Source organism: Megascapheus bottae, chromosome 19 (assembly GCF_031878675.1).
Source record: "Megascapheus bottae isolate mThoBot1 chromosome 19, mThoBot2.hap1, whole genome shotgun sequence".
NCBI classification, from domain to species: Eukaryota; Metazoa; Chordata; class Mammalia; order Rodentia; family Geomyidae; genus Megascapheus; species Megascapheus bottae.
The window spans coordinates 4,813,133-4,957,311 of record NC_143527.1 but is presented as its reverse complement, the minus strand read 5'-3'; positions in this window follow the sequence as shown (position 1 = coordinate 4,957,311).

Here is a 144,179-nt window from a genome sequence, read left to right as displayed (position 1 = left end):
ATCCAAGTTCAAGCCCCTGCCCTTGTACACACATACACACACACACACACACACACACACACACACGAATAATTCTGCAAGTCACAAGAACTTAATGCATTCAGGAAGGGACTTGGGTTTTATTTTGTAGGCTGATAATTCCAACCTTATAATGTGTTAAGGAGAACTTTTCAAAGTACAGGTCTTGGGCCTTTTACCAACTGTACCAGAAATGTGAGAGCTCAACAATCTGGTGACAGTTTACAGTTCTTCCAGTGGTCCAGTCATCTAGGCTACATTGTCTTTATTTCATTCAGCAGGTTGAATTCTCTTGTTTTGTTTAGCTCTTTGGTTTAAATTGATAGTTAAACCACATTTCATTGACCATCTTGCCCTAATTTATTGAGCTCACTGAGATTATTATGGAGCTTTTTCATCTTTAGTTTTCTATTCTGGAATGCTTGGCTTTTGGAGGTAACGTATTCGTTATTCATAAATTCAGTGGGCTTTTGGGCTGGGATTTTTCCATTTGGGACCGATATTTGGTGGAAGAGTTCTAAGACCAAATGTCTCATGAGGCATTGGGCTGTGATTGCTCTTTATCCCACTTGGGGCTGAGTTCTGGCAACAGGCGCAGATTCAGAATGCACCAGCTGCACCTCTGCGTGCTTGGTGACTTACAGGTGACTGCTGCTCCCAGTTCTGCCCCACGTGGGCGAATGCTGCCTCTCACATCCCTGGAGTGACTGAGGCCTCGTGTTTGGGTGGCTTTCTCCACAGCGAGAGTTGGTAGTCAGTGGGACCATCAGATTTCACCTTATATAGCAGGACTCTGTGTCCCCTCCCCAGAGAAGAGGAGATGGGCACTGGACAGCTGTCCATTCCTTGCTGCTTTTTTTAAAATCAGTCCTGGGGATTGAACTCTGGGCCTGGGAGCTGTCCCTGTGCCCTTCAACTCAAAGCTAGTATTCTACCACGTGAGCTACAGTACCACTTCCTCGCTGCTTTCTCCACGAAAATTTCTCTGCAGTCTTTACCAGGTTGTGCTTGCTTGCTTGCTTGCTTATTTATTTATTTATTTATTTATTGTGGGTCTTGGGGCTTGAACTCCGCCCGGGCGCTGGCCCCGAGCTCTTCAGCTCAAGGCTACCGCCCTACCCTTGAGCCAAGCCCCACTTCCAGTTTTTTAGAGGTTAACTGGAGAGAAGAGTCTCAGGTCCTTTTGTGCCTGGGCTGGCTTTGAACTTTGATCCTCAGATCTCAGCCTCCTGAGTAGCTAGGATTATGTGAGCCTGGCTGCTTATTTAACAAATGAGGAAACAATAGCAGATGCTGCTAGTTAACCATCCTTCTCCCTGCCCCCCTCCTATCTTGTTTCTTAGTAGGAAGTTTGTCTCAAATGCATTTACTAAGCATTTGCTAAGATTTTCAAGCTGGCAAATCTCTGCAGGAATAGAATGCTGCTTTTCTTTTGCTTATACACTTAGATGGCCCTGGAGTCCAGATTGAGTCTTTCTATTCTGATGCTGTAACCTGTTTAATAGTCTCTCTTCGATTTTATTTTATTAAAAAATATAATGAAGCCAGGTGCAGATTGCTCAGGACTGTAATCCTAAGGAGGCTGAAGTCTGATGATCCAAGTTCAAAGCCTGCCCAGGTAGGAAAGTCTATGAGACTCTTTTCTCCCATAAAATAACTCAGAAAAATGCTGAACTGATGCTGTGGCTCGAGTGGTAGAGTGCTAGCCCTGAGCAAAAGAGGCTCAAGGAGAGTTCCAGGGCCAGAATATATATATATATATATATATATATATATATATATATATAAACTTATTGATTAAACAGGTGATGATACTTCTTCTAACAGTGAAGTTTTGTCAGAAGAGAATTTAAAACAATGCAAAGTCTGCTTAATGGATTTTATAAGGTGACTTCAACTACTTATTTAGATCTTTCCTATCAGTTTTCTATCTGTAGTTTGCTTCCAAGCTAATGATTTCTTCTGTACAAAAAAATAACGATTCAAGAAGGTCCATATCATGAACTCATTTGTGATTATCATTTGTCACCTGAAATACTATATGGCATTTGGCCATGGAATGTATTTTTCACTTTTGTAAACTTCATTGAAATATATGTGAGTGTCCTTTTTCCTTTAGCAATGTGCCACCTTCTTGAATATAGTGTGCACAAAATGTGGATAAAGAAAAGCTGAAGAGAATTATATCTGGAGAGTACTTAAAGGTGTGTGATTGATTGATGATAACATTCAGAAAAGGCTTTTACTAAATTTCAAATGCGATACAGTCTTTATAGCTAGAAATCGATGTTGGTACACAGTAACAGTTATTCAGACTTTCCTGTTTCATGCATGTTCATTTGTATGTGTGTGATCAATAATTCTAGTTTGCCGCCTTGATTGAGCATTATCCAGCGTGGTAAGGCATTGTTTCTGTATGTGTCTGTGCGAGTGTTTCTGGAAGAATGGCAATTGAATCAGAGGACTGAGTGGAGGATGTTCCTTTTGTCATGTGTCAGGGCATCTTCTGGTTGACTGATGGCTTGGATACAACCAGAAGGTAGGAGAAAGGTAGCTTTGTTCTTACTCTCAGACCTAGACCAATCTTCTGTTCTCGGGCATCAGAACTCTGCTTGTAGTAGTGTCCCTCCCCTGTGTTCTCAGGCTTTCATTCCTGGACCAAGTGCAGATGGGCTTCAGCCTTCAGCCTCTGTAATTGTATGAACCCATTTGCCAAGCTTCCAGTCTGTAGGAGGCCACAGCACAAAGGGAGAAGACACACCGGGCATGTCTCAGGTTCATCCTGCTCTCACTGGACGCTGGGGCTGGTTTCTGAGCACAGGAGTGACATTCAAAGGCCTGTGTTTCTGAAGCACTATTTATTTTGAGGGCAAGGGAGGCCTATGGAGAGGAGAGGTGAGAGGCAACTGGCATATGAGACACAGGGGAAAAGCAAGATGGTTTGTGCTCGGTGACCTGAGCTGGATGCACCCACACAACAGGAGAAGTGAGAAGAGGCTGGAGGTTCTCCGCAGAGAAGCCCTGGGCCGGGAGGGATGGAAGCCAGGAGGCTGTGCAACTGCTGGAAATGAGACAGCCGAGGCTCACAAAGCATACATGGTGTTAGTGAGCATGAGCAGCCAGAAGGGCAGAGGGCCAGCTGCCTGTGGAAGGGGATCAAGTAAAGGACCGGCCTGTGAAGCAGGGTCCACAGAGAAAAGGCTCGAGTGCACCACCGTTACATAGCCACCAGCTTCTCAGACTTCTAGGAAGGCTTTATTTCTTGCTATTTTTCCAAGACCTTATATACAGAATCCTTCTGGAAAACCCAACTGTGTAAGGTTATCTGACATCTGCCAATCCGAGGTAGGATACCAATTGTGCTCACCTTTCTAGAGAGTTCTAGCAAGGCCTATTCATGGGGGGGGAGGGGCGGGGCGTGTAACTAGAGTCAATGTGAGTCTTCCTCATTCCTGTCTCCAAGCTTTACTCAAACAAGCTCCTCATTACTCAAATGTCAGACTCGCCTCCTGCTCCTCACCTCCCCAGAGCTTTCTAGAATCACCTGCTCTGGGAATCCCTGCCAGGTGCAGAACCTGATTCCAAGCTCTTCGGAAATCTGAGCTAACATAATCAGTGCATTCGACCTACTGGGGAAGGGCTATTTATATCCAGATTATACAAATGAGTAACCTGAGAGGCAGAGATGTTGAATGAAATCCAGTCACAGAGCTGGGAGGTTCTCAGGATGTTATAGAGATCTCATTGTCACTTCTTGACTAGGATAATCTCCAAGGAGATTAGGGAGGTATCTTCTACAAGGCTGTGGGGTGTGTGTGTGTGTGTGTGTGTGAACTTCAAGTCAGGGACCAGGAGTCTTAAAAATTCCACAAGTTTACCAAGACTCTACTATTTAAAATGTGTTCAGAATCACTCAAATGGGATTTAAATTTAGAGTTTCCTTGGCTGACAAACTGGATTTTTGAGTTCTTGCTGCAAGGGAGTATGAGTTGATAGGCAAAAGGAATGCAAGAAAAGAAAAGGAAAGCCACTGAGGCATGAAAATTGTGGTAGTAGTTTTCACACATGTACAAGGCACTGGGAATTTATTCTTTCACACTGAGTTCAGTTATCAGTGGAGAACTCTTATCAGGCAGGGGTCTGTCAGAGGAGCTGCAGCAGCAGCAGGTGGTGTGGAGAGACCATTGCTGGGGCGCCAGTGTGAGCTAGCATGATTACAGCATGATGTCTGCATGTAGCCAGGGTGGTGACCCAGATTGTCTCACATATGATGTGCTGTTCTAAAGGTTTATTTCCCATTACCTCTCTGAGGTGTTACAGATTCGCATCCGTGAGGAGGGCCTCTGAGCTAGCCTCGGGACCTTCAGGGAAGCTTTGCATCAGGCTGTGCGGACGGCCTTTGCCAAATCTGACCTGAACACACTGTCACAGACCTCTGAGCTGGACGCCTGGTGCTCCGGGAAGCTCCCCTGTGATACATTTTCTTATTATCCCAGGGCCATAAAATGCAGAGAGTGTGAGCTTTCCCTCACCTCTGCTCCACACGCACAGGAGGCATTACAGGCATCCAGCTCTGCACTTGCTCAGGTTAATGGCACTAAGCGTTCTCTCTAAGGGAACCCCAGCTGGGGAGAGTGTGGAGAAGCCAGCACGTCAGAGTGGACCTACTCGAATCCCCTTTACCCCTGGCCTTTCAGACAGTGGCAGGCATGCAGATTTGCTTTGTGAGCCGTGGTGTTTTCCTGAGCTGTTCGAGAAGAAAGCGCATGGTGGAATCTCTCTGGGAAGAGGGCCCCTGGCTCCTGGGTGATCCTGCATTCTCTGGGCACCTCTTTGCAGAAACCCTGGAGCCAGCGAGGCTGGCAGTGGGATGGGAGTGACAGCGGGAGGAGGATGTTTTCTTCACACATCCACCTCCACACACTGCCCACCGCCATCTGGCAGAGATTAGATATATCACTGCCCCACACTCAGGAAGAACGACCCTCCCTGACAGGAGGCGTTGCTGGAGAGCTCAGCTAGGGAGCGCGTGCCCCTCCCGCTCCGGCATCGCTGACAGCTCGGCCTGTGCCCAGGTGTGCCACCGCACTGCCCCAGCAGACTCAAGGCAGGTGAGGGCCGGTGCCAGTTGAAGCAACCCATTCAAGGATCTACTAAACTGTGTCCAGGTTTTGCCAAGGACACAAAGCTTACATTGTCCCCAGAGAACTGGGCAATAATGGAAACGCTTTCCTACTAGACAAGAAGATTCAGACGTGGGCCAGATGCTTAGAAGCCATTCTTAGAGGAAGCCACTTTGTTCTGGGTGGGTAACATGCCACCTTGTGGTTTTGATAGCATGAGCCCAAGTGGCTCATGGTTGGAGATAATGGCAGAAGGTCATCATGCTTTTCATGTAAAGGCTGTTACTTCCATTAGGGATAACCTCAGTCACGTGGATAGGACAAAGAATATGGACTAAGGATGAGCAACAGATACCACAGTCATTGATGGCAGGGGGAGAGGATCTCAGAGCCATCGACGGGAGGTGGGAGATAACCGTGACATTGAATTAAAGAGCCACTCTGTGACTCTGTGTAATTGTGATCTGAATATGATATGCTAAGTCCTTTCAGTAATTTATTCAAATTAGTACTTGTATAAAAAGGGCTGGGTTCTCAGATTCTGCTTCCTGAATTAGAGATGGGAGAATTTACTGCAGGTCTCTGACCAGGAGCAGGTAGATAAAGAAAGGTACGATGTCACTGTTTTTAGGACTTAGTCTTGGGTATGTTAGGCAATGTCTGAGAAGTCAAAGTGAAATATCACTTGAGGCTGCCTGGTTCCCAACTGATGACAAAAAAAAATGGCCGTTTTTTATTTGAGCTTTGGCAGACCGGTTATTCATTAGGGTTTGTCACATGTGTTTGCTTCACCGGCTAGCCCACGGTTACTGTCCATCTCTCTGTGTACTGAAGAGAGAAAAATCTATGAAGAAGTCACTGCTGGTCTTTTATGTTAGGAGAAAGACACAGAAGTAAGCACACACAGCTGGTGTTTGGCTGGGGGTAGGCGGGCACTCCATCTGACTCCAGCATCCAAACTCAACTCCAAGCTCTGCCACTCTGAGGCCCACAAGGGGTACTGGAGAGACGCCCCTGGGGCCTTCTCAGTTTGCAGGGAAATTGTGGGGATGAGCGATAATGATGGAGTATCTTCTGCAAACACAGCATAGAAGCAGGACGTGTCTGCCTCTGAAGAAGAGGGTACTTTCACTTCTGATGAGCTCTGTGAGGTTTTGGGGTACAACTCTCCCACACCTCTCATTCAGCCTCACAGAATGACAGTGAAGTGTAGTCTTTAGTTGGCATGTAGACATTTTGGAATCTTGATTCTTGTTCAAATTTAACTAGTCATTATTGACATTTTCTTGGAAATTTGTACATTATCCATTTGTTTGTTTCTAACATGGAGACGCGTTCCAAATGAGGAGGCTCATAGTTTTTGTTTTGATATCTTGATTGCCTTTCCCTCCTCCATTTTTGGAGACGACAAGAATCGAATGGACACCACCTTGATGCCTATGTTAGTGAAAGGCACATCATAGAGTCTCTGTTGGTCTCCCGTGTCTTCTGCCAGGCAGTGCAGCTCTTGAGTGTGCAGGATGAAGGCACAGAAAAACAACCAGCAGGGTGTGACACAAATGCCTGACACCCACAAATGCCAGAAGAGCTCCTAAAATGACTAATGGTTACAGTGTGCTGCATGAAAGTTCTGACAAATCCAGACCTCAGGCAGCAGGAATTCACTGTCAGGTCAGGGACACAGTGTTGGTTGTGCATGCGGTGTGTGTGTGTGTGTGTGTGTGTGTGTGTGTGTAAAAGTCTGAAATGCAGTGATGAACTCTACCACAGAGCTGGGGAATTTCATTGCATCCTTTGCAAAAGCTACTGAGTGTGGATATGCGTGTGAATAAAGAACCGATAGGAAACAGGCAAAAGACTCAACAGCGAAGGAAGTCAAGTACAAATGTGAATTTCTGCGCATCAAGTTGGTGGTGATAAGTGCAGGAGGAAGGGTTACTGTGAGGTCCGCACACTGTGTGACCAAAGCAAAAGCTCAGACTACCTGTCTTAGGAAGGTTAGTACATGGAGATGAAAGGCGATGCTGAGGCTGGCATGAGGGAGGGGACTCAGGCCTGGAAATCCTAGTTTTATGTGGGAGGTGAGAACAGGAGGACTGTGGGTTGCTGCTAGTCTGGCCGGAAAAGTTTATGAGGTTCCTTCTCAGTCCCCAGTGAGGTTCAGTGGTATGCACCCATCCAGAACAACAGGGGAGCTCGAACCTGGGAAGAACATGGCACCGGACCAGCCTGGCAGAAAAATCCACGAGACCCCATCTCCATGAAGGAGCCAGACACAGCAGCTTGCTCCTGACAGTCAGCCACTGAGGGGCCCACAGCAAACCCCGTGAAGTCCCATGTGCAGCCAGGAAGGAAGAAAGACCCCATCCATGAGTAACTGGTGGAAGGCAGGCTGGTGTGCCTCAGTGGTCCAGTCTAAGGAACGCAGAGCCTGAATTCACACGCTGGTACTGCTAGGGGAAAAAAAAGACTAGGAAAAAAAGAGTTACAGTTTAAGACTATACCTCATGTTTTTCATTGCCCCAGAATTTCAAATATTAGCTACAAATATCTTCCCAGGAGGAAAATATCACCATGATTTCCTGTATATCCACATAGCCACCTATACTGTAGCTATCAAAACCCAGGACTAAAAAGATGCTCACAGCTGCTGGCTTGGGAGGTGGAAAGGGTCGTGGGTGCCCTCTAGAGGCTGAAAGGGGCAAGACTGGGTCTTCATCTAAAGCGATCCATAGAGACCTTGCTTGTAGCCCCGCAAGGTCCATTTCACACTCTAAAATCTTTAGTACATTTTGGTTTTGGTTTTCACCACCAAATTTGAGTTTCATTATTATGGTAATACAGCATTGTCCGGTTTTGTGAGGTGTACACTATAAGTCGAGTTAGGAATATCTGTCTATGTCAATCATCTATTCACATATAGAAAAAAAATGGAAGTGTTATAGCTATGGCTAAACTGGCTGTTATTCTAGCTAGTCCCATAGCAGTCTATTTGATTATGTCTTCTGTAGTACAGAGTGTTACGTTGTAACAAAAGAATGCTCTCTGATAATGTTGTAGAGTCACTTACTTTACAGTGCTTCAGTCTCAATTGTAAAGTTGCAATATGGGTTTTTGGGAGAAAGTTATATTTGTCTTTCATGTTAATTTGATGGTGTTACTTAGAGGATTGTTTTTAACTGTAGAATGACCTCCACCACTCGCTCCCCACCAGATTACAGGTCACCAATGGACACACAGAATGCCAAGCAAATACCTTTTAGTAAAAGGTGACCTCAAGTAAGCCCTGGAAACGTTTCATTGCATTACTGGGACAGGGTTTTTACCATTCGAAGTTCATCCCCTTATTTTGAGAATGTGCCAGTTCACCACTTAATGTCCTGGTGCCTTCTTCTGTGGTTGAGCATGGCCCAGCGGTGAGTGTGGTTATCACAGTCACTGTGCACGAGCTCAGAAAACAATGATCAACAATGTTCCTTGAAATGACAGAATGGAACGTGCCATGTACTTCCAATTATGACTCTAGAAGGCCAATAAGAATAATAGGCACACATTAAACGAGTATTAATCCTCCTTTAAGATATCTAATATTAATATTGCCTAAATGCTGATTAGTGACTGATTAGTGAAATTCTTTAAAATTCTGGTGTTGAGGCCATAGGACTGATGTGATGGTATTTGGAGATAAGATGCTCAAGGGCACACAAGGTCATGAGGATGGGACCATGTGTGGATGGGATTAGCAGCCTTATGACGAGACTCTGGAGTGCCTCCCCTCTCACTGGCACAGTGCAGGGCCCGCCAGGCCCACAGCAGGCAGGCAGCCATCTGTGGCAGGATTGGTGCCCAAAGCCGCCCTGAAGCTCCACACACTGGGTCCATGGCTTGCTGGGCGCAGAGGCAAAGTAAGAGAGACACACTGGTGGTTCACGCCTATCATCCTGTCACGCGACCAGGAGGCTGAGATCTGTGGGTTACGGTTTGAATCCAGCCTAGGCAGGAAAGTCTGTAAGACTCTTCTCCAATGAACTCCTCAGAGAAAGCTGGGAGTTGCACTGTGGCTCACGTGGTGGAACACTAGCCTCGAGTGCTCCGTTTACTTCTCCTCTGGTAGTGCCTGCCTAGCATAATAGCTATGGCAACAACCGGAAGTATTAGGTCAGGACAGCTGTGCACTGGGGCTACACGATTCTTTTGCTACTCTATTATCCTCGGGAGGCGTCTCAGAGCCACTCAGGTGAGACATATCCGCCTTAAAGACCTGGTTGCTTCTGCTACATGAATGCTAGTGGTTCCGTTGGCAAACTCTATGGGAGAGATGCTAATAGGGTAGCAATGCGAATCTCTGATTTGGGTGATTATACCGTAGGTAATTAGGAAGCCTGAATCATTTAGGACTATAGAGAGGCATTATGTCTGTGACTTAATTACCACTGTCCAGAGAGATGTACATATTGAGACAGAATGACAGGATGGATGTGATAAAATGTCAGTATTTAAGATTTACTGGAAGACTGTAGGGGTATTTTTTGGGCTGTTTTTGTGACATCTCTAAGCCTGAAATTAACTCAACATAAGGAATCTTTTTTTCTTTTTTTTTAAAGATGCTTCGGATCCCATGGTTGCATTGTAGCTTGACTTGTAGCCAGATGACTCAAGTTACAGGCCTAAAATAAAAGACACAGTTCTCTGTCTCTTTTCCCTAAATTAAAACCTAGGTTGCTTAAACGTCATTAGCAGAACAGGGTGCTACTTATGCCGTGGGGTAAGCCGGTTCAGAACCACTGAGGCAGAGCCTTTCTGACGCTGTTAAAACTCCCCATCACCTCTCACCACCTCTATATTTGTGGCAAATTATCCACAACCTGCTTCTTCCACACAGATCAGGGGTAAGTGTGGAGACTGGGCTTAAAGGGCAGTGTCTGGCATGGGTGTGTTGTACACGGATGCAGAGCCAGGGGGTCTGCCGTGGCATGAGACTTTCCTGATGTGCCCTCTACATGCACAAGGCATAGGATGCTTTTGTCCTTGGGTGGAGAAGAGAAGGTATCTCAGGTAGAGGTATCCCAGTCTATGAGGAGTGCAGGAGAAATACTGGAACTACTCTTGTGCAGAGGAAGCTCTGGAGTGTATGTTTCTTCATGCATAAAATGAGCTTATATATATATTTTTTCTAATGACACTTCAGATTTTCCTCTTGAATAAGCTGAGACTCACGATCAAGTTCTGCTGGAGCTTAAAGGTGTGCCCGGGCTGGGAGCCAGGGGTCGAGTCCCAGCCAGCCCTAGGGGAACCGTGCTTTCCAAGACGAGCGAGCGGGAGGGGCAACGTGGTCCCCTGAGGATGGCGCAGGGCATTCTGTGGCGCTGGGTCTCCTGGCTCAGCCTCGGCTTCCATGTGGACCTCAGATCTTCTCTCCTGCACACACCCGTGTCACAGGTGAGATTCCCAAGTGTAAACACCAGCAGCAGAAATAGTTCATTTTGCATAAGGTTTGGGGCTCAAAACAAAACATAAGCCAATGCACACGGGTGACCTGTAGGCCTGTGTGTGCGCGAGTGTGTGTGAGTGAGTGTGCGTGAATGAATGTGAGTGTGCACGAGTGTGTGTGTGTGCGCAAGTGTGTGTGAGTGAGTGTGAGTGTGTGAATGAGTATGAGTGTGCGTGTGTGAGCGCGAGTGTGTGTGTGAGTGAGTGTGAGTGTGTGAGCCCGAGTGTGTGAGTGTATGAGAGTGTGTGTGAGTGTGAGTGTGCATGAGTGTGTGTATGCGCAAGTGTGTGTGAGTGTACGTGAGTGTGTGAATGAGTATGAGTGTGTGCGAGTGTGAGTGAGCGCGAGTGTGTGTGTGTGAGTGACTGTATGTGAGCCTAGGTGTGTGAGTATATGTGAGTGTGAGTGTGAATGAGTGTGTGAGCCCGAGTGTGTGTGAGTGTATGTGAGTGTGAGTGTGTGAGTATATGTGAGTGTGAGTGAGTGTGAGTGTGTGAGTGTGAGTGTGCATGAGTGTGTGTGATCCCAAGGGTGAGTGTGTGAGTGTGTGGGTGACTGAGTGTGTATGTGAGTGTGTGTGTGTGAGTGTGTGAGTATGTGAGTGTGAGTGTATGTATGTGAGTGTGTGTGAGTATGTGAGTGTGTGAGTGTGTGTGAGTATGTGTATGTGAGTGTGTGTGAGTGTGAGTATGTGAGTGTGTGAGTGAGTGTATGTGAGTGTGTGAGTGTGTGTGTATGAGTGTGTGTATGTGAGTGTGTGTGAGTGTGTGAGTGAGTGTATGTGAGTGTATGTGAGTGTGTGAGTGTGTGTGTATGAGTGTGTGAGTGTGTGTGAGTATGTGAGTGTGTGTATGTGAGTGTGTGTGAGTATGTGAGTGTGTGAGTTAGTGCGTGAGTGCGTGAGTGTGTGTATGTGAGTGTGTGTGAGTATGTGAGTGTGTGAGTGAGTGTGTGTGAGTATGTGAGTGTGTGTATGAGTATGTGTGTGAGTGTATGTGAGTGTGTGTGAGTGTGTATGTGAGTGTGTGTATGTGAGTGTGTGAGTGAGTGTGTGTATGTGAGTGTGTGTGAGTGTGTGTGAGTGAGTGTGTGTATGTGTGTGTGAGTGTGAGTATGTGAGTGTGTGAGTGTGTGTATGTGAGTGTGTGTGAGTGTGAGTATGTGAGTGTGTGTGAGTATGTGAGTGTGTGTATGTGTGTGAGTGAGTGTGTGTGTGAGTATGTGAGTGTGTGTATGTGTGTGAGTGAGTGTGTGTGTGAGTATGTGAGTGTGTGTACGTGAGTGTGTGTGAGTATGTGAGTGTGTGAGTGTGTGTGTATGTGAGTGTGTGAGTGTGTGTGAGTGTATGTGTGAGTGTGTGAGTATGTGAGTGTGTGAGTGAGTGTGTGTGTGAGTATGTGAGTGTGTGTATGTGAGTGTGTGTGTGAGTATGTGAGTGTGTGAGTGAGTGTGTGTGAGTATGTGAGTGTGTGTATGTGAGTGTGTGTGTGAGTATGTGAGTGTGTGTATGTGAGTGTGTGTGTGAGTATGTGAGTGTGTGTATGTGAGTGTGTGTGTGAGTATGTGAGTGTGTGAGTGTGTGTGTGAGTATGTGAGTGTGTGTATGTGAGTGTGTGTGTATGTGAGTGTGTGAGTGAGTGTGTGTGTGAGTATGTGAGTGTGTGTATGTGAGTGTGTGAGTATGTGAGTGTGTGAGTGAGTGTGAATGTGTGTATGTGTGTGTGAGTGTGTGTGTGTGACTGTATGTGTGAGTATGTGAGTGTGTGAGTGTGTGTGTGAGTATGTGAGTGTGTGTATGTGAGTGTGTGTGTATGTGAGTGTGTGAGTGAGTGTGTGTGTGAGTATGTGAGTGTGTGTATGTGAGTGTGTGAGTATGTGAGTGTGTGAGTGAGTGTGAGTGTGTGTATGTGTGTGTGAGTGTGTGTGTATGTGAGTGTGAGTGTGTGTATGTGACTGTATGTGTGAGTATGTGAGTGTGTGAGTGTATGTGTGTGTGTAAGTGTGTCCCTCTGTGGTGATTCTCCCCACCCAGTCTCCGGGCTGTGCGCACCGAGGCCGGTGCCCTGAGATGCGCGCGTGGTCTCGGCAGGCCCCCAGCCCGGCCTGGGTGGAGGGCGCAGGGCCGAGGGTGCTGGAAGGTGAGGAAGCCGCTGCGGGGATGGAGCGCGTGGATCCCCGCGGTGGAGAGCGCACGGGCTCAGGAAAACCCGTCCACGGGTCTCCTCCTCAGCTCTGCCCACAGCGCGCATGGTCCAGTTCCACTCCACGTCTTGCTGGAGCCTCTGTGCTGATTAAAAGACGTGGAGCTGGTCTGGGGTGATGGCTTTGTTCACTGAATGAATGAATGAGTGAGTGAATGAGTGAGTGAGTGAATGTGTGAATGAGTGAATGAATGAGTGAATGAGTGAGTGAGTGAGTGAATGTGTGAATGAATGAGTGAGTGAATGAGTGAGTGAATGAGTGAGTGAGTGAATGAGTGAGTGAATGAATGTGTGAATGAGTGAGTGAGTGAGTGAATGAGTGAGTGAATGAATGTGTGAATTTGTGACTGAGTGAGTGAATGAGTGAGTGAATGAATGTGAGTGAGTGAATGAATGAATGTGTGAATGAGTGAGTGATTGAATGAGTGAGTGAATGAGTGAGTGAGTGAATGAATGAGTGAGTGAGTGAGTGAATGAGTGAGTGAGTGAATGAATGAATGAGTGAGTCACTGGGTGAGTGAGTGAGTGAGGGAATGAGTGAATGAATGAGTGAGTGAATGAGTGAGTGAATGAATGAATGAATGAGTGAATGAGTGAGTGAATGAATGAGTGAATGAGTGAGTGAGTGAGTGAGTGAGTGAGTGAGTGAGTGAGGGGTGTCCCCAGGCAGGGTGGAGCCGGCATGTGCATTTCTGGGCAGGTGGGTTGGGTTCTGCCAGCTCTGCTGGCCTGCTGGGCGCTGGCGTCCTCGGAGGGTCAGGCGCCTGCCCGGCTCTGCTGGCCTGCTCTCCTGTTCCCCTGGTTGAAGGCTGGGGACGGCGGCGGTGCCCGTGGCTGGCGGGCCCGGAGGCTCAGCCTGATCCGCTGGACTCATGACTTGTGCTGCGTTGCGTTGTTTTATTTCTGTATTTTAGGGAAAGTCTACGCATGCGCGTGCCTCCTCCAGCTGCGCAGGAGCTGGAGACATAGTGCTTCATTTTCCTTGGTGCTGAGCTCAGAGAACGCATGCACCATCCCGTGTGCGTGTGTGTGCGTGTGAGTGTGGAGAGACACCACACACAGCACACGCGTCACCTGAAATTCTTTTATCTACAATTACAACATGACATCTATGTGTCCATAGAACAATAATGTAACTGTCCTCCTTCCTTCTCCTCTTCCTCTTTCTTCCTTCCCTCCCTCCCTCCCTCCCCAGGACTGCTCTCCACGAAGGATCTGGGTTCCTTTTACCGTGTATGCGTGATTGTGGGTGTCACTCTTCCATCCATGACACCAGGGGTGGTGGCTCTGGGGCAGGCATCTTCCCCATGGGCCTTCCAGCTTCTTCCTCCCAGGTCCTCCCCAGCCGGCCCAGGAGATTCTGGGATCAAGAAGAGCAGGGCCCCTGCCCCGCGTGGCCAGCCGGTGACACGGCCAACCGTTAGGTACTAGCTCACCCCGGCCACATTTTGTTTTATTCTTATCTGATATTGGATGATTTGGACATTAAAGTTTAGATTCACAGAGAAGGGAAAAAATTAAGTATCCCAAACAGCTAGGTGACAGTTGATTCGAGCTAATGAGAACGAAGTAAACAGCTTCTGTAATTCATTTTTGAAAGCAATTGTTGGAAAATAATTGAATCTCAAGATATGGCAGGCCTTATCAATTGGGTAAATGCCTTTATTGAAAAGACAAAAGCTTTGAACTGTGAGCCTTTAAAAAAAAATGTTACTTGTAAGAGAAACCTTTTAAGTGACATAATAAAATTCCTTATGACTCTCAGTCCTAAAGTTTCAGTGACACCTTGGTGACTTCAGTTGGGGGAAGTTAAAAATAGCAGCATTAATTCCAAGCACAACGGAGGCTGACTGGGAATTGTAAAACTCGATTTGCATTTTGAACACTGAGGACTAAGGGCTTTGTTTATTTGCTCTTGTTCCCTTCCTGGCCTTGGGGACTCTGTGTGACAGGACAGCTCTTTTAGCTGAAGTGACACTTGAGCACTAGGGGCCGAGAGGAGGCTCTGGGGTCCATGAGGGCCCCAGCTTCACAGTGCTCAGCTTTGGAGTGGATTTTAAGTAGATCCCCCCTCCTGCCAAGGAGAAGGAGGAATAAGTGTATCCCAAGTGTACACTTGAAAAGAAGCAAAGACCGTTTTTAAAAATGAATAGATCTGTGATAAGAAGGAAAATGGAAGTTACCTAAAGTTCTTATGTGAGATGTTTGTGGACGCAGGCTCTCCAGCTCTCCCAGTCTCTCCCAGCCTCCTGGTCTGGGACAATCTGAGCTTTCCAGATGAATTCTCCAGGCCCCAACTGGAAGGCCCCCTCCCTGTAGTCTCAGATGGCCAAGTCAGGGAAGTTGTTGGTTTACCAGCAGCGCCCCCTTGTGGCAATTCTTCACATTTTGGATTTCTAAATAAGGACAAGACTTGCCATTTAACTCTTAAGTTTCAAGGTGATGTCTGGGGCTTGAAGTTAACCAGGCCTACGGTTCATGCAAAAGCTGAAGGCGTTTTCTAATATTGGGTAGCTGCCAAAAAAAGTGATGCCTGTCCTAGCATGCGACTTGCTTTTGTACACTTGAATATTTAATTGTAAAATACAGTTTTACAAAAGTGAAATAACATGTATGCATGCACGTGCGTGTGTGTGTGGGAAAGAGAGTGAGAATAAGAGAGAGAATGAGAATTAAACCCAGGCATAGGCCAGTGTTTTACCACAGACCAACACGGTCAGCCAAAGACTGAAGTACTTTTTTTAAAAAATTGATTTTCCAATAAATCACCAAAATATACAATGTATGAAATGCCTTACAGGCTCATCCTAAAATTCTGCATGAAATTATTTGGAAATGAAATTGTTGGAAAGAATATTTCATATGCAAGTAGCACAGGTTTTCTGAGAGCAAATTAAAACTACCAGAGGCTTAAAATTAATTTATTTAAAAGACCCTTATGATTTAAATGAAAGAATTAAAATAGAAATTAATGCTTTTCACAAAAAGTACAAAAGTGGTCTTGCAGGTATCTTGGAATGCTGGTGAAGCCAGTGTTCAAATGCTTTCTGGCCATATCTTTACATTTTTGCTCCAGGTCTTCCTATTGCTATACGTACTTTTCCAGCTGCCCTTCCAGAAATTTTCTTGGTAGAGGTCATGCAGAGGTCATTTCAAGGACATTTCCCCCAGACTCTATTCCTTATTAATTTTAGTGGATGTTAAACAGGTACTGAACGCTAGAAATAATCAGTGTAGAGGCTCTAGACCTTTGCTGTGGGCCTCAGTTGTGTGGATCAGGGCAGGGTCTCAAGATGGGGCCAGGGGTGTTGAGGGGTATGGATGAGGAGGGGACAGCAATCTACATATCATCAGTGCTCTGTTTATCATATGTCGCTCACCAACATAGCAGCTGTTTTAATGAACTCTCCTCTAATTTTCATTAGGATAAAGTATGTTTATTTAAAAAATTCCATGTATTGGAGAAGTTGATAATGCCATCATTGTTAGGCAGTTTTGACTCTTTAAACATGTAGCTACAATTTTTCCTCCGTAGGTGTGTGTGTGTGTTACATTTATTAGAGGATTCTAATAGATACTTAGACATGATTAAGTAAACTAAGAATTGTTTACTACTTGGGGGGGGCGGGGAGGCATTAGGTGTGAGTCTCTGTTTTTTGGTGCACATTCGAGACATGGACACTATTGTCCACTTACCTGACCGCTCTGAACATCAGAAGTCTTGAAGTCAGTTGCAGTTTTCTTGAATCTGAGAGTGCTACAGTCCTGTAATCCTAGAGAGGTCTCCCCAGCCTCCGCCCCCACAGCCTTCCAGACAGCTGCTAGAATCAGGGCATCTGGACTTGAGTCCAGTGTGCCATCTACACCAGCCTCTGCTCTACTGCTGTTTAACCGAGGGCCCTCAAGCTGATGGGTAAGAACCAGGTGCATTTCGCACCCACGTTTCTGTGGGTGGGCAATGTCGGCTTCATGGTTCAGGGTGTCTCACAAGGCTGCAAATTCCCGGCAGGGACAGGGGTGGATGGAGCTTGGAGAGTGGGTCCTGGAAGGTGAGACCAGGTGGAAGTCACCAAAGAGACCAGTGTTGATGGATGGCCTCCGGTCACTGGAGGTCCTTGTCCAAGCCTGGGGGAGGGAGGAAGGGAGGAGAGGAAGAGAGAGAGACAGAGAGAGACAGAGAGAGAGACAGAGAGAGAGAGACAGAGAGACAGAGAGACAGAGAGAGACAGAGAGAGAGAGAGGAAAGAGGAAACAAAAGTGGGATCTGGGGACACAGGATCAGCTCAGAGGTCACCCCATTCTGGACCACAGAGTCCTTCTCTCAAGCTGCTCATGTGCCAAATGGCGAATGCAAAGATTCCAATCTAATGAATATTAAAGCACATGAGAAGGCCCAGTACGGCTGCACCGGCCTATAGTTACGGGTATTAACAAGCTGCACGTCTCATAAGGGAAGGGATTGAGGTTTACGCTAGATCTTGCCACTGAGACAGGACAAGGGGACATGGGGCAGGGGACAGGGGTGTGAGCCCTGGGCCGGCCGACTTCTAGGCTCATTCTCTTCACCATCCCACCATGGAGTCTGTGAGTTCTGATCTAGTTGATTAAGCCACTAGCCAATCACTTTCCTATGGTTGGATTACTATTATTTTTTTCATCTTTTGACATGCTTGGCCCTTTTATCTTTGCAGACTTCTCTTCTGCTTTTCTTCAGCTTTGGAGTTCCTTCATCTTACTATCTGGGGGAATCCCCCCTCCTTTAGGCCCCCCTCTTATTGCCATGGTCATTCTGTCTCTCAGCTTCGGGTATTTCTGCATGGCAGGGAGGTGCAGTTGTATTTTAGTTCCAGTCTTCTACCCCGTGTCGTCCCATGCATCTCCTGGTCCCTCCGTCTCACCCCTACTTGAAACCTCTGTGGGTGATCTCTGCCCAGCCAGTTTCTTAATCTAGCATGTGAAAAATGAAAGCCCACTTTTTCACCTAAAAGCCATCAGAGGAGTCTCTGTTCTCTTAAAAAAATTCTCTTCAAGTAGTTGTACAAATAAATTGCCATTTAACAAGGCAGTTTATGGATGCACATCTATGTTTTTAATCTTTTTTCAAATATTTTAGCACCTTTCCATCTATTACCTATTTTATTTATTTTTTTTATACGTCATTTTAATTTACTTATTTTTACTATCCTATGGGGATATAAGCTCCATGAGGGTAAAGATTTTCATCCATTTTTGAGGAAAATCTTAAATCTTGTTTAAATACTAGAATGTAGTTGAATTTAAGAGCTTCTGTCAATAAATATTTACTAGACGATCCAGCAAACAAACAAGTAAAACCATGATTTATAGCATATGGACAAAGGGCTGTAGAGGCATAAATTATAATTGTTTGTTCCTATTTTCGGTACATAATTGGACCCAGGGATTGGATGTCTTCTCTCTTACCCACTTTAAAACACTAACCTTAAACAATGTACAATATGCTGAAAAGATGACATGCGCAATTGTCTCTGAGACCTGGAGCATTTTCAGAGGGAGGTAGAAAGATAGGGCCAGGTGGCCTGGCAAGTCAGACTTCTGGCTCACACTTGGCAAGACCAGTTCTAGTAACTTCTATGAATAGTGGACATAGTAGTAAAAAGTTGAGAGCAGAGCAGAAGTTGATAGGAAAGCAAGAAGCAGATTGGTTTTTATTGATCTAAGAACTAGAATTATTGAAGAAATATACAGGACACTGCAAAAAACAGGCTGCTGGGTATTGCTCACTTAAAAAGAAGAGTAAATTACTTCACTCAAAAAAAAGTTCTTTAAATGTAGAGAAAAATTCCAGCAAATTGGGGAGCATTTTCCCCCCTTCTTATTGTGTGAGGTCGTGGCAGTTCTAATTCTGATGTCCAATTACCAGACACAATCAGTACAGCAAAGACGAACCAACTCAATTTCAATCACAGGCGCTTCCCTCACCTTTAACTAGCTCTGGAATGACTCACTGCAATTTTCTCATCAAAAAGCTAATTTTAGGAGCAAAATGTCAAGAAAAGATGAAAAAGAGCGTGGTTATGCAGGGGCTGAGATGTTTAAGAAATTTGGGCTGCATGCCTAAGCTTCTTGTCCGATCAATCACCCACAGAAGCCTCTAGACTTTGCTGTGATCTGAGGGAATAGAAAACAGGATGAAAAGACAGAACTAGCTGGCTCACCCTCTCAGCTCTGGTGAAAGAGGATGTTTTGTTCCACGTGGTCCTTCAATTTTGATCTGACCTGGTGATCTATCTGCCTGTCTGTCCGCCTGTCCAGCTGTCTATTATCTATAGACTGATATCTGTCTACCTATTATCTATCATCTGTCTTCTGTAGCTCTCCTATTGATATCAATATATGTATGCATATGCACAGATATATCCACCTCTGCAGACAACACTTAGCGATTAGAGGACAATTCAATGACTACCAGCTCTAGGGACTTGAGAAGAGATTGTGGTGTTTTGGTAAGAAAAGAAGTAGTCTTTCTACTTGAAGCCTAATGCAAAGAGGGGGAAAATACGGTTTTCATTGTCTAGGTTGTTATTTAAAGTTTCAGTAAGAAAAAGGAAAAGCAACCCTTCTCCCCCGTCCTTGGTCTGGGAGGACTGTTTCGAGGGCCAGAGCAGCTCTGGGGTGGAGCACTGTGCCCCGGCCCCCTGTCCAGGGTGACTTTCAAGGCTGGGGATTGATGGTTTCTGGAGTCTCTGGTTCACCGGTATCAGGTCCAGCTCAAATTTCTGCTGAATCAATTCTGGAGACTCTTACTAAATCCGTAGAAACATGGCTGTCCCCAGTCATCTTCCGTGTTCTTGAAAGTCAGAGTTCTAATCTAAAAGTCACTATGAACGACAGGAAGAAGCAAACAAGCACTTGAGACAGGTGAACTTTGTGTTAGTTCTTCATCCAGGTCTTCTCTCTGTGAAGATATTTTGAGCCCTAGCCGGGCACGTTCCCACTTGAGGGGCATGCTCTCAGCCCTTTTGCCTTCCTTACTTTTCCAGACAGGATCTTGGGTTTTTGCCAGTAACCAGCAATGGACCCACATGTCCTAATTTTCTGCAGAGCTATGACCACAGGCTTGTGCCATCGCATCTGCAGAGGGAGTCTCCCTAGGTTTTTACCTTGTCTGGTCTTCAACATCAGTCCCCATCATTGCCTCCTGAGTAGCTGGGATTACAGGCAAGAGGTCCCTCACCTGGCTCCTTGGCTTTTGCCACCATGGACAGACTGGGTAGTGGCTATTTAGAGGGAGTTTGAATACATGGCTACCTGGTGTCTCTGCCCTCTGAGCAGTGCAGTCACCCCTGCTTGCTCTCTAGTGAGAGAGATTTCTTATGCCTACAAAGATGTTCCTCTTGGGATGTCTGAAGCCAGGTGAGGGTTTCCTGCAAATGAGATCATGGGATCAGAGAGGCGACAATGCGTAAATACGCTGGCTGGATGGGAAAGGTAGGGGAGTTATGTAAAAAGTAATTGCTTCCATTCATACTCTGACCACAGAGAGCTTTGCACTACAAAGTGAGAAGTCACACTTTCAGTGTAAACTGTTTTCATCAGCGAAAAGCTAGACTTGAAGTTTTGGTTCACTGAAGAGTTAAACATGTAATGGATGCATGTTTCAATTTCTAAGAATCCCCTCTCAAAATGAAGTCTCTTTGCGAGGGTAGGACGCAAAGCCATAGTAAATTTCAGAATTAGATCAGCTTGCTTTTTAGGGGAGGCTGCCTCGTTTAGAAGTTAGGGGCCTATCAACACTCAAACTTCATCTCACTGAATTTGTGGCGAGTTCCTAGAAGTCTGCAGGAGCCCGGATGTGAATAAAGGGTTCTCAGCCTGTCATCTGAGAATGGTGATTTACTTTAATGAACAGATGTAGCTCCAGCATCTATTTTTTTTAGCAAACATGCTACTAGACTCTTATTTAGCTAAAATATACCATCATTCCCAAAGACATTGTAGTTTTGAATGAAAATTCCCCAGGAAATCTTTATCACCAGGAGACAATCACTGGACCTGCTCATAACAGACCTGATAGGGAGGGGGACATCTACAGAATCAGCATTGCAGGCTTTTTCCCTTCTCCTTTGTGCTTTGGGGAGAGACCTACAAGAAATACACCGGAGATAAAATGTTATAGTCTGCTTGGCACTGTATGGTAACCCAGGTGTCTGTTTTATATTATACCACTTAATCCTCATGACAATACCATACATTTTGGAGATGGGGCGGGGGAGAAGGAGAGAGCGAGGCAGGATTTCCTCAGGTATTGCACAAGAGCAGTAGAGAAAATTCAGAGATTGTATGAAAGCTTTGTATGGATCTGGATTCTAGATTCTTTATACACTATGGTGATTCCATTTAATACTTTTAACTAGAAACTCTATTTGTTTGCAAGATAATTATAAGTTTGGGGTGCCTGTCATTTCTGGGGGGATTGTATCTTTTTTTTTTTTTTTTTTTTTTTTTTTGCTGGTCCTGGGGCTTGAACTGAGGGCCTAGGCATTGTGCTGTAGCACTTGAGCCAGAGTGCCACATCTGGCTTTTTCTGAGTTGTTTAAAGGAGATAAGAGTCTCAAAGACTTTCCTGCCCTTGGCTGGCTTCAAACCCTGAATCGAGAGGCTCCTATTTCAGCCTCCTGAGTCTAGGATTACAGTCGCTGCTGAGCCTGGGGGCAAATCTTGCTCTGTTTCTGGGACAGCAGATCCTGTGAGTAAACTGTTAGCCACATGCACTGGTCTCTGTATGTCGCCAGCCCCTGAGGATCAGTGCCAGGACATTTTGACAGTATAGTGTGCCTGGGAAAGGTAAAAGCTGGGTAAAGTTCTATGGTATCTGCAAAGCTGCTATAGGGACCCAAGCCTTTTCTCCTCAGTCAGACAGGGCTCTGTCCCCAGAGCATGGGTGTGTGTGTGTGGGGGTGCCATCTAGTCTCTCTTCAAGGTGCCACTTCCTCTTAGCACCATAGCACTCCACATCACATTTCCACATGAAGTCCCGGTCACCAAGCGCACGAGGGGCAGCCGTGAGTGGCAGCCAGGTGTTGGCATCTCCTGTTACCTCTGCTGGTTTCAAGCCATCAGAAGTCCTGACTCCCTTCATAGCCTGTGTGTGCATGTGAAACAGGATGTGCCACCTGTGTCCACTTCTCCAGTCTCCTCCGAAACCCTGGCAGAGGAGGCCTGCTGAGTGCCACACTGATCGAGCTGCTCACTATCTCTTTGGCGCCATTGGAAATCCAGAGGTGACAGGGCACTGAGCTGCCAGGTGCTGGCGTACAGGGCCGGGCCCAGTGTAGCCTTGACCTGGAAGAAGAGGGGAGAGTGGGCTTGATGGGGACAGTGATGTATATGCGAGCACATCTTATTTTTTCAGTGGCAAACATATCCCATTTACCACAAAATATTTGTGCCTATCCGAGCACAGTGAGATGTGTTGGGGAGTAAAAATGTCAGGGCAATTAGCCTGTCACCTTGAATTTTTATCATCTGTGATGAGTACATTCAAATTCTTCTCATCTAACTAGGTGTGTGTGTGTGGGGGGGTACTGGGGCTTGAACTCAGGAACTCTCTCTTGGCTTTTGGTGGCAGGCACTCTACCACCAGAGCCACAGCTCCATTTGTGGCTTTTGGGTGGCTAATTGGAGATAAGAGTCTCATGGATTTTCCTACCCAGACTGACTTTGAACCACAGTCCTCAGATCTCAGCCTCCTGAGTAGCTACAGTGATAGGTGTGGACTACTAGTGCCTGGATATTTTCTGTGTTAATTGTATTCACCCAGCTCCTATTAAACAGGGGCGTTGGACCAGGGATGGTTTGGAGGCATTGTTGTGGACAGGGGTGAGGGGCTGGAAAGGATTAAATGTTATGTCTTCCTTTCCTCTTAGGCTTCCTATTACCGTTGTGACAGCAGTGGTGACAGAAGAGAAGATGGATCTTCGTGATTGAGATGATCAATTATTGCAGTGTTTCTGACGCTTCCCTCCATAGATAGCCACAGGTACCCAGAACAGGAGCGGGTGTCCAGAGGGCCAGAGGCTGGCTGCCACACTGACAGACCCTCCGTGCTGGACAGCTGGCTTATAGATGGCAGAGACTTCAGGCCACTAGGACACGTGTCTCAGGATGACTGGCATTTGTTGTTTTCACTGGCTGGCAGGTGGGCAGTGATTGATGTCTAGATTGGCATCTTCCAGACAAGGGGGAAGAGTACCTGCAGTTGCCAAGGTGGAGGGGCTGCCCCATGGAGCCCAGGAATCCCTCTCCAGCTCCTTCTGAACCAAATGGCACACGCTGGAGTTTCCAGCCTGCGTCTCTGGTGTGATAAGGTCAGAGTTGGGAGAGTTCACACTCAATTTCCTTTTTTATTGTTTCCTGAAATGGGAATTGTTTTCTGGCCAGTCAATAAAGCAGCGGGCATCCGGCTGCATAATGGAGGCGCATGGACTGTGACTGCATGCTGAGCCAGGTGACTGCAGGGCGGTCTTATTAGTGGAGATTTTGGAACTACAGGACATTTTATCAGCCTCAGGGCTAATTCTTTATCCATGTCAGCATTCATGTTGCCACATAGAGCAGGGTATGGCCACTTCAAAAAGAAGGAACAGTTCAAAGATTCTGAAGTTAAAAATGCACCCCAAAGGAAAGGAGTGGAGCGAACGGAGGATTTGAATTCTCAGAATTGTCCATGGAAACATGTCGGCCAGGTAAGTCAAACAGTCAAAAGCTTCCAGGAAACAATGGCAACCCCACGCTGGCAGGGGCTGGGAGAGAAACAGCATTAAAGTGACTGGGGACATCACAGGCAGACACTAAGGCAAAATCATTATTAGTTGAGGATGGAAAAATGATCAATCGTGGGACCCGTGTGTTATGAAGAGAAACACAAAGCAGCTAACCTCCTCTATTCGCAATTACCACATAGAGCAGAAGTCCTATTGAAGTCGACATGAAAGGACAGGCTACAAGGAAGTTAGCTTGGCCTTGGTCGGCCATGGAAAGTTCCTCATTATCTTAATGTGGCACCCTATGAAATTGATTTCTCATTCCAGATCAAACGCAAGTGTAGGCGAGTGTTGATGCGATGCCACGGGAGAGTGCACACATTGACTGTCTGGATCCAATCGTGTACGGGGGGGCTTGCTGCTTTTAGACTAGGGGTTCCTGAGACTGATAGAACAGAGGAAGCAGGAAATGAACACAAGAATAGCTTTGTCAAGTAAGAGGAAGAATAAGACTGTATAAATATTGGAGAAGAGTCGGGTGTGGTGGCTCACGCCTGTAATCCTAGCTACTCAGGAGGCTGAGATCTGAGGTTCAAGGTTCAAAGCCAGCCTGGGCACAAAAGGACCTGAGACTCTTATCTCCAATTAACCTCTAGAAAATAGGAAGTGGGGCTTGGCTCAGGGGTAGGGTGGTAGCCTTGAGCTTAAGAGCTCAGGAACATTGGCCAGGCAGAATTCAAGTCCCATGACCAAAGTCCTACCGTCTGGAGGCTGGGACAGGAGCCTCAACAGCAATGGTGAGACTTGGTCTCAGATGAAAAACAAAACAAAAAAACAAGTCATGGGTCTGGTTGGAGAATATGGGATTCTCTTTCTTTATCACACATGCAGGTCTCTCAAAGAATCTGCTGATTTGTGATGATATATATGTATATATGTATATATTCAAGTGAATCTAGATCAGTAATGATTATTATAAGGAACTACAATCTATTTTCATACTACTCCTCGGTTAAAAACTCATATTAGTCTGGGAGTTTGGCTTAGTGGTAGAGTGCATGCATGAAGACCCGGGTTCAATTCCTCAGTACCACATACATAGAAAAAAAGCCAGAAGTGGTGCTGAGGGTCAAGTGGTAGAGCTCTAGCCTTGATAAAATACAAGGACAGTGCTTAGGCCCTGAGCTTAAGCCCAAGACTAGCAAACTGCCCTCCCATACTAAAGTATATTTATAATTAGCTCAGGCCATCAGGCTGGTCACATGTGATGGCACTGAGTAGAAAGGAGCCTGGGAGGAGCCTGCGAGTTTGGTCCCGTTCCCCTTTCCATCCATTCATGTTCCTTCTTCACTTCCAGTCCTCACCTTGTCTACACTGCATTTCTTCCACAGCACACGCCAGCTTCTAGAATACAATACTGCATAGCCAGATCCACTTTGTGTGCTGCCTCTCTCCGACTAGGATACAAGAGTAGGGAAAGGGGAATCTTGCTTCATTTTATTCATGACCACATCTTTTTTTTTTTAAATTTATTGTCAGATAATGTATAGAGGGATTGCAGTTACATTTGTCAGGAAATAGGTGGGTTACTTCTTACACATTGATATCCCTTCTCATGTTTTGTCCCCATTTCCCTGCCCCTACTCTCCCCCGATCATCTTGCTTTCCCCTTCCCTTTCCTATTTCAAATAATCAAATAATCGTATATACAATATACCAGGTAACAAAGAGAAGAGAAATAACATAGTACATTAAGAACAACAGTCACACCTTATATGGCTCTTTCATGACCACATCTTAAGCACTGAGAAGAGCGTGGAGCACCCACGAGGCACACTCTAGTAGAGTGACTGAGTGAAGACCAAACGGAAAAGAAAAGGAGGATTCTTAGCTAAAAGGGAAGGAACATGATCATTTCTTATCCCTGGCGCCAGGCAGAGAAGGGAGATGGAACATGTGCCAGCCTTCTACAAACCTCTGGCAAATCTGGGTCTTTCCTGCATTGCTCAAGAGAGAAGCTTGCCAGGCTATATTTAAAAACCTGTGAGTTTTTTTTTTACTAGTTTCAGAAAAGCTTAAAAGAAGTAGCAAATGTGAAGTAAGTCTAAATACTAAAAAAGGGATGTTCCTGGCTCCATCTTCTAATCCAAGTGGGCTTCTAAATAACTGATTTGCTTTACCAGATAATTTATATCTTGGTAAATTTCTCCAAGTCACATTATTATGAACTGGTTACAGTAAGACATTGAAATTCTAGTTTTATGATTTTCTCCAGAGGAGTGGTTTGAATGGCAGATGCAGCCTCTCATTTAAATTTTATTGACTATGCAAATGAGACACATCTTGAAGATCAACCACTGTGATTTCCTTATTTTACAAGTAGGCCACATTCTTCCTGTGTTAGTCTGCGCTCTCCAGAGAAAGAAGAGAGCCAATAGCATTCATTATATTTAGACACACACACACACACACTGACTCACTAGGTTATGGAGGCCGAGAGGATTCCAACATAGGATTTCAGTGGACCCAGGAAAGGTGGTGACATAGTTCTAGCCCAAATCTGGAGGCCTGAGAATCAGGAGAGACACTTGCATACATTCCAGTCTACCTGAGTGGAGGTCTGGGGAAGAATAATGCTCCATCTTAAGGGCCAGGAGTGAGCTCGCCTTTGGTCAGCCTCTTCCACTCAGGTTTTGAGCTGGTGGGGCGAGCCCCACCCATACTGCAGAGGGCAGTCTGCTTTAGCAGTCAGTCTCACAATTCCAACATTAGTCTCATCCAGAATCCCTTTCATAGAAACTTTCGGAATAATGTTTACCTAACTATCTGGGCACCCATGGCAAGCTGATATAAAATGCCTCCAGCATTAGGAAGCAAAACTGGATCTCACCTACCTATTAGCCAGCCAGCTGCTTGGAGGCAGTGGGCTTCACTTTGTGAAATGAGTCTGCTCTCTACCATTTGCTACACATCATGGAGCTCAGCTGCCTCAAGCTCCTTCATACCCATCACCTCTTTCTAGACTTGCTGTAGTCCTGAGCTGCACAAAGAGAGAGATTTTCAGTGACTTCAGCGCTAACTTTAGAGGCTCAGTGGCTCTGGAGTCCCCTGGGAGCTGTGAAATCTTCCGATGCTGGGGTCTTCCCTTCCGAGCTTCTGGCATAATTGTCTGGCTTGTGGCCAGGTCATGGGATGTTTTAAATGCTTCCCGGTGATTCGAATGTGTAGCCAAGATGGAAAAAAAATAGCTGTTCTACACAAGGATCAAAATAAAGATTAAGGACCCCCTATGTTAAAATATAATTAGCTGCAGTTCCCTTCTTTTCTACACTTTAGACTTTGATATTCACATAATGCCTTTTAGTATGATGTCTTCTTAGGAAACAACCATTTGCAAGGAAACATCCTGTAGACTGGTAGTTTGTCTTTCTGAACACACCACCATTAGCTCATAGTGGAGTGAGAATTCACTAGTGGATATGCAGCTGTATCTGTGGCTGCTCTGCTTCTCAGACAAGCTCAGCCCAGATAGAAAAGGCGAGTGGCAGCACACTAGCCAGGCTAGGAGCAGAGAGGGGAGACACAGAGTCTGGATGGAGGAGAAGAAGGAGGAGGAGGAGGAGGCAGGCCAACTATCCACCAGGCTCAGGACAAAGAAATAGCACACAAGCAACAGGAGAGAAGCATTAGGGTAGAGACTGTAGGTTGTCGAGATAACTACTCCATTACCCCAGGGTGCCAGACATAAATCATGCCAGTCTCAGATTGCATGGCAAGATCTGGCAGAGGTCTGTATTCAAGGAAGCTATGTTAAGCTTGGGCCCCACTCTTGGGAGTGGTGAGAACTCATTTCTGGGCAATCAGGCTCGAGTGGATGCAGTATATGTAGGGTTCTATGTTCCTGGGAGGAGCCAAGCCCAAGAGGCCTGAGCATTCCCAGGCCTGCTTCCTCTGTGTGGGACAAGAGCAGATGGCTATGCATTCAGCTACAAAATCCTAGAGGGGCGGAGCCTACCCACCCAGATAGGTGGTTACCTTTCCCACACCATCAAACACCTGGGTGCATTCTACAGCTATTTCCAGGGAGGGTCTGCGCCCCCTTGTGGACGTCAGGTGCATCCAGCGGTTGGTGAGACCCAGCACGCCATCCATACACAGCTGCAAGGCTTTCCTTTCTGATGCTCCATACCAGCAAAAGGCATTTCATCACCAGCCATTCCCTAGTGATTTGAAAAAGAATGACCCTCCGCTCCCCACCAGAACACAGTGAGATGATGAACTGTGTGCACTATGTGTATGGATGATTTATTTAAAAACCTGTTTTAAAGATGGAGGGTTTCTCTGCTAAGCATTTTTATTGAAATGTGGCCTAAATGATAAAAGAATGAATTCACCAACTTGCCTTTCCCTCCAGCAGATTCCCAGGGAAGTCTCACAAAAGGCCTGTGATCATGGTTCACCAGTGACGAGAATTCCCCCGGGGGGACTTTGGATGCTAAACTTTGTTCCTAAATTTGAGGAAAATCCCAGACCAGCACACGAGGAAGAACTAGTTCTCTGAGGGTTTGCTCTTGATGATGATGGCACCCTCATGAAAGTCAGTGATACCGAACACTGGCCAGTTTGACGGGAGTTCCTGCTGAGGAAATCGAACCTGCTCTTCTTTCTTCATTCCCAGCTGTAAGACTAGAGGCAGCATGGCATGGCAGCAGGTGTAATTATGAGACCTGAGTCAGTCATGGACCCTGGCAAAGGGAGGGTCAACTTGCCTGCAGTTTTGAGTCAAAGCCGGGCATCTCCAGAGAGCTGAGATGCAGTGATAAAGGGGAGAGTTCTGCCGGCCCTGGGGCTGTGACTTCACTTCTGAGACTTTTCCAGGGTGGGATGCCTGCTGTCGTGACACTTGATAAACCAAGTAGGAGTTTCCTGCCCTGGGGATGGGGTGGGAAGACTCTGTAGAGCCTGTCACTGGCAGCCCCTCCTTGCAGCTGGGCCCCTGGAGCTGATGAAGAAAGCTGGAGGTGATTGGCCAGGCCTGCAATTGTCTCTCAACTCCAATTCTCTCTCATTTGAGACAAGTCTCGGAGACTCCACGGATGGGGTAAGTGTGACCTTGGTTTTGTTTTTTCTTTTTCCATGTTAAGAAAGATTTAATGTTAAAAATGTTTTTGTGTAGTTGCTATACGGAGGGGTTACATCTCAAGATGATAAAAACCCTTGGGGAAATCTTGTTGGCCTGTAAAGGAGAGGCAAAGAGAACAGAAAACAGTCATTCAATGCTGCTCACATTGCTTGGGTCTGGGGTTGAAAATAAAAAGAGGATTATTGCATTTAGGATTACTATGGGATTAGTCTAGTTATTTCTTCAATACTAAAGATGCAAATGTCCCAAAAGAAAAAAAACCAGTGGTTTCCTAAAAGACAGCTAATAGTTGTAGAGCACTGGAATTGAGATAAGAAGATGACCTGTGTGAGCCAGCTGATGTAGAAGAAATGGGTGCTTGATCACTTTATGCTTGTGATGAACAGAAATGTTGTTTTTGGAATCACTGACAATGGCAAAGAGAAGAGAGTTTGAAAGGTAAGTTTGCTGTTTACAGCTTGGATGAGTGACACAGTAGCTTGAAAGCAATCCTGGTCATTAACCTTTGAAGAGAAGATGCTTATCAATACTTTATGAAATCTCTTTCTGTTCACGTGGCCTTCTTATTTATTAACCATCAGTTGTGCATTCTGCCCCAGGTGAAAGTTTAGGGGCATGTCGGGTCTATTTTCTTCTCCACATTACCATGTGCTTTTTATGGATAGCGAAGACATAAAGATAAATGTACACACAGAGAAAAATGTTACACTGCCAAATCTCCACTATTGTGGATAGCTGTCTCTAGAAGGAGAGAGTATCATCTGACTTTGACATCGATTTTAGGTATAGAAATTCAGGATCCTCTATCTGGTGAATATAATGTAACCCTTCTATGAATTACAATAAAATATATGAAAAAAATTCAGGATCCTGAATCTGGAAACATGTCAGCACTTGTGATAGGAACAACTACGCAGGGAAGCCACAGCAAGTGTGGTTGAAAGGAGAGGAGGAGGGACAGTGGTGTGTGGAACTAGTGTGTGAGTTTTTGAACCCGAGAATCTGATAGACTTGGCTCCACATTTACATGCTGGCTACGGGACCTTGAGTAAATTGTTCAAGCTCTTTGAGAATTAATTGTTCTTATCTGTGAAGTGGGGATACTGAGTGTCAGGGATGCAGTGACATTTTCAACAGATGGCACAGCCACTTTGGTTTCGTTGGGGTCCAAAGGATGATTCAGAGCAACCAGGACCAGAAGGACGTGGAATCTCCAGCTTTGACAAGCACTGACTTTTGTCAGGGTACTCAAAAGGTCAAGAGGAATCCAGAGATATATTCTTTAGAGCTAAGGAAAAAGTGAGAATTATTGATAGATAGCAGGGCTTATAGATTGAGTCAGATTTGGTTACCAATAAATATAATAATTTATCATCAAAGCTAAGTCTTCTATTGGCACAATACACTACACATTTTTCCTCTTTTGCCTTTTATTGGTGCCGATTCTTCCCTGAGTTCCAGTGGTTTTAATTTGGATTTTCTCTACACAGATTAAAGGAATTGTATTGTGAGTTCATAGTAAGACAGAAAGACCAGAAATAAGTACAAGGGCACAACCAGAAGGGGAGTAGAGCTCTGCAGTGTGTGTCTTTATGGGCATGTGGATGAATAGAAACATTTGTATACCCAGCTTCTCTGTGATCACATTAATCCAAACCCCCACTTAAAAAAATATTGTCAGGGTAATGGATAGAGGGGATACAGTTACATTTGTCAGGTAGTGGGTGCATTACTTCTCACACAGTGATACGCCTCCTCATGTTTTCATCCCCATTTCCCTCCCGCCACCCCTCCTGATCATCTTGTTTTCCCCCTTCCCTTCCCTATTTCAAGTAAACAAATAAACATATATGCAATATGCCAGTAACAAAGTCAGATACAGTAACAACATGAGATTAACCATAAGGGGGAAAAAAAGAGAAGAGAAATAACATAGTACGTTAAGACCAACAATCACAAAGATAAACCTCATGTTTCCATATCCTAGAGTTCATTTCATTTAGTCTCATCCTATATGACCTTATGTGTATAGCTTTTGAGCTATTGTGATCCTCTGTTAGGAGAGTCCTAGATGTGTACTAATTATTACAAATGAGGGAAACCATTGAGCCTATGTTCATTTGAGTCTGCCTTACTTCAATTAATATGATTTTTTCAAAATCTTTCCATTTCCTTACAAATGGGGCAGTGTTGTTCTTTCTGATGGCAGCACAGAATTCCATTCATCTACTGAGGAGCATCTGGGTTGGTTCCATGTTTCTGCTATGGTTAAGAGTGCTGCAATGAACATCACCACGATACTGGCTTTAGTATGTCCTTGTTTCTGGACGATTGGGTAAATGCCAAGTAGTGGAATTGCTGGCTCATAGGGGAGCTCTATGTTTAGTCTTTTGAGGAACTGCCATACTGCTTTCCATAGTGGTTGAAGGAGTTTGCACTCCCACCAACAGTGTTGTAGTGATCCCTCCTGGCCACATCCCCACCAGCATCTGTTGTTATTAAATTTCTTGATCATGGCCATTCTAACTAGAGTGAGGTGGAATTTTAAAGTTGTTTTGATTTGCATTTTTTTTTTGCCAGTCCTGGGCCCTGTCCTTGGACTTTCTCAAGGCGAGAGCTCTACCACTTGAGCCTCAGCACCATTTCTGGCTTTTTCTATGGATATGTGGTACCTAGGAATCAAACCCAGGTCTTCGTGCATGCTAGGCAAGTACTCTACCATTAAGCCAAGCTCCTGGCCTTGATTTGCATTTCTTTTATGGCCAGAGATGTTGCGCATTTCTTCATGTATCTGTCTATAGGCCATTCTTATTTCTTCTTCAGAGAAGTGTCTCTTTAAGTCTTTAACCCACCTTTTAATGGGATGTTTATTTCTTTCAGGATTTGTTTTTGAGAGATTCAATTATTTTTTGTTGTAGGTATATTTTAGATATGAGGCCCTTGTCTGTTGTATGGCTAGTGAAGGTTTTCTCCCACTCTGTAGGCTTTCTATTTAACTTGGTAGCTATGTCCTTTGCCATACAGAAACTCTGCATTTTAATGCAGTCCTATTTGTCCAAACTTTCTTTAATTTGTTGTGTTTCTGGATCTTTATTAAGGAAGTTTCAACCTATGCCAAGGAGAGCTAGTGTATTCATATTCCTCCTCATATACCTTTCAGGGTATCTGCTTTTACCTCAAGGTCTTTGATCCATTTGGAATTAATTCTGGTCAAGCTGCCATTTTCTGTGGAAAGTTTTCTCTCATCTATTCCAGTTTCTCTTCTAATGGTGACAGACATACCTGTATATTATCTGTTTGTCGATCTACCTACCTACCTACTTACCTATCATCTGTTTGCTGTCTTCTATTATTTATTGAAGCTGCATCCATCTGCTGTATAGGATCTATTAAGTATTATGATAGTCATAGGTATGGTAGACATTTTATAATGTATGTATACTAATTCCATAGTGTTCACATATTTAAAACACTTCCATTGATTCCTATTTTCCTCAAAACAAACTTTTAGCTCCCCATGGCCTCCTTTTGGCCCAGATGAGGGGCTTGCAGTGTCTCTCCAGCTTTCCTTTCTTCAGTTCCTTCTGCTCTCTCCTCCAGTGCTCAGCTATGCTGCCCTCCCACCATGCAGTGTGAAGCACTGAGAGCCTCACCGACCAGCTCTCACTGGAGGGGGCGTCCCTGACTAAATGCAGTGTTACCACTTAACTTTCTCTTATGGAACCCTTCGTCGAGGCTCGTTTCCATTGTGGTACTTGTGACATGTGATGAACTTTTGTATGGTAACTAATTAGTAGTTTTTCTCATCTGCGGAATTCGACATTGTCTGGGGACAGGAGCACGTCAGTTGTGTCACCACCGTGGATGTGTCTATGCTAGGGCTTACTGCTTACATTCTCCACAGCACATTTACACTCACATGGGACGACTCAGTGAATGACTTGACAGTTTAATGCATATGGGAAGGGAGCGATCGTGGAGCCCCAAGAAAGACTCACCAGAGGTACGGGGTCAACTGGTTCCTTCTGTGTTACCACCATCTCCCAAAGCCCGGATGAATGGTGTGCCTGGCTTTACATGGCCAGATTCTAGCTACCTGGTGAAGGGATATGCTGTGCTGCTGCCCCTGGGCACTGCCTCTTCCTGCCCCCGACAGGCCCACGTGTCAAACAGTCATGGAACCGTAGGGAGGGGCCAGTGAGAGCTAGAAAGGTTAACGGAGACAGGAAGTGGAAGGAAAATCTGACATGTTTCATGCGCATGTATGAAAATAGAATACTGAAGCACATTCAAATGACAAATACAAGGAGGCAAGAATGAGTCATAGAAGGAGTAAACATGATCAGAGTACATCTATGCATCTATGGAACTATCACAAGGAAATCCTTTTGCATAATTAATATGTGGTAGTAAACTAAGAAAAGATTGTGAACAAGCCATCCGAAGCCATCTGTGAATACCTTACAACTGTACATAAAAATTCTAATCCATTTGGCCTTGCCTACTGCGACATGCGGTGTTGGATGAAACTGTCACAGTGTGGCAATCGCTTATCAAAGTTTTGGATTATTTTCAAACAAAAGCCACCTTTTTGGGGAAACAGTTCCAAGTTGCTAGAATATGTGCACTTTTAAAGATTTGCTAACAAGCTGACAGTTTACTTGTGGGTGGAAGACAGTGAGGGGCGGATTGGACTGTTAAGGTGTTATGTACTCTCTCTGCACACCACCTTTACGATAACAATAACATTCAGAGGTTAATGAAGAACTGTGGCGTGATAACTTCCTTAGGGTCAAAATGGTAAGTTGACTCAATGTGATTACATTAATCCAGATGCAGCAAACCAGTAGTTTTTTGTCTGACCTGCATTTTGTTGCTGTTACTGTTATTGTTGTTGTTGGTCATAGGGCTTGAATGCAGGGTCCGGGCGCTGTCCCTGAGCTCTTCTGCTCAAGTCTAGCCCTCTCCAGTTGAGCCACAGCCCCACGCCTGGTTTCTTGGGAGTTCAGTGGAGAGGAGAGTCTCTTGGATGTTCCTGCCTGCGCTGGCTTTGAGCTGTGATCTTCAGATTTCAGCCTCCTGAGTATCTAGGATGACAGGCCAGCAGGAGCTACTAGAGCCCCACCTGGATAAGCATTTTGAAGACAGGAAAAATGCGTTCCATCAGCCAGCGCTCTGATGGACAGTGAGATTGACCCATGGGGCAGCTTTTATTCAGAGAGGAAAGTTGGTGCTCAACACCTAACAGTGGGTCCTGATCTGTTCTTGGGAGAAACTGAAAATGATGAGTGTGGTAAAATCATTATCCAAGTCTTTCTCTATGAAATTTTGAGTAAGGAAATAGTTTACAAAGCTGCCTTTGTTTTAAAGCAAAATACTTTATGAATAGGAAAATATTTTGTTCATGATACATTATCTATTAGTATAATAATATCATATTATAATATTCTTATGATATTTACTGATGGGAAAAGAATTCACATAAATTTGTGCCAAGGGAGAATTTCTTCTATGTTATTGACTTAACCAGTGAAGATAATTCCACTGTACCAGGGGACTTGAGGGCGTGTGACAATTTGTCTTGTCTGATCTGTCTCCTGTGAACTGATGGATGATAGTCTTAACTGCTGCAGACATCACACTAGAATTTATTGAAGAGACCAGACCTGATATACAAACAACTCTACCACTGGGTGCTTGATGCCAAGCCTGGATGGTTTTCTTCATCACTCAGAGAAAGAAATCAATGAGGTGTTATTGGGAATATTTATACATCACATTCTAGTGCTACTACACATAATGAGAAAATATTTTCCCAGAGCCAGATCAATCAGAGGGGATTAGGAACGTATTTGCCATGATTTCCTAAAGCTATGTAAGCCGCACTCCCAGCTCTCCAGAGTGAGAGGCCCTCAGATGAGTATCTCTCAGGGCTGTAAGTGATTGATTGCTGCTAAAAGTTTCTTCATACCCTGCATCCCTGATCCAGATCCAGCCGAGCAGAGGGAGTGGCACTGCCTCTCTAGAGAGACTTTAATTTGCAGGCAGATGTTCTATTATCAGAGATAGGAAGTCTGGGCAGATGGGGCAGCCTGCCCAATTGCCTACCCTCCTTCTCAGTGAAAGGGAAAATAGTTGACATTTAACACTGATGTGTTTAGAACTGATTTTATTGTTGGGGTGATGTATAGAGGAGTTACATTCACATTCGCCAGGTAGAGAGTACATTCCTTCTTACACATTCATACTCCTTCCCGTGTGTTTCTCCTACCTCCCCTCCCCACCCTCCCAATCACCTTGGTTTTCCCTTTCCTTCCCTATTTCAAACAAATACATACATACATACATATATATATATGTACACAATATACCAGGCAATGAAGTCAGATATAGTAATAACAGGGGATAAAACAAGGAGCGGGAGAGAGAAAAGAACTAACTTCACGTAGTATTTTAAAGAGAACAACCACAAAGATAAACCTCTCGTTTCCATATCCTAGAGTTCATTTCACTTAGCCTTATTCTATACAGCCATATACACATAGCTTTTGAGCTACTGTAAAACTGATTTCCTTAAAAAAAAACCCCTTACATATTACTGTGGTTTTTCCACCAAATTTGGTCATCCCTTCTACTCCAACAGTCCACTAGTGGTGTGCAGTAAGCCATCATCCCCAAATGCTTCAGGTGTATCTATACAGGAACAAGTGTATCTGTGTATGTCATATAGAGAATGAAGTTCAAGATATTCTAAGAGGTAGCAATCAATCCATTGTCTGAAAGTTCAAGACCCATTGACAAATTCTTTATACATACATGTAGAGATACACACACACACACACACATACACACACACACACCTTTTTGGTGATACTAGGGCTTGAACTCAGGTCCTTTTGCTTACTGGCTGACATTCTACTGCTTGAGCTATGCCTGTACTATTGTTTTTTACTGATTGTTCTGGGGAGTATTTTAACTGCTTCAAAAAGCAGTCTTCCAGATCTCAGCTTCTGGAGTAGCTAGGATTATAAGTGCGAGCTGCGGGTGCCTTATAAGAATCCATTCTTGAATGTTTCTACATTCTTAGTGTTTTTCTGCTTAGGCACTTTTACAAGTTTTAGTTCATTTTCTATTGACAAGTACCAACTGCCTTTATTAGGGAAGTGCAATGGGATGTTTCAATATATGCATTCTGTGTATGTGTAGAATAACCATAATAACTATTATATTTATCATTTAAAATATTTTCACCTTTTTTCTATGTTTATTAAGTCTCTTTATATACAAATAAATGTTTCATTGCATCATAACATTAGACAATTATATCTGTGCTTTAAAAAAATGTTGTTCAATTTACCCAATTGTCCAGAAACATGGACATACTAAATCTACTAGCACAACGATGTTCATTGCAGCACTATTTACCATAGCAAAGATATGGTAAATGTCCCTCAGTTGATGAGTGAATCAACAAGATGTTATTATACACAATAGAATTCTATGCTGCTGTCAGAAAGAATGACATGGCCCCATTTGTAAGGAAATGGAAAGTCTTAGAAAAAAATCATATTAAGTGAAGTAAGCCAGACTCAAAGGAACATAGGCTCAATGGTTTCCCTCATTTGTCATAATCAGTAGAAATCTTGGGCTCTCCTAGCAGAGGTTTACAATACAACAAAACCTAGATACATAAGGCCATATAGTATGATGCTGAATGAAAGGACCTCCAGGATAAGGAAACAAAAGCCATATAATGAGTGATTGTTGTCATTAATATAGTATGTTATCTCTCATCTCTTTTGCTGTCTCTTGGTTATCTCATATTGTTACAGTATTTCACCTGGTTATCTGATATATTCTATATATGCTTAATTGGTTATTTGAAATTGGATAGGGAAGGGGGGAAATCAAGATGAGCGGGGGAGAGGGAGGAGGGAAATGGGGACCATGTCCTGAGAAAGAGTATCAATATTTGTGAAGTAATGCACCTTCTATCTGGTGAATATAATGTAACCCTTCTATTAATTACAATAAAAATACATGAAAAAAGTAAAAAAAGTGAACCATTTCAAAAAATTAAAAGAATATATCCTTAAAAAAAAGTTGTTCAGTCAAGGTCATAGCAATGTATTTTAGGGATTTTTAGATGGCCAGAATGTACACATATAACTCAATATGGCTTAAAAATTAATTTCTAATGGGAAGGACGTTTACAATCCTCTGTGTTAGTTATTTTGAAGTCTACAGCACATTGTCATTAACTGAGTTCACTTTGCCAGACAGTAGAGTCAGAAGTCATTTTTCCTAGCTATTCCGCTGGGACAGCTTCTGACAGCATCCACAGGCGCCATGTGATTCAGGGGTCTGCTTCTGGGTCCAGTGCAGGGGACATGAGGTTAGTGTGGGCAGGGACGGTGAAGTGGGCTGTTCAGCAGGCTGTTGGGAAACAGCGTGGGCCTGTGAAGAGCTGAGGGGACTGAGAACAAAATGGCACATGTACGTAGTGGAATACCATTTCACCTTCAATGAAGGAAGGAAGAAAGGCCATTCTCCCACGCGTGACAACATGGAGAGGCCTAGAGGACACAGTGCTGCATGGAAAAAAACTGGGTACAGAGAGACAGACATCTCAGGCCTCACATGTGATCTGCAGGAGGACAGGTCATGGAGTCAACAGTAGAATGGTGTTCCCTGGGGCCGAGAGCAATGGTGGACAGGGGTGAGGTGGCATGATTGGCTTTGAAAGTCATTTAAAAACTCGTGCCCAGTGCTCTCGGGTGGACAGGGATTCAGGGAGGCTGACGACCAGCGAGGCCCTCCGGCTCTGTCCAGCTGAGCTGGACTTTGCCCAGCCTTAACCTTGTAGCCAACCCACAACCAAATGTGCATGCTCCTCCTGCACAGCCCAGGGGAATGGCGTCGTGAGCCACTGTCTGACTGCTTCCGAGAGGCTTTCCTTCAGCCCCTCCACTGGGCACTCACCTCAGAGTCGATGCAGCTGAGGGACGCGGGGCTGGCCCGCCAGGTAAGCCACTTAGCTTCTCAGACAAGGGAGAGCCTCTCTTCTGGATGCCACTGCTAGCCTCACCCTGACACCCAGGCAGCCTGGCTGCTGCCTTTCACACGATAGAATCCAGGATGGGATGGATTCCATTAATGTCCACGTGTCATCACACCATGGAGCTGCAACTGGGGCAGGGGGTTCTGGTATTATTCTTTAATATAGGGTTTAAAAAAATGTGCTCATGGTCTGGGAGTCTGGCCTAATGGTAGAGTGCTTGCCTAGCATGCAGGAAGACCTGGGTTCGATTCCTCGGTACCACATATTTAGAAAAAGCCACCCCCAATGATTCTAGAGTCAGGCTGTGGATACGCAGGCGGGAACATCTGCTTTACACACCCAGCGCAGGGTGTACACCCATCTGTAGTTGGCACAGTGTTTCAATGAGTGGTGCCTCAGACATCTTTCCTTATTGGTGTTCCAGCGCTAAATATCCATGCAGAATTTTGTTGCCTGGCCCCACTACAATGGATTTATTCAGGCTCCTTCATTGCTTGTCATGTTTTTGCTGCTGAGTATTACATACAGACAGGCAGAAGATTCAGTGTGCCTGTGCAAATTCGGAAGTAGGAAATGAGGAGACCAATGGGATGGGGCGGGGGTAGATGGTAAGGAGAGGACGGGATGTGAGGGAGATAGGATGAAGATGCAGGGTACACATTAGTGCATGTCTTAACTGGAGCTTCTTTGTTCAGTGTTTTGAAGATCATAAAAGAGGCAAAGATCGTTGCAGTGCTACGACAATCCTACACCAGTGGGCATAGATGTATAGACCAAAAGCTTAGATATGTGGGGGGGGACATTTGTAAACGGATTATGGTAAATACAGCCAAATTGTCCTCAGCAAAGGCTGTAGAAATTTACAGTACTGCCAATGAGAAGTTGGCAATGTGAGTGCCCCTGCTTATTCTAGTGGAAATAGCGTAGAAAGTATTTACTTGCACCATTTTGCTACTTGTTAGAGTAAAATAATTCGCATTGTATTAATCAGTCAGAAATAGGAACACCTTGACAGTGCGTCACTTCTGTCCTTGGCTGGAGGCGCACTTTGGTGTTTCTCTTATTCGTTCATATATCTGCGTTCTGAAATGCGGAGGACTTTAGCCTTTCATATATGTTCATACATTTTCCCAGTGTGTCAGTTGTACTTTGACATTTAGCCAATATTGTTTAGCAAAACAAACGCATGTGTTAGGTAGTTGAATTGTAAAATTCCTTTTGGGATTTCTAAGGTTTTGTTTCTCACTTGAGGGGCTTCCTGGCATATTGTCTAGTCACCCACACAGGTCTGGGTTGTCCTTTGGTCTTCACAGTGTTTCTCTAGTACCTTGCAGATGGTGAGTCTTGGGATTTATTAACGTGTCCTTTGTTTTACTCCTGGTGAAATGAAGTCAATTTGAGCTGCTCAGAAGAAATCCAGAATGAGGAAAGAGTTCTCAGGGCTCTGTCTTCTCTTGCTCCAAGCCTGCTCCAGAAAGCTGCCTTCTTTTCCATCTTTACCTCTACATGGTAGCCCTCAACACACAAGCCCAACATGGAACTCAAGAAGAATTACATTCAAGCACACAGGAGTCTCTCCAACAGTGTTGCATTTGTTTTCTTGTTTGAAGCTAATGAATACACAAATGAAGGGTGTGTGTGTGTGTGTGTGTGTGTGTGTGTGTGTGTGTGTTGCTACTGGAATGTGAAGCTAACTACTAGGTACTGTTTCTTAGTTTTATCTCTCACAGCTGGCACTCTACCATTTGAACCACAGTTCTAGGTCTTGAGTTTTGCTACATAATTGAGCTAGGCATCTCCCAGATTTTCCTGCCCAGGCTGGCGCTTAAAACCTTGATCTTCAAATCTCAGTTTCCTGAGTATCTAGGTTTGAACATAGCTGTGAACCACCGATGCCTGCTCCAACAGGTTTTTATGCTGTGTGTCTTTTATCATTCCGTCCTTTATGACTAAAATTATATTGCATTTCTAGGATGTAGAGAATTTTCTAAGGCTATCACTAGGGGCATGTCACTAATTTTGGTCTTGTGGTCACATCTATGGCTTTTGCAAAGAAAATAAGACAAAACAAAAACGGGAAGACATGTACTGATCTGGTCAGGCTTTCTAGGGTAAGGAGGACTGGCGCCGGCATGGATGGACTCACAATAAGCTAGGGAAGGAGGAAGCAGTGTATTTCTCTAATTTGTTCTACTTTTTTCCTCACTAGATAGTTCTTTGCACATTGTAGCTTCTTATTGTGTTCACTGAAGACAAATGTCTTAGCCGGATGCCGGTGGCTCATGCTTGTAATCCCAGCTACTCAGGAGGCTGAGATTCTAAGGATCCTGGTTCAAAGCCAGCCCAGGTAGGAAAGTCTATGAGATTCATCTCCGGTAAAATACTCCAAAAAAGCTGAAGAGGTGCTGTGGGTCAAGAGGTGGAGTGAAAGAAGCTCAGGGATGGCACCCCGAGCTCAAGCTCTATAACGGAACCAAAAAATAGATAAACGAATTTTGGATTAAGGAATGGCAAAGGTGAACGGCTATGCTCCGGGATAATATCTCTAATTCTAAGTCTTGGCCCTCCTCTCACCATCTTAAGTCACAACACACAGAAATTGTTTATTTGTGATGCTTAATGAATTGGCCAGCAGAGGGCAGTGCATACCGATGATCTGGAGACAGGTTCTCAGGTACCCCAGAAGCTTTACAACCCAATGCAGAGGTGTTTGCAAGGGCTCTGCTACTCTGAAGCAGATGCAAATACAAATAGTTTAAAGGTAGTTTGAAGATAGTTTTGAAGAGAAGAATTAAGTATGGAAATCACCTTCTTCTACATGGGAATAAAAAGGAAAAGATGTCCATATTGAATGTGAATATAGTTTTACCAATACAGGCTTCTTGTATAAACCAGCACCGTTCCTAAATTCTCATTTGAAATGATTTTGTCGTTCAATTCTCGATCGGAAGCCAAAAGTCATCATTCCTTAATCGATTTCTTTCTGACATTGATGTAGGTATGTTTTGAATAGTAGTGAAATGTTGTGGTTCTACATCAACTCACAATTTCCTATTTGTTTTAGAAGATACATTAATTAATATTCTACCCATGTGGGTCTGACGATCCTAAAATAGTTTCAAAGCAAAACCCATGCCCTGCACTTCATGTCCCCAGCTGCAAAAGTTAAAGGTGTGTTTTTAAGCCCGCTGGCTGTGCTTGGCACTCAGGAGGTCTTGTTATTAGCATGGATGAACATGTAATTAATCTATGGCATTTAGATTTTCATCTGAGGAGCAAACTGAATGGATGCGTGGAAGATCACTGGTGGATCTGTCACAGCTCACCCAAGAGGCACTCATGTGGGCTCTGCCATGTTGTAGAATTAGGACAGTCGCTACAGACCAAGGCCGGTCAGTTAAACCCAGACGAGAACCGACTCAAGTTCTTAGGCAGGAACACCCCAGTTATATTTCTGTGTTCAGGCAGATTATTGATTGCCAGAGCTTTAACTTGTGTTCAGGGGATGCTTTACCCAATAATCCTATGTGTTAAATGATCCTTGGTAGTAAGTCCTTGCTAAACAAATGGATGCCCCTCTAACGGGTATGATATGGAACCAAAAAGTTTTATGGCTCACTTTACCAAGATGTGAGTGTGTATGTGTGTGTGTGTGTGTGTGTGTGTGTGTGTGTGTGTGTGTGTGCGCGCGCGCTGGGAATTGGATCCAAGGCCTCCAGCTTGCTAGGATAGTAATTCCAGTGAACTGCATCCCAGTCCAGGGAGATTTATTTTATTGCATGGATTACTTACGTGAGCAAGATGCAGCCTAATTAGTGTGATTCAATATGACTGTGGAATCCTTGAAGGGAAATAATTCTCCTCTGAGAAATAGTGAGCAATGATTCTGCCGAGTCTTGAGGCACAGATATGGGTGAAGCCACTAACTTCAGGTGAATTTGTAGTTTGTGTTTTAAAATTAAAAGCAAATGAACAAAAACGTTCTCCTTTGAGTCCCTTTACATCTAGAGGCCACCTGTGTGTGATAGAAGGTCACTTGTCCCCATGCCACGTGCTCTGCCCACTGGTCCTTCCCTCCCCTCTCCTCCCAGCGACCACAGGACTTGTGCTGAGTTTTGACTTCCCAGAATCTCGTGGAGGCTGAAGTGCAGTTTTTCAGTGCTGTAGCCTGGTTTATTTCACTTAGTAATATGCATCTAAGCTTCTTCTCTCTCTTTTGAGGCGGCGAGAGCTCTCTCCAGCTCTGCATGGGACTCTACTGTCTGGCTATACTTTGATCCACACACCACTCCCTTCCCGAAACTACCTTTCCGCCTCTCTCACTGTGGAAACCAAAGGTGGGGGAGAGCTGAGCCTTCCACGGAACTGAGTCTGTGGGACAGCACACTCCCACGGTGAGGATGGCAGAAGGAACTGGAGAAGCAGCGTCTGTAGTGATGGATCTTAGCAGAGGACCTGAGATGTCCAATGTCTTTTGTTACTCATTTCTGTCATTAGCTTGCTTTCTTCTCTGCTTCTGGAGGGCTCTTTGGCCTTGAGGGCAGGTTGCTCCCCTCTCTTTGCCCCCAGCCTGTAGCTTAGGCACAGGTTTCTGAGCTGCGGCCTTGGCTGTGGGTATGGTCAGTGGGCATGTGAGCTGTACATGCTGGCCGGGGGACCTCGGGGTCCCAGAAGGTATGATGCTACAGCCATGCTTAGCCGTGACCCAGTGGGGTGGCGTGGGTAGGGAGGTGCTGGCCTGTGTCATGGGAAATTGTAGCTTCCTAGGGCGAGAGCCACAGCTTCAGCCCTTGGAGCCCATGTGGTTCAGTGGATGACAAAAAAAGTTTGCTTTGGAATGGCTAGTGTAGAGCAAGTTTTAGAACTGAATTAGCTTTCGTAGTGCACGGGGTAATTCTGCAAGTCAGATTATAAGCAGAAACAAGAAGAGGAGGAGAAAGACTCTGCGTGGTATTGAAGTACCATGAAAGAAATCTCTGTTGGAAAGGCCTTTTTATTAGGGGGGCAGGCAGGAAACCTTCAGAGAAGCGGGTAACTTAAATACACTATGTAAACAATATAGAAGTTTCTTTATATATAAATATATCACATATCAGAGGGTATGTAAATACATAGTTCTATAAATATATAACTTTGTATCACACATAACATATATGTATATATGTACATCTATTACACTGGGGCCGTAGGGCACTGCCAGGGGCTGCGGCTGGCAGGCCCTGTGGACACAGGATCCAGGTGACCCTGGCCACCCTGGGGGCAGGGCTGGTCTCTTGAGTCACTTCGTGGCTGGCGGCCTAGGCTAGGGTAAGTAGGGAGGCCTGGGGTCTCTCAGCTCCAGGTTCTCTCCAGAGCATCTGGGGAGGAGTCACCCAAGCTTCTCCTGGTGTCCACATTTGTCAAATCTGGCTCTCAGTGTGGGCCGTGCATTGTGCATACGTGGGTTAGGGATGTCAGCGGGAAGATGAGTATTTAGAGATCATCTCATGACCACTCTCTGTCTGTCAGGTGCAGTGTACGTACACTCTCTGAGTCACTTTTCCAGAGCTCTCTTGCGCAGGGTGCATCATGCATTCACACCACCCTGGCTGGAACAAGTTTTGGGTATCCTCTCCACCCATTGCAGGGATTCATGAGCGTTGGATGTGCCAGGCGTGAGGTCACAGTTCAGTTCCCGTGTTTCCTGTACATGCCATGGCCCACGGAGTGATTTCCTTTTGCGCGGTGGATGTAGAATTTTCATTTATTCTCACGAATGCACGCTCTCCTCTCCTCTGTGTGTTTTTGTATGCCAGGGTGTATTCTGTAAGAGCACACACGCAGCAGATACTGGACATCCCGGATCCAGGCTGCTGTCGCTTCTCTAAGCCTGGTATGGCTGATTCACTCCATCACCTCCAAGATAACAAGTGTCATGTATTGTGTCTGTTTCATACTCTCAGGGAGTTGCCGGTTCTTGCTTTTCTTCCTGGGCATCTTCCTATTTTGTGATTCTAAGAGGGCAACAGATAAGCTACTAGCGAGAGGGCTGGGAGGAATTTTCAGGTTTTGGTAAAGAGTGTGGAGTGTTGCTTAACAACTTTTTGTTGTTATTGTTGTTGTTTGGTGTTGGTACTGGGACTTGAAGTCAAGGCCCTGAGCCCTTGCTGGGCTTTACCACTCAAGACTGGTGCTCTAATTTATTTATTTTTGCCAGTCCTGGGCTTCAGCTCAGGGCCTGAGCACTGTCCTTAGACTTTCTCAAGGTTAGAGCTCTACCACTTGAGCCACAGCACCATTTCCAGCTTTTTTCTATGTTTGTGGAATTGAACCCGGGTCTTCGTGCATGCATGGCAAGCACTCTACCACTAGGCCAAACTCCCAGCACCAAGACTGGTGCTCTAATACTTGAGCCATGCCTTCACTTCTAGCTTTTTGCTGGGTAATCGGAGATAAGTATCTTGGATTTGTTGGTAGGCAGAGCCTCTGCAGCTCTAGGCCCCTTCTCAGAAAGACAAAACATAGGCTAGTGTGAAAATCTCAAAGAGAGTTCCTGTGTGCCCAGCAAGGCTTCGTGTTCTAGCTTGAGTCATTACAAGTGAATTCTGTGCGGAGTGACTTTCTCACGGACTCGGAAAGAGCCTCTGAGACATTCTAGGAATAGCTGGACAGTACCTTTGTCTTCATAGTAGACTTTCTTGCAGTGAAGAATTTCCAGTATCTGATAATCAATAATCCTCCACCAGGGTGAGAATTCTGACTCCCCAGGACTGCTCAGGCATCTGTTTAACTGGGGCAGGCAGAAAGGAAATTCAGCCGGTCTCAGACTAATCAGCCCGTGACACAACTTAGATGTCAATCATAATATTGTCAGGGCACCAGGGGACGGTCTCAGTCAGGGTCTCTGGGCTTCCCTTATCTCTGAGATTCAAGAAGCCAGAGATGTGTGCAGCAGATAACGGAGTCAGTTTTATGAGCTTTATTGTTATCTTGGTGGTGAGCAGATGCCTACAATGCCTAGCTGGAATGGCCTGGGGTTATAGATTGCTAAAAGTAATTATACAAGCAGAGTTGTGCTGACAGAAATATAGAAATATCCAGAAATATAGACATTCCCATTGCGACTCTGCAGAGATTGTTGAGGATGGCTCTGTGGATAAATAAAATAGGAAATTTAAATGGACGTGGCATGAATGGGCGTCTTAGAGATAGCCTTATTAGCAGAAAGAGAGCATGCTGCATGGAAGGTCAGATGTGGTACTTTGTAAAGACCTGAGACAGGAGAAGAATAATTTAAGAATCATTTATGGGAGTATTTTTTTTTTTTTTTGGCTTGCCACTTGCAGTTACTGAGCACAAGGATAATTGAAATCCTACTTCCTGATTCCCCAGGTCTTTAATGAAATTACTGAAACAATACCTATGTAAACAGAACAGCCATGATCAAATAGGAGCCTTATGTACACAGAGAATGTTGGTTTAGGAAGCTATAAATTGACATAAAAATTATTTCGAGTCCTCCCTTCCCTGGAGGGAACCAGACTACAGTAAGTGAAGGCTGACTGAAGTATTGCAGGCCTAGCTGGCCTCAGCCTCTGTCCTCCCCCTGGTGGGAGGCTTAGCCTGGGAATGAGAGACACCTGCGGAGTGGGGGACAAGGTGCAGAATGTGCTGGATAATACCATGCCCCTTGAAATTCCTGTGTTATTCCGGCAGGGAGGCCAGGTTTAGCAAATAAAATACAGGAAACTCTTGTTCCGGTGGAGTTTCAGATCAAAAACGTTATTTTTTTTCCCACGTTGAGTAGATTGCTCTTGTTGTTGTTCTGAGATGTCTCAAGTTCACAGCAAAATAGAGCAGAGCATAAGAGATGTCCCCCCTGCCTCCGGATACAGTCAAGGCCCACATTCCTCTCCACAGCCTGCACTCCACAGCCTCCCTTCCACACATTCCACATCGGGGCCCACATTTGACACCTCATCATCACACTGTGTCTATGGCTGATATCCCGTCAGCCTCTGGCGTTGACTCACAAAGTAATTATGTGTCCACCATGCTGACATCATACCCAGGACAGTCATCTCTGCCCTACCGACTCATCCTGCTCTCCCCCAAACTGCTGGAAGCCCCTCACTATTATTTTCCACCGCCTCCGTTCTTGTCTCTGTAGTGTCATAGTGCAAGTCCAGCTGTGATCTCAGGATTCAGGCCCCCAGTGGCCCCCCGTCCTGGTGAGAAGCACAGTGGAGAGTCTGCGTGGCTTTCCCACAGCTTACTGTCTTACTCATTTTAGCGCGAAGATGACTCCACTGTGTGCGTACCACGCGCTGCCTCCTCATTTTTGGTGATTACACAGAGTACTACTATAAATATCTCAGTAGAGGTTTTGATTCGGAAATTTGTTTTCACCTAGTTTGGGCAAAGACCACGTGAGGTAGGAGAAGGCTGGGCTTGGCACCACGGCTTCTCTCCGTGGAAATGTGTCCCCAGGACTGCTCAGTGACCTGGCCTGCAACAGGCAGACGGGCGTCATGCTGGCCCCAGGACCTGGGGCCACACATTCAGTTGGATTTCTAAAATCATCCAGTGAGCTTTCAAATCTCCACCGGCCTTTAGGTCTCCTTGAGCTCCTGGCTGGATTTCTTGACAGCCATTGGCATTAGAAGGAGGCAGAGGTCCTAAGAAAAAGAGGGCTGAGCTGGGCATTGGGCATCGCAGGGCGGGGACGGCAGGGCTCTTCCTGGCTCCTCCATCTTGGTGCTGGGCTGTTGGGGAGGGAGCTCCGAGACCCTGATTTGTCTCTGGGGTTCCATATGAAAAGCTTTCTCTCTTCCCACTGCCCTGGTGCTATTCTGTGGGGTCCCAGTTGTGTTCCTGCCCCCAAAGGCCTTCTCCTGGTGGTCCTGGGCAGGCTGCTGTTTCTGGGGTAACTCCTGAGGTCTGGGGCCTGGTCAGCTTAGGCTGTAGTGGATCAGCAGCTGAGGGGGGGTATGACACGGCAGGTGACACGGCAGGTGACACAGCAGGTGACACGGCAGGTGACACGGCAGGTGTGGGAGCTTTGGTGGGCCCAGTTGGGGTTGTGTGGAGTTGCTCCTGCATTACTTCTGCCTCAACTACTTGTCGTCCAGCATGTCAGTGGTGGCCTGACGTCAGGTGATGGCTCAAGCCACAGCCGGTCCAGCCAGGAGGTCTGTCATGGAGCAGCCATTCCTTTCCTGGACAGCTTAGTGCACAGCCGCTTATCTCAAAGAGGGGCAGCTGGGCTCCTGCTGGGAGGCATGTGTTCGGGGAGGCTCAGCTTCCAGGCTCACAGCTTCTCCTCCCCTGTCTGCCCTCAGCATCTTCTCCTCGCCGCCGTCTGACCCTCTCCGAGAACCCCTTCTGCACAATCGTGCCCTTTCTTTCTTTGTAAGTCCAGCTCTAGGAATGCATGCACGTGTGTGACAATTGTCTCTCTGACCTTGCTTGTCTCACTTCCACGTGATGCTTTCCAGTGCCATCCGTGGCGTAGTTGCAGACTTCTTCATGGCTGAATAACGCTCCATTAAACACATGTACCATATTTCCTCCATCTAGTTCCTGGTGGTTGGGCACCTGAGATGGTTTCAAATGTCACCTGTGGTGTATAGTGCCACTATCAACATGGGTGTGCGGTGTGTTTATTTACATTCGTTGGGGTGAAGGCTCCAGAGTGGCACAGCAGGACCTGGTCGTCGTGTTGGTTTTAGTTTTTTTGCGGCAGTTTCCTGTCGACAGTGGTTGAAGTAGTGTGCGTTCCCATCTAGAGGAAATGGGCGTTCCTTTGACCTCTAATCCTCACCACCACTTGCTGTTGTGTGTTTTCTTGAGGGTGGCCATTCTGGCTGGGGTGAGAGAGAATCTCTGTGTGGTTTTGGTTTGGATTATTTTCTTTGTTGCCAAATATTCTTCATGCATTTACTAGCAGTTTGTCCACCTTTTGAAAAGTGTCTGATCAATCCACTTGCCCAATCCACTTCCTGGGTTATTAGAATAGTTTTGACCATGTGGGTGAAATTATGTAACAATCTGCAAATGAAGACATTTTCTTTTTTCATGACTGAAAAAGGGATAATGACATTTAATGTGTGATGATTTGCTCTGGAGATGTAAGGAAGATTTATTTTTACTTGCTTCAATACATACTTTATTATAAAATTTGCCATTAAAAAACTCAATAATTGTCTGCTTTTCCCCAACTGAGAAAGAGAAATCATCAAAATTTGGATACAGGAAAGGATTCTTATGGGTATTGCACCCTTGCTCAGAATTCTCATCTCACTGTGCTAAGCGCAAATACATTTTCAAACAATAGAATGAACAAAGGAGTGGCAAGTGGATGTGCACTCAATGAATACGTGCCTGAGAGGCAGTTTCACTGAATTCTAGGAACCCAAGGGGCACATGTACACATGTAGCTGCGTGCAAACACACGCATACACACGTACACACGTACACACACACACACACACACACACACACACACACACACACACACACACACACACACACGATGGGTTGTTAGCCTCCATTCCCTTGGTCTGTTCCCTTGTCTGATTCCAGCATCAGGTTTCTTTGATGATCCAGACTTCCTGTCTCTTTTCACCTTCTTGTCATTTTATATCTGTTTTATTCTTTAATTTGAGCTTGAATCACAGGAAAGTCATGCTGCCCTTTTTCATTTTCTCCTTTTAGTTTTGCTCTTGTTCTTTCAACTTTGCCTATATTCTTTCTAGAATTTTTCCTTCACTAATAGAGCTTTTATCTCAAGTCCTGAAAACTCTTTTTTTAACATCCAGACTGGAAAGCTTTAGAAAAAACTCCAGAAAAGATTCAACTCCAGAATAGATTTGCTGGGTTCAAAACCTGTGACTAAATATGTTAACTTTAATTTATGGGAATCATACATGATTAGCAGCATAATAAATGTATTTGAAAAATACTCTTTTATCTGGAATTGGAATGGATTGGTGAGGGAGTGGAGTAGTCTGCTTGAGTTATTTACACTTTCCTTATACCCAGCACACACTGTTGGGTCTCACAGATGATCACTGCAGACCTAAGTTTACAATGTGCTGTAAACTTAGGAGAGAGGCTGTGGAAGGAGGTTCCATTTCTGGTCGGTTTGCTCAATATATATATATATATATTCAATAATCTTTGTATGTATGTATGTATGTATGTATGTATGTATGTATGTATCTATCTATCTATCTATCTATCTATCTATCTATGTATTATCTATCTTCTATAGAGAGAGTGCAAGGGAGAGTCATGGATCTGTATCTATATTCAACCCTGCCTTTGGTATCTGCCTCAATGTCTAGATAACATGTCTGCCTAAAACTTTCATTAATTTTTTCTGAAAAAGTAAACATGTTTAAATGAACAGTTGGTGGCTCTTTAAACTTCATGCATTGACTTACACCCACATGCACAAATACACATAAGTGTAAATGCCTATACATAACACCCACCCACACATGAACATGCATACACTTGCACACTCATACACACAAGCACATAGTACCGCTATATTTATTATGGAAATAATACTTGTTCATGAAACAACAATAACAACAACAATGCAAATTTTCTATTGCTGAGAATTACACTTTTCTCTGTTCACAGCAGTGGCTTAAACCATAGTTTAGAATGTCGGAATCTACTGGAGAAATTATTACTATTATTATTTTGTACTAGTATTTGGGCTTGAACTCAGGGCCTCAAACTCTGACTTGGCTCGCGGTTGTTGGTTTACTGAGTTGTACTTCTGCTTCTGCCTTTTTGCTGATTAATTGGAGACAAAAATCTCTCAGATTTGACAACATGGGCGAGCTCTGGACTATGATCCCTACGTTAGCCTCCCAGGCTTGAGCCACTCAGTACCTGGATATTTGAAGGATCCTTAAAACAGATGGCTGGGGAAGACCCTGCAGGTGCTTATTCATGGTGCTTTGAGTGAGGAATAGTTCATTTAGAAACATGTGTTAGCTACCTTTCCATCAATGGGAAAAAATATAGAGATAGTTGTTGAATATTACGAAGCAGGAAGATGTGTTATCAAGGATATGGCGGGTCAAGGTGAGGGGAGCAGAAGCATGGAGGATGGCAGGGTATCCACAGGCCATCATCATATTCAATGCACATACGTGAAAATGGAACTAGGTAAATGGAGAGGTTGGATGGGGCGAGATGGGGGTGAGTGATCAAAGAAGTGGCATTGATCAAGATGCATCGTCCGCACAAACGTGCTGACTGGAAACCTTTTGCACAGCTGCTTAAGGATGATAGAAAAATATGCAGGAAAAGAAGTCAACTTACAGGAAGAAAGGTTTACGTTGGGCTTTGGAGGTTTCAGGCCTCCTCACCTGAGGCCTGTGAGGATGGCACAGCCTCATGACAGAGAGTACAGAAAGAGTAGAGTTGTTCCTCTCATGGTGACCAGGAAGTGAAGAGAAAGAGGGAGGAAGAAGCTGGGGCCAAAACATGCTCTGTCAGACCATGCCCCTAGAGTCCTGCTTTTTTCAGTGTCGAGAGCCTCCCAAGAGCTCGGTAAGCTGTGACCCCATCCATGGATGAAGCCATTCATGAGGTCAGAGCTGCCAGGGTCCAGTCACCTCTCCAAAGCCTCATTTCTAAACACTGCTGCCTGGGGGCCACACCCAAGTACATGAGCCTTTGAAGGACGTTTAAGACCCACGGCATTGCAAACCATTTTGCACCGCAGGCAAAACCTTAGCAGATTGTTTGCGCCTAGCACTTCTGCTATGTTGCTTGCAAGTGTCCTGGTGATGTTGACACTGTTGTTGTGGGACTCACACTTTGAGAGACCAGTAGTTTCTGAAATGCTACATGTCAAAAATTGTTTTTCCTGGCTTCTTTTCACTGAATTGATCTCAGTGAAGGGATCTAAGTGGCTTTCATCTGAAATCCTGGTACTGTCAATTATGGCAATTATTTCTGTTTTTATTTCTTTGCAGTGATATGTTTGCATGTGCATAGGGCACCAAGGCACATATAATAACCCCTCGCTTTTCTAAGTCTATCTGAAAGAATTAAACTAAACGTCATCAATGTGTTTTGATTCTGTACTTCATGACAGGAGTTTATCAATAACATTGTCAACAAAACTTTTATTTCATCGCTTAATTGGTTGCCTTTATTGTCATTTACTGCTTAAGAACTTAAAAATAACATAGTTTGTTTTTGTGTGATTAGATACGTAGAATATCATTGGGTGTACACAATGGTAATACTATTTGTGAACTCTGTTTTCGATGGAACTTGTATTACCTTTCTTTTTTACTTTATTTTAAACAATTCCACATAATACCATCCATTCTTTTGATAGAGTGCCCAAAGACCTCCCTCTGTGTCTTTGATCTTACTCTATCATTTTTCTCTTACCTTAAATATTTGCTCTCTATGGGTGCACACAGCTGGCTTCCTGGGTCACTTAAGACTGCATGGCTTCCCTAAGTTGAATCCACCGTGGTCCTTGTCTGATAATTTCCGCTTGTGTGCTTTTTCTCTTCCTGTTAGTGAACTACTGCTAATGAGATTGCAAGAAGGAATAAGTGCTAGCATATTTGAGAGTGCTTTTATTTGTCCAGTAAAGGAGATTTAAGATGCTGTAACATTGCCATTCACTAGCCAGTGTTAGTGATGCTCCTTTTGTAGGTGATTTTTTGTCCATTTTCTGTGGAAACCTAAATGTATTCTCTTTATTCCATTTTCTAAAAATTATATAGATATTTCCTGATTTCTTTTCTGTTTGAACTCTGTAGCTCTACCACTTGAGTCACAACACTACTTCTGGTTTTCTGGTGGTTAATTGGAGATAAAAGTCTCACAGACTTTCTTGCCTGGACTGGCTTGAGATCCTCAGATCTCAGCCTCCTGAGTAGCTAAGATTACAGGCGTGAGCCACCTCGCCTGGTGCCAGGCTTCTTTAAGGAACAACCATCATCTTGTTTTCCTTGTATCATAAAATCCGTTTCGCAGGCATTCCTCACACAGTGCTGGGGTACGAAACCACTGGAGGCTGTGTTTATTCCTGGTCTCATGGTGGCTTTTCTTAGTTCCTGGCATTTTGAGTGGTGAGTTTTTCCAGGTGAGTGACTGGCCTTCCTTGTGGCCCCTATAAAAGTTTTACATTGTGATTTTTTTCTGTTGTACTGTGATGTTTTCATCTTGCTTAGATGTTTCACCTTGCAGTTCTTTTCAAATATTTCCATTTGAAAAATAATCACTGTGGGTCTTTCTTATCCCTTTACTATCTTCTAGTGATATCTGAGAAACACAGGTAACAAAGCATGTTCTTAGCCTTATGTCTGAAACATAAAAAGCCATACATAAGAGTTGGCACTTAAAGTATGTTGTAAACCTTTTTTTTTTGAGGGGGAGAGGTTAAATCAGGATTTAGAAAGAATTGTGACTGAATTTCAAGTTAAAAGTAATGAGAAACTTTTCTTTCTTTATTTCTTCAATTATACGTCATTCAAAAGTGAAGGAGATTGAGGCTGGGAGTTTGGCCTAGTGGTAGAGTGCTTGCCTAGCATGCACAAAGACCTGGGCTTGATTCCTCTGTACCACATACATAGAAAATGTGTTAAGTGGTGCTGTGGCTCAAGTGGTACAGCTTTAGCCCTAAGAAAGGCCAAGGACAATGCTCAGGCCCTGAGCTCAAGCCTGGGACTGGCAAAAACAAAAGTGAAGGGAATTGTTGGTTAGATAGTTGTAACGCATTCTAGTATCATAGGTCATCAGGGTTCCTCTAAGTGAACTTACCTATATAGCACATGAGAAATGTTAATTTTCCAAACTCACTTACATTTTGTGTTTAGTCCATCTCAGAATTTTTCTGTTGGGACTGAATTTGAGCTACTATCGCTTGATCTCAGCAGCTAGGAAGACAAGGATGAGCTGCCAGGACTCTCTCCTTCCACTCTTCTGTGGTCTGCCCTCACCCGCACATACCAGGGCTTTCTCAGTGATGTCATGATCTTTTTGTACTACTTAGGTCCGGCGCCTCGGACAATGCTAGAGAAATGTAGACATGTGATTGACACTTTTATGCACAGAACTAGTAGTTAGGAAGCAGTTTGTAATATAATATCACAGCCTTCTCTTCGTTATCAGTTATCAGAGTTTGAGGGAAAGAAGCGATCTTTTTTTTTGCATATAATACATATTTGTTGTTATTTTAAAGTGTGAATCAATACAAAGAATTTGTCACTCATGCATCACATTAATACCATGTGTGTGTTTTTCTTATCCAACATGAGCGACAAGACCATTACTTTGTCCATGCATGTCTGCCTTTTGTGCAGGAGAAAGGAGCAGGGGGCTACAATTAGCCTTGTGTCTTGGATGGAGGCCCTGCTTGGTCCAGGAGGAACTGACAGGAGAGGCCACTGCCATTCTGAAGGATGGCTGGGTGTCCGCAGGGGCAGAGGGAGGCCTCTCCCTCAGCAGCTTTGCATGAAGCGCTTTTCAGCCATGCCAGCAGATGCCAATAAACCCTCCTCTTAGCAAGAGCAGGAAAGAGGCAAATGGCTCAGTGTTTTCTTAAAAATGAGACATGCAGAGAGACATGGATTTGATAACAAAACAGCCCAGGAGGTTTAATGTCTTTCTAGGGGACAGGAGGCAAAGCAAGACGCAGAAACCAGGCATCATCCCGATGAAAGCTGTGAGAGGATTAACTCTCGCAGCCCGAGGACCCGACTGCGTGCCCGACGTCCTAGTGCAGCTGGGACGACGTGGAGGGAGACTGTGTGCAGCAGACTGAGGCAGGGTTTGGGGCGGCTGGTAGCTGATGGGAAGAATCATGCAGTGGTGCCAACCTGCTGCCTCTGCCTTTGCTCAGGAAGCTGTGGGGGCTGCTTGTGGGAGCCCCGCTGATGGGTGGACTGGATGCCACCCATGAACAGGTGGCTGTCAGGATCACTCTTCACCATCCTTCCTGAAAGGCACCGACGCCATAGCCCTTTCTCACTGGTCATAGAAGAAATAGAATGAGCCAGGGCCTGGCCTCTGGGGTGTTGGGTTTCACACCGGGCTCTACAGAAACACACTAAATTCTATTCCCCAGCCCAGATGATATTAGACAGGAGTTATAGCGTAGGGGAAAGGTCAGCTCACTGTCCATATAAGCCGTGTATGAAGTTGCTTGTGCTGGCATAAAGTACCACCGAGTGAATGAGTGGCTTAGACTAACAGAATTTATGTGAGGCTGAAATGGGAGGGTGACAGTCCCAGGTCAGGTTGGGCAGAAGTTAGCGAGACTCCATCTGTCTTCATGGAGGGAGGCTGGGTGTGGTGGCCTTCTTTTTTTAATTTTGGCACATCGTTAACATTATTAAAAAATGTAAACCCCTTCTCAGCTCATGGACCATCTGGCAATGCCCTGGGCTACAGGTACGAGAAGTGTTCCTCCATCCCAGCCAGGGTTCCTGCACGTGGCAGCATCCTCACATCTCTGTCTCCCCCAGAGTGGATTTATGTGGGGGACTCGTATCCTGACAGGCCCTGCCAGGGTGAGCCCCACCTGCTCCAGAGGCGCCCGGCTCTTTGCTGGGATGCCCTTGGCCAGGCGGAATGAAACCATCCATCAAGGTGAGAGTATCGACAAAGATAGCCCTGCCCGGTGCCAGGGACAGGAAGCAGATCTCACCCGCTCGCCCCCATACAAGGATAGGAAATAGATCACACACACACACACACACACACACACACACACACAGGAACTAGATCATAAACACACAGGGACAGGAAGCAGATCTCACAGACACAGAAGGACAGGATATAGATCTCTCTGTCTCTGTCTCTGTCTGTCTCTGTCTGTCTGTCTGTCTCTCACATGCACACACATACACACACACACACACACACACACTCACCAGGGATGGGCTGAATAACCCCTACCAAGCTGCCTGTTTGAACACTCTGTTTGAACCCTTCTGTAGTCTGTTTCCAAGGCAGCATTGAATTATCCAGCACTGAGAAAACCCATACCTGAGCTGGATGCCCAGGCACAGTGCTCAGGCTTCTAATGAATCCTGGGCTTGAGCAGAGCGCTTAGGCCTTGGATATGTCTTGCCAGGTTGTTGCGGACCCTCGTGCTGTCTTTTGTCTCTGTGGATTCTGGTCTGTCCACTGTGGCTATAGCTGGCTTTCTGTCCGTCATAGAAGGTATGCTCCGAAGCCGGAACCCTCCCTCTCTTCAGGATGGAAATCTGAGCTAAGGCTGGGCTTCCTGGCCTCAGTAGTCTGGAGTGGGAAGTCTTTCAAACTGTCTGGAAGCATTTCAGTGAAAGCATTATTTTGCTCACCACAACCCCTCTCCTCCCCACCCCCATGTTTCTCTGCAGCCCCGGAGGTGCCTCCATATCTCCTGCCCATCAGACAGCTTGTTTCTCTGGGCCTCACCCGGAGAAAACTACTCCCGCTCTCCCTGTAGCCTTGTGCTAGCCGGTAAGGTTTGCTGGCTCACAATCCCAGAAGCCTTTTCATGATTACAATACTGTGATAGTCTGTTGTCAGGACTCACCCTGGTGTCTGAATCAGACTTATCCTGAACTTGAGACAGAGTGTTTGGCCTTGGCCTCTCTCTTAAGGGGTCTGTGGCCTTTGCCTTGGGCTTTCCCTTTTTATATCAGTTGCATTTCCACCGCAAATCAGAAAGTCTCTCCAGGACATCGTGGAAATTGAGTTGCCGTGATTGGTCTCTAACTTGAATGCTCCTGCGTCCAGATCCATATTGTAGTATCTGAGACTCAGTGTGCTGGCATGGAGAGGACTGTGGTCTCCTCAATGTGATGGGGCTGAGAGGAAGGGCGGGGGCTGTTCAGGCCTCTTCTTCCCTTTACCTGACTCTATGTAGACCCAGCCAGAAGCACCCAGCAACACTCGTACTCATTCCTTCCAGCTGCCAAGATAATTAACGAGCCATGCAGGATGGGCGTGACTATCTCCTGACTTCTAGAGAACTTGAGAAAGCCAGATCATTTAAGACAGAGAGTGGAGAACCAGCAGGTGGTTATTTGTTCTTGCTGTGTCCTCTCTGCTCATGTGCCACTTTTCCAAGGTACAACTCCGTCCTTAGAAAGGCTTGTGTACACATGAGAAGGGGTAGCAATAATTATTGTGAAATATACCTTCTATCTGGCGAATATAATGTAACCCTTCTATTAATTACAATTAAAAAAAAGATACAACATGGTTAAAGAAAAGAAAGACTTCTGTATAGGCAAGTATCACCTTGTGGCTATCTTGGAACCTGACAAATCATCTAAAACTGAATCTAGAATCAAAAAAGGGAACAGAATAAGAATAAGCTCTAGGGGCTTTGGTGATTTATCTGTAGCTTTTCTGAGTTGCCTAGACTAAATATTCTCAGATTGGCTCTGACTCATTAATTAAACTTTAATCTTGCTAAAGAATGCTGGCAATTTATGTCTGAGCAGGGAAAGGACAATTACTTTTGTTTTTGTCTCATTATATTGGAAGGCCAGTAGATTACTAGACTATGCTTGAAAGGAGAGACATGGATTTGAATAAGTGATCACCAATAGCATCAAGTGGATATACCACCTGAAAGGAAAGAGAGAGAGAGAGACAGAGAGGGGGGGGGGAGGAGAGTTGGGCCAAGGGCAGAACACTTCAAGGCATAGCAATGTGAGATAAGTGACTAGAAGGAGAAGGAAAATGAGTAAGAGGAAGTCTGAGTGAACACACAATGTTGAGGGATGAAAGCAAGCCGAGTGCCCTGAAGATACATGAGACCGGAGCTCAGAAGTGCTCTCAGGAGTTTATGCCATGGTGGAAACATGAGACTCGAGGGCCCTGAACAGCAAATGGGAAATTGAAAAGGAAAATTATGCGCTGATTTGCAAAAATATATGTAGTTGAGGAAAGGTGCTGAGAGAAAGGCAAGAGGTCTAGGGAGTTAAGGAAGGGAGGAAGAATAATATAGAGAATTAGGAGTGTTGAAAAGAGATAAAGGGTAATAGGAAGAACAAGGTCTAAAAGAAACGACGGGCGCTGTGGCTCAGGCCTGTGATCCTAGCTGCTCGGGAGGCTGAGATCTGAGGATCTCAGTTTGAAACCATGCTGGGCAAGAAAGTCTGTGAGACTCTTATTTCTTATAAGCTACTCAGAGAAAGCTGGAAGTGGAGCTGTGGCTCACGTGGTAGAGTGCTAGGCCTGTGCAAAAAGAATCTCAAGGACAGAGCCCAGGCTCAGGTTAGCCCAGGACTGGATATGTATATATCATATATAATACACATATGTATGTGTGTGTATGTTTATATATAGATAGAAAGGAGGAGCAGATGAACTGGTTGAGGAGAGGCATTACTCTCTGACAAGTCTAAGTACACAGGCTCTTGAGGTAAATGTGTATCAGTGTAACAATGGTATTTTCAACAGTAGGGTATACTTTATTTTACTAATAGTTTTATTATTTTATAATAAAGGTAGATCAATTTATATTTTAGTAACTGTTGTTGTTCCTAACGTTTTCAATGAATTTCTTGTGTTTTTTTCCCTTCTTTAGTTTTCCCCTAGCTAGCTCTGATTAGTTGCTTAAGGTTAGGAAAAAGGAGATATTTTTCTCTCTCTCTTGAGATCCAATGTCTGGGTCAACATTTTTGAATAAGGGAAACAGACCACACAGAAATGAATAGGTAACAATTTGGGTTATTCTTGCCTAGTTATTGTTTTTCTTGCCGAATTATGTAAAGAAACAAACAACAAAAGCAGACTGAGTTGAACTATTTCAGTGTAAACAATTGGGACAAGTATGAATTCAGGGGAGGTCACTGCTAGAATTCTGGAAGCGAGTGTTAGGAAAACCAGAAAGCAGAAGGAAATCAGGCTCCTGGAAATTGATTTGTGTAGACTGGTAAGGGTCTTTTAAAAAGTTTAATTAGCTCATTTTAAATAGAAACAGGAAATAATTATGGGATTATTCAAACATAAAGTAAATTCAACTTAATTTAAAATTTCTAAAAATTAGCATAAGTTCATTGGGCTAAAATTTTTGAAGACATAAAAATTATGAATGCTCTTACTGATTTGAGTGTTTAGATAGCTTTTAATATGGTAATTTAAGGTTTGAATTATCTGACTACAAAATGTATGAAAATGTTACTCAGAGTGCTAGGATAAATTCTTGTGTTTAGTCATTCAGGTGACAGTAGCCTATACTGACAAAGTACAATTATTTCTGCCTGTAGTTTTTTCTACCTTTAGCATTTTTCAGTAAAAAGCGATTAAATAAATCACTGCTATAGTTCTCATTGACTCTTGATGGGGGTGAGACAATTTTTTTTTCATTGTTCATGGGCTCGGGGCCTGAGCGCTGTCCCTGAGCTCTTTAGCTCAAGGTTAGCGCTCTACCACTTGAGCCATGGCATTACTTCTGACAAATGTTTTTTTTTTTGTTGTTGTTTGTTTTTTGAATTCCAAAGGTTTTGCTATATTTCCTTTCCATTTTTTCTTTTTCTTTTTTTATTAAAGAATTTATTAACATTGCTTTTTACATTATATTTCAAATGTCATGTTTAATAAACAAGTATTCAAAAGGGAATTTCTATATACAATCACTGGCACTTAGGTTTTAGAACATAATTAAAATTAAGCTGAGGGTTTGTATGTCATAGACACATATCAATCTATGTAATGAAACATTATGTCTATAGAGTATATAGCCCATCATAGATTTTTATGTCTATGTAGTTATTTGCTGAAATTTTTACTTCTTTGGATAGAATATTTGTAATGTTACCCAGGAAATGTACGCAAGTTCGAAGAAAACCTTGTTGGTTCATTTGAAAGTCACTCCATTTTTCAAATTTATAGTGTATCTGAACATTTGACAAAAGATTTTCAGCCAATTTTATACACCTAAATGACCAAATTTTCCCATCTACAGTCATTTAGACCCCAAGAGATGGTTTTCCTCATTTCCTCATACTGCACTCAAGTTCTTACTCCCATGTTCAGATTTAACTATTTTCATTTTATGAATCAAGGTTAGTACTTATCATCTTAAATCCATTAGTGAGACCAGAGATTTTAGATCCCAGGACTGAATGTCAAGAATTCTATTAGGTCACATATGGCCACTTATTCCCTTAATAATGAAACAAATAATGAGACATGTACACATGTGCATTCGCATGTGTGTGTGTGTGTGTTTGAGTGTGTGTGTGAGTGAGTGAAGGATGTGTGTTGTGTTCTGATATCAAAAGTGCATACTTCTGTGGTTTCATTTTTAGAGTCATTATAAAAATTGGAATTGTTCATGAACTGTTTGAGCATAGATTTTTGATTCCTTGGAGGTATTTTTTCTTTTGGTGAATGGTATTCATTTTTGGTAAAATATTATTGGCCTCTCTTTTCTTATTGTTGCATTATCTTGCCAGTTCTTGTTTAATTCTTATCTCTAAATGAGTTGGGCTTTCCTGAACCCCCTATTTGTAGGCTCTGTGTGGGTGTTAGATGGAACAGAGCAGAATTCCCTTGCCTCTGCGTTTCTTTCTTCTTCCCTTTGGAAATGAAGACTTATTGTAGTCACACCTCATTTAATTTGTGGAACACTCCATGGAGCTTGTTCTGGACACTCAGATCAATCTGTTTTTTACGAACATGGGTGGCAGAGATGATTCTAGTGTTGTGAATCTGTATCACCAAGATCTAACTTCTGCCCTCAGTGTCACCCTGACTTTCCTGTATTCCCTGATCTGAGATTCTCCCTGTTGCTCCATTTTGCCTGTGGATTCATGTGCGATGTTCGTATTGAGAAGACTCTGGCAAGTTAAAAGTTGTAGACGTTGGTCCTTTATAGGGAATATCTGCAAATATTCCCCTCCATATTGAGCTTCTCTTTTATGGTGGAAACTAAAGTTTTCCAGTAGTCATGAAATTCTGGCTTCATTACTGAGTCCCTTAGTGCATGGAGAATTGCTGTGTGTTGTGAATGGGATGCAGGCATCTGGGAATGGAGACTTACTTTATTATTGCCCATTGTTTAAATTTACCTCCCATTGCTCCAGTGCTGTATGGGCCAGCTGATTGGTGGTGTATCCTCTGCCCATCATTTCACATGCTACCTTTGTAATATCGTAGATTCCAGATATACAGGGGTACTTTTTGAAAACTTCATTGGCTTTATTGGTTTGTCTGTTCATTCTTTGTGGTGCCTTCTCCCTATGGTTTATTTTCCTGAAGCCCTGTGAGAATTAAGGATTTCCTCTTGTTAAAATATATCTTCGTTCTTGCTTTTGCATTTCTCTTTTGCACAAAGTTGAGGATCAGCTGGGCAAGTTGTAGAGAGGCTGATTGAAATTCAGACATGCACTGAACATACAATTTAATGTAGAGAAATCACCAATATGGGTATTGAGTTGACCGACATAGGACTGGATTTCTCTCCCTACCCGCTCAGCATTTTATTCAGAATGTGTTCAAGAATGTTTATCTAGATCTTTTGCCCTTCTTGAGAAAGGCACAAAAAATAAGTGGGTTATTGAAAATATGGCTCTAGTGTTACTTTGTTCATTTAGTTATCCCAACTGGATAGGAGATTGGTGTTTATTTTATTAGTACTTTTATTTTTTATAATTAAAAGTTGTTTCCATTTAACAAGGCAGTTTTCAAACACAATGCTTCCTTACCAGACCTTTGACAATCTCACCCTTCCGTGGGCCACCCCTGGCCCTACTTTTCTTGTGAATATGTTTTGTGGTCTCACCTTACGCTATGGTACTGAGTCTCTTAGATGGTGACATTTCACCAAACAGGTGATCTAGTATCTGACTTGTTACCCAAGATGAATTATGTTATTTTTACTATGTTATATAATTTGGTCCTAATACAAAGATTTCTTTAAAAAATCATATGGTTTAAAAAATAATTGATTTTTTTCTCTTTATATTATTTTATTTTTTGGAAGGAGTTGATGATCAGGAAAGCACAAAAACTTGTGTTTTGGGAAAGACTTTGGAAGGTGAGAAGAATTCTGAGAGGGCCACCTTCAAGAAACACATTCCCAGGGGCAGAGAATGGAGAAGAGTGCGGGTGGGAACTCATCCTGTGTTGGCTGTGATTTCTTCCGTCCTGGGCTTAAAACACCCAGGAGTTTTGTCTTCCTCAGCAGAGAAGGTTTATGGGTCTGAGACCCAGGAGGTCAACTGTGTGGCCAGGCCTCACTCTCCATTATGGTTATTTATGCTCACATTGGAACCTCACTGCCTGCTAGTTTCTTTTCATTTAATAATGTTTACATTGTGGAAATAAGAATGCAATAAAATTTCCTGGCCATTTTTAATCTAGCCCATGAATTCTGCTTCCCCTACAAATAGAAGGGTTGCTTGGTTGATATTTGTTTCAACTTTCCTTTCTCATTTCTTTCCCAGCCCCTCTCCTTCACCCTTATTTTCCAATCAGATTCAAGGCGCTGATTTCTTGGTTGTATTACATGCTCAGCTTGCTGCTTCTATGAGTCTGGATACTTGTACTAGCCAAGCTTCCAGTTTTACTTGGGGGATTAATTACCAAGTAGAAGCCTATTTAAAAAAGAAAAAAGTGGACAAATTGAAAAGGATTTGGTGCAGGCTTGGTAGAAGAGGTTGGATCAGCAAGTAGTCATTAAATTGGTGAGGTTAGAAATAACCCTTTCTATGAAACTAAGTGATTTTAGATGAGGGTTCTTCTTTCTGTTTTTGTGCAAGGGTCATGAATGTCTCATTTTCATTTTGTTTGTGGGTACAAGGGATGTATAATTAAGTCCTTCAAATTAGAATTTGTTTATTTGTGTATCCTCTTAAACAAACGGTGTCCTAATTTAGTTTTGGAAGCATTTTTTTTTATTGGTAGAGTAAGCATGAGCAAATAGCAAAACCAGTGGAAGGTGGGTAAATTAAGAGTTACAGGAAATGTTGCTGAGGGCACCTGGAACTTCTTCCCAGGGGTCTTGAAAGATAGAGGAGATTGTCATTCATTTAGAGAGAATGAAAAGAAAAAAGTCCCTGGCAAAGATCTTCCAGCCCTATATTAATGACTAGGGAACTGTTCACTTGGTTATTTCTCTCTCTCTAATGTCAAAATATCCCCAGAGCAGCGGTGGGGGTTTGTGGGTAAATAAAGTCTTTTGTATAATATTTTCATTTGAGAATCTGACTCTGGTGTGAGTTTTATGCCCTTGTTTGACAAGCACACAGAAGTATGGGCCCCAAATTAGCATATTCTTGGATGCTCATGCTGGGACTGTAACTGTGATTCACAAATATTCCTTTTCAGGTAGACAGCCAGGAGCAGAGACTCCTGGAAAGTGCAGCTTTGGAAAGAAAGTCCTATACTCTACATGATAAGAAAGCTGGACCCTTCAACAAGGAGATTTTGCATTCTAGTCAGGTTAAATGGAAAGCAAAACAAATGAGCACACTGAGTACAAAGGCTAATTAGTCATTCTCTTACATCAGATCTCCTGGCAGACCCTGGCATTGAACTGCATGATACTTTGCCACACAATTCTTCCTCTCAATTGTCATGATTTATTATTTTTTTCAAGATGAGTTTGGCCTCATTGTTATTCTGCTTGTTCTGTAATAATCCTGCCTGGGGTCTATTGTGATAACACATGTCTCAACTAGAGAGAGACACACACACACACACACACACACACACACACACACACAGAGAGAGAGAGAGAGAGAGAGAGAGAGAGAGAGAGAGAGAGAGAGAGAGAGAGAGAGAGAAATGCATGTAGAGACACACACACACATATCCACAGATGAAATTTATATGGAGAAAGTCTTTCCTCTCAAATGGGTAAAGAACTAAAGTGGGATAAGGAAGCAGATCTTTAGAGCTGTACATTGATGATTCTAAATTCAAGTGTCACAGGTCGAAACTTTCTTAATAAGTACCCAGAAACACAACAAATCAGAGAAAGTCTGGATAAGTGGTGCTGCATTAAACTGCAGAGCTTCTGTATGGCAAAGGACATAGCTAGCAAATTAACTAGAAAGCGTACAGAATGGGAGAAGATCTTCACTAACCATATAATGGACAAAGGCCTCATATCTAAAATATATCAACAGCTCAAAAAATTGAATCACTCCAAAACTAATCTCCAAAGTAACAACCATCCCATTAAAAGATGGGCCAAAGACTTAAAGGGAGTCTTCTCTGAAGAAGAAACAAAAATGGCCTATAGACACATGAAGAAATGCTCAACATCTCTGGCCATAAAAGAAATGCAAATCAAAACAACTCTAAGATTCCACCTCACTTCAGTTAGAATGGCCAGGATCAGGAAAATGAATAACAACAGATGCTGGAGGGGATGTGGCCAGGAGGGATCACTACTACACTGTTGGTGGGAGTGCAAACTCATTCAACCACTATGGAAAGCAGTGTGGCAGTGCCTCAAAAGACTAAACATAGAGCTCCCCTATAACCCAGCAATTCCACTACAACCATCCAGAAACTAGGGCATACTAAATCCACTAGCACAACAATGTTCATTGCAACACTATTTACCATAGCAAAGATATGGAACCAATCCAGATGCCCCTCAGTTGATGAGTGGATCAGCAAGTTGTGGTATTTGTACACAATGGAATTCTATGCTGCTGTCAGAAAGAATGACATTGCCCCATTTGTTAGGAAATGGAAAGTCTTAGAAAAAATCATATTAAGTGAAGTAAGCCAGACTCAAAGGAACATAGGCTCAATGGTTTCCCTCATTTGTCATAATCAGTAGAATCCTTGGGCTCTACTAGCAGAGATCTGCAATAGAGCAAAATCTTGATACATAAGGCCATATAGTATGATGCTAAATGTAAGATCTCCATTATATGGAAACAAAAGCCATATAAGGAGTGATTGTTGTTCTTAATGTACTATGTTATCTCTCATCTCTTTTCTGTCCCCTGGTTGTCTCATATTGTTACAGTATTTCACCTGTTATCTGATATATTGTATATATGCGTATTTGGTTATTTGAAATAGGATAAGGAAGGGGGTAGAGGGGAGGGAAATGGGGACCAAGACATGAGAAAGGGTATCCATGTTTGTGAAGTAATGCACCTTCTATCTGGAGAATATAATGTAACCCTTCTATTAATTACAGTAAAAACATATGGGAAAATTAATTCAAGTGTCATTAAGTAGGAGCTCAAACACTGTGATAGAGTCTCAGAGCAGTGGAACCTGTGGGGTTTCTTGTTCAAGTGGTGGTCACCCAAGAGCAGACCGGAAGAGCGGCAGAGATGGAATGTTCTGTCCACCTGCTTGCTGGGAAGAGTTACAGCGACACAACAGTGTTCCTCATATTCTCCAACTCAGTTCTGACTTTTGACTTAAACTCTGCTGTGAGGTCTATTGTGAGGCACTCACAGAAAGCCCTGGATCTTGGAAGAATGCGAAGGATGCCTCCTGGTCAAGATAAGGCTTTGTGTTTCCACCACGTGCCTCAGGATCTGTCCCCTCTCAACACGTCTGTCAGCTCTTCTTTTTGCAATCCCAGCACCTGTTCATTGGACTCCAACACACCAGGAAGGCTACAGGATTTTGATCTTCCTCAATCACCCTACAGTAGAAACTGGGGCATGTGTGGGGGACGGTAGGGGTGGACCTGAGGGGAGGCCCATTCTTTTCCTGTTATCTATAAAATCATCCTTACCCTTGTCCTAGATTTGATCTGCAAAAGCAAGAAGGGGATGTTCTTTTATTAAAATACATGGTGGAGGATGAAGTTCTCAGGCCTGAGTTAAGCTATGCCATCTGATTAGCATCCAGTCTTAATTGCTATCGATGCATTCCCAGTGCCTAGCATGGGGCAAGCAGAACTAAGGGTTTCAGCTATCACATAGATGATCCTATTTAGGAGCAAGCAGAGGAAGCCAACTCGATATTCTCTAGCCAATCTCGCAGAGTTCCCCTTGAGAAATGGCATCGCTATCTCGGCAAGTGATGGCGTCGGCACACCCAGGGACATCGAAAGATAATAATTGTCTCATGTTAACTTCATGCCCACCATTGTAAATGTGATGTCAGCTGCAAAGATATTATCTCTGGGAACAATCACATAGAAAGAAGGGGGTCAGTTTAGCCTTCATTTCTTATCTCCAAGTCAAGCTCTGACTAACGTCTTTGCGAGTGAATTATGGGTTTACAAGCTGACACCTGGATGAGGGTAAGTAGGAGCTTGCTCCAGCAGGAGAGTCAGAGTCAAGTGACATCCCTTTCGTACCTCCCTGAGACTCAAGGCCAGCTAGGGAGTAGGAGGATGGGAGGACAGGGGAGGACAGGGGACGACAGGGGATGGCCTCTTGCAGGCTGTTTGCCTGGGGAGGTGGAAGCAAGGCATTCTGTGTGATGGATAATTGGCTTTTACTGCTTGCTCCTAAGTTGGGTGGGAGGGCACCACTGAGGAATACCTTGCTGGTGAAGGTCTGGACGGGTTGGGCTTGTTGTCACAGAGGATGTTTGTCTTCCTGGGCTGCTGGCTGAGGCTTCTGATCTGATTTCCTACGAATCTGCCAAACGTTGGCTCCCTGGGCTGGATGGGAGCTGCGGGAATCCTGGGAAGAAACACACTCTGGCAGCACATGAGTCTCGCTGTTGTGTTCAGTCTGAGGCAACGAGGTGGTAAAACAGACACGGAGGCGGCCGAGGGCAAGAGTTCTGCTTTTATCTACTGTCTGGCCATTGTCCATTTTCATATTCACGCTCTGAGAGTTGTCACCTGGGTGTGAGAATCAAAATATGGAAGCATACATGACAACACATCCACGTTATAGCAGTGAATCTGCCAGATTTATTTATACGTAAAAGATCCTCTTTGTGCTCCTCACACTTTGCAACACTACAATGGAGTGGTTCTGACCTTAATTTTTAAAACCTCTCAGGCCGTAATTAGAAATGTTGAACGGAGAAAGAAGTTTCCCAAGTTGACAGTGAAGGAATCTAATTTATTTAGCACTGCAATTAGAACAAATGTGATGGGCGAGGACAGCTAGGGTGATAAATCATTTTAGAGAGATGCAAAGAGTAAGGATGAAATGATTTTGGGAAAGAGAGGAATAAACCTGCATGTGCCAGCCTCCTGCAAAATGAATGGATGCCCAAAAGGCCAGGTGCTGTCAGCCCTATAGAGAATAGAATTAAAAAGACCACTGGAAAATTACAGCAGCACAAGAGATAATTACGTAGAGGGGCAGTGATGAGATTAAAAAGTGCAACAAGAAAATGGCTTGAAGTATGAGGCAAATCGTAAAGCAGGTACTTTATCAAGAAAGGTGGTAAAAGGATAACATGCTTCATAGAAAATGCGAGTTTTGATCCTGGTTACTATTTCTAAAGACGAAGTACTTTTCATAATGGGATAGATTTTTCTTTCCCCTCCTGATGAGTGCTTTTAAAAGGCAAAGTGCCCACAGGGTCAACAACAAAAAACTCAAAATAGCACCAAGAAAATAAAGAGAGCCCACAGAAATTAATCCTTCATGGTTTATGGAGTTTTAAATTTGAATCTACAAAAATTCACCTTTGCTAGGCGCGGTGGCTTACGCCTGTAATCCTAGCTACTCAGGAGGCTGAGACCTGAGGATCAAGATTCAAGGCCAGCCAGGCACAAAAGGACTTGAGACTCTTATCTCCAATTAACCTCTAGAAAACTAGGAAATGGAAAGTGGGGCTTGGCTCAAGGGTAGGGTGGTAGCCTTGAGCTAAAGAGCTCAGGGACAGCACCCAGGCTGAGTTCAAGCCCCATGACCCACACACAAAAAAGTTCACCTTCATGAATATACACTCTTTACTATTATAACACTTCATAGTGTCTTAAAAATTTGAATTTAAATAAATTTTTTGGTGATTTAAAAAATTTAATTCATTTTTATTTTATGCTGAATGACTTTCAAAGATAATGCTTTTATTTTTTAATAAGATAGGGGACAAATAAAGTAACAAAATAGGAATAGCACTTTATCTAAAATTATTTTTTCACTCTCTAAATATACCTAAGAGTTTGGCATGCAAAAGAGTCTAGATATTAATGTGTTGATAATAAATTCTGATTTTCATGAAAAGCAAAGCCTTTCATGAAAGGCAAATTGGACAACACGGACACATAGATGAGAAATTTTAATTATCCTATCACTCAAATGATACTATTCAATAATCTTACTTAAGAAGTTTCATTTTAAATTTCCCCGCAGGGTGTGCTTTCCTTAAGTCAAATTTATGCTTTTGAATATAGCTTTTTTTTTTTGCCAGTCCTGGGCTTGAGCTCAGGGCCTGAGCACTCTCCTGGACTTTCTCAAGAATAGAGCTCTACCACTTGAGCCTCAGCACCTCTCTCCAGCTTTTTTCTATGTATGTGGTACCGAGGAATCGAACCCAGTCTTCGTGCATGCTAGGCAAGCTCTTTACCACTAGGCCAAACTCCCAGTCCTGATTATAGCTTTTAAAATAATGTTTTACTTTTATTTTCTTTGCCAAATAATCAGAATATGTGTAATTTAGTAGGAAGCTGAGATCTGCAGATCCAGGTTCAAAGCCAGCCCAGGCACTAAAGTTTGTGAGACTCTTATCTCCATTAACCACTAGAAAATGAAGTGGTGGTGTGGTTCAAGGGATAGGGTTGTAACCTTGAGCTGAAGAGCTCAGGGACAGTGCGCAGGCCCAAAGTTCAAATCCTATGACTGACCAAAAAAAAAAAAAAAAGAATTCAGAATATGAGAAACTAAAGTTGTGTTTCCTTCTTGAAGAAAGCTTACTGTTGATCAGTGTTTGTCTGTTTGAATCAACTTGACCTGGGGTGTGCATGCGTCCTTCTTCAACGACTGTTCATGCTGCCATTCCATGAGTTCTGATGGTGCCAAAGCTTTCCAGGTAGATGGTGTACCTATTTTGCGTTCTTGTCCTTCTTTCAGATTCTGTTTTCTAGGTCACCACTTTAGCTTTCTATTCCTTACAGTGTCTTCCCCCTTCACCCCCCAGTTTCTTCGCTGTGATAGGATACACAAAACATAGACACTCATAAAGTTTAAAATTATATTTTGTTCAAACGGGTTATAGTTGTAAAAAGGGGTTACCATTCCTATCACAATCTGTGCTTTACTTTTAAATCATCTTTATCTCGGTATACAAAAAGTTGCCGTTTAGGGGTATGAGGCGTCTTGATGAAAGCCACCTCTTCCATCGTTCTGCTACATCTGTCTCAGCCCCATCCATCCCCTCTATTCCAACGTTCTATTTTCACATATGTACGTGGACTATTATAACAGCATTCATCTCTCACACACCATTCCCCTCTCCACTCATCCTCCCCCTTCTCGAGTCCTGTCTCCCCTCAGATGCAGTCAGAGCGTGGCATAACACAGCCAGCTTCCATCTGCAGAGCACTTTCCATTCCTGTAACACTGTGGTCTACCTCATCGAGCAACTTCTGTCCTTCCAGTCCCTGGAACCTCTCAACCTCTCTCTCTCTCTCTCTCTCTCTCTCTCTCTCTCTCTCTCTCTCTCTCTCTCTCTCTCTCTCTCTCTCTCTTTCTCTCTGAATTTAACTATGCTGAGTAATCATATAAGTGACTTGTACAGTATTTGTCTGACAATTTTAGTGAAATCTAGAGGCTCATTTATGTCTAATGTATGCCAGAATTTCTTTTCTTCTTAAGGTTGAGCGATGTAATTATATGGGTATGCTATAGTTATCCGTGGGCTAATGATACTTGTTTTTTGCCCTACATTTTAGATACTTTTATGAATAATGCTGTTCTAAGTAGTGGTATACAAATATGTGCCTGAGCCTGAGTATCTATCTATCTACCTATCTCTAGATACACATACCTATATACTTTCTCTCTCCTCAGAAATGAGATTCCTAGATAAAAATACCATTTTAATTTAATTTTATGAAGAAAACAGTGGTATTTCTGCAGCTGTGGTACCATTTTATGTTTTCTACCTAATATTCTCACCAGCATTTATTTTTTACATTTCTATTTGCCAGTCCTGGAGTGTGAACTCAGGGCCTGGGCACTGTCCTTGGGATTTCTCAAGGCTAGAAACTCTGCCACTTGAGACATAGCACTACTTCCAGCTTTTTCTATGTATGTAGTACCAAGGAATTGAACCTGGGTCTTCGTGCATACTAGGTAAGCACTCTAACAGTAGGCCAAACTCCTGGCCCTATTTTCTACATTTTTTGATACTATCTATTCTAACGGATGAAAAATGGTATCTCATTGTGGTTTTGAGTTTGTTTTCTAATAGTGCGGTTGAGCATTTACTGGGAATTTGTGTGTGTTCTTTGGAGACATGTCTATGCAAATTTTTTGCACCTTGCATTTATTTATTTATTTAGAATCAGACTGTTCATCTTGTTATTGATTTATAGTAATTCTTCCCACATTCTGGATTTGAAAACAATTTTTCATGCATTCTGTGGTATTGCTTTTTACTTTGTTAATAGTCTTTTGTTGCTCATGAATGTTAATTTCATGAAGTTCAATTGATTCTTCTTTTGCTGCTTTTGCCTTTGGTATCAGGTTTAGGACTGCCAAATCCTAATGCCATTTTTTTTTTGCCGGGCTTGGGCTTGGGCTCAGGGCCTGAGCACTGTCCTTGGACTTTCTCAAGGCTAGAGCTCTACCACTTGAGCCTCAGCACCACTTCCAGCTTTTTTCTATGTATGTGGTACCAAGGAATCGAACCCGGGTATTCATGCATGCTAGGCAAGCACTCTACCACTAAGCCAAACTCCCGGCCCCCCTAATGCCATTTTAAATATTATTTTTCATTTATTCTCTCAATATAATCTGGTCCATAGCAAAAAGGCATCTACAAAGCCTGTGAAATACTGTCATATTATGAATTAACTGGGGCATCCCCAGGGAAAGATGGACTATTACCAGGACAGTTCGGAGGAGTTTTTCTTAGCATCAGTGTAATTATCAACGTCTTAATTTGTGATGTCATGTTTAATTCCATTTCCTGCTTTTTATTGTGCTTCCAACACCAAAATCATTGCCAAGATCAGATATTTATTTTTAAGTTCAGGAAAAATTTCCTCATTTATCCCAGAATATGTAGGCAATCTAAAATAATTGGCTAGGGCAACTTTAGATTTAGGCTAAATGAGACATTCTGAATTTCTTCAATATTCTTGTCTCTTTCAATAATGCCTTCCATGTCTAAAATAACTATGCTGGCCAGGACTTGATACACCTGTGAATTTACACCTTCGTTGTGTGACTTTCTGTGTTATCAAGACATATTAAAGTCAAAACAAACGAGATGGCCCACTTTCATTTTGTTTTCCTTTTTACATAAACAAAATAGACAAGTATAGGAGAAGAGGTCATGTGGTGCTCATAGGTGTGCTGATTCTTAGGTGTGTCTGCTGTGTGTGGAAACAAGTCCCCTAAGACTGCTTTCCTTCCATGCACAGTGTACTGCCATTTTCTTTATGAGAATGTGTGACAGACAATCTGGGATTTCCCAGATACAAGCCATTGCAGACTGGGTGGCTTAAATAACAGAAGGGTTTGTTTTTCTCACAGTCCTAGAGGCTGGTAGTTCAAGATGGAACTAATGGCAGGGTATGTTTCTGGTAAGGGCTGCCTTCCTAATGTCCTCACACGCTGTCCTCTGTGCTTAGAGGAGGGTGAGGAAGCTTTGTTGTCTAGTTCTCCTCTTCTAAGGACACTGAGCTTAAAAGATAAGGGTTCCATTCTTATTAGTTACCGTAATTATTTTTCCATGCCCCTACCACTCACTGTACTTACATTGAGTCTAAAGCTACAATTTATGATTGTGTGTGTGTGTGTGTGTGTGTGTGTGTGTGCGTGTGTGTATGTGTGTGTGTGTGTGCTGGTTCTAATGCGCCAACTCAGAAGCTCGGAATCTGTTTTGCTTTTTTTCACTTAATGCTAGAGCCACAGTTCGTCTTCTGCGTTTTTGGCAGTTTATCAGAGATAAGAGTTGCATGGGCTTTCCTGTCCAGACTGGCTTTGAATCATGATCCCCAGATTTCAGCCTCCTGAGTAGCTAGAATTACAGGTGTGTGACACCTGTGTTGAACCAGCATATGATTTTGTTGAGGACACGTTTCGGTCCATTGTAGCTACTCTATTGACAGCTTGTATTCAAGGAACTTTATTCTTGTCTTCATAAAAAGAGTGAAAGAAATCAAGTGGTCTAAGAATTTAAATCAGGTTCCTGAATCATAGTTATGATCGCATAAATGATGGAGGTGCAGAACGTGGATATTCTTATTTTTATCTTTATGTTTACCTTTATGTTTAGAGGATGCTTTTGAAATCAGTGGCTGAAATGAAAGTCATACATCTAAAATGGCTATGTCTGCATTTTTATATCTATCAGTAATCTGTCATCATCATCATCATCATCATCATCATCATCATTATCCTCCTCCTCCTCCCCTCCTTCTCCCTCCTCCTTCTCCTCCTCCTCTTCCTTCTCCTCTACCTCTAGGAAGAGTGCTTCTAGCAATCTAACATTCTGAAATTTCATTGTTTTCAGAATACTTGCTTAACCCAAAGCATAGTGTGTTGTGGTTGTTGTGAAATTAATTACAATATAGAAAATAGCTTTTTACTGGGCAAGAGAAGTATATAGAATAAAAATAATAAATTGGTGGCATAGTTGACATTGTCTATCTTCCTGCTTTAATTGGAAGAATGCTCTGTGCTAGACCATAACAGAGAATCTCCCCCATGTCTCCTTAGACAGATCTTGCTAATATTGTCCTCATAATGACCATGACCAAACTCCAGCGTAACCCTTGCAGAGATAAGTGCTTTTCTCCATGCAGCTTTTCAATTAGCTAAATTCTGCATGTTAACGTATTAAATTGGTCATCATTATCTTTTCTATGTGTGGGTTTTGGCCTAGATGCTGAGTTTTCCAACACGTAATCACCACCAATTATAAGGAAAAGGTAGCTGATTTATTAGCGAATTTAGCTTAACTGTTCAATCAGGACAGCAAAGAAATGTAAATGCTGACAAGTTCTTAGGTTATGTTTGTGGCGTTTACTTTTGGCCCACTCAGAAATCTCAGGACCGTACTCAGAAAGTCCCACTAGCTCAGAATTTCATCCATTAAGTTCAGAGCTGCATATCAGATAAAACCTCAAGTGCGGGGAATCTGAAAGCAGGAACGGAAGACAGACGTCATGCGTGTTACCCCTGGAGAGTGGAAGAGAGTGACAGTGGTCTGGTTTCTACTTTGAAACAAGAAGCACAGTTGTCAAGTACCAGTGGCTCATGCCTGTGATCCTAGCTGCTCAGGAGGCTGAAATCTGAGGATTAAGGTTTGAAGCGAGCCCCGGGGGCAAAGTCTTCCACCCAAAAGCTGGAAGAGGAGCTGTGTGCAAGTGGTAGCATAGTAGCCTTTCGTAAAAAGCTCAGGGGCAGTGTCTAGACCCTCAATTGAAGCCAAACACACACACACACACACACACACACACACACACACACACACACACACACAGAGCTTTGCTTAATAATATATTTTATCAGGATATTGCTGCTATACCTTCCCAGCAAATATACAGCGAGGCTGTAAGCAAGTTCAAGGATGTCTAGGAAGTTAAGTACACTCAGTGCTGGCACCTGCATTTCTGTGCAGCCCTGAATGAGTTCATGTGACTTTAGCGTAAAAAAGCACTTATTTAATGACCACAACAACCATACTTAGAAATCTGTGTACAGTTTATTTCTTCTTGATGGATTGCCTCGCTGTATTCTATGTGCTCATACATTTCTTTCAGTAAGACTTTATTCCAAGTTCAGGGTTCTGTGAGGGAGGAACTTGAGCTTTGTGGAAGGAAAATAACAGAAAGAAAGGAAGGCAGATTGAAAGCCGAGTGACAAAGGGATACGGCGTGGCCTGTGGCCAGCCCGGGGGGGGGGGGGCTCAGGCAGACACACATGGCACTCGTGGAGAGCGTGCACGGAGACTTCCTGCCACCACTTCTTAATTATGGTTTTCCCTTCTCAAGGAAAGTAGCGAGCTCTTCATGAGCTTCTGCTGACAAAGCTCCCATTGCTTTCCACGGAGGCTGAGACTTGTTTATTTATGTGACTGATTATAACAGTAGGCATGGGGTGAGCTGAAAACACACACACACACACACACACACACACACACACACACACACACACACACACAAAGGACACAGCTCCACGAGATAATAAAAGAGCCAGAAAGGTTCCTTCTGAGTGTATATGTCCAAAAAAAAAAGAGTTCATGATAAATTAAGGACTCAGGATTCCAACTTTGTAGTTGAGACATATGTATAATTGAATGATTGAGCTTGCATATTTTCTGAGAAAATATGATGCAGTACACGGTGTGCCCCTTTCAAAGATCATTTAGCACATTTAATATTTAAGGCATAGAAATCACACTGACGTTATTGCAACAGTGACATGAATACAGATCATACAGACTCCTTTCTCAGCTTGTGGCAAGATAACTGGAGGCAACATTTCCAGTGTAGGGTAAGAAAAGAGTGTGTGTGGGTATGCAGAGGAGACAGGGAGCTCCTACCTGTTGACAGGCTCTGGGGAAATGAATGCTCTAGAAATATGGAGATGCCCCAAATGAGATTTTTCTTCAGGTCGCCACATTTGGCGGCATGGAGAAGGTCTAATCAAATATTGCCAAAGATGGTTGCAATAATCTGCATGTTTGTGCCCCTTCCCGATTCATACACTGAATTCATACATCATCCCTGTGATGGAATTAGAAGTGGGACAGCCGGGTGAAGAAGGGCCCCTTCCCAAATGAGACCCCAGACACCTGCCTGTGCTTTCTACCGTGGGAGAACACAGGAGCAAGCTCCTCCTTTTAGCCACAAAAGTCCTTGCTAAACTCCACGTGTTATAGAACTTGAATCTTGCACTCGTCAACTTTTAGCTATGTACTTCACAATACTAGGTTAATGCAATGTGGACAGTTGTTCTATTATATCATCTAGGGAATTATGACAGAAAAACGTCTATAGATATTTAGTTGTACTTTTTCTTTACACTAGGATTTAAACTCAGGTTCCCATGCTCTTACATTTTGCATTAAACTACAAAAATCACTGGATTACTTGTGCCATACATTCAGCCCTGCTTTTTTTTTGGCCTTGGTTTTTGATAAATTTTTCCATCTGGGCTGGCTACTCCTAGCTAGACATATTTTTTTTTATTCATGGTTGGTTGCATTTAAATACAAGGGACAGACTGTATTGATATATTGCGGTAAATTGTCTGTTTGGCATTGCATACTTTAGAACTTGGACTGGAATTTTCTCGGAGGATGTATTATTTTATTGGTGGCACAAAACATAAGATAGAAGAACAAGGAAATTCCTTAAAAGACTTCCTTGCAATTGAGTTAAGAGCTGTCTTGTTTCTGGATAAAACTGGTCATGTGTGCATGGGCCTATAACCAATTTCAAGTGACACTCAAGTTTCCATCATTGTCACCGAGAGAGAATGGCCAACAGTATCATCAAGAAAACAATCCATCAGAGGAGCTGTGGTGCTACAGGAGAGGGCTCTCCCTCAGCGGTGCACACACACACAAATGAAGGTGTACGACACCGCTTAAGAAGCCTACCTCCGGTTGGAAATCTCCTTTCAGGCTACAGTGTCTTTGGGCTCATTTCATTATGGTTAGTGAAAAGCCTAATAGTGAGGACTAAATCAGCTTTTATTCGTTTTGGTACCCCACTGTGAATGTAGCTTCTGTCTGAGAATTATTTCCTCAATTAGATCTTTGGACATTAACATATCACCAGCTTAAACACACCTCATTAGGCTTTTGCATCTAATGTGGAGCTTTTTAGTGTGTTTGACTCATGATGGATATTTTATATTTCTACTTTTTTCAAAAGATCTAGGGGATTGTTATATAATTGTTAGTGCTGTGTCTGCAAGAACACAGCAATAGGGTACAAGCAGCTCACAATGATTCTAGAAAAACTCCACTTGGATTCATACACATTTAGCAAGCATTTGCCTCTGCTTTCTCCTGGGAGGGTCTGAAATATGATGCCTGGTATGGCTGTGGACTAGTCTTCCTAATAGTCTTGCTTCTTTGAGTTTACTTGAAATTAGATGAGGAAACCTTGACTTAGGTGTTAGCAGAACACTGGGAGTAAACTTGATTGCTTTTTACCTTGAGTGACATTTCTTTGGTGTCAAATTTTTCTCTCTGAAATGGGCAAATACGGCTTCTCAACCTTCTTCCATGCTGTAACAACTTCGGACACATTAAATATTAAATGGGGCCATGTTTGAGAACACCTCTCTATACATATTGAGACATTCAGGAGACAATGGAGAAGGCAGAGGGAATAGATTTATGTGATTGGTTAGTATGTGGCCTGCTCTGCTCTTGTTAAATCCCCAACCCCAGAAGTTTCAGATTTTATTTGTGTACCTGCTTCTGTAGCAAATACTTTCTCAAGGTCTAATGGATTGTGAAGGTGAGAATGGTGAACACATAGGTCCATGTCTTTTTGTTTTATTTTTATTGTCTTTATTTAGTTGGACAAACAAGTTTCAACACCCATCTCTCTTGATACCAGAATTCTCTTGGACTTCTGAGCACAGCATGACTCTGAATGTGGATATTTGGTTGTGTAGTGTTCTTTTCAAATTGAGTGGGATTTACTTTCTGCCTGATTCTCTCAGTGAAGGCTTTCAGATTCCCTTCCTTCCTTCCTTCCTTCCTTCCTTCCTTCCTTCCTTCCTTCCTTCCTTCCTTCCTTCCTTCCTTCCTTCCTTCCTTTGTTAGTGAGTCTTTCCTTGATGACAGGAAAGAGTTGGGGACACTTTCATCCCCCCATCTTTTGACCTGTGCTGTCTCAGTTTAATAAATCAGAAATCTGGTCATTTCTGCACAGTGCCAGCTGGCTTCTCTTTCAGACACCACAAAGGTCCTTTGAAGCTGGCCCTATATTGTGGGCAGCTTTAGCCTGGAAAGCTGTGAGGACTTGACTAGCTGGAAAAGGTTACTCAGGCTCATAGAATTGATGGTGGCAATATGAAATATTGCCTACTTCCTTTCGTAAACAGGTAGATGCTGTCTTTTTTTTCTACCACATTTGGTGAAGAAAGCAAGACAGAATTGTCTTTGCTGTTGTTTCTGGGTAAAAAAGCTGCAAATCTGTGCTGTGAATCCAGTGCAGGGCCTTGCTGTGTGCTGTAGACTGCCGTTCCATTAAGCTGTATCCACAGTGCGTTCCTCCCTTCAGGACTCAGATGCTTTGTATCTTCTCAACTTATTTAGCATTGGATGAAGAGTTCAGACGCAGAGAAGATGAGCACCCAGGCTCTTGGCCTTTAGGGTTTACTTCCCTCCAAACAATTCTCAGGTAAAATAATTACGTAGGTTTTTTAGCATCAAGAAATGAAGTTTTGGTATTTTGGATGTTTTGTTGTTGTTGCAAAGACAAATTCAACCTTAATCAGAATCAGGATTTTTCTCTGCAGTACAGCAGAGACTGAATCTTATGTTAAACCCACGTGGAGAGGCCTGTCTTTGGAAGTACGTAGTCAGTGGAAAAAAAGAGAAAAAGACAAAGGATTCTTTGTTCCTGCTACTATTGCATTACTTCAAATGAAAGGCCAAGTTAGACTTAATCTTACTTTTGCTTTGCGTGGTTTCAGGGTTATTTGTTTGCTGCAGTCCGATAAGCATTTAGGAAAACAGCTGTGAGAGACTGGCTTTGTTCTATCCATATTCATTACTCTGTGGTTAGAAATGAATGTGACAAGACACCCTTAAACAAGAAAGCCATTCTAGCAACTCCTCGGAGGAGCTGTTAATAATTCAAACACTATTCAAACAATTTTTTTGTGTGCAAGACAAAACCACTCAGGAGGCACTTCAGAAACAGATCTGGGTCAAAATAGAATTTCCCTATATTTATGTGTTAAACTAAGCATCATCCCGTCAGGTTCATCTGAAGGTAAGAGATAAGCCATATGATTGGGTACTAAAGGGGTTTGCAAAAGGAAAGAACAATAAAAACACAACTTTCCAGGTAGTCTAGAGATAGTCGAAATAAACCTCTAAAGAGAAGCATAAAATATTTATTGAGTAGTACACAATACACTCAAGGATTACACAGGGCCGGCGACAGTGATTAAGTGTGCTGCTGGTACATGGAGAGATGCTGAAGTTTTAATGTACAAGATATCGATTACACAGTGACTCGCACCAGCTTGCTTCCTGCAGCTGTGAGCAACGTGGGGAGAAAAGAAAATAACACGTAAGCGATTGCAGGCTCCATTGCATGCAAAATGGAGCAGATGATAAAGTAAGTGAATGACGAATTTCCTTCTTTCATTCACAACCGTGAGACCTGCATAATGCATTAATCTGTTTAAAACAGGAAAGTCGAACATTAGCCTATTGTTATTAAAAAATGCCATGGAAACAAATTCGTGTTTCTGAGGTCATTGTGAGAAACCTAAATGGATATCCATATATCAACTAGATAAAAGTTTTCATTATTTCCTTGATTGTTGTCATTGATTTTTTTCTTCTAAAAAGCATTGTTTAAAGTAACAACCATCCCATTAAAAAATGGGCCAAAGACTTAAAGAGAGTCTTCTCTGAAGAAGAAATAAAAATGGCCTATAGACACATGAAGAAATGCTCAACATCTCTGGTCATAAAAGAAATGCAAATCAAAACAACTCTAAGATTCCACCTCACTCCAGTTAGAATGGCCAGGACCAAGAAAACTAATAACAGCAGATGCTGGAGGGGATGTGGCCAGGAGGGATCACTACTACACTGTTGGTGGGAGTGCAAACTCGTTCAACCACTATGGAATGCAGTATCGCAGTTCCTCAAAAGACTAAACATAGAGCTTCCCTATGACCCAGGAATTCCATTACTTGGCATTTACCCAATCATCCAGAAACAAGGGCATACTAAATCCACTAGCACAACAATGTTCATTGCAGCATTATTCACCATAGCACAAATATGGAACCAACCCAGATGTCCCTCAGTTGATGAGTGCATCAACAAGTTGTGGTATTTGTACACAATGGAATTCTAGGCTGCTGTCAGGAAGAATGACATCGCCCAATTTGTTAGGAAATGGAAAGTCTTAGAAAAACTCATATTAAGTGAAGTAAGCCAGACTCAAAGGAACTTAGGCTCAATGGTTTCCCTCATTTGTCATAATCAATAGAAACCTTGGGCTCTACTAGCAGAGATCTGCAATAGAGCAAAACCTAGATACATAAGGCCATATAGTATGAAACTAATTGAAAAGACCTCCAGAATATCGAAACAAAAGCCATATAATAGGTGATTGTTGTCCTTAATGTACTATGTTATCTCTCATCTCTTTTGCTGTCCCTTGGTTATCTCATATTGTTACAGTATCTCACTTTGTTATCTGATATATTGGATTTATTTGTATTTGTTTATTTGAAATTGGATAGGGAAGGGGGGAAAACCAAGACAGGGGTGGGTGGGAGGGGAGGGTAATAGGGACCAAGACATGTGAAAGGGTATCAATGTATGTGAATTAATGCACCTTCTATCTGGCAAATATCATGTAACCCTTTTATTAATTACAATAAAAAATATAAAAAATGCATTGTTTAGCATGTAAAAGTAGATTTGAATATGATTTCTTCATGGTAAGCACAGATTTAAGAAAGGAGATGCAACTCTGAGTTCCCAGTAGAGAGAGAATGAATAAATAAGCTAAGCATGATGGAAAAGCTTTCCTACCCAGTTCTGTCCAACATACTAATGCTTTCTTCAGTCTTCACTGACCAGGTCGTGAATCAACTTTCCACTTCCCCTCAGGAGTGAAGGAGCAGCTCACCCATGCACATGGCTGTGTCTTTTCCTTTAGCACTCACTGAGAAGTAAAATGAAGTCAAGCGCCAAAGGGAACATGGAAGTTGAATCCCGAAGTAAGATAAGATGCTCATAGAATGTTCTTGGCCCTCTCGTGGTCTCTCCTCAAAGCTTCACTCTAACAGATGAAGTGAAGAGGTGAAGCTCACGGTAGACTCGATGCAATCTTCTTCCAAGGCCTCTTTCTACTTGTCATTCTCTAAACGCAACTGTGATTGCGTATTTTCAGAGATCACACAGTGGATTCTTTGAGTGGAGGCACTGCTAGCCGAAGATAGTTTGATCACTTTTCAGTCAGTACCAAGTGATGAAGGTGAATTTGGTGTGGATACATTGGACAAGCCTGGGCAGGATGGAGTGAGGGAGATGCTGTGGGATTTGCTTGACCTGCGTGGCATGGGATAGATACAGCTTTTCTGGAGGTTTCAATGTAATACATTCAGATTGTGCCTGACTGCGGGTAGCTAGGACCAGAAATTGTTATGTACTGTTAGTGAGGATTGAACTTATGCTTGTAGGCAAGCTCACTACCACGTGAGCCACACCCCTAGTTCTTTGGCTTTTAGGTTTTTGTTTGTTATTTTCAGATAGGGTCTTGTGCTTTTGCCTGGGTCAGTCTTGGGATATGGTTACTTACCAGGCAGGCATTACCATATTGGACATGTTTCTGAGATAAGATCTTACTCATATTTTAGAAAATAGTTCATTATACTTAAGGAGTCGTACAAAGGAGTGTCATCCAGCAAAGCAGCTTATGAATACAGTGTCTCTTTACCAGTGTCACCACTTTGTCCACTCCCCTCTCTATCCAATCTCACCCTTACTCTCCATTTTTAAAATTTTATGGGATTGAATTTCTTGACTGAATTCTTCTTTCTTTCTCTCTTCATCTGTCTGAATTTTTCCCTTAACCCCATCTCCACTTTTGAGTACTGGTTTCCTGCTGTTTATTTTGTTTGACTGAGTTAACTTTTCTAAGGAATTAATCACTATTTGAGGTTTCCCCGAATCTACCATAATGTGGTTAACACATTTGTGTACACCTGCATACCACCTTGAAGTGTGTGCTTACATACTTATCATTTAATTCTAGCTTTCTCATGTCCTTGGCCTCTCAGGGTCTGACTTAGTTCACTGAGTACGCTTTTTTCCTGGTTCTTTCATTTCTTTGCAATGATACAGTGTTATTCTAACCGAGGAGTGAAATTCTAGTGTGCACCTATACCTCATTTTCTTGATTCATTCATCCATTGGGGGGCAGCTAGGCTGATTTCATACCCTGGATATGGTGAATAGTGCTGCAATAAACATGGTTGTGCTGATGGCTTTACTGTAGCCTGGTTTATATTCTTTTTTTCCATATATTTTTTATTATTATTAATAGAAGGGTTACATTATATTCACCAGATAGAAGGTGCATTATTTCACAAACATTGATACCCTTTCTTATGTCCCCGTTTCCCTTTCTCCCCCTGGTTTATATTCTTCTGGATAAATGCCCAAGAATGGAATTGCTGGATCATAGGGTAGTTTACTGAGGAACCTCTGTACTTCTTGCAGAGAGATCGAACATGTTTACATTCCCACAAGAGTGTATTACGGTTCATTTCATCCACATCCACACTAACATCTGTTACTATTTGATTTCTTGATCCTGGCCACTCTAACTGGGGTGGGGTAGAATCTCAGTGTTGTTTTGGTTTGCATTTCTTTTATGGCCAGAGATGCTGAGCATTTCTTCATGTGTCTACTGGCCATTTTCACTTCTGAGATGTGTCCATTTGCTAATTTTTTTCTTGTCCAATCTGGTCTCCAATTGTGACCCTTCTGTCTCTGCTTACCAGCTAGGGTTACAGGAGTAAGCCACTGTATTCAAGCCCCAAGCTATCCAACTTCCAACTATCTATAACACTAGTGATATGTCACAGTGAACCCTTATGTTCAGTCACTCAGCTTCGATGATTATAAACAATATGATCAATCTTGTTTCATCGCAATCAAGAAACATTTTCTTCCTTCCTCCCCCTACACAGAGAGTATTTACAAACAAATCCTATATATAATACGAAATAATTTATTTTATGAGTACTCCTGTAAGGATTTCGATTGAGAAATTTCTTCTTTGAATACGAATCTTCTATAGTATTGTCACACCTATCACTTGGCAATAATTCCTTAATATCAATAAAGATTCCTTAAGCTCATGAGAGCATGCGCAGGTATCTCCAAGTTGCTTGATGTGTTTTAGAGCTTGTGTTTTGAACCAGGAACAAGCAGGCTTATCATCTAGGAAGTTCATTTGTAGAACAGTAACTTCCACTGGTAGCGAGGATGGCTTTTGGAGCACATGTATCTACCTCAACAAATACCTCTGGTGGTTCCACCTTGTCTTTGTAGATTTGCTTATCTTCAGAAAAGCATGAGCTTCCTCTTTGGCATTTTCTTTTTCAGAAGAATCCTTTGAAGTGTTGGCTTTCTTTCTTTTATGAATCCTCTAAAAGAAATGTAACTGTCTAAATAAATGGTGACCCAAGGGCTCGATGACATTTAATTTCAACACTAAATGTTTACATGGTGACCACAACTACCCTGACTTTGAAGTGTTTCTTCCATCTATTTTATCTTGTCAGAAACTCATGACTTTGACCTTTTCTTTTTCCCACAATCTGTATAGATATAGGAGAATTTTAAAAGTATTTTTGGCAATCAAGATCTTCTTCTGATCCTTGTGTGAAAAAAGAAACATTTATGATCTTGAAAAAGCATATGTTAACTTCCTTTGAATTCTTTAGATCAACTAAAAAGATAAATTTACCATTTTAAGAATGTAATATTGAAAAGATTTGTCTTCAAAGCCGACCCATACAGGAGTACTTTTTTTTATCTTACAGAATATATATATATATATATATATATATATGTATATGTATTAAAGGAAACAGCAACCAAATTTGAAAACCAGAAATGTACTCTATGGATCAACTTTTCAAAGAACCATGTCCCAAAAAATAGTGCTTTTGATTTCTTAAAGTGATCTCTGAAGTTCCATCTTGAAATACATAAATCAACAAATTGAATTTTAATGGAAAATCAAGGGTACTTTTTGAAAGGCTCTTGAATGAAGCTTTGAAAAATATGAAGGCAGAGAATTATCAGCTTGTATTACAGCATTGAATTCAGCCCAACAATTTCACTTTTAAGTAAGAGGATAACATATCAAGGACAAATAGAGAGAGAAGCTTTTTAAAAATAACAGAATTGAACATCCCATCTTTCCCATCCAGGGACGCCCTCAGCTGCCTGCTTACCTATCTTGCTATCCACATCATCCCTTGGATCTTTAATTCTGATCTTTAAAACCAGGTAATTTTTCATTCTTTTTTTTGGTGCCCAGTCCTGGGGCTTGAACTCAGGGCCTGAGCACTGTCCCTGAGCTTTTGTGCTCAAGGCTAGCACTCTACCTCTTTTGGAAGGGCGCCATTTCTGACTTTGTGGTAGTTCATCACAGATCAGAGTCCCATGGACTCCGTTGCTCTGGCTGGCTTTCAACCACAATCCTCACATCATAGCCACCTGAGTAGCTAGGATTACAGTTGTGTTTTTTCACCCACATCAGAGGAGTGGTGGTCGTTGCTTCTGTAGTTATCAACACACACTTACCCTATGTTTATAAAATAATCATCAGGAACATCCAGACATCATGCTATATCTAGTACATTCAATTAAATGGTATAGCCTTCCTCCTGTGCATGTAACATCATATTCAACACGTGAAAGCACATGGGTTCCATTTATATTGCATATTTTTAAAATCATGCTTTGAGACCAATACAATAATTATTTCATCTACAAACAGAGGCCAGATAACCTAACCAGCACTGTGCAGTATCAACAGAGTAGTCTCATGTTTGGTTATCAGCTATCAATCAGTCTTCTACATCACTACTGCCTTTTGTGACAATTCATGGTTAAAAAAGAGGTAAATGCAATTCTATTCTATAGAATAGAATTTTTAAGCAATAAGACCTTCCTTCTGAGTGAAATTGGAAAAAGTAAGTCAGCAAGCAATTGAAAATTGAAAGTAATAGCCCAAAGCACGAGAATATTAAAAAATGGCAAATCTCTTTGAGAGGGTGACATGAACCATCCTTCTTATTCTTCCTGCAGCTTTTCTCTCTGTACTAATGTCAGTGCACCAAGCATTTCTTTCTATGCTCAGACTCGTCAGACAGTTACCTTTTCAGGATGACTGCTATATTTATGGACAGAATTGGCAGCATGTTATTATCCTTTGAGCACGATTTCATTTGCAGGCAAAACTATGTTGAAAAGCTATGTTTTGCGACACAAGATAAACATTGAGTTTCAGAGTAATCAATGACATTTGGTATGGCAGATGGGAACAATGAATGAGATATAAACTTGACAGACTGAAATAGTTTACGCAACTCTCAGGCCTTGCTGGATATCTATCGTTATGAATGAAGCTAGGCCTTAGAGAGCCTGCTTAGGTTTTTCACATGTTTGAATCTCAGGCACATTCTATTATATCCGACTCCTTGGTCTCACTAACTTCTTGGCCTGGCTGCCTTCAAACTGCCATCTCCCCAATCTCTGTCTCATAAGTATGTCAGATTACAGGAGCAAGCTACCACACCCACTCCCAGAAACTCTTACGTTTTTATGTCGTGTTTACATATATTATAGATAGGTTCCTACTCTACACCTCTTCCCCCATCTTTTTGCTTCATAGATGCGTATTTTAAAGTCAACTTGTCGATCGTTCCAGCAAAAGTACTTTTGGGATTTTAAATAGGACTGAATCAAATAGTTTTGCTTGTTTCAAATGAGTTGAGCCTACTAAGGAGGAAAATTTTAAGTTGTTTCTTGTGCTATTTTTATTAATCTACTTCCTATTTAGTCATTTAGTAATTTTATAAATTAAAATATTGAGGGATTGAATTATTTGCATCAAACAGATCTGAACAATAAAGAAATAATGTAGGGTTGGAAAAAGAAACTTGAAAAAGAAAAAAAAACAAAGTTTCAGAAATGAAATTAAATACAATATGTAGAAATGTGCAGAAAAATAGAATGACACTGACAAAAATTCAGTCATCTAGAACATAACTTAAGGGTTTATTACCTAACACAGAGAAACAGAGAAATGGAAATCATGATTAAAAAAATAAGAGGTATTAAGCCTTGACAAAGATGCAATATTTAAGATCGGAAGCAGGTCTGAGGTTATTTTCTTCAAAACACATACTTTATTGCTTGAATTATACTTTCTATATGTATGATGATTCACCTGCCATTTTTTCATCCTTTAATTTGTCGTATACTGTGCTTAGATCTGTTTTTATAATTCTCATTCTCATTGACTAATTTGCATTAGTCCATATGTATCATCTTAGTTGAAAAATTCCATCATTTGTTCTGTATTTTTAAAGCTTATTTCCCTTTATTATTTTACTTAACCTTTCTACTTTCTTACAGTATTTATTTTTAAGGCAATTATCAATTATCAGTATATGAATGTGTTTTTCTGTCTCCTTACCTTAAATTCCAATAAGAGTCTGGCTGAAATTTCATGAAGGACATGGGAGTATTGTACTAGGTAAGTTCTTAAGGTATTTAATTGGGAGGGAGGAAGAGGGCAAGGGAGAGAAAGAGGGAGAGGAAAGGACGAGACAGAAGCAGTGAAAGTCACACAGGGGGAATGGCAGAGAAAGAGAAAGAGAGAATTATTATTTTTTCCATTTATTCAAGTGGGTGACATATTTCCAGGTTCCAGTCATTTCATTTTCATTTTCTCCAATGGCTGGCACCATTACAGAAATGTTGAAGATGTGGCCCTCCTGTTTTCTATGAGAAGACTGGTGAGGACCAGTCTTCTGCTAATTTCCTGTTCTTATCATCATGACATGTTTGATCTCACCATTGCATCATCTTTTATCTGCTTTAGGCACATGTTGTCAGCATTGCATGAGTGGTCCCCACATAATGCCATCTAGCCATGAACTTGCCATTCTCCTGCTTCAGTCCCTTGAGTTCTGTGGCTCGAGGCCTGTGCCACCATCCTGCCTTGTTTAGCTCTTTCCATATTTCTTACGGTCCTTTTTCATGTTTCCAGCTCAAATGTTTCCCTTCTGGACTGCTGCTAAAACTTTTAAAATCATAAAATTGTGTCTTTCAGTAGGGTACTAATTTTATTTTTTCCAGAATTGCTTTTTATTGGTTGTTTTATATAGAGAGAGCCACCGTTATGCGGATATTGCATCTTTGTTAAGGCTTAATATCTCTTACTTTTTTTAAAAAAAATCACAATTTCCATTTCTCTGTTTCTCTGTGTTAGGTAATAAACCCTTAAGTTAATATTCTAGATAATTGAATTTTTGTCAGTGTCATTCTATTTTTCTACACATTTCTACATATTGTATTTAATTTCATTTCTGAAACCTTGTTTTTTTTGTCATTTTCAAGTTTTTTTCCCCAACCCCACATTACTCTGCCAGTTTTTGGTTTGATATATTCATCTATACCAAGTACCTTTTGTATGCAATTAGATACCTGAGTAAATTTTCTTCTCCTACCTCTCTCTGTTGTTCTCTCATGAAATGAGAATTTATTCTCACTATGAAATGAGAAAACAGGCACATTTTAAAATTCATTCTACTCCCAAGTTGCTGAGTTGGTCCCAATTGCTCCTACTCCTCACCTTAAAAACATGTTCTTTGCCTGTCCCCCCATCCCTTCCCACCGTCCATCCTGGGGCGGTTGGCCCAGAGGCAGACATACCCCCTTCTCCCAGAGGCTGGTGGGACCAATCTGCAGTTGGGGTGTAGACACGCAGGCATGTGAGATGCTGGTCTCCCCCCTCCTCAGGTCTCCCCACTGGAGATCGCAGGCACCACAGGCCTGGCACACTGGTGCTGGAGATGGAGCAGCTAGGTGAGATGCCATGCCAGGGCCTCTGTTCCTGCCATGCACTTTCCATTTCGTTCCCCCCAAAGAAGGGATTCAATTTTCTGGAACTGAGTGTTGCAGCTCCTATCATCACTAGGAGGCAGCGCAGTGCAAAAAACCCACTAATTTTTATCAACTAGGAGCTAAATGGTTTTCTCTGTCCTTTCTTAAATTGAGGTGTGGTAACACTTGACATTTTTGCAGGAAAAATATGTATATTTCATGATAAATGGGAAACATCTAAGATTTTACCATCAGTATTGCTTAAGAATGACAAGAAATTATAATGCAAGGAAGGTTCACCAAATGGAAGGAAAAAAAATCCTCCAGAGATTTATGGATTGATCATGGAAAAATGTGATGAAGTATAAGTGCTTGGATCTGTGTAAAATTAAAGGAGAATAAAACAATGACTTCCATTTTACATGTTTAAATAACAGGTATTTTAGATGAGGAAATAGTCCATATATACATACAGTTTATATATAGAGATGTATATAATCAGGGTTCTAAAACTTTAAGCAGAAATAATTAGTGGCTATGACAGATCAAATTTGATTGGGAAAAAAGTAAAATTAGAAACAACAGCACACTACAGGATGAGAAGAGGCGAACAAATGAGAGGGTGATATACCCATGTTGGAGAACAGAAAATCGTTACTGTGTCAAAGATTTTATGTGATGAAGTGGCTGTCACCTCTGACAGGTGTTCATTTCTTTAGTCTCCCAAATGCTTATGCAATCTCATCATAAAAAGAGGCTGATTCTCCTCACACTTTTCTCTTTGACAAAGTCCTCTTTGGTGGTCAGACTCTCCTTTTCTTCCTGCTTCTACTTGGTTGTCAGTGTCACCAAACCACGCCACATAGGGCACAGGACCTCTGCGTCACGACTCTCTGTTCCATGACTGCTTGCAGAGACCTTAGTTGGGATGGCATTGGCACACATGACCAGTCTCTGCTTCCCTCTGCACGGGGTTTTCATGTGCCAACAGACACTGATATGCCTCTGGACACAAGGCTGTGCCATCTCCAGCTCCCTGGCTGGTTTCCGCCACTGCCTTACTCACTGGGTGGGAAATGGCAGGCTCAGACGGTGTCCAGTCTCCTGGCCTGCCCTCGTAGGACACCTCAAGGCCGTGCACTGTTTTTATGCACATGAGCACACATGTCCAACCGAGTCTCTCCTGAGTGCTGCATCCCACTCTTCCTTTTTGATCTCTCCATTTGGAAAAACACAAGGAACCCAATTTGTGCAGCATAAATTCATAATGTAATCCCTGGAATCTTGCACATCCCTTCATCACCTGCAGCTCAATAAAAGGAAAAAGGCAAGCCTGTCTGATTAGCTGTTTGGGGACAAACTTTTAGATTCATCCTTTTCCAACGAGTGCGGTTCATGCATTAAACTTACCAGAATTATCCCACTGACTTCCTCTTCTTCTTCCACTTCCTCCGAGTGTGCTCCATCAGGCGAGTGATGGACAAAGTGCACTTACACCTACATTCTGGGCTGTGTTTCTGGAGTAAGGTTACATCTACAATTTTCAGATAGATTGATTTATTTTTCCTTAATTTGGAGATGAGTTCTGCAGGACTCACTTATTCATTTGCTGAACAACTTATCTTTTTAAAATCAGGAGTCAGTGCTTTCCCGAATGGATTTGAAATACTCAGAAGAAGGTCTGGGCACGGGCTGGACTTCACCAAATAGCTTGGAGAAACGCCTCATTTTTGAGTAGGTGCCTTAGAGGGACTTGGAATAATCTAGGTATTAGTAGAACGAAGAATCTTGTTTTAATAGCAGTATGGTTCTGTTTGAAGAGGATTGTCAGAAAGAATAGGAAAAAAATCTAGGCAGATGAATTTATGATAATAGCTTTCAGGTGAGGAAAAGGAGAAACAAAGACCCAGAGGCCAATCATTTCAGTAATTAATGGATTTGATAAGATTTGGCTGGAAGAGCTGATTTATGCTAAAAAGTGAGCATTGATTAGTGTGATCTTTTGTCCATTTCCAACTGAGCTACAGGAGTACAACTTTTTTTTATGATTAAGAACAACTTTAATATATCACTCTATTTCTTTCTTTTCTTTTTATTGTAATTAATAAAAGGGTTACATGATATTTGCCAGATAGAAGGTGCATTAATTCACATACATTGATACCCTTTCACATGTCTTGGTCCCCATTTCTCTCCCCCCACCCCCACCCCTCATCTTGTTTTCCCCCCTTCCCTATCCGATTTCAAATAACCAAATACAAATATATCCAATATATCAGATAACAAAGTGAAATACTGTAACAACATGAGATAACCAAGGGACAGCAAAAGAGATGAGAGATAACATAGTACCTTAAGGACAACAATTATTCATTATATGGCTTTTGTTTCAATATCCTGGAGGTCTTTTCAATTAGCTTCATACTATATGGCCTTATGTATCAAGGTTTTGCTCTATTGCAAATCTCTGCTAGTAGAGCCCAAGGTTTCTACTGATTATGGCAAATGAGGGAAACCATTGAGCCTATGTTCCTTTGAGTCTGGCTTACTTCACTTAATATGATTTTTTTCTAAGTCTTTCCATTTCCTAACAAATGGGGTGATGTCGTTCTTTCTGACAGCAGCATAGAATTCCAGGAGTACAAATTTTTTAAAGGGAGGATTTTCCAATACTCATGGGAGGAAGGTACTGACCAAGTGATAATCCGGTGATTGCCTTGGAAAGTAATGGAAAGTTCATGGCCTTAAAACTTTCTCATTGTAATTGTCGGGCAGTGGTGACCCTGTCAATATCCTGTCCCTGCTAATTGGAGAGCGTTTGTGCCTCTGCTGATTTGTCCCTGTGCTGAACTCCTACGGAGGGATACAGGACAGTCAATGCCAGGGCTTAGAAGAGAACAAAAGTCCGTTTTCAAAGGATCCACAACACACTAAGTGGTGACCCAAGTTTTGCTCCTTCCATTACTGCTGTTAAGGTGAAAAGCTAATTAAAAATCTTGGCTGGCACAAATGAGTGTTTGGTGTTGTAAAATCTGCTCTCTCTAAAACATGGACAGATCGAAATGACTAAAATGAGCTTTTGACTCGGCTTTGCCTTTATGTATCCATTGACTGTAACCTTAAAATGTCCAAGCTCTGTCCTCAAAAGACTCCAATACTGCCTAAGACATTTAGTGTGATATGGACAATTTCTAATCATGTGGATAAAGCATGAGAAGCAATTATTTCTACTCCCATTAATGGCTAAAGAAAAATTGAAATCATCACCATGATTTATTTGGTTATCTAATTATCTATTTTGAGTCTATTTTCCTGAAGCACTAGCACAAAATGCTTTAATCATTTAATCTTTGGAAGATAAACTTTAGTGGTCCATAAATAAAATGATGATGATCACAGATTTTGCAACAACTTAATTTGATGGTGAAGATGAGGAGAATTAATAAGGTATGACTGAAATATAAAAATACTTTGAAAGAATGTTACACAATGGTGGCTTGTACCTGTTATTATAGCTACTCAGGAAGCTGGAATGGGAGGATGAGGAGTTGAAACAACTTTGGGAAAGGAAGTTTTCTCCAATTAACCACCCAAAAGGTGGTAGAGTTCTAACCTTGAACAAACAAATCTCAAGGACAGCTCTCAGGCCCCTAGTTCAAGCCCCAGAATACTTACACACACACACACACACACACACATACACACACACACACACACACACACACAGGTTTCACTAAGCTGGGATTTTAGCATATGTCACAAATATGTGAGAAGTGGTTTATGAGTACTAATTTTAATGAAGAACCAGTTTTGTACTTCCTTTTGCCATGGCCTGAATAGTTTTTGAGTCAAAGGTTCAAGGATTATGCTAGATCCAGCAGTGAAATCTTGCCTAGTTCACAGGATCAGTTCAGTATTTAATTATATCTAGAGATCTCCAGTGGCACACGTGAATTCTCTTGCCCCATAGGAAGATGCAAGCAAAAGGAATGATTAGCAGAGCTCCTGTGGGGAGCTGCACGAACGATTGCACAATACTGGAGCTGGGAAACAGCAACCTGGAATGCTGGGAAGATGGTTGGTAATCCTTAATGACAGAGTGTTGAGAAAATGACTCTGCAGGTTGACGGCTAAAGCTAATATATATGCATAGAGGCCTTTGAAAGAGATTTTCAAGGGATCACTTTGTATCTTTGCAAGAAATTAGGCAAATAAATGGGAGAGAATAGAAAATCATCTTTATTTTGTCCAGGCTGGTGTGAGGATTGGAAATGAATTTCCACAGAAATGGAACCCACAGAAATGCAGCGCAGGGCTGTGAACAAACTGGTTCGCGTGTGTGAGAGGGAGATGTCCATTTGCAGATCTGCATTTGCAGAACATGCATTGGCGCAGGCGTGGAGACCACGGAACAGGAAAGCATGGCGGAGCTCTTGTGTCCTGAATCTTGTCTGTGGCAGCCATCGAGAGGGGGCTCACGGAGTCTCGTCTGTGACAGTCCTGGGGAGGGGGCTCACTGAGTCTCGTCTGTGGCAGTCCTCCAGGGGGGACTCACTGAAGGAGGAGAATCCAGCCACTGTCTCGAGGTTTCTGATAACCCCTGAGGATGGGTTCTGCGGTCTTGGGCCTGGCGTGGTGGTGGACCTGGGGAGGGGTGACGAGATGGTGATGAGATGGCAGCACGCAGCGCCTGTGATACCTGGAGGCCCGAGTGCGCCCCGCACATGCAGGTTCCCTCTGCCCTTCCACCTGAGTGGACTTCAGCACAGGGTGGCCCTGCTCATCTCCCTTTGGGCTGCTGATTTCTCTAGGATGTCTGCCTTCCAGACCTCCACGGGCAGCAGGAGGGACAGGGCACTGCCCTGCGCACGTGCTGCTTGTTTTCTGGGTGCTCACCATTTTGTAGAGAGCATGAGAACGAGAGGAGGACAGCTGCTGTCCGTTCTCAGCATCACCCGACTGCCTGCACGCAGAGGCACCATGCCCCTGCCCTGCCGGGCCCTGCCCTGCTGTGTCCCTGTCCCTGCCCTGCCCTGTTCCTGCCCCTGCCCCTGCCCTGCTCAGCCTCCACTCAGCCTCCTCCATCTTCTCCCCAGGCAGGGTTACTTCCTCCAGTCCTCACTGGCTATGGCACCATCCCCCGTGCCCTGCCTCCGTCCTCCCCACCCAGACCCAGGCAGTACTGGCCCGGAGAAGACAGTGAGGTCTAAGTCCACAGAGCCAGGCGAAGTCCACGAATGGTGCTTGGTAGAAAATTCCCCTCCTTCCTGGGTTGTGGATTCAGTGAGCTGTCCACGTTCTGCTGTGCATCACAGCCAGGCACCAATCCTTTTCCTCGGCACCTGCCCTCAAATGCAGGATCATAAATGACCTACCAAAGGGAAGAAGTTCATACTTATTAGGTATTGTGTGTTTCTGCATATTTATTACTTGGTCAATGTTTTTGATCTAAAATACCATTCCCGTTTACTTGAAGCATTTCTTTTCCATGGTTCAGTGTTTGTCTTCTGTGGTGAGAACACATCCACGCGGGCAGGTGTGCCGTGCACAGCTGAGGTTTGTTCACTGTAGATACACTTTTATACCAGGTCCCTAGAACTTCCTTGAAATACTTCTGAAGCATTTTGGATCTTATTTTTTTTTTCTTTCCTGAAAAATACAAATTCCCAAGGAAGGCCACAGCAATAAAAGCACAATGATGTTCATTGCAGCACTATTTACCATAGCAAAGATATGGAACCAACCCAGATGTCCCTCAGTTGATGAGTGGATCAACAAGATGTGGTATTTGTACACAATGGAATTCTATGCTGCTGTTAGAAAGAATGACATCGCCCCATTTGTTAGGAAATGGAAAGACTTAGAAAAAATCATATTAAGTGAAGTAAGCCAGACTCAAAGGAACATAGGCTCAATGGTTTCCCTCATTTGTCATAATCAGTAGAACCTTGGGCTCTCCTAGCAGAGATCTGCAATAGAGCAAAACCTTGATACATAAGGCTAAATGCAAGGACCTCTAGGATGTAGAAACAAAAGCCATATAATGAGTGATTGTTGTCCTTAATGTACTATGTTATCTCTCATCTCTTTTGCTGTCCCTTGGTTATCTCATATTGTTACAGTATCTCACTTTGTTATCTGATATATTGAATATATTTATATTTGGTTATTTGAAATCGGATAAGGAAGGGGGGAAAACAAGATGAGGGGGAGGGAAATGGGGACCAAGACATGAGAAAGGGCATCAAGGTTTGTGAAGTAATGTACCTTCTATCTGGGGAATATAATGTAACCCTTCTATTAATTACAATAAAAACATATAAAAAACACAACAGGCTAATAAAAGAAACAAGGCAGAAGAAAAAAAGAGCTTAGTTAGGAATTCTGAGCAATTGACGAGCATAATGCTTCTTAGCACCGGGTGACTGGGCCTGTAGCGCCGGTGCAGGGAGGGGTCTGGGTGCTTTCAGCTGCTGTTCTGCCCACTACGGCAGGGATGTTTGCAGTAGAAAGCCGTGAGCAGAGCATTTCTCTAGGATTCTTATCATTCCTCCTGGCTTAGCTCTTCCTCCAGGTGAATTGTAGTGCACTGGGTTAATTAACCAAGAAGGTGCTGCACTAAAGTTAAAAATGGTGGCTCAGTAAAATGGACCAGAGGCATGGATTGTTCCTGCTCTCTACACACCCGGCCGGGAAGGGAGTCTTTAATCTTAGCACAAGGACAACTGTATATAGTAGTGGAGGTAACAGGAACACTTTTTCAATATTACCACTTGCCGGCCTGCCTTCTTGCCTGCCAGCCAGTGTGTGTGTGTGTGTGTGTATGTGTGTGTGTGTGTGTGCATGGAAAGTTCTTGTCGTTCACATTTATAGAGGAAGCGGATAGATGCAAAGTAGTTAGGAGATTTACTCTCCTTCCTGCATACAGTAAGAGGTGAGGGCTGGATTTGAACCAAGGGAGCTGGCTCTAGGGTTCTAGCTCTCCTATGGTGCCTTTGCAGGGAGATGCCTGGGCTTTTCTGGGGCAGTGCCTGCCACTTGCTGCTGCTCCCTTCTTCTGACACAGTATCTCTCTGATGCTCTTATCTCCAGCAAAGTGAGCCTCAGAGGCTTCATCTTCCTTTTCTCCTGCCATTGTCCAGATGTCTCCACACTTAGTCATTGTTGTTAGCTCTGACTGTTAGACATGGCTAAAGGAAAACTCAAGCCAATGTGCTGGGAGAAAATAGCTGATTACCTCTTGTTCAAGGAAGGAGTTGTTTTTGACAGAGCCTTACCCAGACTTAGGTTTATTCTGAGGAGAGCCCTCTCATGAATAAAAATCAAGATGTGAGATTTGCACAGCCACGTGAATTGCACAGAACAGTTAATTTTCATTGTCTTGTGCTATTTTTGGTCATGGACATAGATGTTTTTAGGATAGGATTTCTTTTCAGATTACTGAATAATATGAAAATGTCCATGATTGAACACTGTAAAATCCTAGGGAAAACATGTAATATTACTTAAAAATAGTAATAAAAATAGTAATAAAGGGATCCCAACCATTATATTTGAAAATAGTTCATTATACCGTTTTCTGATAAAAATGAATTTAGAGATTAAATTTCAACTGTTAATCTGAATATGCACACTTATTAAAATGAAAAAGAAAGCATATCTTGAGACTTAATACATTGGTTAAATAAGATAAATGACTGAAATTTCTGGAGGATAGAATTCATGGAGAGGACACTGGTAGTAAGTTCTTAACTTTGAGATGTACAAAACTTTTCCCTGGGAGGCTTTAGACAGTCACTGGGTCCTCTTCTGTGATGCCTCTTTTCTTTCTCTTCAATCTCCCCCAAACTGCTCCACAGATAATCACAACAAAAAGTGCATATTACTATTTCATGTGGGCTTTGTCACAGTGTTTAAGATAAAATTGTTCTGTTTTAAAATATACTCTTAGGTGAACATCAAAAATTAAAATGCAGATCCGATGACATGTACAAATCACAACTAGTGACAATAGAGGAACGTTTACAGTCTGGAAATTCTTCTCAGCTGTTCCACCTGACCTTTTGAGAGCTCTCTGGTAATAATATGCTGAATTACAAAAACTGTGATCCTAAGTAAAAATTATGGACTTTTTTTGATATGGCTTCATCTGAACTGTAATTGATTGTCTAACATGGAAGCCATGCTATGTGAATTATTTGGCACAGTGCTAATATTGGCTAATTTAGAATGTAATTATAATCAGCACGGATCCTTTCAACTGCACTTATGAACTCAGCCACAGTGGAAAAGTGTACAGGACTCCCTGCCACGCGGGAACCACTCGGTTTCTTAGAAGATGGATAGACCAAGGTTTTAATTATATTCTGCTGGAGTTCCTTTTAATTTTATCTTACTAGGAAAAGGGATGGATTTTAATATAACAAAGGTGATGGCCATGTTATAAAAAGAGGCACATTAAACAGAGTTTAGAACATTTCCCACTGAGATGAGATTTACATTTAAAATGAGAGAAAAGGGGTCTTCTTTACATTCGAATTTGATCAATCCAACTGATAACCAGAATAAAAAATTAAATACCATCTTGATAGGATAAGCTAACCATATTTCAGATATGTTTAATGCCCATTTATTTACATAGACTTTGTAATGTCTAGAAGGGTTTGCTTCGTCAAGTCCCAGGAAAATGAGAAACTTTACCCAAAGTCAGAAAGATCTTCCTGTGTGTTCCTAAAATGTCAACATCTTCTTCCTTTCCTTTCCTTCTTTTCGTTTCTTTTTTCTTTATTTTGTTGTTGCCACTTTTAGGTCTTGAACTCAGAGCCCGCTTTGAGAGTCTGCTTTTCCCCCAGTGCTTCTTTTGTTCAAGGTTAGCAGTCATCACGTGACCGAGCCACAACAATACTTCCAGCTTTTGCTGAGCAGTTTGTTGGAGGTGAGAGTCTCATGGCCTTTCCTGCCTGGGTTGGCTTGGAACTGTAATCCTCAGATCTCAGCCTCCTAAATCAGTCTCTAGGATTACAGGTGTGAGCCACAGGCACCTGACATCTGTTGTTTTTATTTCTAATGTAAATGGCAGAAACAAATGTTACTTGAACTTCTAGTAGTGTTTTATACATAGCTAATGGTTGTATTCAGATGCAGTGATGGTTTAGTTTCCTGGCAGACTACATGTAGGAATAACTGGAAATGACACCAACAAATTAAAAAAATACCTTTTTGATCAAATACAAAATTTCCTCAATGACAGCTATCTTTGTAAAGAGGAGAATCTTTGGTTTTTAATCGTCAGCCATTGTTTGCCGCAAGAATGAGACGGCGACTGTGAGTCCAGATGGAGAAGGATGGTACTTGCCTGGTTTCTTATTTTCCCTGAAGATGGCCATAAGTAAGGCTTCGGAGCTGTGGCTCACAGACACAGGGATAGCTGCTGAATAGAAGCCTGTGGATCTGGTGGGAAGTGGCTGCCGATAGACAAGGGGTGTGAGGTAGTTCTGGAAGTGTCCTGTCTGATGCTTCCCTTGAGGGGAGAAACCTTCAAGCCCTATCATGCCCCAGAGTCTCTGGAGGACCTGTTTATACACAGCTCACTGAGTCCTCCATGCAGTTTCATCTGTGGCAGTGCCATAGATGTTGTTTTTAACATGTATCCAAAGCTGTCCAAGCATTTGTGCTGGGGTCTCTAACTGGGAGCTACTCTGCCAGCACCTGGAAGAAGATCACCAATCTGCTGCCATGAAGGAATGGGAGAGGGCCGCTCTGCCGGGGAGACTTTCCTTCAGCTCTCGTGACCTCTTGGTTTAGATTCATGGCAACAGACATCACCACTGTATGCACAGATGTCAATTTCATGAAGTTTACAAATTTCATGTTTCACTCAGATTTCCTTTATTTGGAACTATTTGGGATTGTACATAACTCAAAGTTATCTCATATAGCAACAATGTTAAAACTGTGAATACTGATAATACTGCAAATAAGCTTGGACCATTTAAAATCTTTAATACAGATGTGATTCTCATAAGATGATTCAACTTACGGGGCTCCAGTGGCTCAATCCTGAAATCTTAGTTACTTTGGTGGCTGAAATCTGAGGACTGTAGTTTGAGGTCAGCCTGAGCAGGAAAGTCTGGGAGACTCTATTGCCAATTAACCACCAGAAAGCCAAAAGTGGAGCTGTCGCTCAAGAGGTGAAGGACTGGCCTTGAACAAAAAGACCCAAAGGCCAAAAACCAAACCAAAACACTCAGGAGTAGTGCCCGGGTGCTAAATTTAAGCCCAGGATTGCAAAAAAATGACACAACTCATTTTGTAGATTTAAGAATAGCAGATCATTGGTTTTTATCTAACATATTAAGACCGATGCCAATACACTTATGTGAGTGATGATTCTAAATAGCTTACCTCTGGTCATCAAATGGGCATGATGTTTGCTTTACTAAGATGTTTCTTGGCTAATTAGATGCCAGTGGATTGTCAAAAGCGCAGTTATAGAACATTAGGATGGTAGTTAGAAAAAAATAGCCCAACTGCCATGTAATTATTTCCAAGTTGTAGAGGACATAAATATAAATTATTATGTCCTTAGGGCTCAGGTGGGAGGTTTGGAATATGAATGCCTGGAGACTTTTAAAGGCATTGTGCATAGGTGATTATAAGAACTTGTGAATATTGAATGCTGACGTTTCAGAGAGAATGGGGATAAATGGCACAGAATGTCATTGTAGGGCTTTATGTTAAAATATTGATGCAATCCAATTGCACACATGCGATGCATATCATCGTCCACAGTCGGAAACTTTGCACCCACCAGCTACCTCACCTGGAGAAAGTGCCCGGAGAGTCTTCAGAGTTCACTTCTCAAACCGGTGATAATTTACTGAATCTGAAAACACAGTCATATTTCTTTATCCTATGTCTTTTACTGTGAATGCATTTATTCATGAGTATCAAGGCATGGTGACACATGGGCCCATTTTATTGTTAAAAATCAACGTTTTAAATTAGTGAGAGCACAGTAAAATTCTATCATTCATTTTTTTCCTATGCCAACTTTTTGCTTAGAAGAAACAAAAAGACTATGACAGTTCTTTCAAAATAACAGTCAAACGATTTAGTCAAGGCTAAAGTCCAAAAGGAAATTTAAACATAAAAAGTACCTGTCACTTGCATCTCTAAGGTGTGCAGCAGGCGTTCAGGAATTTTTTTTTCTTTTTGGACAGGAAAGAGTAAAGAAGCTACAAGTTCCTTAATGATCCTGCTTATCTGGGCTCATGAGATGCTTGCTACCGGTGTGATGGAATTGATGTTACTAACTCTAACATCCAGAACATGGCAGCTTATACCTTCTGTGTCTTGGAACGGTTTTTCTGGGAGATGTGACTGTCACAACAGAAGTGCCACAACTGTCATGCTGAATAACATCTACAGGTCCCTCAATTTGTAGTCACAGCTGAACCCAGACATGTAACCGTCCCCCTCCAGGGGCCACATCTGTGAGTGGAGGTGTCTTGTGTTGTCAAGATCCTTTGTCAAGTGATTCCTGTCCTCACGTGACTCTCAGTGCCCTCTGGAGGACAGAATGGAGCCTCACTCTAGCTCCTTACCTTGAGATTAAGCAGAATGAGTGAGTGACTTTAAACCAGCACATAGGGGAGTAATTTGTCATGTTGTAATGTGGAGGCAAAGCAGACTCCCTAAAAATCACTTAATGTGAAAAATCCAAAGTCATAAAAGCAGATAATGATGCAAAAAATTATCTACAAAGTTAATCTGTTTTCTTTATGAGACCATTCTGCTTAATGCAACTGAAACTGAACATTAGGTCAACGAGCTAATATTTGAAAGAAAAGAAGATTTACTCATTTTCTTCTAGGTCACATGCTCCATTGTATTAACAAACCTTTTGATCCTTGCTAAAATAGCTGTAAAATTTTGATTACCATTGGTTAAAAAAACAGATCTACCTGCTTTTATGAAGATTTTCAGTGCATTAGAGATTCACATAAGGTTGGAGTCAAAGAATACTACAGACCAATCAACACGCATTATGGTCATTCATGAAAAGGTAAAGGAAAGCTTAATTGAGTCATATTAGACTCAGATTGGTAAACCTTTAGGATGCTTATTTTTAAGATGAGTTAAAAGCAGCTCTTCAGAGGGAGAATTTCTAATCATTTCTCGAGGCTTACGTTCCAGCACCATTTGAGTCCAGCCATGGCAGCCATTTCCTGCCATGTGGCTGCTGAAGTGGAGAAGATGCATCAGGGATGAGTGTAACTGTTCGGATCCTTTGCAGTAGAAGATGAGCTCACAGAGAAGAGCAGAAGAGCTGAGGATAGTCCTGAAGTCGTTAGGAGAATTGTGCGCTCCTTGAGCGGCACCAGAGACACAGTGTTTATTAAAGGAGCACTAGTTCTTTCAAGTCAAAGCATCTCTGCAAGAAGCATTTCCTATTCTAGAGCATCCAGGTTATTAATGAAAATATTTCAATGTGCCTTGATGTCTCTGGGAGTGTCTCAGCACGTCAGCTCCCAGAGAGTCCTCATCTCCACTCCTTGTTCCATTTTCCTTCTAAGCCCCAGATTGCTGATCCTTGGCTCATTTCCACTCTTTTAGTTACCAGAGAGTCAGTGGGAAGAATTTACGGCAAAATCCAGAGCAGTAACCAAGCTTTCCTACTGAAACAGTGTCAGTGGAGGAGAGAGTTGAAATGGACCCTAGGAGCCTTCAATTGCTGTCATATTCCACTTATCATACGTCAAGAACTGTCTAATCACATTGATTTTTAAAAATTCATGGATTTGTAAGAAAAAAGTGCTAACCTATATACAAGAGGCTGTCATTTTTCCTGCAAGTTTTTTTTATCTAACTTAGTACTTAGTTCATAATGCATACTTGATTATAGCTGTTGAATAAAATGATCAAAACAGCCATCTCTTGTTAACTATTTTACGATATTCTTTTCAGTAAAGTTAGTGATATTGTGGCAAGGAGAATGAAAGCATGTTATTTTGAAACACGTAAGATATAAAGGTTGAAATTTAGAAGTTTTTAGAGCTGGGGGCTGGTAGCTCAGACTCGTAATTCTAGCTAGTCAGAAGGCTGGGTTGTGAGGATCACAGTTTGAAGCCAACTAAGCAGAGAGTTCACGAGACGCCAGCTATCCACCAAAACAACAGAAGGAGAGCTTTCACCCAACTAGTAGAATGCTAGTTTTGAGCAAAAAAGCTCAGGCACAGAGTGTTTATGCTCTTAGAGCTTCACCACTGGTATTCACACAAGAAGGTTTTTAGAAATGCTAATTTAATAGAAGATTTGTAATTATTCATGGTCCTTTGCAAAGTTATTGCTGACACATGTGGATTTTTATTATTACAGGCTCTGAATTAATATCTGATGCTGAGATTCTTAGGAAAAATGTCCCGCGTTCAGGCACCTTGATCTCTTGTCGTAGGACAGTATCTGACTTTGGGCTTAGAGGATGTTTTTTTGCCTAAAATGGCCTGCAGTTTGTCTTCTATGGGAGTGCAGTGTTGATGATGTGTATTTACATTGTGGTCTTGACAGTAATGCTCTAACAATCATTCTATAAAGTAAAAGCATCCTGTTTAATTGTTCTTTTCAAGAACTATTTCTGTGTCTTTTTAATCAGAAAGAATGATGGGCAATCATGCAGGGAACAACATGAATGGAATATAATTCAGAGGGAGATGAGGAATAAACTACCTCTTCAATAAAAGTACTTTGGTGGTGTGCCAGCCAATAAAAACGAGAGTCAGTTTGTAATTTTACAAAACTCTTGCCTGTCATATTTCAGGTTAGATAGCTCAATTGGTGATAATTGGATATTTGAATACTCCAGATTTATATTCCTTTAAAATCCCAAGCATTTTTAATGAGTATTTCAGAAAGTTAGTATATCATAGTAATAAGTCTTTTGCTTTTGTGGGTGTGTATTCCAATATGTGAATATGTACAATAGGTGTAAATTACTATTTCAACCACTGTATATGTGTAGATTAATTATATATATATATATATATATATATTTCTCTTTTTTTGACAGTCCTGGGGCTTGAACTCAGGGGCATGGACACTGTTCTTGGACACTTGGTTTTTCTTTTTGCTCAAGGCTAGCACTCTCCCACTTGAGCCACTGCACCACTTCCAGCTTTTTCTGTGTACGTGGTACCAAGGAATCAAACCTAGAGCTTTGTGCATGCTAGGTGAGCACTAGGCTACACTCCCGGTCCCAGCTTAATGGTATTAAGTCCATCACTCTGTCTATGGCCAGTATTTCTCATCTTCCAGAGCAGGAGCTCTTTTCTCTTTTCTGCTCAGCCCTGCTGGCTGTTACTCTGTTCTCTGTAGGGAACTCTGTAGGGAGTCAAGCAAGAGAAAGTACATGATATTTTTTTCTTTTAAGACTGGCTTATTTTGCTTAGCGCAGTGGTTTTTATTTATTTATTTTAGAATCATTCACATCAGAGCAGTCGTCACAACTTCTTTTAAAGGCTGTATACCATTTTATTGTGTGCACCTATTTTGTTCACCTGGTCTTGTTCATCTCTATTCACACATCAAATATCACTAACTACTGAAGTTGCTTCTGCCTTTTGTGTACCACAAATAATACTGCCATATAGTAATGCCCAACTCTTGCATTCAGCTTTTTGGGTTTTTAAGTCCAAGTATGACATTGTTATATCATAGAGTGATTCTGCTCAATTTTTTTTTTAGAAATTCCCTTGTTGTTTCCCCTTTTATTCCAGTCCCAATGGTTCCATTTTCTCCACATCCTCATTAATATTTATTATTTTGTTTTATGGAACCTTCTTCCCAGTAGATATGATGCGGTATTAGGCTGTGGTTTTGATAATCATTTTTCTTACTCCTTGTTGAGCTGAGCATATTTTCACATGGTGACTATTTCATGTCCTTGGAGAAATGTCTACTCAGGGTCTTTCCTTAGTTTTAAAAAGGGTTGTTGCAGTTTTTAGTTACAGGGATTCTTTAGTTACAGGGGTAGGAATTTCTTTTCAGGTGCATTATTTGTAAGTATCTTCCCTTATTTCTAGGTTGCCTCTTAATTCAGTTGAGAGTATCTTTTAATGCATAGAAGATTTTGATTTTGAGGAAGTTCAATTTATTTATTACTTTTCTTATGGCACACTCAGGAAATCATTGCCAAATTTAAACTAATGGGTTTTCTCCTAATTTTAAAGATCATTGTCAGGCCTTTGATCCATTTTTGAGTTAATTTTGCATAAGGCATAGGATAAGATCCAACTCCATTAAAAATGTGAATATATAGCTTTTTTGACTACTTTTTCTTATTAAAAAGATCACTTTTTCTCCACTGAATAGTTTTGGCACATTTGTTCAGTTTTATAAACATAAAAAAGAGTGTGTAATTTTATCTGGTCTATTCTGTTTCATTGGTCATATATCTGCCTTTACACACATACCATGCTCTTTTGGTTATTGTAAATTTGTGGTAAGTTTTGGAATAAAGAAATGTGAGACCTGCAACTCTGTTCATATTTTCTAAGATCTTATGTTAATTTGGGATGTATATTTCTATTTGTCTAAAACCTATCATTGAAATTATGATTAAAATTTTTGAATGATTTCATATATGTATGTATAAAGTATGTTTTGGAAGAAATTATGCAGCTTGATTTTTGTTTTTGTTGATGATTTAAGTCATGATAGTCTACTGTGAGGCTACAACCTCACAATGTTAGGGAAAATATAATCATATCAAAAAAATAGGAACATTAGTTATTTTCATACTTTTATGTCTTAAAAATAGAATATATTCTCTAGATGTGGAGGTCAGTGTGTCTCCTGTTTTAATACACTAAATAATGAATGTGTAAGACATTCATAGTGATACTGTTAAATTTTTTATTTGATTTGCCCGGATGGGGTCAGGTCCAGAGGAAAGGGGTAGACAAATGAAGAGGAGAAGATGGGGGAATGCAGTCATGACTCCAGTGTATTTCCAACAGTTAAGAAGAGTAAAGGCAGGGTGGGTACCGGTGAGTGTTGAAAGGGGTGATATCAATCTAACACATTGTATTTATATGCTGCTTTGTTAAATGGCAACTCTAATATATAACTACTTAGAGCAATAAAATAATTAATTTTTAAAATGTACTGATAAAAGAGAGAGATTGGGATACTCTCTAGCCAGAATCAAAGAGGCCTAACTCTGACCTTCCAGGACCAGATCTCTTCCTCTCATTTCCTTGAGTTTCCCTTTCTAAGCATGTAATCTTTTTTTCTTTGAGTAAATTTCAATAATCACAAACTATTAGAGGCCATCTACATAAGTAATCCACTTTTTACAGATCTTAAATATAAAACATTTATTTCTCCTAGTGTTCTTTGCTCTGAGGAAGAGGAACTGTCTCTCCTTATTTCTCCTCAAATACATAAGTAGCTTGTCTTCCGGATCATGTTCTTTCTAGCCATTTTGTGCCCCCCAGCCCTGGAACATTCAAGTTTTCCCCATCCCTAGTGTTCAGAAATGCTATTCTCTGCCTGTCTCGCAGAAGAATGAGCTCTAATTAATGGTGGAAAGCACTCTCCCCCACCATTAGCTAGTGGATGACAATGCTTGACCCAAAACTATGTTTACCAATTTGAATCATATTTTAATTTGCATGCTTTATTTAAACATTCTTAGCGTATTCGTTGTATATATTCTTTAGCATGTTTATAATTTGTAGCTAAATGTTGTTTATCTTGTTTTGGTTTTGACCATTTGCGACACTATATAAGATCTCACGGGTTTTTAAGGTGATGGAATTTCGATTGCTTGTGAGTTTTGCTGTGAGGAACTAAGATCATCCTTACATCTGTCTCCTGCCTTCACGTGCAATAGTTCCTGGAATATAAAGGTAGAAAAATAACTGTTGGGTCACTGGACATTTGCATGATTAATATTCAATGTATATTGAATAGATCTGTTTGGTTTTCATTTGTTGCTTCATCCTTTTTAGATAAAGCTTTTCTGACCTCAGTAACGTGTGCACACTTAGGCAATTCACTGCCCTGCGGGACTGACAAGCAGAAAGGAGAGGGTTGACCAGTTGGTTTCCACCTGTTTCCCTTAGCTCCGCCCTCAGCCCTGACTGCAATGTTGTTCTGACCCCCTGTGAGAGAGGCTCCACCTCAGCTAACTCCATCAGAATGACCTTCAGTGAGGGATATTTGGCTTTCAAGGACTTAGGGAGAAATGACTTTAAAAACACGACTTCATTAAAATAATAAGGTAATTTGTCCCTGTGCTTCATTTCTGGCTCAGATGGGAAATGTCATGTGTCTCTGGCATCTCAGACTGAGACACAACAGATTATATGAGACAAAGAGACGTGGAAGCCGTTTAGAGTCCAGGTGGGTTGGTGTCCAGGACTCTGGCTGGGCTCTAGACCCCTGGTCAGGGCGTCCTGCAGTCCCTGCTGTCTGACAGGGGCCCCATGCAGAAGATAAACCAGCCTGTTCCCTAAAGAGAAGGAAGTCTGTGAGTAGTGCAGGAAGGCCTTTTTATATTTCTTTTCTTCCAGCACGCTCATTCTAATACCAAATGTCATTGTGAAACAAATGAAATGCCATCCTAAAATATTTATTAGGTTCTTCGGGTGAAATACAGGTGGCACTTGAGGAAGGTGTTTGGTAAAATCTCTCAGACATGTCCGAATGCTGTGACCCTGGCCTTTACTCCCACCAACCCGCATCTGAGAGGTGGGCAGTGGAGGTTGGGGGCCAGGCTCGGACCCGGACTCTGGGCCTGGACTGAGGACGGGCCCAGCCTGCCTCCGGAGGCGGGGGCACAGCGGTTCCTTCCTCTGTGGGTCAGCATGGGAAGGGGAAGCTGTGTGACACGAGGTCTCTCCTGGCCCTGCTCCTGTCCAGGGCCACCACAGGCTGTGGTCTGGGGAGCTGTAGAGGACTCGCTCTCCAGGGCCCAGGGCAGCCCAAGCCCAGGGCTCTGACCAGAGCTGGTGCTGGGCTGGAGCTCAGGGTCTGGGTGCTGTCCCTGAACTTGTGTGGCTGAAGGTCAGCGCTCTATCACTTGTGTCACAACTCCACTTCAGCGTTGCAGTGGTGAGTTAGTGCTAAGAACCTCACGCATGTTCTGGCCCAGGATGGATTCTCATCTGAATTCTCAGATCTCAGCCTGCTGAGTGGCCAGGATACACGCGTGAGTCACCGATGCCCAGCTCTTGACAGAGCGTTTCCATCTTACACTTCCTTCCCAGTTGAAGGGTCTGGCCAACATGGTGTAAACCTTCATTAGACAGAAAGTGCAGGGTGAAGAATGTATGTACAGATCCTAACCTCTGCTAAGACATGTTTAAAACAGAGGAATTTTCTGGCAGAGTCCAATCAGAAAAATGGACCTTATATGAGGTACTGCACACACAGGGGGTGTCTTGAGACATTATGGAAGTATTTGACAGAAAAAAGATCAAGGTCAGGTGATATATATGAGATGAGATACTTGGTCACTCCAAGGGGTTCAAAGGAAGAGTGGATTTCCCCCCCACCCCCTGTTTCCAGGATTACTTGCTGTGTTGCCAATATATATAGTGGTGGATGGAATCTGCCAGAAGGGACAGGGCCTGCCCCGTGATCACGTGACAGGCCACAGCCAGTGAGCTGTGCATTAGCAGGAAGGGGGGAAGCCCACAGGAGGAGGCTGGGGGTTCACCTTTCCTCCTATCATTCCCTGTTCCACTCCTTCCTGCAAATAGCAAAGTGGATAGTGAGACAGCAGACAGGCTGTCTGGAAAAGGTAGTTTACAGGCTTCTAGCAGTAGAGTCATAGATCACAGAGCCAATTAGATGGATAAAAAGTACATAGAAATTTGAAAGCCAGCAGGTAAATCTGAAACGACCTCTATTTTAGCCCACCAGGATGGCATATATGGCCTCTCAGGAAACTTCTACACTGCACCAATTACCACCTTTGCTGTCCTAGAGAAGCATACTGTCCTTTAGAAATATAAGCCAGCTTCCAGCTAGACTAAAGACGTGAATGAAAAAGGGATGCATTATTAGTCACTGAAAATTACCTTTCAAGTTTCCTTTACATTGGAGTGTCCAAGCTTTCCCAAACATAGCCCACGGTTTTTATTTTCCTGTTTGGGAGGCAGCCTGGCTCTATCTCCAGAGACATCAGCCGGGCTTACTTCCTAGGTGTCCGTGCCAGGGTTCTGGCAATTACTGAGCACTCATGACAGAGCCTTGGATCAGACTCCATAAGGATCTCGACTCTGCGTGTCTCTAACAAGAGATCACAGGGACGTTGCCTGGGATGGTCAGTTCCCGTGTCCGGGGTGTGTGTGCGTCTCCTGTGCGCTGCCACTCAAGCAGAGGGCATAGTCTTCTCAAGGAGAACTGGAGGAGAATGACAGAACACATCCTGCTAATGTGCTCTCTGTTGTGGGGGGACCCTCCCAAGTGAGGTGTCTGATGTTGAAGGAAAAATGGCGACTCAGTTGATGAGTTCAGTCCTTTTCTGCCCATCAGCTTGGAGATGATGCAGACTTCAGTGACGGAACCTGTGACCCCTCTGGTTGACACCTTGTCGTTGTCCTCTGCTGGGGTCTCTGGAGCCTGAAGGCAGTGGGGTCACTTAAAGAGGTCATTAAGACCACTCAGTGCCCATCTTACAAACTGGTATTGCAGCTCATTATTTCATGTATATCACAATTCTCAGCTCAGCCTGCCCTGTCTCTCCAAGATGTGACATAGTTTTGCTTTTTTTTTTTTGTTAAATTACCTATCTTCAGTTTTTGGAGCCTACACTGAGCTGGGAATTTTAATGCCATGAGATTGTCATTTTCTCTGTTTATTTAGAAGTAACTAGCGTATCTTGTAGTCCTTTGAGCCACCATCACTAACAGTTACAGCCAAGTGAAGTAGCCTCCTGTTTTCCCAAAGCCATGCATTTGGTGGAACTCTGAGCTCAGGCCACCTAAGGTGAACTATAATGCTCGTTCAAGCCATGGCTTACGAGGCATCTGTTTCTACTGCTCATAAAGAGATCACTCTATTTAAGCTCAAAGAGGTCAGCAAATCAATACCAGGCTCGGAGCTTTGGCAGGTGTTTGCTCTGAGACCAGTACTCGTGTTGAGTGCGGTGTAAAGGAGATGGAAACCCAGATACTCTACAAAGTAGGGAACAGACAACCGGAACTTGATAATAAGAGGCAGTGGGCACAAGACACAGATGCCAGAGGAGAATAGGAAGAAAATGATGTCACCTGCCTGCCTGTCGCCTGTGAAGGTTCCTATGCCGGTGCTCGTGCAGGACGCTGAACCTGCACAGGAAGCAGAGCTGCTGCAAACTCACTCACATCAGTGCAATAGTGGCAGAAAAGTGCCCCTGCCACCTGGTTGTCTGCCCCATGGGAGTTTCTGCTGGTTCTCAGAAGAATAGGGGAGATGTCATGACTCCGGAGGTGCTGTTAAGAGCAAGGAAGGTGGCACAAGAGAAGCAGAGGAAGGGAAACAGAGAAGGTAGAAAATCTCCCCCTCATCCTTGCACCTTCCAGTACTTCTCCTGACAAAATCAAAGGAGAAGCTGGAAGTCAAGAATGCTATGTAGGGTTAGTGCCAGTGTCTGGCCAGCTGCAGCCTGACTGAGCAAAGCAATGATATGAGAACATGTAGGTGTGAACTCAAAGGCCAGGAAAGAAAGAGAGATCTAGATGGATGACAAAACTGATTTTTAAAAGCATATAACTCTTTATTTGCCACCATACCTGTGAATGTTCATTAGTGATGTTTTAATTTGTAATAATTTTTGACTGGATTACAATAGCAGGTACATGCAGAAGAATGTTAAAGACACCTAACTATAATAAAACTATGAAAGACTGTTCTCACATCATGGTGCTTTTCATTATTTCAACACCTGCTGCCTGGTCCCTGTGACTGAAAGGCTCTGTGTCATTCCTAGTCTAGTTTCACCACTATGGTCAAAGCCATGTGGTAAATATGGAAGGATTCTCTGAGCGCCATGTATGGTCTGGTACCCTTGGACCTCTGAAGTGGTTTGGAAATCCCTGCAATCCTCTGCTCATTAGTTGGGTTGTAAGTATAACAATGATCCAGCTCAGAAGGAAGAGGCAGAAAGAGGAGTGTGAACTCGTGCATGTTCGGGTGACAGTATTGGAAAGCAGCAGCGATGAACCTTATCCCCCTCCAGAGAGGGGACCCCACATACAGAGTGGCCAATTCTAATAGAAGATACATTTCTTTTTCTTTTCAAAAAGGAATGAAAAATAAAGAGGAGCTCCTTCGTAGAAAGAGGGGCTCCTTCGTAGAAAGGGACCCCTTTCACAAAAAGTAGCTCATGGATTTCCATGTGACAAAGCCTTTGGAATCTTGGCATTCTAAATCATTAGAAGATAATGTACATTCTTTCTCTCAATGTATTTTTTTTCAGCTTAAAGCAATTGCCGTACAAATTGTGTTTGAAACTTGCAGCCATCCTACAGTGTGACCTTGAGCAAATCCTAGCGACACCACTGGACTGAGTAGGTACACTTGCTCTTCTGACCCAGGCCTGAGATGCTAGCGTGTCTGCTCTGTTCCAGGAGCTCAGGCACCCTCTCTTGCTCAGCTCAGAGGGTTTTCACAGCTCACCACGGCAGAGCTTTCTGGAAGGTCACTCCATCCATTGCTTGCGGCAATTCCTTCAGTCCTCTAGATGGATGAAAACAACCCGGTTGATTATTCCCTCACGCTCTGTTGTCGTTTATACAAAAGACCCATTCCTGGTTATGACTGGTGATAGGTCACTCATGCACACACACCATGCTTCTCCACCACATGTCCTCTGCTCCAGATTCTCCCAGCCTCATCCTCCTGCATTGTCTTTCCACCTCCTCCCCGAGACACTGCTCCCCCTCCTTTTTACTTCTGTGTGTTAGGGAGACTGGGAGTATTTTGTCATTGCCTGTGCAAGGACCAGTTCTGCTTTGTCACCTCCCTTGGGCTCCTGAAGTCTGACTTGTGGGCATTAAATATGAGCATCACAGGATGTCTCAGAACGCTTGTTCTGGGTTCCTGGAATTGAATCCGCTTGAACTGTTACCAGCTTTATGATACCAGGAAACTCCAGTGAGGATGGTGAGGCCTGACTTTCACGGGCTGTCAACTGGGCCAGGAAGTGTTCCTGGCTGTTTTACACAACTATATTCTTTCCACTCTCACAAGGGCTCCCCAAAGTAGACAATGTAATTAAACTGCGTGAATTATCTCATCCCAGCTACAGAATAGCACTGCCTCTGGCAAAGGTACTGTTATTACAAACAGAAGAGCGCGAAGGCATTTGCCTGGGGTGACACAGGCACTGCATTGTGGGTCTGGACTTGGAGTGTTCTTCACAGTTTCTGTTCTGCAGTGACATGGCCTATCTATAGCTCCTGTTGACCAGAATTTTGTGTGAATTAAAGTAGTAGGTTCATCATCATATGCACGTGGAAACACTTTTCTGTGTTAAGATGGGAGAGGTAGAATTCTGTGAAGAGAAAAATGTACTCAGGACCTGTCTTAGTCTCTCAGTACTTCAGGCTTTCACTTTCTTGGTCTGGTGATTTGCTGCATTTCTATTTCCTGGTGATGAAAGGGAGGTGATATAGAAATGAAACATTGGACCCTTCTCAGGAGTATTATGGATGCAGTTTATGTGCTGTTCTCTTACGAGCCATCTCTAATTTGTGACACTCAGGATGCTCTCTGCAGCCTCTGAGCACAGTTTTCCCCCATACAAGACTGAAATTTTAGATTGTGTTCTCAATTAGAAAGTCAGGGGCAGGAAGTGTAGAATGTTAGGGTATGCGACCATGTGGACAACTAAAATAAAGTGGAAAACCTTTGCCATTTATAAGATGACTAATTTTAATTCAGGATAGATGCAGACAGAGAATACTGGAAAAATAGTGTTATTCCTTGTGAAATTGGTCTTACATTGTCTGTATTTTGACTAAATCTTCAATTATAACTATGGCTTTGAAAACCATAAAACTAGAGCAGAATAACTCATATGGGATGCTACTAGCCCTTTGGGCTTATCGTTCTGTTGAAAATGACAACCCCATTCTTTTTCCTGGAAAATTCTATGTGCTAGCTAGATAAAAGTGCAGTCCTAGAATTGGATGAAGGATGAGTTGTCAAGAAAGATTTGATTCTCCAATACACAGAGGTGGTACCAGAGTCTAATTCAAGATGGTCATCCTGGCAGATATCAGAGAAAGGCGGTTCAATGGAAGACCTGATGTGGGGAAAAAACGAGCAGAAACAGCCTGGGAAATGGAGAGTCAAAGGTGAGCCTGGAGGGGACTCAGCTTCCTTTGCTGTAGGAAGAGTGGGGACCGCAAACAAGCCAGAGGAAGAGCATCAGCAGGGAGAGGGTGGTAAACGTTCTGATTCACCACCAAATGTCAGAGAGTGAAGGCTGATTTGGTGCGAAGTGGATCATGCTGTTGTTTCTCAGGGCGCTGTGGGGTGACGTTGCTTTCTGCTTGGCTTCAGGTGAGCACCGAGGGGTGTTTATGATTTAACCTGACTTTTCCAGGGCACCTTTAAAAATGGAAAACCTGATTCAACTAGAGAATACAGTGAATAATGAAGTAGATGAGTATCCTGCAATCAGTGTAGTCTCATTGTAATGTCGACAGTAGAGACTCGATGCCTTTTCTCATCTAAAGAAGAGGCAAAAATGAGACAAGCCAGGAAATCCTCTTTTACCTAGATGTGAATAATCCCACTGAAAGACGATGTTGAGAAACAGAATTAAATTTTACAGCCACCAAATGTCTTTATCCATTGATGGAGCTTGCAGATAGCAGGCCCATGCACAGTGATAGAGTTTTCTATTAAAACTCTAAAACAAAACACACACACACACACACACACACACACACACACACACACACACACACACCTCACGTTGTTTTGTACCATGGTTCACATTAAAAAAAAAATCTAAGTAAATCAGTGCCTTCAATATGCACCTACTTTCAAGTCGTAATCAAAGAACCTGTTTCTGTCTTCCTTTGTGGCGTACTCGAAGCTCATGAGCAGCCAGAGGCCTTGCTGGCGTTTAGTAAACTAGTTTCCAGTGGAGACAGTTTGTGTTTCACCTCTTTTTGTCCACCCTCAGTGTTCTGATGTGGCTCGCTTATCCTCCATCTAGACTGCTGGAAAGCGCTGCTCCTCTGGTTTTAGCCACATCTTGGTTAGTTCTCTCTCTCTACTTAAAACTCTACACAGTCACATCTTTCTTGTTAGAGGGAGGGTGATTAATGAGCATGACAGACGAAGGTGATTCTGTAGAATGGCTATCACACTGTGGTGCCACACGACACAATAGGAAGGAAAATTTTTCTCATACAGACAGATGATAATCGGATGGAAGTCTTCTTTTTTTTTCAAAGAAATAATTGGAATACATCTGAATAGCAAATAATTGTCCTATTAAAAAGCACAGCTGGTTGGAGACAAAGACGAAAACAATATTTGGGAATTCATGTGAAAATTAGCAATGAATATTGAATTTCCTGAGTTCTCCTTCCAATCTGCCTGGCCTGCTGTTTTCTTTTGGTCCTCCTCTTTCCCACCTGGGGTTAGTCTTTTCATTGTGTTTCATAGTTCTTTCATAATCGTGTAGTTAATCAGGTTTGTAGAAATTTGAATTTTCTGAGGAGTATAGATTGGTACAAAATTAAAAAAAATATATTTTTAATCATTTACTTAACAGTGTTCTTGCTCCAAGAACTATATAATCTCTGAATCCTTTGGTGTCTCAAGGAAGCAAGCAGTGACAGTTCACCTGTTCCCTACTTTAATGTCCTGAGCCATGGGAGTTTATAAACACGCTCTCTAGAGAGCATGAGGCAGTCTCGGCATTGTTCTCTTGACTGACAGCAGGTCAGTATGTACTGAAGGGTCCCACCATGAATCAAAACCAGGCGTACGTCCATATGTATATATCCATAGGTATGTCTAGCTTTAGAGAAGGCACTGTAGAGAACTGCACGTTGTATCAAAGGAATCCAAGAATCCTGACTATGGAAGTTAACCATTTCTTATATTCTATCTTCTATTGTAACTTACCCTTTGTATTTGAAGTAGCTATCACATTGTGATGCTCTTGGTGACAAGTAATTTGTGGATGGTGGGTTGCTTAGGTTTTTAGTCTTTTGCCAACCCTAAGTGGAATATAATAACATTTTGCTTTCTATCACTGGCAAACAATAACTGTTTGCTCTAGGAACTTGGGTACCCTAATGATAAACATCCCAACATTTGAATTATAAATTGGTAGCCTGCCTGGTGAGGTTGATAGCGCCAGCTGGCTTATCTTGCTCATGACATTTGATTGCCTTTTGCATTTCTTTCAACAAGTTATCTCTTAGCTGTCTGTCTTATAAAGTGAAAATAAATAGCTGTGGTTCAATCTTGCATTGTAATGTATTGTTTTTCTCAGTCAGTGAGTCATCACCGAAGCTTGTGAGTGATATAAGGATAAACACGACATAAACGCAGGGCAAAATGTCTGATGGAGCCTTTTAAGATATTAAACTTAAAGGTGATTTACTGAGACCAAATAATACCTCGTACTAACTTTCTGCTTTTCAATGCCTTAAATATCCTCTCGTGTAGCAAGAGAAGTGTTTCTGTTTATTGCACCTGATTTTTTCTCCACAGCCCCCGAACTTTCTTTGAAGAAGAACCAGAGCTCCATGTAGACAGAGGAGGATGAATAGCAAAGTAAATGACGACTTCAGGATGGGAGGTTTCGGGGGTCACTCATGGACGTGTTTACGACCATTGCTTTTACTAAAGATGGAATGAAAGGGCACTCCGGTGTCAGGCGACCCATGCTTGAGCTTCCCGATTTGGGCAGGAAGCAAAGGATATATGTCTCTGAAATCAATTCAGTGTGATTATTTGCTAAGTTTTCATGAATACTAAAAGGGAAAGGTCAGCTAACATAAGAAATGCAGAGCAATGAAGGCTTCCCTCGGGGGCTGGGCTTCAATGAGGTCTGCATTATTGCTTTTTGATCCTCCATTTATCCTTTTCTGAATATGAATAAAAGATACTTTGAGATTTCCTTTAAAATTAAGGAAAAGTAATGATCCGCATTGAAAATCAGGCTATCATATGCTATTAATCTTTAAGAAAGTCAAGAGACTCTTCAAAGTTTAATTAGGAGCCTACAACCCTATCATTCTCTCTCTTAAATTACTGTTTAGATGACTTTTTTTCCAGAAGGGAAGACACCTTGTCTCACCTTGGTGGCTGCGCTCTAGAAGTGTTCTGTAGATGTACCTAGTGTTGAAGAGAGAGCCGACCCAAGTGTGTCTCACATCTAATTTTCATGTGGAGAGTTAGTCGTGCCATGTGGACTGACGAGTCCAGAACTCAGATGAGGAAATCTGCTGTGACAGCTGAGATGGATTAATCATTTTGCAAAGCAGCAGTGACTTGAGTAGTTCCCTATCCACCACTTCTATGAGCTATGCAACAAAACCAAGTCTTTTGTGTGTATATAAGAATTGTAATTGGACAGGTCACTAGGTGAAATGTACTCACATTCATATCTACATGCACGTATTACAAATGTCCTGGCTATCGCTCAGGGGAATGTGGATTTCCCTGCCAGGGTGAGGAACAATCCAGTTTCACAATCAGAGGAATCACGCTGTGACTGGGTCATGCCATTGACCGGGAAGAGTATTTATCACTCGAGCATGATATTCTACTGTTTTTGCTTTACTGGCTTGGGCAATACATTTGAACTTATTCTTATCAGAACCTTGGGTCTAAGAGAAGAAGCTGCTGGAGAGAGCAAGTTTGAATAGTTGGTGCTATCTCTATCTAGGATCTTTACAGGTGATGGTGGTATTGGTGCCAGAGGACTGAAGCGTTTTCCAAGCTAGGTTTAAATATCTTAGCCAGGCCATTCACTACAGAATGACCAGGTGTCAGTCATTTGACCTCATATTCTTTGTCTGGAGGGAAGGAGAAAAGCAGCAACGTATGCATTCCATAGGTTGAAGTATGAGATGTGTGTTTGGCTTATTTGAAGGTGAAACAGGCTTGTACTTCCATGCAAGACCACAAGGCACTGTTCAGGGAAATTGCTAGCACCAATTAGTTCAAGTGTCCCTAGCTATTGAGATGGAAGTGACACATGTCTGCACTGATGGTTTCTCCTCACCGATAGTGAAGGATTGGTGACACTGAGTGAGGGTGTGTCTCCCAGCTTCTTCTCAGGAATGTGATGATTCTGAGACAGGCAAATATCACTTAGAAACAGTAGATATTTTCTTTGGGTGTAATGCATTCCTCTGAGTGAGTATACTTTTAAATTATTAGACTCAGTGACTAAGAAGGTTGAGAAAGACATTTTTCTTTCAACCAGTTGGCTTCCCCACTGTCTTTGAAAATATAATACATTCTTGTCACTTCCACTTCTGGCATTCACGGTTCTCTTTTGTATTTTGTGTGGAATCTCTCTTTTTTTTCTAGTCTTCCCTGTAGTTTAGCACCTAATTATACTTCCTTGATTAATCCAATTTAATAGCAGTCCTTAGCCTTTGGTAAATGCGTAATTTACTGGTGTGTAGTATAATTTACTGGTTTGTAGTGTAGGAAGGAATCTGCATTGCCGTTCAATATTAGAAAACGGTGCTGGAAATTAATGACACAGGATGGTGGACAAGAAAGGTCTATTATGATAGGGGCATTTGAGAGAAAACATTTAAGTGGTCAAAAGAAAAAAAAACATCCAAAACCTCATCTTTTTGATGCAAAAAGTTTTGCAAATCAGTCTAAAGTCTAGCAAAATTTGAGATTAAGAAGTGAAAGGATGAGCTGAAAACCATTCTTTATAGAAAAGAAAAAAGTTTAGGGTAAAATTAGACCCATTAAAAGAAATCTAGATGGCCTCTTTCCACTGCCTTGCATTTTATGTTCAGCATAACATTTTTCAGATAGAAAAACTAGTGTAGTGTCTACGTCTTATGAACTGCATAACCTGGTCTCCTTGCTACACTAATATTCTCTTTTCGATAGCTACGTGGGAGTGACTGAGTGAGGTCTCAGCAAGGACAGAAAGGCCTAGTGTTGGCTTCATCTTATTTCATGTTTTTAAATTCCTATTTCTTACCTCTTTAAACCAAAATCAAAATAATGCAGACATTGGAAAAAAAAACAGAGGCTATTAGAATTAGTTGTTTCTCTTCTACATGTCTTGAATGGCACTAGCTTTTGCCGATCAAATTTCTTCTATTCTTGAAAGTTTTTCAGACAGAATGGCGAAACTTGGCTTTCTCCCATTTAGACATAAATGTCACCCAAAGAGGAAATCACTGGACATTCTTCTCTCTCTACCCCTTTGCCTTTCCTTGACTGTATGAGGTTGATTTGTGATGTTTTGCGAGTGGAATGTCCCTCAAGGATGCCTTAGTAGCCACGTGTCTTCTTAGTGTGTCAGCGCGGTGATGTACGTGTCCACTCATCTGCAGGCCACGGAAGGCATCGACTGGCATGCGAATGCCCCTTCTAGACCACAAAGTGCTCGGTCACATGGGCTTAAGAAGGGGCACCTTTTGGAGAATCATGCTAGGAACAACATCGAATGAAATCAATTTTTCTCTTTAGAATCCTCACAGCTTTTTTCACCCCATTTCGGCACATGCCATCCCAACGTCTCAAGCACACTCACCATCTATTAACATGTAGTGACCCAGAAAACAGACTTCAGAAAGATCTAATGTGATTTTAGATTACATTCTTCAACCTCCTCCCTTTGGTGCCTGATCACCCAGGAGTGTCCTTTGCCAAGCTGGGTTAGCCAGAATTCTCCTTACTCTCTTTTCTCTTCATAGTTTTATCCACAGGCCCTATTATGAACTCATAATGCACAATGTAGCTACAGGCTGTGGTCCATGGCATTTTTTTCCTTCATTATTTTTTATTTTATTTTATTGTTGGGATAACAGTTACATTCTTAGGTAGTGGGTGCTTACTTCTTGAACATCAATACCCTTTCTCATGGTTTTGTCCTCATTCCCCTCCCCCCACCCCATCCCAGTCGTCTTGTTTCTTCCCCCCCTTTTCTTCCCTATTTCAAATAAACAAATAGATGGACATACAATATGCCAGGTAACAAAGTCAGATACAGTAACCACATAAGGTTAACCATAAGGCAAAAAAAAAAGACAAGAGAAATAACATAACAACAATCACACAAGCTAAACCTCTTTTTTCCATATCCTAGAGTTTTTTATTTTTTGCCAGTCCTGGGGCTTGAACTCAGGATCTGAGCACTGTCCTTGGGCTTTATCCTCAAGGCTAGCATTCTGCCACTTGAGCCACAGCATCATTTCCAGGTTTTCTATATATATGGTATGGCGGAATCCAACCCAGGTCTTTCTGTATGCTAGGCAAGCACTCTACCACTAGGCCAAACTCCCGGCCCTCCGTGATGTTTTGTGGTGGCACAAGCACAGGGTTGGAGGTAGATAACAATGAGTAGAACCTGAACCAGGTATTTACATGTTTTTGGAATTTTCCCAGGTAAGTGATGTCTTCTAGGCCAAATTAGTACATAATACTATTTCAGGGCAGTGTGAGAATTAGCCATCTTATTAATGATATTTTTATATATAACTAATATATATATATATGTGTGTGTGTGCGCATGTAATATCTGAAAGCCACCATATTTTAATTAGCCAACTCTGATCATTAATATTGTCTCTTTTTAGACATGTTATGAACAACGACAATTACAATTTGTCAAGAAATTATGGGTTAAACTTCTTACGTTCTTTAAAGTTAAGTGACATGACTCAGGAAATTTGTGATGGAGCCTAGTTGTGAGTTCAAGGCTGTGTGTATGTGATATACGGTCCTTTCCCCACCTTTGTCTTCAGCTCCTTGTGTCTTGGAAGAGTGGCTCACACTTCTTTTTTTGTGGGTCATGGGGCTCTTCAGCTCAAGGCTACTGCCCTACCCTTGAGCCAAGCCCTACTTCCCATTTTCTAGGGGTTAATTGGAGATACGAGTCTCATAGACCTTTCTGCTTGGGCTGGTTTTGAACCACAATCTGAGATCTCAGCCTCCTGAGTAGTCAGGATTAAAGCGTGAGTCAACTGCATCTGGCTGTCTTATTTCTTAATGACTTGACACTTCTCTAGGGAGTCAGTGCTTTGCTGATATGATATGAGGAAATGATACGATTTGAGGATACAAACAGAGCTTTGACATGGCACTTTTATCAAAACTGGACCTTCCTCAATCCATGAGTGGGCTGCTATTGTAGCCCTATCAGTAAGGATGTTTAAGATCAAGTATCTGGAAAATCTAGCCATTACTCTTTGGCAGACGTTTCCCACATATAATTGGCATAAAGTAGAATCACTAGAGGTAGCAGGTTAATTCATTTAGTACTTGGGATTACATTTTTATCCAATTTATCTTGGAGGCACACCAAGAATTTACCTTCATTAAAATTAGATGTCCTTTGGGTGCAATACTGAGAAAGTTTTAAATAGTTTTAAGTGGGTAGTTTGCAATACTTTCTTCAAATATTCTCCAGGATGAAATATGTATTTATAGGCTCTGTGGTGTTGAACTTTGAGATCATTTTTATTTGAGTATACCTGGCGCTATTTGCTCAGAAAATTTGACCCATTTTCTTTTTACCTTTTTTCCCCTTTATCATGTACTTGTGTAAGTTGTAGAGCGCTTTTTTTTCAAGCACAAATCCTTAACTTTCATGAGAGGATTAAAATTCGTGTGTGTGTGTGTGTGTGTGTGTGTGTGTGTGTGTGTAATTATTTACAAGCTAAATCAATGTTTCCTCAATAGACATTGTAGAGTATTTGGAAATTCTTTCTAAGGAACTTGATCTCTGGGCATAACTATAGGAATTCAATCTATATAATAGTCTAGAATGTTTCTTCCAGATCTTTTTTTATTTTTCTTCCAAACCTGGGGCTTGAACTCAGGGCCTGGGCACTGTCCTTGAGCTTCTTTTGTTCAAGGCTAGAGCTCTACCACTTGAGCCCCAGCACCACTGTGGTTTTCTTCTGTGTATGTGGTACTGAGGAACTGAGCCCAGGGCTTCATGCATGCTAGGCAAGCACTTTACCACTAAGCCACATTCCCAGCCCCATTTCTTGCAGGTTTTTGGACTGGGTAGGGTCATCTGTTTTTACCTCTGTGCTGAATTTTAGTCTTTGCTGAGTTCAGCCCACTAGAGAAGATCCAGCAAGCCATGACTTTTGGTGATGCTGGTGGTATGATGACGATGTTTGATCCTGTGGCACACGGCTGGACAGTGGGAGATGCTAGGTAAAGGAGGTGAGCCACAGCTCTTTTGGGTCTTTGGCGCTGAGGTTATTCTACCATGCTGGCTTGGGTGTCCTGGTGGATCAGCTTCCTCCACTGTGTGTAGCACCCCCACCCCCAGAGCGGCCATCACAGCACATCCCCTCTCTCTGCGGTAGCCCAGTCCTGGCTCCAGCTACTCATCTACACTTGGGAAGCATTCCTGGTCGTTCCTGGTGTACACAGATCTAGGTGCTTTCGCTCATTCCCTTTCTTCCCGGATAGGCTAGCACAACCAGATGGAATGCATTGAGAACAAATATTTAATTATTGAACAAGGTGCTGCCTCTGAATTATTTGATTAACAGAAACACACGACAGGTATCTGACCCCAGGCCCACGCTTTTCCTTTATGCCCCGCTTTGTCAACAGCCATTTGTCGCTTCTCAAAACTCAAGTGGAGAATCTCATGAAAATTTTATTTGAGTTGCATTAAGATGAACACACCTGACCGAGGGACTGAGAGTGCCTCCTCCCCTCCTCAATTTACACAGCATCTCAAACATTCCTGAAACTTCTCTTTCATGACCTCAGCCACAGCACAAAACCCTTTCACAACTGCTGGACCTACAAGTTAAAAATTTAAATGTATTACTATTTTGGAATGCCAGGTTTACAGAGGTTGGACTGCAATTTTGTTTCTAGCCTTAGTGACTCTAGCATTTTTTTTAACTATTTGCTCCACTCACATTAGCTTTCTTAAGTTTTTGTTTCAAGAGAATTATTTGAATGGGTGCCAGAATAGCTCCCTAAGCATCCAATGATAATAATGACAAGAACAGTAGTCACATTTGAAACTGAAAATGCACACTGGAGTATTTTAATTACATTTACTGCGATCTTTGAATCATCTGTTCATCTTCCTTGAAGACCTTTCTGTGGCATCACAAATTCACTTCAGGGTCTTCTACATCTTATATCCTGTTAGCTTTCTGGACCACTGGCTAGACATGCATTCTTCCCTGAGCTGTGCCAGCCACTGGGGCCACGTTGTGACTTCACGTAGTTCGTGGTCTGTGTTTAGGAAGTTTCCAGGTGTGTGAGTGACATGGACGCTTCCTAATGTGAATAGCACTGCTTTCAAAAACATCTATATTTTATTTTCGGGGTGATGTGTAGCGGGGTTACAGTTACATTCATCAGGTAGTAGGTGCATTACTTCTCAAACCTTGATACCCCTTCTCATGTTTTTGTCCCCCTTTTCCTCCCCCACCCTCCAAATCATCTTGTTTCCCCCCTTCCCCTTCCCTATTTCAAGTAAACAAATAAACTCAGTATATACAGTAAATGAGGTAACAAAGTCAGATACAGTTTTGTGTGTGAGATATATGGATTCTGTGTAATGAATTAAATTATGAGTGTTCGTGACACATGCAGGTACACATATACATGAGTAACTAGGAACCACAAATGAGAGGAACAAATACACAAGTACAGAGCAAGCAGTGATTTCTCCCTTTGGAAGATTTATGTCTTCTGTCTTCATCCTTTCCCCTTCCTCACTGGCAAATTTCCATGCTGATGAACTGTCTTGACTGGATAATTAAGATGACTATTGTAAACTGAGCCATGTTAATGTAACTCTAGTAAAAAATACGACTCCCTGTTTGTAGTTTGATATATCGTGTAATCTTAACTCGGAAGAGCATTCCTGTTGACGAGCTGTCCTTGCAAGTTTCTCTTTAAGTTTAGAGGAGGTATATGATTAAATTTTCACGTATCTTGCCACACAGTTTTGCAAGCATCATCCTCATGAGCACATCGAAATCAATGGTGTTAAGGATGTAAGCAAGAAGGCGTTTTAGCCATGACACAATTTGATAATATCTCATTCAGATTGCAATGAAACAAAGACCAATCTCTCTCTAATTCTGTGTGCTCGGGGAACGGTAATGTGTTTTCTTGATGAGGGCAGCTGGAGGTTTCACGGCATGTGGGGGATCCCTGGGTCCCTGTGACATTCTCCTTTTGGAGGCTGGCTGCAGCCGGGCAGCCTGCGCCCATCCATCTGGGAGAAATGTAGATCTCAGCTTGGGATTCAGCTGACTTTTCGTTCATGGAAAAGTCTCAGAATGGCGATGTAGAGCTAGGTTATTGCCTAATGGTAACAACACATTTGCCCCCTTCGATCAGACTTAGTGTAACTTGTGTTCTAATTTTTTGAAACAGAAGTTTGATTGATGAATTCTGTAGGCCATGTGTGGAATGTACGTATATAACAGTGAGAGCATCACAAAGCATTTCTATGTGCCCAGCTGCTGCTGCTGGTGTGTGTGTGTGTGTGTGTGTATGTATGTATGTGTGCGTGTATGTTTGTATGTGTGTGAATGTGTGTATGCGTGCATGTATGTGTATATGTATGTGTGTATATATGTGTGTATGTATGTGTGTATGTTTGTATGTGTATGTGTGTGTGAATGTGTGTGTGAATGAATTTTAGACCCAGCCAATGGATGGCTTGCAAGAATCCCACATTCTCTCTTGAGAGAGGAGGATGAATCAGGAACCAAGGAACTCAGTGTTTTTATGCGTTTACTACAGCATCTGCAGCCTGTCTTCCAGAAGCAATGATTCGTGTGTCATGGGCCGTGTGGATTCGTACCATGGTACTCTGTCTCAGGGAAGAGGAAAATGAATTGGGTTTGGAATGAAACTCTGTTTAGCCCTTGAATATGAGAGAAAAAGAGCTCATAAATCTGCCTTTTATTATTTTATAATTGTGTGCCTTCGACTAGTTCTCATTTAACTCATTCATGAGTTATCATTTATGGAGATTACGTCAGGGGTGATACATGTTGAAGCTCTTCTCAGTGAGATGCAATCAACTTTTGTTACCTTTGTTCTCTTTCTTGCAGCCAAACCTGGTGGCATGTGCTTGTAATTGCAGCATTTGAGAGATTAAGGCAAAGAGGATCATGAGTTTGAGGTCATTCTGGGATACATAGGGAGACCTATCTCAAAACAACACTCCTTGTAATAAAAAAAACACCCAGGGAACATAAATGAGACCAGTACTACCAAAAAAAAAGATAAAGTACAGATAGTACAGGTCTATCACAAACGACAGGGAAAAGAAGTAGAAGAGCCCTGTGTGTGTGTGTGTGCTGAATTTTCTTTTCGGTATGAGCTATGCTAAGCATGCTATTTTTTTTTTGTCATGGATGGCCTTTTCTATTTCAAGTACCTGGTAACTGTTACATAAGCAAACACGATTAGACAGGGAGGACTCAGAAATGTGCCTTCCTTCTTTGAGGCAGAATCTAGAAGAGCATTGCTCAGGTGAAGTGGGACATTGGTTTTGTGGGGATCTGAAAACCCAGGCCCCTGCTTTCCTAGAGAGCTTTGAACTGTGCTCACATCAGGCTTTCCCTCCCCCACTGACTTCTTCCCTCAGCAGGAGGCCTCCCTCTTCTAAAGGGCAAGGGGGCCTTTCCTCTTCTCTCCCAGCCTTATTGCCTGTCTGCCAAGAGCACATGCTCCCTTGCTCTCTGTGCTGAAGAAGAAGGCAGCTGTGTAAATCTTCCCTCTGTTAACTGCTGCCCGTGTCATCCCGGGAAAGTCTCTCAAATTTTTTGTATTTCTTTTTTTTTATATTTCATTTTTAAAAATCTGGTTGTGAAAATATGTGAGATAACAGATAACCTCCTTCCATATTTGAAAACAATGAAGATTTTAGAGAAAGGTATTAAACAGAGCACATATCACCCCTGCCCTCCAGAGATACATGGGTGCCACGAAACAGGAATTTCATCCCCTGGATTCAAAGACAGCAGGAATTAGGAGAAGAGAAAGTAGAGGTTTATTCGTTTTGCCAGGTAAAATAAAGAATATCAGCACCACTATCTCAAGAAAGGCTGTAGGGCTGTGGGGAATGTGAGAGTAAGGGAGTCAGTCCATCTGAGGACAGTTCAGAGTTTGCCTTTGTGAGGTGCCACAGCGCGGCCTTTTGGACAGCAGTACACTAGCAAGAATAGCTGACAGGCGTATGAAGCCTGTCTTGACCTAGGGATGGGGGCAGGGTGATGGGAGGGCGGAAGAGGCCGGATGTGATCGACATGAGTAAAAAATTGGAGGCGTGCTGATTTCTGGAATTTATGTGGGAGAGGAGAGGCAGGACGAGGATGAGAGATACCATGAGTCCCCCATCAAAGTGCGTTACATGGATATGTGAACACATCAAATGAGTCCCCTTATACATCTTAATGGATGCTAATTAAAGTGTGGGGAAAATAAATGAGTAAAACAACAAAAAGGCAAACAAACAAATACACGAAAAACAACCCATGGTCCAGTCCTCAGAGGGGTGGAGGTGGGAGGCCAGCGGCCTTTACAGAAGAGCCAAGAACGTGGAGCTGTGGCTCTGCCCAGGTCCCGCATCCCTCTTTCCCCTCCCTGGGCCTGCCTGCACTCCCTCAGCCAGCGAGGCAGGGCAAGGCCTGTGGGGTCCGGGCCTGGAGTGGACCTCACATTCTGGAATGCCCTCAGGGTGGGGACAGAGGAAATGGGGAAAGAAGAGGTGAGCAAACGTGCTTTCAATAACTTCTATAGCTGAGCCTGTCGGGGACGTGGGTTAGTTTGGAGGTGGAAGTGCAGTTGTGCAGGTGCTGAGGTGATGTCTGCTCTGTGCGTCCTCCAGAGGTGTCTGGTGGTGTCACCCCGACTGTACGAGCAAGATGCCTGGTGCTCTGGGACACTTCGTGAGCATGGGCTGAACAGTCACCAGTGCAGCCAGTGGAAGAAAGCATTCACATTGAAACATACCCTCAATCACCTCTCCTGCCAGCACGCTTGAACACAGACACACAGACACACACAGACACACACACACAGACACAGACACATACACACACAGACACACACACACAGACACATACACACAAAGACACATACACACACAGACACATACACACACAGACACACACAGACACACACACAGACACATACACACACAGACACATACACACACAGACACATACACACACAGACACATACACACACAGACACACACAGACACACACACAGACACAGACACACACAGACACATACACACAAAGACACATACACACACAGACACATACACACACAGACACACACACAGACACACACACACATACACACACAGACACACACACAGACACATACACACACAGACACATACACACACAGACACACACACAGACACACACACAGACACACACAGACACACAGACAGAGACACACAGACAGAGATACACACACACAGACACACACACAGACACACACAGACACACACACACACACCATTCCTGCATGTATGCACATCACCTCCAGGAATTCACCGGGAATCTCGCATTTCTGGACTGGCTTCATTTTAAATTACCTGTGACACACGCCTTCTAGAAACAGCAGGCTAGTTCCTGTCTTTTTCTCTTTACATGAATAATTAAGAATATATGTACTTTGCTCCATTTTCAAACCATATTTGCTTTGAACAACTACTGTTTTCCAAATTGCATTTGACATACTTCCTTCATGGTCCAAATACAGTGTATTTCACGGGTTGCAATGTCTTACACAATTACTGTGGCGTCCTAAGTGTCTGAATGTCAGAATAGCTCACCAAGCGGTGCCTAATATTGGCAATGAAAAAATGCATTTCCTACTGCTTTTTCAACCATCGATTCAAAACTGTCCCATCCTAGCATCTTAACTGCCTTACATTTCATATTTACCAAGTAATACTTACTATCTGGATGGACACATATAAAATAGAGACCTCTCCTTAAAATAATTGCTATCAAGCAACATGACTGTCACTTCAGTTCATGTTGAAGACATCTGGAGAATTGCTTAAAATAGGATTCTAGTTAGTCATTATCCATTTTCTTTAGCTATGTTCCCTTGTAATTTGATTCTGATGGAGATTTCCCTTCCTGGAAGTTATGTAAAACAATGAAATCAGATTAAAGTGCTTAAAGGACAAGTTGGATTAAAAGTGTTAAACTCAAAACAATCAAGACAAGGAGCTCACAGACTTGAATGAGGAAAAAATAATTTTGGTTATTTATATCCTATTAGATAATGTAGTTTAATAACTATCCATAATAATGTGATAAAATATAGATAGTAAATGAATATAGAGTGTGTCACCATAATCCCCTCCATTTATATGAGCTCTCTGAGCACCAGGTCAGCACCTGGTGAACAATGGCTATTTTCATACAGGATAGCAGGATGGACATATAATGGCGGTCTTGGTCTAAATCGATCAATCTTTCAGTACATGCATTTGGAAAACAAAGTCTCAAAGGTAGAAATGAAATTTTTTAAGCATTAGACTTGTGGAAAGCTGGAATGAGTTATTCAGTTTACAAAGACCAGTATATAATATCATTTGGTTCTTTGTTTTTTTTTGTGTTTGCAGATTAGCATCTGACATTTTCTCTTAATATTATATGCATTGTGTTGTGTTGTTGGAGAAATGACAAGACTCTGTCCTAAAGAGCTCAAAAATCTTTAGAAGATATTTTATTCTCCTGAGGAACTTATTGCAATTATTATTATTATTATTAATTATCTGGTGGTTTGAATTCAGGGCTCTGTGCCCACTTGCTTGGCTTATATAGCTTCCACTCTATCGCTTGCGCCTGGCACCTCACACTTGAGCCATACCTCCAGCATTGCTTTCTGCTGGTTATTTTGGAGAGAGTCTTATGGGTTTTTCTACTTCTGCTCGCTCTGAAGTTCCATCTTCTGGGTCTCAGCCTCATGAGTAGCTATGACTGGAGACAGCGCCCAACATCTGGAGGGAACGATTGACTTTTTGATGTGTTATTGATGCTGTGACAGCATTTGGAAGGTTGTATAGTAAGTGCATACACACTGACGATGGCTATGTGATGTCAAGATTTGCCTTATAACGTAGGTACGAGAGTGTCTCCACTACTGGAATGTCAGAGAAGAGTTTGGAAAAGTGTTTCTGATCGCTGTTGCCAACAGTGGATACTGGGGAAATTAGTAGAAACCTCTCTGTATGGTGCACATATTCATGTGTTTCTATAGTACAAGTTAGAAACTCCAGCCAGGCCCCAGTGGCTCACACCTGTCATACCAGCTACTCAGGAGGCTGAGCTCTGAGGATCATGGTTGGAAGCCAGCAGGGGCATAATAGTCCATGAGACTTATTTCCACTTAACCACCAAAACAGTCAGAAATGAAGCTGTGACTCAAGAGGCTGAGCCTTGAGTGAGAAAGCTCAGGCCCAGGACTGGTGTAAAAACAACAATGATGACAATGAAACCTTTTTATACGTTTAGCCTCTAGTGAGTTTATGCAGTATGGGCATATTGCCATTGGCTTAGTCATTTCTAGGTTTGAAATATTTTACAGTTCTACAAAAATATTCTCAAAATTGTGTAAGATACAGTGTGTATTGGTGCATGAAATTCCACCCACATTAATTTTTTTCCTTGAGAGGAATTTTGTGGTGTGGTCACTGCCTGTATGAACATGGTGTGGATTGTCCCGCAGGTGGCAGGGGTACCTCTGTCACTCTCAGGAGAGTGTCACATCCAGCACCTCTCATCATCACTAAAAATGTGCCTTCAAGGATATGCCATCTTATTAAGAACATCAGAAAGATAAACAATTTGTTAAAACAGAAGACATTAATGTGGATAGTAGAACATTTGTAGCCGGGTGCCCTGGCTCATGCTTGCATTCCTAGCTACTCAGGAGGCTGAGATCTGAGGATCAAGATTCAAAGCCAGCCCAGGCACAAAAGGACCTGAGACTCTTATCTCCAATTCACCTCTAGAAAATGGGAAGTAGGGCTTGGCTCAAGGGCAGGGTGGTAGCCTTGAGCTGAAGAGCTCAGGGACAGCGCCCAAGCTGAGATTAAGCCCCATGACCCACCAAAGAAAGAAAAAAAATTTGGAACATGTAGAAACTCCCATGTCTAAGAGAAGAGAAAGTGGTATTGAAATATGAATGTTTAAACCAACATTCCAGAATATTGTGAAGTTTTGTCTACTCTTCACTTATAGTGAAAGCTGAAAACATTACACAAACTTTGTTTTGGAACATACTTTTTCAGAATAGATGTGACGAGTGTCACATCTATTATTTAGAGCTGAAATGTCAAAATAAAGTTTGGGGGAAAAAGAAATATTTGACTGACTCTAGTCACGGAGCTAGAAAATGATCTGAGGTGCTGGCACTGAGGACAGCAGGGGTAATGTGAGAGGGAGTGGTGGCCCTCGGGGAATTTTCTGATGCACATCCTTCCCCTCCTCCCTCACTGCATTCCCCGTGACACTTTGACTGGAGATAATCCATAGGGAGAAGTTGCAGTTGATGTGCACGCTCAACTTGATCGACCAGAAGAGCACAGAGATTAGGACAGCACCACTGAGGGTGTGTGTGTGTGTATGTATGTGTGTGTGTGTGTGTGTGTGTGTGTCCATAAGAGGACTCCAGAAAAGAATAATGAATGAGAGAAGACTTACCTGGAATGTGAGTGGTCCTATCCCATTGGCTGGGGTCCTGGGCAGAATAAAAGAGGAAAAGGGAACAAATCATGTTAAACCAGATATGTTAAGATCAGAGAGACAAATGACACACGTTCTCTCTGCTAAGTGGAAGTTAGATCTAAAACACACTAGGACGTGACAAATGACCCAGGATTCTAGATACTTGTATACAGTAAGACCAAAAGAGGATAGCCTTGGGAGAGAATCACAGAGGTGAATGCCTAAACACCTACCTCTTCGTACTTATATAAAATAATATACATACTGAAACCAACTCCTAAGTTATGATGATTCTGTCTTATTTACTCATGAACAGTGCATCCACAAATATATTCTTGGGAGGGAAAGGTGAAAAAGTACAGCACTGGAGCTCTTTGGACATGGAAGAATGTGAACTATGCAATCCATGGGTGGAGACAGGAGGGCGGAACTGAGAATGAGGGAACAGGTGACACTGTATGAAAGGAAATGTACTCACTACCTGACTCGTGTAAACGTAACCCTTGAATGCCACCTCTATACTAACATTAAATTAAAAAAGAGAGAAAAAAGTTGCTGGCTCACACCTGTAATCCTAGCTACTCTGCAGGCTGAAATCTGAGGATTGACGTTCAAAGCCAGCCTTGGCAGGAAAGCCAACTAATTGCAGAGAAAGCCAGAAGTAGAGTTGGGGCTTGAGTGGCAGAATACTAGCTTGGAGCAAAAGGAACTCAGGGACAGTGACCAACCCAGAGTTCAAGTCCCAGGACTGGCAAAAAAGGGGGGTGTGCATGAAGTTTACCAGAGCAGACATTCTCTCTGTCCTGACCTTCGTGGCAGGAGATCCTTAGCTTCCTCACGTCCTCTCTGCATGGTGGACTGAAACTTCAAAAACGGAGTCAGAGTTAAGCCTTTCACCCTGGAAGAATTTGCTCAGGTATTTTGTCATGTTGATAAAGCATCTGATTATCACAGAAGCCCAGGATTCTTTGGAAATGGTAATTTCATTGCAGCTGTATCTGCCTTTTTCTTCCTCTCCCTGCCCTACCCACCTCGGGACCTGGCTACCCCAGCATGTTCTTGCTCTGAGTAGCTTACACTTTCCTGAGTAATAGTAGTGGAATTTGTTGACCCCAAACCCTTCTTGAAATATTAATTTCTTCATTTTCTAAAAAGATTTATCTGTGAGTATATATATATATATATATGTACATATGTACTTGGGAACCATTTTATCAGAAACAGAGTGTAATTAAAATATGGCTTATCCATATATCTATATCTATTTCTATATACTATATTTCATTATTATTATTCTATGAATAAATTTTCCATGTGCTTCAAAGGGCCGCAAATACCATTTATACCAAATAGTACCATCATTGTGGCTGTGTATGGAATAGCCACACCCTAAGCCTCTATCACCATAGATTTAATTTTCTTCTGTGCCATCTGATTAGAACCTGTTCACTCCCCAAGGGAGAGCAGCGGACTGGCATGCCAGCTCCCCCATCCCCGGCTGGCAGTGTCTCACAATGAAAGCAGCCATTTGCTAAGAGTTTCTCTCAGCCCCCCCAGTGCTCTAAGCATCATGGAAACTGACACATGCCAGGCAAAGCCTGACTAGCAAATGATGTGGCTGGAGCTCTCATTCCAGTACTGTGAATGAGGTAACCTCCAGTGCGGAAATCATTGACTAGTGAGGCTTGAAAGCCTTGGAATCAATGGGCAGATGCATTTCCAGCCCTTGCACTATGTAAGGCCTCTCTGAGGTGTTCCACAAGCAGGAGCAGGAGAGAGAGAGGCCGGGGGTACGACTTATCAAGCTCAAACATCTGAAAGATAAGACAGAAGACAAAGATGTACAATTGAGTCCGGACACTGTCTAGTCTACTGGTAGAATTCCCCATTTGAAGTTTCTTATTCTTTTATTTCCTGTTGGTAGTGGGTTTGAATTCAGAACCTCACTTTCTAGGCAGGTACTCTACCATGGAAGCCACACTCCGAGTGCTTTTTGTTTTAATTTTTATTATTTTTTAGGTAAGGCCTTATGCCTTTTGTTGGGGCTGGCTTTAGGCTTTGCCTACCAATGCCTCCTGCATGACTGGGGGTACTCAAGAGAACTTTCTCAAGAAACTTTTGCATAGTCTGGGCTTGACCCCCAGCTGCTTGATTATTCACTGCTTTCTGGGCAAGTGGGATGGGAGGTGTAAACTGTGTGGACCAGTGCTTCTAGTAAAGCCCTTCCTACATTATACAGGGCCATGTGATTTCCTCATAGCATACTGATATATAGGTCAATCTCATCTAAAAAAGACAGCATCACAGAAATGTCTAGGATGATGTTTGAGCAAGTGTCTGAGAGAGAACTGGCCAAGTTGGCATATAGAATCAACCATCAGAACAATGACGTTCGGAATGAGAATTTGAGTCCATCCAGTTTAATGCTATGCCAAGGATGATCTCATTCACCGCTCTGTGCTGTTCACCCTGCTGAATTTCTAGTGATACATTTTTCTCCCCCTCCCCTCGATGAACTTCTGAGTTTTCATATGTGGCTTAAAAAATCTATGGGAGCAATCTAAATTTGTTCAAAGCCTTGAGGATCTCAGCACTGCTGCTGGTGGTTTTTGCAGCTGAATAAAAGTCTTAGATGTAAGAAATTGATTTTGGAAAACCTGGTTGAGGCATGTGCAGATGAAATGTTAGCAGTAGCACAGCCTTTCAAAGCGGGACTTCCACGGGAAAGTGCAAGGGAGGACACACGCGCTTTCTGCTTGTATTACCTTCATAATGTACCACCATCTGTGAAAACCCTGGATCGACTGTCGCTATCCATACCGCTCCTGGAAACCTGTTTCTGAGTAGTTGACCACACTGCAGTTAAACTTAAATGACACAAAATTGGCTTTATTTTTTTTTCTCCCCCAGAAGGGTGAAAACTTAGCGTTGAATGTTTAAATTAAAAAAAATTCATACTTTCCGGTTAACCTTGAAATGGAAAGGGTGAAGCAGTTTTTTTCCCCCCCACATTGGAAATTTCTTCTGTAGGTGATTTTGCTGTGTTAGAGAGAAACACGGAAAATCAAGTCCTTCCTCATGTACAGAGTTGACATGACAATGCATTTTTATATCGCAATGTGTTATACAAGGGAAAGCAACTTTATAAGAATGATATTTCACCTGGCTTCATCTTTCCTCCTAAGTTAAGGTAGCAGCTCAGCTGGGGTAGTCCAGCCCTCTTCTCTGGTCTAAGAAGAAAACAGTCCTCATGGCTTTCAGGTCTGCTCTGGAACCCAGCAAGGTGCTGATTCCAAGAAGGGACAGAGCTGTGGAAAAAACAAAAGCCAGGGCTGAGCTGAGATTCCTGGGGCTCATGAATCCATGCCACACAGCTGAGCGCAGGCCCATCGCCTCGGACTCCCTCACACCAGTCATCGGTCCAGGCTTGTGAGGACGCCTGGCAAGAAGCCAGGGAAGGAGGCCGCCAGTCCAAAGTCTTTTATGTCTGCCCCGTCCATGCACTGGCCTTGTTCCTTCATAAACATCCAGTCTTACAAGAGAAGAAAAAAACCCCAAATATTTAATTTGGTGAACCATGAAGCTTGGCTCAGGAGACCTGGAATAGACTGCTTTATAAATTATTGAAATTAGCTCAGAGAGAGCATGCTGCAACCTTGGCGAAAGGAAACCCGCTTGCCCAGATTTACGACCTGAAGTTGTTCCGGTTGCAGAACACCAGGGAAAAGTACCAAATGCTTCAAACTTCCAAAAATGATCATTTTTTTTTAAAGAGCTTAGCATATTTGGCGAATGCGTGTGTGCTTCAAACAAGCTGAAGCAGAAATTGACAGGACAAACTCTCTAGCATCTGTAGATCAGCCCAGCCCCAGACAGCAAAACTGTGTGCCAAAATTCCTCAGCCTTTAACGAGGATCTCCCAGGGCTTGGCTTCCGACAGTGATGGAAAGGAAGGAGAGAGCTTCCATGGTGGGAAGCCTGTGGTGGAGGAGGAGCCCCTCACAAATCTCTCCCACATCCAGGTTCAGTCAAATGTCCCAGGGGAGTTTAGTGTTTTTGTTTTTTTTTTAAATCCATGTTTGCAGTCACTGGGTAGATCTCACTTCTGGAAAATACGTTCTTAGGATTTGGTAGAGAGGAGAAGCGGTGCCATCTTACTTGCTTTGAGCATGATTACCTTTTATTACTTTTCTTTTTAATCTGGAAAATGTTGGAGAAAAGCACTGGAGCGATGCTTCCTCTGTGTTCTGAGGATGGATATGCGTGTACCATGGCTCCAGATCAAAGGTGATTGATTTGCAGCCTGTGTGCAGTGGAAAACCTGCTGCAGGCAACTACGGTGGCTACCAGTGGATCTTGTACATGAGCACCAACACGCAGTCCCAATGTCACCGGCTCTCCGGTGACTTTGCGGTTGCACTATGTAATTACTTTGTGAGAACTTAACCAGCGTTCCTCTTCCCTCTTCTCTTCTCACCTCCCGTGGTCTCCCCTCCCCTTTCTTCGTTTTTCTCCAGTTTCTGTCAATGTCCTCTCCCCTTCTCTCACTTCTCCCCACTCTTCTCCTCCCTTCTCCCCTCCCTCCCTGTCAATAAATTTGTCTGTAAATGAAACCAAAATATCAGAGTGAAGCAAAGTCTTGCCTTCCATTCTTCCTTCCCATATTTCCTTTGAACCACTGTACTTGTGTAGGAAATATAGGACGGACTTTCTACACACACACACACACACACGCTCACACACTCACACACACACACACGCTCACACACACATACACACGCTCACACACACACTCACACACTCACACACACACGCTCACACACACTCACACACACACACGCTCACACACACACACGCTCACACACACACACACACACACACACACACACGCTCACACACGCACTCACACACTGAGCAGCATTTGCTTTTGTACCATGGCAGCACATGTGTTGTTTTGTGGGGAATTGTCCTGCTGATTCTCTCACAGGAGTTCTACTTACCTGATTGGTGAAGTTCTTTTGTCCTGAACTGCCGGCTGTGGGAGATTATGGAGGAGTTCCCAGGAGTGGTCTTGTCCAGGAGCAAGCTCACATCCTTGGCTTCCTTCTCCTCATCCCTCCTCTGGCTCCGCCTTCTCATTGGGGATGCTTAGATGCAGTCAGTATGTTGACATACCATTTGCATCTCCATGTTGTTCTTTGAGGATTTGAGAAAGACTTAATAGCATCAAAGAAGAACTTGGGACTGAAGAAGACTGCATCATCTATTGAATGTCTGTCCTCTGAGGAAAATTGCTTACGGGACTAAAATCTCCACGGAGGACCTCACATGCTAAAATGGGAAAGGACTGTCCCAGCACTGCCTCCATCCCAGTTCACTAATTATGACCAATTCCATTCATTTTCCTTCAAAATAGTTTCCTAACTGAGAGGTGTAGTGCTGGTCACACATTGATGAACAGGGGTGATATTAAATATTTTCCTTCAAATGAGGTCACATTATTTTCCTCGTTGAGAATTATTGTTTAGTTGGAGAAATTTAATGGAAGGGAAGTTTATGGGGGCCAACCAAACCCAGCCTGCTGTTCTTGATATTTTTTTATCATTGTCATAAAGCATATTGCTAGTTATACTCTTAAAAAATTAGTTGAATTTGTCCTCGGGCAGGTAGTTGCAGAACATCGGGCATAAATATTAACCACAGTAGGATTATATAAATGATAGTCTCTTTTCTCAAGTTGTGGGAATGCCTCTGGCAAAGAGTAAAACTGCCTAGGTGGCAATTTTCCTGCAGTATGTGTCTTAAGTAGATGAAAAAGCAAAGGAAAAGCAAATTCTCAATGACTCTTTTCCCCTCATGCGCTTCAGTGGGCTTTGTGGGTATCCAGTTCTCAAGGCTTCCAGTCGCTCCTAATGTAGATGCAAACAAGGTGGACTTCTAGGTGGACCAAACTTCCCAGGGGGAAGTATGTGCTTTGGCACAATCGATATGAACTCAGGCTATGAATTTACCTTTTCTGCCTCTCCATTTTCTCATCTGTGCAGTTGGAACCATATTTCTGTACATTTGAGGAAGTATTGTTTTAGTACAAGTGAGGCACAATGTAACCTGATCTTGTTATCACCTTCTGGTAAGGTGCTCGTTATTGTTCACTGTGTTTACTCCTCTTCTAATCCTTTCCCACCTGCTTGGAAGAAGACTTTCCCCAGCCCATGGAGGGCTTATCCTGGATGTTTTCTGGTCAGATGTACATTTAAATGGGCTCATTCTCTATTCTTCTCCAGCCTGTGTTCACTGTCATTGTCCATTACCAAGTCTGGTAGACTTGGCCACGGGACAAGGAATCGGATTACAGGACTCCCTATGCTGGGCTGCAGGCAGCTGGCCCTGGGGTCCCTGGTAGAGCTCTTCTTTGGGGTCCTTCAGTGTCTTCCCTGGATGGTGGATGGCCCTGCCTCAGGTCTGCTTGCCAGTTCTCACAACGTTGTAAATGTAGTTTGTGATCCTCTCCTGAGCCACCCAAATCTGTTCAAGGGCTTCCGGCATCTGCTGCAGAGGATGGAGACAAGAGAATGGGGCTCTGCAGGCCGCGCAGCACAGCCAGGGCTTCTAGTAGCTTCCAGTTCTTGAGCTTTACAGGTTAATAACCTACGACTGATTGTGCAGGAAGCTGTGTTTTCCTGTAATTTCAGGAAAGTTTTCTTCTTCTAAGAAGTTTGTCTAGAGATTTAATGAGAATTCTCTGTAACACTTATTGAGCAAGGTTTGGTTCTTAAAAGCAAAAAAAAAAAAGAAAACAAGAACATCACACTAGAAGTGTTAGAAAAACTGGAGTGCTCTGATAAGGTTTGTTATATAAGTTTTGATAGAGATATATCTGATTACATCGTACCAATTTACTTCTTAGAAGACAATAAATTTTATACACAAATGGCTAAAGTAATTATTTGCTTTACCAGCAAATATCTTCTAGTTTATTGCATTTGTTATTCTGTTTTCTAGTAATTTGGGTCATATGAGTTAAATTCACCATGAAAACAAATAACCAAGTTAAACATACTTGGGATAGGTTCTGTGATTGTTCATTGCTGTTTACCATGATTTACACTTTAGGTATTTGCTTTAAAAATGTTGTTTGTCTTTTTTTTCCTCTAAATTTGTGTATATTAATTGTACAAAGGGCTACCATTGTGATATTTCATATTTTGATTGAACTCACCCTATCTAGACCTTTCCCCATTCTAGCAAGAGAAGGAAGTCCCTCAGTCACTGTTCTGTTTTCCCACTATTTTCTTTTCAGGACCTGTGCATATCTGTCAGGAGGTCTTTGATCACACTTCCTCTTCCACCCCTCCTTTCACCTCCTTTTACCTCCCCTTCCTACTGTGTCCCATCTTCAGATAGGCACATATTCTGGATTCCTCACGTGGGGGAGGACATCATTCATTGACTTGTTTTCTGTTTATTAATTTATTTTACTTTAAAGGTGATGTACAGAAGTGCTAGTTATGTAATGAGTACATACAATTGCTTTTTTTTTTTTTGCCAGTGTGGGGGCTTGAACTCAGGGCCTGAGCACTGTCCTTGGGCTTCCTCAAGGCTAGTGTTCTACCACTTGAGCCATAGCACTGCTTCCAGCTCTTCTCTCTATGTAGTTCCGAGGAATGGAACCCAGGGCCTCAGGCATGCTAGGCAAGCACTCTACCACTAGGCCACACTCCCATCTCAGATGAGTACAATTCTGGTCGAACTTTGTTACCCCTTCCCTCATTTTCTCCTGCTTTCCACCCCATACCCAAGTTGTAAGGTTCCTTTTAACATAATGTCTAGTGTATATTGCTGTCACATCATTTCAGCATTTGTCCCACTGTTTCTGTGGTTTCCCTTCCCTTCCTGCCATCAGAAAATCTTATATACAAGACTCACAGACTTGTTTCATTTAATGCAATGCGATGTTTTCCAGTTCCATCCATTTTCCTACAGAGAGGGGAATTTCTTTCTTTTTCATGGGTGACTGGTGTGTGTGTGTGTGTGTGTGTGTGTGCATGCACATGTTTCCCCGTTCACTGATGGGCGCTGGGCCTGATGCTGTCGTGTGACTGTGTAAATATGGCCTCGTTGATTACGGGTGCCCCGGCATCTCTACTGGATGAAGCCTTTCATTTCCTTGAATATACTCCTAGGAACTATATAAAATCTCACATTATGAAGATGGACCCCACTCAGTGCTGGAGGAGAGAGGCGTTGTCTTCCTCTAGCTCCTGGACCAGCCCGTGTTTCTGGCCCAGGAGCGTTGCTGTTCATCACTCTGGCAGGTGGCTGGCCCTGGTAGGGCTGTTTCCTCATCTGCATAATGATCAGAACAATGAAGCAGTGGCTAGGCCCAGGTCCTTGGGGGCCGTCCAGGGACTTCACTGACCCACTGCTTTAAAAAACACCCGCTATTAATCTCTCCACTCACCTGGAGGCACTGTGTTCCAAAATCTTCCTCCAAACGGTGGTGGATATTTTTCATACCTAATGGGGAAAAACGTGTGAAGAATAAATAAGTGAAAAGCATTCCATGTTATCTAGCTGTGTAGCATTTTCTTTAATACGGGGAAGGGAGCTCACCTGACACAGAAATGTCCAAGAGGCAGATGAGTTAGTTTTTATTTGGATAAGGCAATTCTTCCATGGATTTACTTATAGCAGATTATGGAAGAACACTTTTCACTTCTCTTGGCATATATAACAGATTTGTGTTCTTTCCTCCCCAATGTGGTTGAGTGGTTGTGCACAGTGAATGGATTGCTGAATTTGTAGCCTCTATATTTTATGAGGAACTTTACCTGTACCTGACACTTTCTCTCCTGGTGCCTTTTGAGGAGCACACAGAGCCAAGAAAACATTGATTGCATTACTCTACTTGCAAAGAACTTAAGACAGTGGTTATCGACGTTGAAGTTTAGGATTCTGAGGGTATAATCATCGTTCTCATTTTATAGCCAAGCAAACTGATCTGTGACAGGAAGTGTCTTGCACGGCTCAGCAATGAGTGGGGGCAGGGTTCTTATGGGAGCCCAGGCTTCTCATTGCCCAGATGAGAGACATTTCAGTCCTCTAGGGCAGCATCATCCATTCGTCCATCTCCTGGGTCCATCCATGATTCTGCTTCACTGCTTCCTGCAGAAAGACATGCAGGTGGACCCCAGGCCATGGCTCCAGTGGGGGAAGTCAGGCCTTGTATTCCTACTGTCTTTTCTCTTTGTTGTCGTCTTCTCATGTTGTCTTCTCTTTATTGTCTCTTTGTGTTCCCAGGATCGGTTCAATGATTCCTGTGTAAGAGAACGTGAGAAGGCAGCCTTCTTAATGAAACAGTTTCTTTCTTTGATCTGCCTCTAAAACTTCAGGAAGCTTGGAAATAGATGCTATGGAAATACATAACAGGCAGGGCATAATGCTGTCAAGTTAAAGGGCCTGAGACAGAAATATGTTTAGTTCAATATTTCTTCAAGTCCCACTTCTCTAACAGTGAGGTGTGCATTTGAAGAGGATCAGCATTTTTTTTTTACCTTTCTGTCTATGAAGCTAGGACACAGTGCTTTTTTTCTTTTTGTTTTGTGCAGGCCCTGGTGCAGTCCTGGAGCTGCTTTTTACACAGGCTAGTGCTCTACCACTTGAACCACAGCACTACATCCAGCCTTTTCTGAGTAGTTTTTTTTTTTTTGGTGTTGTTGGTTGTGGGGCTTGACCTCTGGGCCTGGGTGCTGTCCCTGAACTCTTCAGCTCAAGGCTAGTGCTCTACCACTTGAGCCACAGCACCACTTCTGGTTTTCTGGTGGTTAATTGGAGATAAGAGTCTCATAGACTTTTGTGCCTGGTCTGGCTTTGAACCATGATAATCAGATCTCAGCCTCTTGAGTAGCTAGGATTATAGGGGTGAGCCACCAGTGCCTGGCTTCTGAGTAATTTTTTGGAGATGGGTATCATGCACTTTTCTGCCCAGGCTGGCTTTTCTTTTGTCAGTTTGGGGGCTTGAACTCAGGGCCTGAGCACTGTCCTTGGGCTTTCTCAAGGCTAGAGCTCTACCACTTGAGCCACAGCACCACTTCTAGCCTTTTCTATGTATGTAGTACTGAGGAATCGAACCTAGGTCTTTGTGCATGCTAGGGAAGCACTCCACCATTAGGCCAAACTCCTGACCCTGCCCAGGCTGGCTTTGACCCCCAGTCCTCAGGTCTCAGCCTCCTGAGGACTCCAGGTGTAAGCCACCGGCACTCAGATCTGACTCTGTTTTAGCTGTCTCATTCACATGACACATGCAGTGCTTCAGTGATGCAAGCTTATACTTTATAAGCTCTTGCATGGACAAAGCTTCTCTGTCTTCTTCACCAAACTGCTTTTGTGTCACCATGATGCCTAAGGGTCATTACAATTTTATTGTATTCATAGCAATGATTTCAATTTAATTTGGTATTCTATTTTTCTGTCAATGTTTTGTCATAATTATCTTCTTCTATTCAACCTTTTCCATATATTCCCTCTCACAAGCTACTGGATAGAGATGTATTGATGGAGCCTCGTTCCCAGCAGAGGTGTGTGCGTGTGTGTGTGTTTCTGGTCCTGTGTGGTCCATCTACTTAGTACACTTTGGTCTGAGACAGTGACTCAGTTCACTGCCAGGACTCCGGTGAACACTCAGATTTTTTTTTATCAGCAATTTTTTATATACCTAAGTGCCATCAATCCTTTTACTAATGTTTTTGTAAAATAGCAAGTGAAATATAATTGATAACATTTGTAGGTGCATAAGGTGGAAAATTTAATGTTTTTGGTAGATGCACACATTGTGAACCGGTTATAACACCCAAGTTAATCAACATTAGGTTAATTCACCAATTAAGCTTAATTCTTACTATGGTGAGAGCACGCGAGTCTCTCCTACACACCGTCAAGCAGTCTCCACAGTTTCAATAATTAGACACCACGTGGTCCTACATTCTCCACAGTGTGTTCGTTTATAACGCGCGTGATTGTGCCTGTGACTGACTGCTCTCCACTGTCCTCGTTCCTCCATCTTTTAGCAACACCGAAACTCACGTGGCCCTCCATGTCCCTTTCAACAACTCAGTTTATTGGAAGGTCCCCATCATGTGTCATCAGTGAAAGGGTCCATCTGCATACTTGGCTGCTCTGGGATTAGATTCTGGTCATGGGCCTGTGGCTCCTAACTACTTCGATTATGAATCCAGTCCCTGTACTAAGCTCGCAGAGCAATTCCTAGAGTGTTTTACGATAACGTCACCCAGGAATTCTATTTTCACCAAGGTCAATACCGTAGGCATTAAACTTGTATGTAAATTAGAGATTAAAAAATTCTTAATTTAAAGCAGTGACACAGAAGGCTATTTAAAAATATAATTGTACATTCTCGTATCCTATTTGTAGTTCCTTTCAGAAGGTAATATAAAATGAAAGTCTGTGTATGTGTGTGTGCAATGTATGTATATGGGTGCATGTGTGAAAGGATAAATACTCCCTATTATTTGTTTCTCCAATCTAAAGTGACCTGGTATTTGAGAGAGAGAGTTAGCATTTTGTTGATGCCCTTTCTTTGATCACTGAGCAAATACAGTAATAGCTACATTGTAGTAAGAACTTCCTTGAGAACAAAGTTGACTTATTTTTGGAGTTGTTACAGAAACCTTGAATGCTCCAGGGGAATAAGGAGTCAGACAAGAGCCAGTTGGGTTTAGGGGAAAAAAAAATCAATGGGCTAAAAAAAATGACACTAACAAGGACAGTGAAATATTTGCCCGGTTCCTTCCTTTTGAAGAGGCAGTGAGCCTGTGGGGTGTCAGCTGGCTGAGTTCCCCGGCATTGCATCACCTCATCTTCTTCAGGTCTTCAGCAGCCCTGTACACCATAAAAATAAAAATGTCAGCAAGAATGTCTGGCCGAATCACATGGGAGAAGATCCAGAGCTTTAGGTTTAACTACTACACCACCAGTATGTAACTGCTGGTGACTGCATTAATGAAGTGAGATTTTTTTTTTGCTGCAAGTTTCTGTGCCTCCAGAGACTGCAGGTTCCATGCTCATGCACTGAAAGAGACTTGGTGACAGAGAAATACCTTTTTTTCTGTCCTGGTGCTTGAACTCGGGGCCTGAGCACTGTCCTTGGGCTTTCTTCAAGGCTAGCACTCTACCACTTGAGTCACAGCCCCACTTCAGGTGTTTCTGTGTATGTGGTACTGAGGAATTGAACCTGGGTCTTTCTGTGTGCTAGGCAAGCATTCTACCACTCCCAGCCCCCAACCCCCAGCCCCAGAAATATCTTTATGGTAGGCAAAAATCTACTTAAAACCAACCTTTCGTAGATACCACAGCCTGCATTTGCAAACGAGGTGGGTCAGAAGATGTGACTACGCTTTGGTCAGTAGCAAAGCCCAGTGCCCAGGAGATATGCATGCTTGCATGCTGTGGGTGTGAGTGCAGGCCTGCCTGGCATCCACCCGTCCTGGTGTGGCAGTGGCAGCTGTTGCCACTACATGCAGCAGATTCCTCAGAGCAGATGGCAGCCGCTGCAAGGACCGTAATCTCTGCTCTGACAGTTGGTTTGGCATAAGGGATTATTCTTGGAAAGCAGTCTTTTCTTTTTTTCCATATATTTTTATTGTAATTAATAGAAGGATTACATTATTTTCACCAGATAGAAGGTGCATTAATTCACATACATTGATACCCTTTCTCATATCTTGGTCCCCATTTCCCTCTCCCTCCCCCTGCCTCTTTTCTTGTTTTCCCCCCTTCCCTATCCTATTTCAAATAACCAAATAAACATATATATATATATATACACAGTATATCAGATAAGAAGATAAAATACTGTAACCCTATGAGATAACCTTTTCTTTGCTTTATTTTCACATTAAATTGCAACTGTTTCCCCTATTTTGTGATCGAAGGATCTTTCTAGATGTCAAGGCTGAGCGGAATGTACTTCACAGAGGCGATTTCATAAATACATGCTGTCTTAAAAGAAGATTGTTGATTGTTCTGGACAACCTCTGTCTGGGTGATACTCACTGCCGAACCTCTGATCACCATCGTCAATTATAACAATAAAGTTGCCCGAGTGTGACCACCCCTCAGGGCCCATTGGCTGCTGATGTCTGCAGGTGTAGACACAGCGCCTCTCAGTGCACCAGCAAGAGGGGGACACGTGTGGATGCATGAGCAGTGCTGCAGGGAAGGTGGCCTGGGCCTGTGGAAGGCAAGGGGTACCTCAGAAAGAAATGTTTTCACCACAGACGCAGAGTTCCCATCAGGCAACAGCTATATCTGTGAAAACCATCAGGCCTAATTCTGACTTCAATCCTATAGAAGATTTTCCTTCCTCACCCATGACCGTGAGGGACTCAGGAAAGCTGGGAAAACCACCAAGTGAGACAAACTGTGCTTTCAGGTTGTCATTACCACGCCCAAAAAGCCCTTGGGAGAGATATATTGGGTTTAAATGTATGCTTTTGAGATGTGTCAATTTGACATGATATCCATCACCAGCTGGGGTCTGCTGACTGTCCGCTCTGAGGGTCTTGCCCTCTCACATGTGTGTGCTCAAATAACTGTCTTTCTCACCATACGGACACACAGAGAGTTCCCGGATGTTTACACCTCATCCGTCTGTCCATCAGGATCATTGTGAGTGAACTGCAATTCCAGGGACTGATGAAAATTTCCTGATTTATTATTTTGTCCCCATCCATCTATCATGAATTCACCTTTGTTGTTAAGTAGCATATTCATCTGTTGACTGGCCTTTCCCCATAAGGATAAATGTCAAATCATCTGCCTAATTTTAGCACCTTGACATTATATATTTCATAGTTATTCTTGAAAAGGATGGTATTGCATGGTAATTACATCATCGGATCAACTAAGCACTCCTCTGAAATCTCTATCACACTCAAATTCTATGAAGAAAATGACTTTTTGTATATCTCTACAGTAAAAAGGAAAGGCTGAAGATGTAATTCTGAGCTGCTGTGAAGCATGGCTGGCATGCTTTTCTATGTCCCTGAAGCCATCTATTCCTTGCTTCTGTTGCCTCTGTCCTTGTGGTCTGTTTGAGTCCGACAGGGAGCCAGAACCAACAGACGTTATGCTCTAAAAGAAGGAATCTATTGTGGAAATGGATTCCTAGCACCACAGAGCTCAGAAAGCCCATGGATCTGATTTCTCTAAGCTGGAGAAGCAGGAGCTCAGAGCTCAGTTTGGTTGGGAGACCTGAGAAAAGGGGATCTATTGCTGTGACTCCTCATCTTATCTCATACCAAAGGCCTGAGATCTGGGGAGGGAAGAGAGGTGAAAGAGGGATGTGTGTGTTGGTGGGGGGAAGTCTGAGTTCTCATAGAGAGAGGGTGCATGCCCCTTCCTCTGCCATTTTGTGCCATTTAGTCTCCAATGGATTGCCCGATTCCATTTCTATATTGCTGAGGAGGGAACTCCTATCACTTGGTGTGCCCACTCAAATGCTAATCTCTTCCAGACATACCCAGAAATAGGGCGTGACAGTTCTCTAACCACCATTTATCCAAAGTAAACTGACACATGAAACTGTTAACACCACCTCTTCTGAGGTGAGTCTATTGTCCTTCATTGTTACCTGGATAGATGACTTACAACATAAGGTTTAACAATTGATATGATGAGTTGGCAATCTGAAACTGAGTGGGCAGAAAGTCCGGCAGGATTGTGAAGGAAGTGCAGCTCTTTTTTGAGATCCTCAGTGGATCATGGGTTAGAAGGGATGGTGTCATCTTTGCCACATACTCTGCTTAGCCAGCACCTAATCTTTCTCATGGACAATTTCTATTTCCCCATTCTTCCTTTTAGCTACCATGTTTGAATGTTGTCTTAGACAAACTCTTCGTTAGACTTGTAAAGCAGGTTCAACTCTTTGAATTCATTTCTGCCAGAGAGTGGAAGTTACATCCATATTGCCAGTTTGACCAGGGCCTTTACATGTCTCTCCAGACCCGACTAATTCCAGCCCCTTCTGGAGTTTTCGGTCCTCATGCCATTTGTTTATGTCTTGTTACCAGGGTTTTCAAAGGAAGGGCCTTGCGACCCCTGGTTATTAAGTTCTTCTATGTTGCCCAGAGCTTTCAGTTAGGTCTATTTTATTTGATTTCACTCTTGATAGTAAAAGAGAACCTTAAACATGACCCTCAAAAAGTGCCTTCACCTGTGGAGAACATGTCTAGAAGCAGAGGAAATTAAGGAGACTGCTGGATTCCCCTGAGCAACAACAGAAGCCACCACTGTGGACACTCGGACAGCTCTTCCTGGTTTCCATGGTGAGAAGGGCCTTCTCGTGTATGGACCGTTCATGGCAGGCTCATGCCCCTCAAGGCTTTGTGTTAATTGCCCAGTGTGCATTTCTTTCTTCCTACAGAACGTGCGTGAGCGGAGCCAGCTTGTCCACCCTGGCTGAGGACTGGGGGCAGAGCTGCCCCTCTGCTGATCTGCATCCTGTGTACGGCACATGCGCTCTGCACCATTATTCTATCTCCATGATAGCTTTGCAAACCCCGACCGTCCCCAATATTTCCTGGTAAAGGAATATGTATCCTGTGGCTTGACTTGCAATACAAAAGCATAGAATTAATGTCACCGGCCATGGAGAGTTTGCCTGTGATGAATAGGGCACTTAGAGTTGATGTACCTTGTGCTTTCATTTCAGAGCCATGCTTCTGCACCATAAAACACATCGACTATGCAAAACCAGTTTTTACATCCTGATCCTTTTCATTGCTGTTTGGGATAGCTTATGGACATTAAACAATTCCTGACTGCTTTCTTCTTCCTTTTTAAACCCCAGCTCCTGATAATTATTTCACTCCCGAAAGTCTACCCTGGTGTCTCTTGAACAAGCTGAACCTTTCCAATGTTACCTTTGACTGAGTACATGAAAAAGGTCCTGGTCCCTTCTGTCCTCATTTCTTTCTCTTTATTCCTGGGAATGAAGAAGCAATGAGAGTGTACTACTAATGAAGGCAGGGCCGAAATGGGCACAGGCAGCAAGGCTATAATTATGCTGCTAGCCTACACTGTGAGTCCTGTATTTCCCTTAAAGGCACATGAGTATTTCTAGAAGCAAAAAAAAAAGAAAAAACCAATAGACTTACATGAAATGAAGATATCCATCATACCTTCTTGATTTCAAACGTGTTACTTACAGCATGACCATCCATCCCAACCATGATCAAAACACCTAAAATCTACATTCTCTGAGAGCGTTCGCATCATTAAGTAACTCTAACAGAAAGTTCTACTTATTGAATACCATTTGGTAGTGATGAAGGAAAACTTAATTGGAAAATGAAGTCATGGGTCTTAACAATGAACAACCTATGGTATAAACATGGGTAAACCTGTACGAAAGGTCTAATTCCATATCATTTCAAACAAGAACTTGTTCACCATGAACCCAACCCATTCTGTGAAAAAACAAAGAAAGAAGACAAACCGCTGAGCACCGAGACTATTAGCTATCCTGGATTATTCAAGTTTTCCCCATAATAATGGAGCCTCTGGGTCTCAGAAGCTGAGATTAAGATTTCTATATTATCTCTAAGAAAATTGTTGCCTTACATTGGCTTGTGACATTGGTGTTGGAGGAAAGGAGCCTGTACCCCATTTTCCATTTCCCTCCCTACTGTTGGATGAGAGATAAAGTGATAAGATACTCAGATAGATGTTAGTCCATAGGAATAAAGCAGTGCTGAGGAATGTCTTGCACCACTCACCAGTGGACCAATATAAGGCCCTGGTCTGCTTTTCACAAAGCCTGTGAGAGGTGGGAGAAGAAACACATTCAGAATGCACATTAACCTATTGATATTTTGGCTCTCTGTTATAACAGCCAAAGGTATAATATAGACAGTGTAGATGACGAGAAATATAAGGGGAAAGCATGCTACAGAGAATCAGAGCAAGACTATACAGGTTGATTTTAAGTGGGGAAAATGCACATAATGGGTATGCTCTCAACTGTTACCCAAAGCCAAAGGCAAATGGGTAGAAAGAAGAAGCTTGGATAGTGACTGCTCAAGCTGATTTGAGTGGAAACATGGGAAGAAACTGCAGTGGAAACACATAGTGTCAAAAGCCGTCTTGCTCCTATAGTTTCTGCAGGAATGCTGTTTCCTAAAATTATTGAGTAAAAGGAAAAAAAAACCCTCCAGGAGAGCTTGCAATGAAACACTGAAAATGGTGGCAATCATCAATACATATGCAACATCTTCCACAGCAACAACAGCAAGACACAAATTAACTGACAAATCAGGAAAAGTAGAAAATGCATTTGTTTGCTTGGAGGAATGGAACAAAAATCTTCCCTTGTAGAATTGAAGGCACCGGATGACTGTTAATCTTGATAATCTGCTCAAAGGAAACTGGTCTTTGGAGACTAATATTTCAAATGAAGGGAAAGCAGATGCCAGAAACAAGGGCAGAGGAAATCCTTCAACAAGATACTCAATTTGGAACACAACTTATATAAAACATGTTCAGATGGGTATGCGGTTTGAGTTACACTGAATGACTTTTAATTGGAAACGGGGCAATTAATTACAGTCAATAATCTCTGCAATGCATTATCTACTAAGATATCAAAGAAATAATTTAATTTAACAAATATTTATTGAGCACTCCGCTAAGATTTATGGAAAATGCAAATAAAGCACCACAGCCTCTCTGCTCTCAAGAAACAAGAAAAAGCCTCATGCATGCAAACACTGTTCCTTGAGGAAACAGAAATGGAAGCAGTGAGTTAATGATCACTTATTTCTGTATAAAATTAAGGCCTCTTCTAAGTGGAAAATATTCAATTATATTTGGTATCATTTGGGTAAGCGTGAATTATAGAAGTCATCGATGCCTTGCTAATAACTAGGAAGTATTTATCACTGTATGCCATTTGCAGTTGCCTAGGACAGAGGCTAGCTCAAAACTCCCTCGGCAAGGCTATGAGTGGAATGGCTAGTGAGATGAAATGCCTCAACATTTCACACCTTGGAGTTTCAGAGGGAGCAAATCTAACAGTATTTCCCCCTTCTTCCCCTTTCCCTTCTCCTATTTATCTTTACTTTCTTTTTTCCTGACTTCCTCCTTTCCCTTCATTCTCTTTTCTGCTTCTCTTCCCTGCATCATTACCTGCCCCCATCCCCCTCCCCGACACTGCCCCTAAGCTTTAGAGTTTCCAGGGATAGATCAATTTTGGTTTATTTGGTTCCCTCCCGGGATGAGGAAAGTGGTGGACAGTGGTTACTGAAAAGTAATAATTTAGGTAATCAGATAGGCCTCTATGTAAGTCCATAAAAACTTAGCTAATTAACAAAAGAAGAAGCCAGACTTGCTATTTTTTTGTTACCTTATAGATGATGAAATAAGTAGAAAACAAAGAATGCTTTGTTGTTTCCCACTTGAAGGTCATAATATTGAACAGAAAGGACAACATGAAAACTGAATATCTGAATACATGAA